This window comes from Adiantum capillus-veneris, chromosome 26 (genome assembly GCF_014529385.1).
Source record: "Adiantum capillus-veneris isolate H3 chromosome 26, ASM1452938v2, whole genome shotgun sequence".
Lineage (NCBI taxonomy): Eukaryota > Viridiplantae > Streptophyta > Polypodiopsida > Polypodiales > Pteridaceae > Adiantum > Adiantum capillus-veneris.
In genome coordinates this window covers 114,381,620-114,525,798 of record NC_140956.1, presented here as the reverse complement: position 1 = coordinate 114,525,798, position 144,179 = coordinate 114,381,620, and the positions used below count along the sequence as shown (strand labels likewise).

The 144,179-nt window shown below is 44.8% G+C and overlaps 1 protein-coding gene across 1 annotated transcript; it reads left to right on the top strand.

Annotated features, from left to right (window-relative positions):
• The first annotated feature begins 71,795 nt into the window (after positions 1-71,795).
• Positions 71,796-135,367, top strand: LOC147424024 (uncharacterized). Its single transcript, XM_086501850.1, has 6 exons — positions 71,796-76,702; positions 76,789-77,025; positions 77,141-77,190; positions 77,274-77,366; positions 77,440-77,676; positions 134,831-135,367. The coding sequence occupies exons 2-5, from the start codon at positions 76,880-76,882 to the stop codon at positions 77,523-77,525; spliced, it is 375 nt and encodes a 124-aa protein (XP_086357976.1). The 5' UTR covers positions 71,796-76,702; positions 76,789-76,879; the 3' UTR covers positions 77,526-77,676; positions 134,831-135,367.
• The last annotated feature ends 8,812 nt before the right edge of the window (positions 135,368-144,179 follow it).

The following is a 144,179-nucleotide window of genomic DNA, read 5'->3' as shown; positions in this document are numbered from 1 at the left end:
ACTTTGAAGTTGTTTCACTTTTGTCTATTCAATCTATAAATTACTCAATTGCCATGCGGTAACCTAGCCAAATTTTGCATGTTGAGGAGACAAAATTCAATCATTGAAATGGTTTCTTTTAATCCTTTGATATTGAGTATTGTTTCATGAATGAATCAAAAGCTATGAATGAAGAGGATATGACACATGTTCTGCATGATGAATTTGAGATTGAAACTACATCTACAACATTGTCTAAGGAGCAAAATATCGGTTATACAGATGGTAACATATTTCTAGCACTTGATATGTACCATCACTTGTTGTTAGCTTTGATAAGATTCTTTCTCAACATTGCATATAGAGAGTGACAAGAAATTAGAGGCTTGGAAAGCAAAATATGCAAATGGATACAAAAGACCTAGAAGATAAGGTTTCTCAAGGATGATCTACTTTTGGGAGGAAAGATGAAGAAAAGACACGCAAGTCTCATCTACACTCAAATTGTTGGATTCCATTTCCTTCAGCAAATGTTAAATACTAGAATCCACTAGGTTTTCAAAACTTACCTTTCAATAGCTATCTTCACAAATATTATCCAAGATAATAAAGAAGCGATGAGGACCATTGGAAAAAGGAAGAATGCGGATGAGTGGAATCAGGTTAGTCTTTCCATCCTAACCATTATTAGTGAGTAAGATGTAATGTGATATGTCGTTGTCTTTGTAATTAAGTGGGATAAAGAGTGATTGTTCAAGGATTTCCATGAGCTTGAGGTTCATTTTACATTTCTTGATTTTGATACATCTACTCACTATTGTGAGTTTGGCCCAAAAAAAAAAGGTTCACTTGCCACATTGCATATGGTATGAATAGATTTGAGAGATCAAGAAGATGATTGCAAGAAGATCGATGGAGTGAAGGTCATAGCTTGCAAAATATTAATATCATTTGAGACCTTGAGTGAAGATGAAACGCTCTTCAAAAAGTCTTAGCCTTACACAAGATTTTGCATTGGTAAAAAGGTCAAAGAAATGTAAAGTGAAATCAAGTAAACAAAGTTAGTAGCTGAAATTATCACTTGGTTTGGGATGAACATAGTATATAATATATTAAATTTTCTTGTAGAGGAGCTAAGGGGAGAACACCATAAAGAATTTAAATGCAGCTAAAGAGACACATGTTAGTGATTCAACAAAGATAGATGCGGTTGTTGGTTTGAAGGTGAAAGATGTTATGGCAAGTAATGCAATAGGAAAAAAAGGTGCTACCACCACAAGGGCCAAAAGATATTTGGATTAATCTTCCACAATTTGTGGTACTCTTTATTTAAGCCCTTCTCTACCCTTGAATATACCTTTTCAATGTGATTGTAATAGTACATTTAGACAATTTTGCAATTAGATGATAGCTCTTTTGGAGTCAAATTGAAGTTTCCTTTGGATTGGCTTTGAAGTTGTTTCACTTTCCTCTATTCAATTTTTAAATTTTCTAATTGGTATATGGTAACCTAGAAAAAATTTGCATGATGAGTGTCTATACTGGAACATGATGAGCTTATTGTTATAGGTGGTGCAATGCATGATTTTGTTGGATAAGATGTGGTAGTTGGCTTGAAGGTAAATGTGTCTAAGGTTGTAGGAATTGGGCCTACCAACAAGGACATAGGGATGAAGGATGTAGGAAATGTAGAAGTTCTTGATTCTTTTGTTGTATGTAAAGTAAGAGATGAGAAAGGACTTGTTGTTGTATCTAGAGAGTAAGAAAAACCGTTTGGCTTAGCACGGGTGATGCCTCCTAGACTAAAGAGCATACACTATACAAAGAGAAGTTTACATTGAAGAGGTTTAGGGGGTCCAAAACATAACACAATAGACCTTCTACATGTCATAAAATCATTGACTATTGATGCAAGACTATAGATGGTGCCAAGCATGGCCCCTTTTCATTTGGAGACTAGTGATGGCACAAAAGGGATTCTCTAACTAAGCAAGGGCCTACCACTAAGGCTAGCATGTATTGCAAGTCATTATGTGAAAACAAGGAAAAGGCTTCCTAATTATAGGGAAATTGATGATGCCAATACTCTTAGTCCACCTGAGCAAGTATCTGATGCTAGTTACCTCAAACCTAGCTCTCTAGATACTACTAGTGAAAGTAGTACTCATCAAATAAATTGTAACATAGAGGCTAACAAGTGGAGGGATGTCAGAACACCGGCAAGGCCGGACTAGACAAGGGCAGGGCCGCGCTAGGCAGTGTGGAAAGGGAGTCCAACTAGGGCAAAGGGCCAGGGGCTTTGCTATATAATGGGCGGTTGGGTGGTGGACTCTCAGGCTCTAGCTTCCCTTGTCATACACTGGTATCAGAGCTAAGTTCCTAGTTTGGGAAAGGGGAAGGCGTGGTGCTTTATAGCCACACAAAGCCTTGCATTTTGTGGTTGAATACTATGGGGATCACCCCTTGCTAAGGAAAATGACGAGGAAGAAGCACCCTGGGCAAGGGGGCTTGGCAAGGAGAGCCGTCGGGTGCAGGAGCACCAAATCGACGGCACCCGGGCTCAATCGATGTGCAAGGGCCTGTTGTTCACCTCTCGACACAAGGCCAAAGCCCCCCTTGCAACACATCTCCCACCCCCGGCTTCCCAAGCCTCTGCATGCTACTTGCTCACAGCGATGGCCTTTTGAAGCTAGAAGTTCACACTTAAACACCTAAGGCCAAGGGCCTTAGGACTTTAAATCAAAGCTTAGGGGTGATACACACCCCCACAACGGATACACACCCCCGCCACAAGCAACAAACTAGAGCACACATCCGAGTGGAATCGAGACGGGGCCGGCAAGTACACGGCTTTCACAAATTCCCTGTGTGTTGGCTACAGAAATTCAGCACGCCGATAAAGCTTCATAAGCGGATTCATTGGTGACAGTAGTTCTCAAATTGATTGTGGTCAAAAGAAATACCACTCGTACTTGATTCGGCTGCAACGTGTTCAAGACAATACCTGCACATTTGAAATTTTGAATCGTTTTTTATTTAGATAATCGACGTAATTAGCAAGAATTATTGGCCTTAATTAGCCTTGGCGGCGCATCCTACATCTACAGGTATTTTTTCTTGCTATTCTTTCCACTACACTGTGTCGCCATGGATTCGAATATCAATATGACATTTAATTTTGAGCAAAGTACGATTGATCTTGCCAATGATGGCCCGCGGTCGGATCTTCTCAAGGAGAGTACCCACGGCACTACGACAAGTGAGGATACTTACAAATTGCTCGATATTCAAGAATTTCATGCACTTTAGACACGCATGACAGTCATGGATGAAAATTTTAAAGCTTTAAATGAAAATGTTACTAAACTATCCACATTAGTAATTCAATTAATGCAACAGCAGTCCAAGAGTCCTGCTAACAGGCACATGCATGAGCACATTGCTACACAAGGACAAGGCACTTCGAGTCCAAATGCTGATATGTTGCATACGCTCACTGCAAAAGAGGTGGATGAATTGTTGAAAAACACCAAACCATCGATTTTTAAGGGAGAAGACCGAGACCGCAATAAGGATGCAGTGAATATCTTTCTCAGTAAGTGGGATGGAATTCACACCTTACGGCGTACTCCGGACGCAGTTAGAGCTCTGCAAACGAGCTTAACTCTGGAAGGCAAGGCCTATAAATGGTGGATTTCTCTCAAGGAGAAGAACATCATACCACAGAGTTGGGCAATTTTTGAAGCAATGTTTAGCAAGGAATTTTTGCCTACAAACGAGGCAGATCGGAAGTGGACGGCTTGGGACACATGTTCCATGCACCAATACCCATCACTACTTGAATATATCTCTCACTAACCATCAGGATGTTATCCTCAAGTTGGAAGGCTTAGATACCTTTCAACAAGTACGGGGGTTCATACAAGGTCTGACACCCGAGCTTTAGAAGTATGTCAAGACCCAAGACCCTAAAACACTTGAGAAAGCTATAGTAAAAGCACATATTCATGATGATCCAAATGAAAAGAAAACACATAATAGTCACGTGCATGCTAATATACATGGTAATACACGCACTGAGTATGGGCACAATAAAAGAAAATTTCTAGTTACCAATTCAGATGCATCTAAAAATTCCAAGGGATGCAGGGGTCCTCTCTCTCTTGAGGACTTTGATAAAGCCAAGAAAGAAAAATTATATTTTCAATGTTTAGGAAGAGGTCGTGGCAAAAAGGATTGTCCCAAGGGGAAATCTACTGCTTAGGGCAAGGAGAAAGCAGTGCACATGGTGCAACTTCTGCCTCTTGAGTCTTCCTCACAATTCTCTATAGTGGAAGTAACACACAACTAGGTGGTGCATGAATGCTGTCTCCCAGCTTCCATGTGGCAACCAACCTTTGGACCACATGAGTTAGTACATATGCACGGATATCTGCAAGGGCACAAGGTGCACATCTTGGTAGATGACGGTGCTACTCACAATTTCATCAATTACGGATTGGTGAAAAAACTCAAATTGCCTCAAACTCTGAGTACCCACCGCTACAAGGTAGCAATGATGAATGGACATGATACTGAAATCTGGGATACTCAATGCTGAAGTGTTCCATTGGAAGTACAAGGGTACTCCACATGTTTGGATTTTCACGTTATGCACATGGAAAGGGTTGATGTGGCTCTTGGTAGGGAGTGGTTGCATAGCCTAGGACCATCACTGAAGCGTAGCTATGAGCACAATAGCTTGATGTTTGAATCCCATGGCACACATGTGTTGTTGTTAGGAGAAAAAGATATACCTTCATCACCACTTATTTGTACCACTAAGCTTATGCATCTCGTTTCTGATAATGAAATAGATCAGGTTTTCTTGTGTTACTCACTGCCTCGTTTTCTTTCTAACATTGAGTCTGTTGAACATTCCTCAATGCCGCAGGCTTCTCTCTCCTCTATTCCACCAAATGCTAATTCTAAACAAGCAAACGTTGCTAGTCAATTACAAAAATTATTAAAGGAATTTTAAGATGTATTTCCTAATGATTTGCCATCAGGATTATCGCCGACACGATCAGTACAACATAGCATTGACGTGGTTGCAGGCTGTAAACCTGTTAGTAAACCACCTTACCGTATGAGCATTCAGAAGCTGCTAAGGTGGAACGTCAGCTTGCTGACTACCTTAGCAGAGGGTTTATAAAACTGTTGGCGGATACGCCGCGACGGACGTCAGCACAGTGAGAACTCACCGAACAAGATTTGTCAGCTAAGGACGAAGCTCGACCCGCAGGCGCGTGGAAGCGAGCACAAGGTGTCAATCTACACTCGCGACTAATTCCTACAGAGGTCTCTACCCAATGTCTAAGCTACAGCCTTCAGCAGTGCATAAGAGGAGGTTTCCTATAACTCTTCCAAGAGCCAAATACCCATTAAACATCCTCGAAATGCCACAGAACTTGAAGGAGACCCTACTAACACCAATAGGTCGCTCTCCCTGAGGTCCATGAACCAAAATCCCAACCCTAAACACCTGTGCAAAATCACATAGGATGTCTGGTCGAAAGTTGCAGGTTGTCGTTTCCAAAAACTAAAGTGCCTAATGTGTAGCTCTACTCAATGCGAACGCGTGGATATGCTGAAATGCGAAAACGGATAACGTATGCTCACCGAATCACCAGATGAAGCTCGTAGGTTGAGCTCACAAAACCAGACCGTACACCCACAATGTAGGTATTAGTACGTAGCTCTCGTCGGGGGCAACACGCTGCAGTTCTCCGCACTCGATTCCAACCACCGGTGCGCGTGTAGCGTCAAGATGAAACATCTCACTCTCTCTCGTACACAGTACGCTCACTCACAGACAAAACTTTTTTTAAAAATGACAAAAGGTTTCTTTCATTAAGGTCAAAAGTGGTATAAATGCCTTACAATCTCAAACCCTAATGTTCCAATTTAACCATCTACTCAATCTAAATGTCAAAAATGGGATACAATCTGGAAACTTCTGTAAGCCCCAATATTTACAAAGGTGAAATGTCGGTTTTTCTCAAAGAATAGTTACAAAAAATAATATTTCGCCAAGCAATCATTTTCCATAGGGTGTGTTCAGCTTCTAACACTCTCCCCCTCCTTGTTCATGTCGTCCCCAACATGGCTGTTGAGCTGCTTCTTCAATGTAGGCTTTCTCTCATCTTGAGAAGCCTACTCATATCTCGCATGTTGAGCCAGTAGCGTCGGGCCGAATATATATGTGCTGATTGTGAAGAAGCCGATGTAGAAGGCTTCTTCAAAGGCCTGGAGGTGATAAGATGGCAAAAACATAATCCTTTGATACAATGCATGTATCACCTCGTGAGAAGGCTTACCAGACAGATCGTATGCACATCTGTATGTATCTTGATAGAAAAAGATACTGTCTATCGCCTGTCCTGGTTTGAAGGTCTCAAAGACTGCCAAAAGTGTTTTATATATCTTTCTCATCATGATGCAAGATAGGTCAGGCGAGCCAGTGAACAATTTGATGGCGGCCGTTCGGGTTTCACCATGTATTGCTCACTTATTCTCTCGCCTTCCTTCAAGCCTGGCAGCTTCGGATAATTTAGCCAAGTGGGTTGGCTTCTCTGTAGCAACTCGTGGGCTTTCCACGTTCTCATCCTTGGCAGAGGGCAGAAACTAAGGTTATCTCTGATCTCTTTAGGTGCCTCTACCAGATGGATTAGATATTGAGGATACTTTGTCAGCCATGCCTTTCTCCACCTGGGCTGAGAGTCCACTATCAGCTTGACTCCTTCACGCTTGGAGATATCTCCTTTGTACAATGGCAGTGTTGGCTCCTCTTTGATTCCTTTCTTGATCGTAGCAGCTTCATACTTTAGCAGAGGATATGGGAGAGAGGGTTGTAGCCATTCACACCGAAGGTTACTCGCATCCATCTTTTGAATAGTCATCGACTTAAACACCCTCTGCTCCCATTCCAAGGCTTCTTTGGCTATGTCTTTGACTGCCACTTCTATGGCCTTCTACAGATTCTCTTCTTCTCCTTGTGTCAGAGCTTGTGGCTCTTGTGAGGGTCCTACCAGGATGTCCTCTTGCATGGTGGTGTCCACTGGATCTGACACATTTTCTATGTCAATTTCCTCCATGGTTGTTGGCTCGGTGCTAAACTACTTCTCTTCCATTTGCTGCTGGCCTCTCAGCTCTTCTATCTGCTTCTGAAGTGTTTTCTTTTCCTCTTCCGCTTGCTCTCCCATGTTTACTAGGAGGTCGTTTAGATCTGCATTTGTCTTTTCTGCCTCCTCAAGATTTCTCTTGATGGCTTCTAGCTCATTCTTCATGGCCTGATTTTCTTCTTCTAGGCAGTTTCACATCACCAATGACCCTTTGGCCAGCATCATCCTTTGCCGCTTCCCCAATGTTAACTCCTTTTGGAGCTCTTTCATTTGTTCTTCATAAAGCTCATTCTCTGAAGTGGTGTTAGTCGAGCTAGTAGCTCTGACTCTGGCAGGAGATGCCCTCAGCCTTTGGATGGTTTGATCTTTGACTTTAATCTAATCTTTCAACTCTATTACCTCATTGTGGCTTGACTCATGCTCAATCTCTGCCTTTTCCTTGGCATTCCTCAGTGTTTCCACTTCTTTGGACTCTTCAGCAAGTTGTAGAGTCAGGTTGTCCCTTTCTCTCTATGCATCTGTCAATGACTTGCTGATTTTCCTGTATTCTTCTTCAGCGCCTTGAAGTCTTTGATCTGCTGCCTGATTTTCTCGTTCCATCTCCTGGCATCTTTGTAATGTCGTGGCCAGACTGGCTTGCAGCTCTGTTTGTTTCTCTATATGCTCTTGGCTTTGTTTTTGTAGTATGTCTACTTCAGCCTTGATCTGAACTTCAGTCGTTTTGAGATTAGCAATCTCACTCTCCGTGGCCAATGATTTTGCTCTGAGCCCGGTTAGCTTGTGCATCACTACATCCCAATCATTGGTAGGTGGCTGTGGGTCCACTGTATCACTGGTCATCTCTTTTAGTTCTACTAATCGAAGTCTCTGCATCTGTTCCTTGGGCTTTGTGCTTGCCAGCTCAAATGCTACCGTTAACTGCCTCTTCTCTAGAATAACCCGTAGCTTGTAGATCAAGAAATATTTTGAAATTCTTTTCTTTTGGATCTAGCTTCTCCTCTTTCGGCTTAGCTTCTTCTTTCAGCTCTTCCTATTGGCTCTTTTCTTGCTTAGAATCTTCGTGTTCATCCTCCTTTTGTTGGGTTTGTGGGGGGCTTAGAGGAGGTGGTGATGGCATTGGGCTGGATTCCGTGCTTGATGGTGGAGTTGCTGGCTTCTTCTTGAATTCCCGATCAGCAGACTTGGTCTTTCTATCCCTTTCTTGGCCTTCCTGCTCTTCCAGCAGCTGCCATCATACTTCGTCCACTTCTTCTTCTGTAAACGGGACATTAGGGATATTTTGTGTCGTAGCGTCCAGGATCTCAAAATTTTTGATGTAGTCTTCACATCGATCTCGGTGCACCCTTCGAGACGATCCCAACATGGCTTCAAGGGACGGCTTCCACAGCTCGCTTAGATCTCCCTTGAGTGCTCTTTCTACTCTGAAGCTTTCCATTATCCGTTCTAGCCGTGCTGCTTTCTATGATTTGGTTTCTTTGATTGGCACTTGTACACTTTCCTTCTTTCCTTTCTTCGACTCTGGTGGCTCTTCTAGCACGGTCTCTAACCGGCGCTTTAAACGTGTGGCTACTCTGGGTGCTTTGGGTGGTTCTTCCTCTTTATCTTCCTTTAGCTTTAGCCAATCATTCTGTGATGGAGGTTCTGGCCAGTTTCCCTTGGCATGCAGTGCTCCATAAACCACTTTTGTTATTAGCTCACCCGGCACAATGTAGGTGGGATTTTTGTTGCCCATCTTCACCAGGTTGTCATGGATGTAAGCAGCATAATTTATCACCTTTGGCTTGCTCTTCTGCATTGCCCAGGTGAAGGTGGTAGCAATGGCTCCAGGCGGCATTCTGTACTTCTGTGGCCGCTTTGTGCACATGTGGAAGTATTGGTTGTAGAGCTGGCTCATGACCGCCACTTTTGGGTTTGCAATATCTTCAAAAGTGTAGTTGTTCTTCTTTTCGGAGTACACCTTGACTTCATCTCGCCGTTTTGTCACACTATCTCCCTTGTTGGAGATGTCAACTGTGGCTACCACCACCCTCTCTGTGATGACAATCATGGTATCTGGCTTGCCCTTCAGATCAGTGACTCGGGCCACTCCATCTTCTTTGATAGTGGTTACAAATTCCCACACTCTTTTGATGTCAATCCCCACTGGCAAAGCTTCAAAGTAGTTATGGAGATCTATCTTCTCTAGGTAATCTCCCATCTTGCTTCTGACAAACTCATTGAGCTCCCATGGTATCATGGGTAGCTCTACTGCATTTCCTTCAGTATCTTTGAACATGCCTTGGTAGATCTTCAAAGCATTGGACTCTAGTAAATCATCCTGAATCCATGTGCTGGTTGGCTTCAGAGTTCCTTTTGGGATGACAAACGACTCTACTTCTTCCAAGTAGTCTTTTACTGTCATCCTCTTCTTCTTTGCAAGTGATTTTGCGGCTGCCATGGATCCTGTTGCACACAGTAGTCCGAAGTTAGCGTTTTTTCCATATCAGCTGATAAACTGAGTTCTAACTATCCAAATGACTTGAAATTTGAAAATAAAACTTAAAAGGAACTAGGGAAGCTGTGCATGTGCTCACATTATCATTCTGGCCAAAATTTATCATTTAGACATCCTACGCGTAGGATGTCTATTTCATCAGTTTTTGGTGAAACTTGGCAGGCTGGTGGCCCTTGACCTGTGCAACATGGCTATGTGATTGGATTTGGGTTTGGTCATCAAAAAGTGCATTTTTGGGTAGATTCAGGCTTTAGGCTCACAAATTGGTAGGATGTCCTCAACAGGTGGGAAATGATATTCAAATGGGTTGAAATTTGATATATGAGCTTCTTGCACCATGGTAATGGCTCCCATGAGGTCATTTCTTGCACAGTAAGTAAATCATGATGGAGACATCCTATGCGTAGGATGTCTATTTCATCAAATTGGATTGAAATTGGTTCTGTGGGTAGCTCCTGGCATGTGGAACATGGCCCTGCTCTTGGATTTTGATTTGGACAAGAATTGGTGTTGGTAAGAGCATGTGTAGAGTTTTTGCGCTCAAAAAGTGCATCTTGGAGGTGTCGGGGGCCAAATGTGATGGGAATGGCTTGAAACTTGATATATGGGCTTATGAAAGTGTCATAAAGAGATTTGGAACTGAAAAATATCAGCTGGGGGGCAATTTGGTCATTTAGACATCCTACACGTAGATGTCTATTTCATCATGTTTCACTTGTGACCACATAGATAGCTTGGCAATGTGCTCATGAGTATATTGTGCAAGTTTCATGTGATTTGGACAAGTTTTGGTAGGTCTATGGCCCATTATTGCCTCTATGCCCTCTCAAAAATTTCTTTGATTTGGACTCCATTTGCCCAGTTTTCGAGAAATTTGACGTTTCGGTCAAAATCTGGCCAACACACTTTCCGCTCCATTCTCATAATTGCACCCCCAGTGTACCATAGGTTTTCCTATAGTCACTGATCATCCCCATATTTTTTGTTTTTCATTACGACCATTTTTCACCTGCTTTTTGTATTTTTGAAGTTTTTTTGCCGAGAATTAGTAAAATCAAAAGAAAAATAGCAAATTAAACCCAAAAAATCTCCAAAAATCATAATAAATCAAAAACCACTATATACACTCACATGCAATTTTTATGGCCGGGTTTCTCCGGTTTTTCAATATTTTGCCCAAAAAATGGCTATTTTTACCTATATACACACACCTAGGGGCTTGATTTGGTGTTTGGCCCCATAAACTTGTAGATTCATGTTGTATAAGGGCATATGTACTTAGGTTAGTTCAGAAAATTTCGCAATCAAACGACAACCCTTTAAAATAGTCAAAAAACATGCCCTTTTTTGCTCTTTTTTCCATTGGGTCCGCATTTGAGAATGCCTCCCCCCCTCCTAGCCGAAGTCCTCCCGGAAGACAAGGTATCACCTCGGTGTATGTGCCGTGTATAGGTGAAAACTTGTGCTAATGCTCGGCCGTGTAATGTGGCCCTATATAATGCATACTCGATCAATGCATGGAAAAATTAATGCTGTGCAAGAGGAGGTAATAAGCAAGATGCTTATTGGCATTCGCCATCGAGGTTTCCTGTTTGTTGTTGATTTGGTCGGTAGATTGTCTTTGCAAGTAAAAGTTTTAACTCTACTGCTCTCTGTTTGATCGTCTTTCTTGCAAAAGTCGCTTGGTTTGCCGCTATTGTCGATATGGCCATGGTTGTATCCTTGGAGAGAATTGTCGTGTCGGAATTGGCCATAGTCCTTGTCTATTTTGCTTTCCATTTGTAGCTTTGTTGTGGAGGTTTTTGTAGGTTTATTGCTACTTCCGCGGTTGTCATTGTTTTGTTGCTGATTGGCACCCACATAGATCGGTTTGTTAGTTTCATATGTAGTGTGTGTCTGTATGCCGATGTTGCTTGTACTGAAAGGAGTTCCTTTTACTTTGGTTTCGGGATCCAAATGCGAGTTGCACTTAAGTTGTTGCCGAGCATTTTCTTTGGGATCCATATCTGTTTTATTCCCTTGGCTTTTGGTTGAACTCTTTTCTCCTTTTGACTCATGTTGTTGTGTTGTGGTTTGTCTGCCGTGTCATCTCTATCATTCCGCACCCATACTTGTTTCTCTCGTGTTGCTAACTTTGATCTTTTCACTGCGGTCAGTGTTGTTTTATTTTTGTAGTAAACATGGTTGGCAGTTCCGTGTTTGTTCACCGTGGGTATCGTGTGGTTCTTTAGTGGCACCCATCCTTTTGGTTCTTTATCCAGTGACTGTGTTGCTGGCAGCTGATCCTTCCAGGGTTGCTGAGCAAAGGCTACCACTTGTTGTTCTTGTGCATGCTGAATTTTGACTGCATCCGCATTCCAATCTATCTGCACATTATACTCTTTTTGCCAAGGTTATCCCAACAACATGGGGTGTTGTGTGCTTTCATCCTCAACCACATAGAACTTGTGTGGGTAAATATATTGATGTACTTGTACATGCAATATAATCCAACCCAATGTTCTTAGCGAATGTGATGTACTACTTTCCAGCAGTTGTGGAGTAGGATGTAGTTGACCTGTGGGCTTGATCTGTTTGTATAATCTGTAAGAGATTAGATTTTCTGGAGCTCCAGAATCAAGCAATGTCGTCGATTCAACTTGATTGTTATCCACTGTGACTGCAATGATTGGCTCCACTGTGTCTTCATCAAAATTTGTTAGTCAAATGGCATTGATTCGCAACGGTGATCCACATTGTTGTTGTTGTCGTAGAATCCATCTTTTTGCAATGCGTTCTTTTGCTTCTGCTTCTTCTCGTACCCTCTGTTTCTCTTTCATCCGTTGTTTTTCTTGATGGATTTGTTGAAGCATATCCTGTGTTAGTGGTAAATGATATTTCTTTAATCGACACCCACTAATCCAATTTGGCATTTCTTCACCTGCTAATGTAGCAAGCGTGACAGCTCCACTTTGTGATAAGTCACTAATCACAAAGGGTCCCATCCCTCGCTTTTTAAGTTTCTTGGCATGTTGCTTCAAGGTATAAACAAGTACATAATCACCTGTTTTGAACTCTTTGTGCGCACATGCTTGTCAAAAAACTCTTTTTGTCTTCTCTTTTTAGCATAGATCGAAGCTACAGCTCTCAAGCGAAGTTCATCTAGCTTTTCAAGATCATTTGTTCTTGAAGAGAGCTCATGCCGTGTCCATTCTAATCGTTTCGCTACTCGTAGAGTTGAAATTAAAAACTCTATGGGTAATATAGCGTTAAGACCAAATACCATGTTGTACGGTGTTGTTCCTATTGATGTTTTGTAAGCTACCTTGTATGCCCATAGTGTTGAGTGTAACTGCTGATCCCAGTCTGTTCTCGACTCTGATACAATTTTAGTCAGAACAGTGCATAGTGTTTTATTTGTGGCCTCAACTTGTCCATTTGCCTGTGGATGATATGGAGCAGATTTTCTATGTATGGCCATGAATTCCTCTAGGAGATATTTAATGACTTCATTAAGAAAATGTATTCCTCGATCACTGACAATTTCTATTGGTAACCCGTATCGTACAAATACATTCTCATATAGAAATTGTGCAGTGGTTCGTGCGTCTTCTTTTTGTGTTGCCTTGGCTTCCGTCCATTTTGTGAGATAGTCTGTAGCCACAATGATATATTGGGTATGGGTGCGATATGCAGGGGGTGAAATAGGCCCCACAAAATCAATGCCCCATCTTGCAAATGCCCTTGCTCCCATCATTGGCCGTTGTGGCATCTCATCTCTCTTTATCGGCACCTTGGTGCGCTGACATGTGTCACAACGCTTTATAAACTCCTCAGCATCCATATGCAATGTAGGCCACCATATTCCTACGGTTAAGACAATTTTTGTTTTCTTATCGCCTAAAAAATGGCCTCCACTTATTCCTCCATGAGCATGTTCTAGAATCAATAGGTATTCACTTTCACTAGCACATATTCTACGTTGATTGTCCTTTTCTCGCTTATAGAGTTGATTCCCAATTAAATTAAAGTCGCGAGCTTCCAGCTCTATAGCCCTTTTCCGTGCTTTTGTTATGTTTTCAGGAAATGTTCTTATGGTTAAGAAATCAATGATATATTGACTCCATGCAGGTGCAATGTTTACCTGAAACAATGTCGCGTGATCCTCTGGTCATTTGGCACTACATATAGTACAATTGTTAACATAAGTGTGTGTGTCAGCATACATAGTTGGCCAATAAACCCCCAATTGTTTCAGTCTCTAGTGTGTTTTCATTGTTGAATAATGAAAGGCACAATCTTGGACGTGTGCTTCTTCAAGATAACACTCGAATTTCTCTGGATTTATACATAATCGTAGAATTTGGTCCAAGCCTAGGTGATACACCCATCCTGCAATCAATTGGAAGTTGTTTGTTTGTCGAATTGTTTGTTGTTTGGATCTGTCTTCATTGTTATCAAATCTACCTCCAAAGGAAAGAATGCTAACAATTCCTGAGACCATTTGGGTATCATTTCAATATTGAAAAGATAAGCATCAGGTATGTCATTATCTGCTCCTTTAGGAGCTTCCCCATTTTGCAGCCTTGAAAGATTATCCGCCCATAGATGAGTTTTACCCTTTTTGACCACCACTGTGAAGTCAAATTCTAGCAATATAATGAGCCAGCGTACAATTCTCCCAGTATTGCATGGTTTATTTACCATATACAAAAGAGCTTGATGATCTGTGAAGAACACAAATTTGTTTGCGAGAAAATAATGCTGAAATTTCTTTACAACATAAATCATTCCTAACCGTTCTCTTTCGGTGGTTGTGTAGTTCTTTTCTGCACTATTTAATTGTCGGCTTGCATAACAAAGTGGAAAACCGTTGTTCCGTCTCCAGGTTGAGTCAGAATACTCCCGATTGCATATGCATATGTATCAATGTGAACATGGAATATCTTTTCCCAATCTGGTGCTTTAACACTAGGTTGGTAATGGGACACTTTTATGTCCTGGGACACTTTTATGTCCTGTTAAGTGACCATTTTCCTTGAATTATGTCAAGAGTTTCAAAATGGATTTTGAGGTGCTATCTGTCTAGAAAGTTGTCTCATGAGCCAAAAAAAACTTGACATTTTTTTGGAATATCAATTCCATCTTTAACCTTGTCCTTGCACAACATTTCACAACCTAAACTGTGTGAAAAAACGGGTCCTGTTTTTGGCTTTTTTCAACTTTTTGCAACTATACCACTCTAGAATTCATGTTTGTGAGGTCTATAATGCTAGAGAACTATCTTTAGAAGTCCTCAACATGTCCTGATGCTTCTAGGGAGAAATAAATGTTAAAGTTGTAAGTTATGACCAAATTACAAAAAATGTCAAATCCTGTTTTTTAGCCAATTTTAGCTCTTCTATGATTTTTTTGGTGGCTTTCATGATATCCAAATGCAGTTTTGATTTTCTATGTCGCATATTGTAACATAAAGCTATTATTCCTTGAGTTTTGGGGCACCTAATACCCTAATTTGCATAGTAGACAATGATGGTTGATTTTTTCTATTATAGAAGAAAACTAAACATTCTAGTATATCAAGTATAGCTTTTTCAATATTGTTAGTTTCTTGTGACAACTACATGCATTTTGTAGGTAGTAACCATATCTAGTCATAAGGATCAAATTTGGCTAGATATTGAATAATTTCCATGGGATTCTACAACTCATAATGTTGAACCCAGTTTTTTCATGTTTGCTGTATTTAGCACTTCATCTTTGTCCCCAAGATTCCCCTTGGTAAGAGATGTATTATTCTTTTGACATGCTCCATGGATCCTTATGAACCTAAAGGACAATAGGGAACTAAGAAAACATGCATATATTATTTGTATTGAGCGTGGCTATAGAAACTTTGATGATAGGTTTGCAGAATAATAAAAATTCAACTTTTTTGTACCTATTTCTTTTGGCAAAACAAAAAATAGTGAGTGAGAAGCAATCATATGTTCTGATCACCAATCCATTGAAGTTAACTAGGGAATTTATCTCAAGTCCTACAAAAATCCCTAATCTTATTTTTATGCAACAAAACGTAAGAAATGACTGTTTTGATGAAAATGTACTGGTCCATCAACTTTGGAGGCTGGGTGTGACCAAAAGATGAGAAATTTTACAAGTTTCTTATTTTTTCCATGTGTAGTAGGCCTTGCACTATAACCTCATGAAAGGATTTTACAAAATGAGTGGATCTACTATGGTTTTGGAGGTTTTTTTCAAAACCCTGAAAGGACACTTTTATGTCCTGTTAGGTTACCAACCTAGTGTTAAGTACAAGTGCTGACACAAGGTTTTCCTTAAGCTTTTGGAATGAAGTTTCACACTCCTCAGTCCAGTCGAACTGACTAACAAACGATACAGAGGTTGTGCAATGACTGCATACATATATATGAATCTTCGATAATATCCACAGTGTCCCATTAAGGATTGCACTTGTTTCGCATTAGTAGGCATGGGCAGGTCTACTATGACTTTGATTTTGTCTAGGTCAGTGGTTATGCCATTTCTTGAGACAATATGTCCTAAGATGCGGCCTTGCCTAACCATAAAAATGCACTTTTCCGATTTAAGACAGATTCGATATGTTTTGCATTTCTCAAATACCTTTTGTAAATGGTCAATATGTTCCTCTCGTAGAAGAGAGTGTACACAAAGATCATCCATATATATTTCTAAGAATATTCTCAGGTATTCTTTGAACCCATGAGTCATTAACCTCTGAAAGGTAGCTGGGGCATTAGTTAAGCCGAAAGGCATAACTCGATACGCATATATTCCCCATTCCGTAGCAAACGCTGTTTTGTGTTGATCCTCTAGTGCAATTGCCAGCTGATTATACCCCGAAAACCCATCTAGAAAGGAATAAGCATGTTTCCCGGCCACCCTCTCAAGTACATATTCTGTGATCGGCAAGGGATAATTATCTCTTATGGTGGCTGCATTTACCTTTCTGAGGTTTACACACACGCGCAGCTTTCCATTCTTTTTGGGGACAACTACAATGGGTGACACCCAATCTGTATGTTCGATTTCATAGATGAATTCAGCATCCATCAGCTTGTCAATCTCCTCTTTGATTCGTTTAGCAAATGTGTCATTATATGTATAAGGACGTTGTTTGCTAGGTTTGGCATCTATTTTCAAAGGAATTGTATGTTGGCATATCGATGGATCAACTCCTCTGAGGTCTTTGTAGGACCATGCAAACACATCTTTATACTTCTTGAGAAGTTGTGTTAGCAGTTCTTCTTCTTCAGGCTCTAAATCACTTGCGATATAGACAGGCTAAGGCTTTTCACCTGGTTCAGCGAGGTCTATCTGTTTTGCATTTTCCGGCCCATCGTAAGATTCCTGGTTTATTCTTTCCCTGATCGGTGGTGTCATTATGATTTTTCTGTTCTGGATGAATTTCCGATAGTGTGATGGTGCATTCATGTTTCCTTTTTCTGACTCCTCCTTACCATCACTTTCTCCCTTAGTTCTTGGTATTTCTTTTTACGCTCCAATTTGGTCCACTCTGGGTCTTTTGTTTTTTCTTGTTTTTATTTTTGAGATTTTTTTGATTTTGTTTCTGTTTTAGCCTTCCGTACTTGTTTTATTTCCTCTTGCGTACGTTCCCTTCTAACTTTTGAGAATCTGCCTGATATTTGGTCTTTTACACAATCCTTTGCTTTTGAGAAGCATTACATAGTGAGTTTTATCTTTTATCATGGGCATCAGGTTCTCTCTCATTTTGTTTTTTGCTCGTTTCTTTCTATATCGTTCCTGGTGTTAACCCTCGTGGCTCACGGACACCCTATCGCCTACGACGGACACCGTAACCATATTATTTATTTAAGTAGAGTCAGGCACCGGGCTTGTCGGTCCAATAGGGAAAGGTAGAGTGATCGCTGATGAGAGGCGCACTCTAACACGAACATGCTAGGGTTAGTTGGCTAAGCATGGGCGCCCAAGTGTGAATGGGGTGAGCTCACATAAAAGCCAATTAAACCTAAAATTGAGTCATTCTCTCATTGTGCAATAGAAGCTGCTCTTGCTCCATCTCCACCTTCTCCTTCACCATCTCCTTTGCGTGTGAGAGAGAGAGAGAGTGTGTGTGAGTGTGTGTGCGATCGAGCGTTGCGGCGGCACGACGGCGGCGAGGCGGTTGAGCGCGGCGTAGCGGCGTCTCCCTCTTCTTCACGGTGAGGAATCCACCACGAAGGCGAGCGTAGAGCGGTGAGTGACACACCCTTTGCTCTCTTGAGCTTGCTAGTTTAGGCTTGTTGTGTGCTTGGAGCCATTTGTGGCTCGCACACGGTGTATTGGCAAGTCCCTTGCTTCGACAGTGCGGCAAGGAGCGCACATTTTTGGCGCCGCTGCCGGGGAAATGCCCTACACTAAGCTCGGTTAAGCACTTTACGCTTTCTTGTGGTGCAATTTCTATCATAGGAAAGGCAGGGAATGAGTGTGTGTAGTTGTGTGGAGATTTCTGTTTTTTGCGTTTTCTGCGTTTTCTGGTTTGCACTGCACAGTTAGCATTTCTTGCGTTTCTGCGTTTTCTGCATTTTCTGGTTTTCACTGCACAGTTCTGTCAAGTTTCAATTTCTGCATTTTCTGTGTTTTCTGGTTTGTGCACAGTCAGGCGCACAGTTAGTTAATTAAGCAGGTTAGTAATTAGGTGAACCACTGTTTAGCAGGTCAGTAGGTAGGAGGGACAGTAAATAGTTAGGTGAGGTCAACGCGCACCAAAACGCGTACCAAATAATATCTCCAAAAAAAAAATTGAAAAAAAAAATTCGTTTTCGAAAAAAAAAAAGTGAGCGAGGGGGAGGTTAGATTTTCGAAAATAAAAAACATGAGTTAAAAAAACGGACGGGTTGGTTTGTATAAAAGTTAGATCGGGATCATTTCCCCAAGCCCAGGCCTCAGTCTTATGATATATACTAGACTCACTCTTATATATATACCCTACCTCCTCAAGAGGGAATGAGAGCATGTGGGACAAGTCCTCCACTCTCCTCCCCTCTCTTCCCACTTGCACTCTTAGACTTGCTATTTGGAGCCTAGTTCCCGAGCTAGGAAAAGACTGTTTCGGGCTTTTCTGGAGCAAAATAGAACCAAACGGTGGGCTATAAAGCACAGCGCGTCCCTCCTAGCGATACGCTCGTTTCGAGCTATCACACGGCCCATTCCACGACACGCTCTAAGAAATATAGCAAAAAAACAAACAAAAAACACGCTAAAAACTAGTCACAAGGCCTCCTAGAGCAGCTTTTTGACACCTTAGGGTATCAAAAGCACATGCACTTACGCTCTGGGCGGGTGCTAGAACACGAGCATATTGAGGGTGCCTCTGTTCATACGGACACCCATTACGCATCCACGATAGGCTCTAGACCCTCAGCGGGGACACAAGGTAGCACCACCCAAGACCCTAAAATAGCCGCTAGTGATTCCTCCTCCGACTCAGAAATCATGGAAGCATACCCTACCCAAAACACTGAGAGAGAAGGCCATGCACCTCCCGAAGCTCCACAGCCTAGTACTAGTATGTTTAGCCGTTTCATGGAAACATTAGGTAGAGCTACTCGCTCGGAACCTGATGCAAATGAAGCACACGAAGGGGGTGGGGAAGTGGACTCTCCTTTCACATCGCACGTGGACCCCACACCCCCAAAGAGTGTCCATGTGGATATCCTGCCAACTTCTTACCAAGAAGGCCCTGTTGAGCTACCTCCTTCAGAAGTTCCCTCTAGAGTACCATTGGTGACAAGTAAAACCACGGGGAGCAACATTGCTTCTGCCTCACAAGAAACCGTTAACACGTCGACTCTAGAAGGATTGTTCATTAATGATCATTGGACATACGACCTCCACACTGAGGTGTTGACGGATCTACACTCTGGCCACGCCTACCATGTAGGATGGATAGAGATTGTACAATCCACCTCTAGTGCCACGAGCATCGAAGATCAACAGAAAATGATCTGTAATGTTATCCATGGCATTATTCAATCAGAAAGGCAAAACCGAGGGGTAAATATACTCTCAACTGGCCCCATGAGATTTCTGGATACGAGCAAGGCTCAACAGCCTACTCTATCACAAATGGAGACTCCTCTAATGAGCCCCGTGGACCCATCTTACGTCATTTCACCTGGGGTCTCTATGCAATCTGAACCTCCGAGCGACAACTTTAGCTTCCCTAACTTGGCTCAACCCTCTATTAAGGAAAACACAGTGCTCACTCCAGGGATAAGCCTGACAGAGAATGTACCGATGACATCAACCGTTAGCGCAGTGCCACTACCTAGTGTCGTAGTACCTAATATGGGGCCTCGACCGTATGTGCCTCTAGCCCCTTATGCACACATGGCCCCCACACCTCCAATTGTACCACTTGTTTATGCTCCTCGAGTGCCGCTCCCTAGCCCTTATCCGAGTGGACCTATGCCCGGTTATGTTCCATATCCTGCATCATCCACACATATGCCAAGACCGGTACCCGTCCCTCTCCCACATATGATTCCAAGAGTACCTCCACCGGCCCTGCCTCCTCACATAGGTGACTTGGCAGCGTTTGCTCAAACCATAGGTCGATCTATCGCGGAAAATATGCGTCATGCATCTGATAGAGAGCCTAGAAGTAAGGCAATACAAATTGCCAAACTCACGCAAAAATTCAATGGGGACGAAGATGATAGAAAACACATTGAAGTGTTTGAACAAGTATGTGATTCCTTAGGGGAACGCAACGAACTACATAAGTGCAATGCCTTAAGCTTAACATTAAGTGGGAAGGCTGGAGATTGGTATAGAACCCTAAGGGTGGACGAGAAAACAATCTACCCTACCCTTCGAAGGTTGTTTCTAAAGGAGTACATACGAGAAGGTGTGCTTTGGGGTGTAGCATCTCAGCTAGAGAAGGCCGAACGTAAGGAAGGAGAGTCAGTAAGGGACTTCATTAGTCGTCTAAAGCACTTAAACTCTCGCTGCCCTATAAATGAGCGCTTCAACAATAACCAACTGCTTGATCGATTCATTCGAGGGTTGAGGAATGAAGGAATCTATAATGGACTAGTGATTAGAGGTATCACAACCTGGGAAGATGTCACTACCAATGCAATCCAATTAGAGGACAATTTGATGATAGCAGGCATGAGGGTGTCTACTGACACGAGATCCACTAGCTCACAAGCCATTGAGTATGAACCCATGACTGCAAAGCCCATTGCCAATGAGCCAAAGGTATTTGAGACATTCTTGACAGACCTCACCAAGGCAATCCAAGAGTCTCTTAAGGATAATTGACCCCATCAAAATAGTCACATGTATCCAAGAAGGGAGCAACAATGGTGTTCCATTTGCTTAGGTCCACATAGCACTAGTGAGTGCCCTATGCTTAGAGTAAAATTTAATGGAACTTGCAACGCATGTGGTAGGTATGGTCACCAAGCTAAGGATTGTTTAATGATCAAACGTATGATGGCAAATAGACCACCTATAGCCTGGACGGATGCGCCTCGAGCTCCTGTATTGATGCCTGCTCCACCTGTTGAGCAACCACCACAACACATGGTCCCTAGATCTCAAAATGTTGTACAAGCTACACCGCTACCACCTCCTGTGCTAGGACCGCAGCCCCCGCATCCAAGAGTCGCCCCTATGAACCAAGTGGGTTGCGAGCCATCTAATGCTTATGCAGATGGCTGTGAGGAGGAAATAGACACTAGTATTGCCTACGGACTTGATACATTGGAAGAGTGTCCTATATACTACATGGAAGATTGTTGGGGGCAAGTCAAGCCGGTTTATCAAGCTGCTGCTCTCACATCCAGAGGTCAAAATATCAACACCCAGGCTAGGAGGCCACCTCTTCAATGCTACGAGTGTGGTGGACCACATCGGGCAGCAGAGTGCCCTATTAGGCTGCAAAAGAATGTTGCACAGATGCAAATGAATCAAGGGAGCACTTCTGCAATGCCAATACTCACATGTAATCGTTGTGGCATAGATCACTTGATTGCCCAATGCCCCTATAACCCAAATGCGCCTAAAATCACACCCCTAAATTTGGTCGAAATTGCTAGTGTGACATCGCCAATACCACCCGTCGCACCCGCTTATGCGATTACACGGTCCATGCTTCAAGGGCCAGGCCATATCCTCGAAGAGAGAGATACCGCGTCAGTTATCCAAGCAAAGAAAAAGAAGACACGAAGGAAGAGGTCGCAGAATACGGGAAATTCAAATCCAAGTTCCAAAACAAACATAGGAACAGGAGATGACCCCGTGTATATGAATGACCTCGAGGATGATTCAGATTCAATCGAGACAATGGAGACTAGAACCAATACCACAAAGGGAAAGACCGACAAAGAAAACCGTAACATGGAACCAAATGAAAACCGAATAAGAGAAAACCATAAAGAGCCTCTGAAAACACCACAAGTGTTTCCAAATCCAATCCAAGACCCCCAAGATAAACCGCAGGGGCAAAAAGGGAAGAATCGTAAAAAGAAGATTGGGACGTACCCAAACCCAGTAGACGAGATTGAGCAGGTGAAACATCTAAGAGGTTTAGTGGAGGAGACTCAAGGGGAACTAGAACCAGAACCCATGCATGTCAAAATTCATGACACAGTGTTTCCCACGCAAGTTCATCCACCCCACATGAACCATAGACCGTTAGCCATATCTAGTATCATCCAAGAAGGGAGTGAGGACGGGACATCAGAAAGTGAGCATACACCTTTCTTGTTGGAAAGGATGTTTAACGAAGGAATACCCGATCCCATTGAGGAATATGAGATTCCATCCTCACCAGTTCCTAGTCAAGGACCTACACCCTGCAAAATGCCAATGAATGTTGCCAAACTAGTGGACTTCATGTCTTCTGAGGTCCGAACCACGATCATAGCAAAGTTGTATGGAGATCCTGAGTTATTCCTTGCACTTCGAGCATTCCTTAACGGAGAGCTACGAACGGGATTGCCGCAGTTTGCGCAACCAAATAGGCCTGACTTGATTATGATTGATGAGGAAAATCATGTGCAATCACTTGACTTAGATGGACACGAGTCTGTGATCGAGGTACCCATTAACGAATTAGGGCAGTATTTTGAAGGCGACGAGTCTAATGCGACCCTACCCATCACTACCAAGGGATTAACTATAAAGGGAATTCTTGATGGTGGTGCGGGAGTTAGCATCGTTACAAAAGATTGTTGGGAATCCATGGGAAAACCCCGCCTTAGTGTTACTAACATTGTGGTAAAGATGGCAAATGGTACCATAGCCAAACCTATGGGGATGCTCAAGGATCTTAAGATCAATGTTCTAGGACACAAGGTACGACATACGTTCATTGTAATGGATTTCTCTAAACACCTTATGTCATATGAAATGATTTTAGGACGACCATTCATGAGGGAAGCACAAATGGTTCACGATTGGTCTAAAAATCATGTCTATTTGCAATTCCAAGACTCTGTCCTTAGAGTGGATTTGGTGACTGGTAAGGTACACCCCTTAGGGAGTAAAACCATTATTGATCATCGCTCTGACACCACAGTTCACTCGGCCCCACTACAATATTGTTACACTTGTAAGAAGGATATAGACATTGGCCAAGATTCTCCTTACATGGATGTGTTACCAGGTATGACGGAATCAGACAACGTAGACTGGGTACACCTAGCTGCAACCATAGATACCTGGGGAAATAGAGGAACCACTTGGGTCACACCAGAGGGGGAAGAGGTACCACAAATTGCTCCTCTGAACATGATAAGTGCCATACATGCATCTTCTAAGGGCAAGGCAATTGTGGACCAATCTGACAGTGACACCGATAGCTCAATAGAAGACTTTAACCAACACGACTCAGACACTGACTTCCAGAGTGAAACGGATTCGGAATCTCATGAATTAAAGAGTGGAGCAAGTTCAGAGTCAAAACATTCGGAAGGACCGAGCACATCAACCCATGATAGCTCCTCCGAGAGTGAAGAGGACACCAACGAGGACTCCTTTAGTGAGCCAGATCTAAATGCAACTCAAAAGCAGGTCTCAAATAAGAAAAAGAAAAACCTTAAGAGGCGTCGATATCGAGCCAATGTACGTGCTAGGATAAAAAAGAAGAGATCCTCAGCAGAATGGCTCAGTTATATAGGAGCATGTGATGCTCATCGAAAATTGGTAGACAATTGGCGTGAATATCTCCAAAATGTTATGTGGTGTAGACCACGACCCCATGACATAGCCCAATTAGAGATCATAGACAAGCCAAAGTTGAGCCGCACTGCAAGGAGGCGTCAAAACCAAGAGTTAGCTCGACAACACAAGAAAGCAGAAATGGAAGCACAAACCAAAGCACAACCAGAATCCACAGACTTGCATCCTGCACCAGAACATTTCAAATCTTACACCACAGGGGAAGCAAAGGTTGTGTACACAAAAGCCCAAAGAATACCTATCGATGGGAATAATGGAATCTATGATGGTCCGGCAATAGTTAAAGAAATAGAATTAGCCGACCCCAGTGAAGAATCAAAACCTGTTTTTATTGCCCAAGACCTCACAGAAGTTGAAGAGGCGGTCCTCAAAGAGCTTCTCAAGGAATTCAAGGACATATTCGCTTGGACATACCATGATATGAAAGGTGTTCCACCTTCTGTGGTCCAACATACAATCCCTATGATTAGCACTGCGAAGCCCGTACAACAAAGACCCTACCCGATGAATCCTAAGTACGTAAAGATCATTCAAGAAGAACTAGAAAAGCTTATCAAATGTGGGTTCATTTATCCTATTGAACACTCTGAATGGGTGTCTCCAATAGTTATCGTGCCAAAAAAGAATGGGAACTTCAGGGTGTGCGTGGACCTCAAAAAAGTTAATGCAGCTACTAGAAGAGACCATTACCCCCTACCATATTCCGAACATGTACTCGAAAGAGTTGTAGGCAAGGAAGCTTATAGCTTTCTAGATGGGTACTCAGGCTACAACCAAATCACGATAGCGCTAGAGGACCAAGCTAAAACTGCCTTCATCACGGAATTTGGCATGTTTGCATTTCGTGTGATGGCTTTTGGCTTAACAAATGCCCCTGCTACATTCCAACGATTAATAAACACTGCTTTTAAAGAATATTTGAGAGAGTTTTGTGAAGCTTTCTTAGACGACCTTTGTGTTTACTCTTCTTGGAAAGAACATCTATCATGTTTGCGGAAGGTGTTTGAAAAGTGTAGGTTATATCGTATCTCATTGAACCCGTTCAAATGCCAATTTTGGGTCAAGCATGGAGTTATTTTAGGGCATATAGTATCCAAGGATGGTATCTCAACCGATGAGAGCAAAATTAAAGTGATTCTAGAGTTACCACCACCAACCAATTACAAGGGAGTTCAAAGGTTCATGGGACACGTGGGTTATTATCGACGGTTTATTTTATTTTTCGCTGAGATAGCACGTCCTTTGTACAAGCTTCTCATTGAATTTAAATGGACTGAAGAGTGTGACCAGGCCTATGAACAATTGAAGAAAACACTAGCAAGTGCTCCGATTTTAAGGACACCTAACTGGGATGTCATTTTCCATGTGCATATTGATGCATCAAACTTTGCTATTGGGTGTGTTCTCACTCAACAAGGAGAACATAAATTGGACTATCCCATTAGCTTTGCAAGCCGTCAATTGAACGATGCTGAAAGGAACTACACCACTACAGAGCGAGAAGGTTTGGCAATGGTTTATGCAGTAAAGAAATTTCGCTACTACCTTCTGGCAAACAAGTTTGTATTTTATGTGGATCATCAAGCGTTGTTGTATCTGGTAAACAAGCCATGCTCCACAGGAAGAATCACACGACGGTTGTTAATTCTTCTGGAGTTTGATTTCACGATTGTAGTGAGACCCGGTAAAAGGCACGTCATGGCTGATCACTTGTCTCGCATACCCAATGGTGAAGCCCCTACAGGAGTTGATGATGAATTACCCGATACTTCCCTATTCATAGTTGAGACTATGCCTGAATGGAGTGAGAACATTGTTAACTTTTTAGTTAATGGTTTTCCACCCAAGGAACTTCGTAAGGATATCGCTCGAAGGCTAGTAAAAGAATGTGAACCCTATTGTTTGATTGCCGGAACTCTGTATAGATTAGGCAAGGACGATATTCTTAGGCGTTGTGCCCGCGAGGATGAATATTTGTATATCTTGCAAGAAGCACATATGGGCATAGCAGGAGGACATTTTTCAGGAGACATGACTGCTAGAAAGGTGTTGCAATCAGGCTATTGGTGGCCAACTTTATTTAAGGATGCATCACTTTTTACAAAAGGGTGTGATGAGTGCCAACGTTACAAGACCACACAGCGCAAAGACAGAATGCCCTTACATCCTATTAAAGTAACCCAACCATTTGAAAAATGGGGCTTAGACTTTGTAGGTCCAATTAGTCCCGCAGCTCGCAACACTCAATCTCGATATATTCTAGTTGCTACGGACTATGTAACAAAGTGGGCTGAAGCTAAGGCTTCACAAAAAGCTGATGCGAGGAAAACAGCTAAGTTTCTTTTTGAGAACATTATCACAAGATTTGGTTGCCCTTTTGAAATTGTTAGTGATAATGGTACCCATTTTATAAATGAGGTAATAAGAGAGCTTACCACGACCTTTATGATATCCCACCAAAAAGTCTACACCTTATTACCCGCAAGCTAATGGACAAGCCGAGAGCACCAACAAGACTCTAATATCTATTTTAACCAAGACGGTAGAAGCTCATCGCACTGATTGGGATTTGAAGTTGACATCTTCTCTATGGGCTTATCGTACTACTTATAAAGTGGCTAATAATTGTACGCCATTCAAAATGGTATACGGCCAAGAAGCGGTTATGCCTTGGGAGTTTGTCATTCCTAGTCTTAGGGTAGCTTCGCAAGAAGGATGGAATGGTAACCCCTTAACCGAGCGTTTGTATATCTTAGAAAAACTAGATGAAGAGAGACAGTTGGCTGTGCAAAATGCTCTTGTGGAAAAGGATAGGAGAAAGAAGTGGTTTGATTGCCATGTGAAGGACAAGGACATCAAAGTTGGTGATAAAGTCCTTATGTATGGAGTACGTAAAGAGAAGAAAAAGTTGAAATATGTTGGTAAAGGACCATATAGAGTATGTGAAATTACCCCACAAGGTACCCTTCGTGTGGAAACTCTTGATGGAGTTGAAACCATTGGATTCCTCAATGGGAGTAAATTCAAAAGATATTATGATCCTTTAAGCCAAGAAGAACTACGGGCCATTCATCAAAAGAAGGTCGCCAAAGCACAAACCGAGTTAAACAAGATACAAGCTCAAGCTGAGGCTAAGGAGCGACAACAACGTATAAGACAAAAACGAGAGGCTAACCTTGGAGTCACAAATGCATTCCACGTGGAAATCGAAGAGGATGGGTTGGACTCTAACACACCTCTACGATACCCTATTGAGTTAAATAGTGCCTATGGAAAAGTGTTATATATGACTTATTGGACACGTGTGCTAAATATAATCTGCTATCCTATGGGGTGTGGTGTCAGTTAGGGAAGCCACCTCTATCTGAGAGTATTATCCAAGTCAAGGGTGTCAACAAGAAAAAAACTACGGTTTTTGGAATCTGGCACACTTCTGTCAGTTATGACAATGGAATTGTAGCTCAAGACTTTTTGGTCATGCCTACTGAAACTATGGAGGGTAATATAAACCTAGGCCACACGTGGATGATAGCCACCAAATGCACTATTGATTGGGGGACGGGGGGTGTTACAACACAAAAACCAACTCTTAGCCCTACCACTCAAGCCATAGTCCCTGAGATATTGCCTAAGGAAATAAAACCCAACATTGCATGTCCAGGAGGTTGAACCATACGTCCCCATAGCCCAACTCTCTAGAGCTTCAATTGATGTAGTTGAAAGAAAGATTGAGACACACAAGAACCATCCTAATATAACAGAGAAAACATACAAGTGGGTCCCTAAAGCCTCTGTAGTGAGCATGGTTGATGCAAAAAAACGGAAACCTCGTAAGAACCGTCCCACTCACTCCAAGAAACGTAAAGAAACGTTGTGTTGGATTCCTAAACGACTATTGGAAGCCCAAGGATACTATGAAGGAAATGATCAAATCTGGGTGCCCAAACGTAAAGTGTACTCTTACCTGTCACCTGGCTCATGTAAACCCAATCCTGTGGCTCCAAAACAAATTGAAAATCGCGGAAAGGAAAAAATCATGGAATGTTACACACCCGATCTAGAGCTAGTTTGGGTACCAAAGAAAGAACGATTTGTTCCACCTAGCTCAGGAACAGAGAAATCAAATGACGCTTCTTGCTCTTCATGTAGTTCCTATACGCAAATAGAAGCTTCGACACAACCTCCACCTACCACTGTACATATCCATACAAGCACGAAAGAGTTTGCACCTCCCGGGGTAAGTTCACCACCTACAACAACATTGCAAATAAAATCATGGGAGAGTACCTTACCACCCTTGCAACTAGATGAAACGCATAGGGCGGTCGAAAACTATTGGTTAAAACCTTCACCCATAACAACTTGGAACAATTGGTTTCAAAAGGTGACGACCTCATTCCAAAAGGTATGATCTACCCAAGGAAGGGGGGAGTGTTTGCTAACATCAATCATTCACTCGCTCCCCTCTCAACCTTCCTCCCTGACCTCTCAATTCCAATCTTAGGGAATGTATATATATAGCCTTATACTCACAAAAAACAAAAATAGTAAAGAGCAAGAGCGACTAGCAACGAGAGAGCACCCTATCAGATCTTACATATAAGTCCAAATTCACTGTGTCAATTCAAGCAACACACAAAAACAACTCTTATGTTTTAAAGGCCTAACCAAATCTATCTGTCTTGTCAGAAATGGCTACTTCACCAGAGGCATGCACTTCTATTTTTGATGAAAGGTACCCTTTGTCTTTTCCTCAAGTGTTCTACGTATGCTACCCTATACTTTCTTGCGAATGGGATTTGATAGAGAGCCTTGCATGTGAGAGAAATTTTGAGGAGTTAGAATGGCTGATGCCTCTATGGCTAACTAGTGATCCCTACCCAGTAGAGAATGTGTCTCCAATGGCACATGCTTATTCTTTTGCACAAGATGAGTATCCACGCATTGCGAGGTTCTTGATTAGCATGCTTGCACAAGAGGATGATGAAGAGGAACTAATAGAGACCGAGGAAGACTATGGCCTCACGGACAACGATTTTATTTATCTAGATGATGAGGATAGAGGCCTAGCCTTAGGGTGGCCACCCGGTTTATATAATATCCTCTTTCCTTGATTCTAAAAGGGGTGACAGATAGGTAGGTTAGGGGTCTAGATTGTGTTTTGAGTTTGTTTTTTAGGAGTTTTAATTTTTCAGACTGACATGCCTCCTAGAGGTATAGTGCCTGTTTTTGGATGTGTTAGGTAGGACTTATATGGATCTCCATCCACATGGCTGAGGACATCTGCTTCAACGAAATGAGCCACTCCATACCTCCAGGTGTACTACTTTCCATGATTCATGTTGGTGGATATGTGTAATTGCTAATAATGATTTTTCATTCTTTGCTTGAGTGCAATAGTTATGATTGTTATCTGCCATTATAGATGTATAAATTTGTCTTCGCTTAAGTTGATTAAACTCCAGTTTAATCTTATGGATGAGCCTGGAGATTAGGAGACCGTGACTTTAGGTTAACTCATTTACTTGACCACTAGGACTAGCTAATAAAATTATCCGAGTATTTGAGACCTTAGGAATGTTTTAGGCAGAGAAAGGCTTGCTCACTTAAACAACAAAAAACACTAGTGCGAATACCAAGGAAATGGAAGCAAAAAAAAAAAAAACAACATAAGTGCCACAAATGAAAAATCTTACGCTGGAAGAGAAATTTTACCCATTTCTACCAATGTTTTAGGCTGAAAACCATCACTTGTCTCATCTGTTGTATTTGGCACTATGATAGGCTCTCCCTTGGACTCAGAGGCAGTCGTGAGTCTCTCCTTCATGTCTACTTGTTTCTCCAAAGTTGGTTTGATAGGGCTTGAAGCTGGTACTTTATGCCAAATTGCAAGTTTATCAAGTGGGTTTTCTATCAAGGATTGAGCTATTTTATTCATCTTTTGACACATTTCCAACTTCTATTTTTCTATTTTGGCATATGGATAGGTCATCCATCTTTGCTCTTGGGTTTGGTTGTTTTTTAGTCTGGCTTCGTAAGCTTTTAAAAGTGCGTCTAGCTGCTCATGTACCTTTTCTACCAACACTGATCCTCCTGATCCTGCACTTTTGGGTTTTACTATTTCCTTGGGTACTATGGTTGCCGCAGTGTGTGAGCTTAGACTAGCTAGATCCTCTAACCGCTCCAATCTATCCTTTGTGTGTTTTAACTCCTCGGATAGAGCCGTTTGCTCTCGTTCTCTCTTGACTTTCATACGCGCCTTTCTAGCTTTCCAAGTGCTGTTAGGAAATAAGACGTAGCTAAATAGATAATTGAGTAGATTACTTAATGGAGAGAGACAGATTTACATACACGAGATTATAGAGTAGAGTGAGAGAGAGAGAGTACACACGATATACGTGGTTCACCCAATGTGGGCTACGTCCACGGGAAAGCAGCCACTCAATGGCTTTAGTACTTCAAAACAAGAAGTAGTTTACAAAGGGATTATACCATTTTGGAGCTCCCGCCTTGCTTCACTCTCACCTCCTCACACTCACCTTGTTGCATCAACTTCACACTATGAAATGTGTGTAGAAATGGCCTCCTTTTATAGGCCAAAAGGGCTGCCCTCTCTCATGAGAGACAGCCATGTGCAGCCGCCGCCCTTGTGTAGATAAGTCCAAATCGGACCCTTCAATCCGCCCATGTGTGGCCGCCCTCGAGAAGACAAGTCCGCTTTTGAATTCAGCCACCAGCCATTGACTTTCGACCACCGGCCAACTGACCGGTCGTTTTTCGACCACTTTCCGGCCGCCGTCCGGCCATAATATTCCGGCGAGGGGAAAAAAAGTCTCGGGGGCTTCCGTCCCCGAGGCCCCTAAAGTTGCCCTTGATTTTTGACCGTGAAAATTTTAGTTTCTAGCGAGTGATTTCCTTCACGTACGATGGCTTCTCCTCATAGTGGGGGCCTTACAAATGTGCGCTTTTACCACAGAAAAGTACAAGGGTAAATCAGGCTCCATACTTAACAATCTCCCACTTGGAGACTGATCTCCAAACCAAACCTATGACTGCTTTCCATCCTGGCTTCTTATCCTTGAATGTCGATTGAAAATGAGCAAAAGCTCAACTTCTCCTAATTGACCACCTTTGTAAACATGTCTGCAGGATTTTCACTTGTATGCACCTTTCCTAGCTTTAGCTGTCCCTCTTCCAAAAGAGTGCATATGAAGTGATATCTCACCTCAATGTGCTTCATCCTTGAATGAAAGGCTGAGTTCTTTGCAAGATGGATAGCGCTTTGGCTATCACTGTACAAGACACAATTGTCTTCTTTGAATCCAAGCTCTTCTAAGAATCTGTGAAGCCACAAAATTTCTTTGCTTGCCTCCGTCATTGCTACATACTCTGCTTCCGTGGTAGAAAGTGAAACCACTTTCTGCAACTTTGAAGCCCAGCCTACTGTTGTGCCTCCAACCATGAACACATAGCCAGTAGTGCTCCTTCGAGTATCTTTGTCACCTGCCATATCTGCATCAACATACCCTTCTAGAAAAATATCAGTTCCTCCAAAATACAAAGCATTTGTTGTTGTCCCTTTTAGATACCTAAGTATCCACTTCACAGCTTGCCAGTGCTCTTTACCTGGGTTATCCATGAACCTACTCACAACTCCCACTGCAAGTGCAATGTCTGGCCTTGTCCAGACCATAGCATACATTAGAGAACCTACCGCTGCAGCATATGGAACTTTAGACATATAGGCTATCTCCTCTTGTGTCTTTGGACACATATCCTTTGTTAGTTTAAAGTGACCAGCCAAAGGTGTAGAAACTGGTTTTGCATTTTGCATTGCAAACCTTTCTAGTACCTTCTTGATGTAATCTTCTTGAGATAGCTTTATTGTCTTCTTCGTCCTGTCCCTTGATATTTTCATACCAAGTATCCTCTTTGCAGCACCTAAATCTTTCATTGAAAAAGATTTAGACAGCTCCTCTTTTAGGTCTTTGATGTCCTGCATGTTAGCACTTGCAATCAACATGTCATCAACATACAACATTAGAATGATAAATTTCCCATCTCCCAAATTCTTCGTGTAGACGCAATGATCCGAGTTGCATCTTGTGAATCCATGATCCAACATCCATCGATCAAACTTCAAGTACCATTGTCTTGATGCTTGTTTTAAACCATATAAGCTCTTCTTTAATCTACAAACCAATATTCACCTCCATTGTCGGATCTGAGGCATTTAACCTTGGTACCTGTTTCATTCTCCACAAAGGCTTTCCACCTTTGAAATATGGAAAATACATCGGATTTATTCTTCATGACATAAACCCATGTTTGTCTAGTCGCATCGTCTATGAATGTTACATAGTACAATGAGCCACCAAGTGATGGTGTACTTGCAGGACCCCAAACATGAGAATGAACCAACTCAAGTTTTTTATTTTTTCTTTCATTTCCTAATTTTTGGAATTTTACCCTCTTTTGTTTACCATAAACACAATCTTCACAGAACTCTAAGTCCACTTCTTTCAAACCTGGTAGAAGCTTCTTTGTTTGAAGGATTTGCATTCCTTTGGCACTCATATGCCCAAGCCGATAGTGCCACACCGCACTATCAACTTCTGTAGTTGCTGCACAAGCTGAAAGTTGCATGCTAACAATACACAAGTAAAGTGTACCGACCTTTTCTCCCTTGGCAACCACCAAAGACCCTTTTGAGATCTTCCACCATTTGTTTCCGAATGCAATGTTGTAACCTTCATCGTCCAATTGTCCTGTAGAGATCAAATTTTTTCGAAGAGAAGGAACATGCCTAACATCTTTAAGCTTCCATTCATTTCCGTTAGCAGTTTTGACAAAAACTGTACCTTTGCCGACAATCTCACAAGCTTCATCATCTCCCAAGTATACATATCCAAAATTACCTTTGGTGTAATCTTGGAAATGTTGCTTGTGTGGTGTCGCATGGAATGAAGCCCCAGAATCTACTATCCATGAATTAGATACATTATCTAATGAGAGAATTAGAGCATCTTGCTCTACTTTACCTGCCACATTGGCCTCCGATGTTGGCTTGTTGTCTTGAGACTCAGTCTCCTTCTTCTTCTTGGACCAGCAATCCTTCTTGACGTGGCCCTTCTTGCCGCAGTTCCAACATTCAAGAACTAACTTTGTGTGTGACTTGCTCCGCCTTGAGCGATCATGACCCTTTTGGTTTTTGAACCTCTCCTTAGGCCTTCCTCTTATTTCCACTGACAATGCAACACTTGATGATTCTCTTGTACTTCTCCTTCGTATTTCCTTGCTTAGGAGAACACCCACAACATCATCAAACTTCAGAGTATTTGTGCCAAAAATAGAATTACTTACAGCCATCACAAGGCTGTCCCAACTATCCAGTAGAGATGATAGTATAAGGAGAGCTCGCACTTCGTCATCAAAATTGATTTTCACCGATCGAAGTTGACTTATGTTTGTGTTAAAGTCATTTAGGTGTTCTGCAACTGAACCATTCTCTGCCATCTTTAGATTGAACAAGCGCTTCATAAGAAATACCTTATTGGATGCCGATGGTTTCTTGTAGAAGTCATCAAGTGACTTCATCAAGTCCTCCGTGGTCTTCATCTCCGAAACATTGAAGGCCACCGTTGACGCCAAGCTTAACCGGATTGTTCCTAGTGCCTTTCGATCAAGGACAATCCATGCTTCATCTGCCATTGTTGCGGGCTTCTTCGCAAGACCGCCTAGTGGCAAATAGAGGTCCTTCTGGTAGAGATAGTCTTCAATTTGCATCTTCCAATGTTGGTAGTTTTTGCCGTTGAACTTCTCAATCTTGAGCTTCCCTTCCTCCGCCATAACTCCCACTCAATTCAAGGAATCCTTTCCTTGAGATAACTTAGCTACGAGCAAACCGTGCTCTGATACCAGTTGTTAGGAAATAAGACGTAGCTAAATAGATAATTGAGTAGATTACTTAATGGAGAGAGACAGATTTACATACACGAGATTATAGAGTAGAGTGAGAGAGAGAGAGAGAGAGAGTACACACGATATACGTGGTTCACCCAATGTGGGCTACGTCCACAGGAAAGCAGCCACTCAATGGCTTTAGTACTTCAAAACAAGAAGTAGTTTACAAAGGGATTATACCCTTTTGGAGCTCCCGCCTTGCTTCACTCTCACCTCCTCACACTCACCTTGTTGCATCAACTTCACACTATGAAATGTGTGTAGAAATGGCCTCCTTTTATAGGCCAAAAGGGTTGCCCTCTCTCATGAGAGACAGCCATGTGTAGCCGCCGCCCTTGTGTAGATAAGTCCAAATCGGACCCTTCAATCCGCCCATGTGTGGCCGCCCTTGAGAAGACAAGTCTGCTTTTGAATTCGGCCACCGGCCATTGACTTCCGATGGCCAACTGGCCCCTAAATTTGCCCCTGATTTTTTGCCGTGAAAATTTTGGTTTCTGGCGAGTGATTTTCCTTCACGCACGATGGCTTCTCCTCATAGTGGGGACCTTACAAATGTGCCCTTTTACCACAGAAAATTACAAGGGTAAATCAGGCTCCATACTTAACAAGTGCTTCTCTGATTTTTCATTTTTGAACTTGGGGCATCGGTTTTTGGCTCTTCAATTATGGGTTCATTCCTCATTCTTTGAGCTTGGGCTCGTGTCACTGCTTGAATAGGTATTATTGTCTCGTTTTCTGACCCTCCACTGGAAGGCACTACTTCCAGCATGTTCAAGGTAGTTTTTGCTCCTTTGCTCAGGTTCTTAGGGCAATCAAGAATCAAATGAGTAACTCTGCACTCGGTGCAATATGCGTTGACTCTGATGATTTCATCATGAGGACAGTCTCTTAGCCAATGGTCTCCACCACACTTGTAGCAGGGTCCCTTAGGCTGTTGAGGTGCTCCGTGAACTCCTCTTTGTTGGTATGCATGTCTTTGCCCGCCCATGCCTCCGTTGGCTATGAACAACAATGTTCGTTCATCCAAGCTATATCTTCCTTCTCCTGCTGCTTGTGCAGTTGTTGGTGGTCCCGTACTTCCCATCATGCTCCATGGTTTTGGTGTTGGGGATTCTTCCGGTGGATAATAGACAGGATTTGCAGCATATCCATTGGGATCTTCATAATATGCATGCATAGGCACCAAAGCCTTCTCTTCTGGTTCGGTTACTATTGGTGTGTATCTTATGCCGACTGGTCGTAATCCTGGTAGGGGTGGTTGTTTCCCCAACACTGGTTGTGCTTGGTATGAGAAATCTGACACTCATTTGGTTAAACGAGGATTTTGTAACAGTCCAACAGAAAGCACATGGTATGTAAAGCGTAAGGGTGATGTACTTCTCATTGTGGTTCTTTATGTCGATGATTTGCTGATCACTGGACCAAATGAGAGACATATTGCTGAATTTAAGGCTGATTTGAATGCTACTTTCAAGATGAAAGATTTGGGGCTGTTGCATCATTACTTGGGTATACAGTTTAAGCAGTGTGATGGTGGTATTGCCTTGTGTCAGAAAAGTTACATAGAGACATTGCTATGTAAGTTTGGACTTGAGGATTGCAAACCTATTGCCACTCCCATGGAAACATGTTTGAATTGAGTCTACATGATGCTTGCGATCCTGCTGATGTCACTCTTTACCAAAGGTTTGTTGGCTACCTCATTTATGTATGCAACACTAGGCTAGATATTTAGTTTGCAGTCTCACAGGTCAGCAGATTTATGCATAGCCCACGGTCTAAGCATTGGCAGGATGTGAAGAGGATTTTCCACTACCTTAGTGGCACTTTACATCTTAGCTTGTTTTATCCCAAGGGGGGATCATTGCTGCCAGACTTACATGATTTTTCGGACTCAGATTGGGCTAGTTTTTTTGACACGCGAGTGTCCACAAGTGGTTTTTGTTTCATGCTTGGAAGTTCATGTATATCATGGTTGAGCAAGAAGCAACCTACCGTGGCCACTTCGACTTGTGAGGCTGAGTACAGGGCAATCTTCACAGCTATGGTTGAGTGTGTATGGCTCAGACGCCTTATGGCTGATTTGGGTGTTGGACAGGACACTGCTAACACTATCTACACTGACAGTCAGAGCGCATTGGCAGTTGCGAGGAACCTAGTTTTTCATGCTCGCACAAAGCACATTGAGGTGCATTACCACTATGTCAGGGAGAGGCTCTCAACACGAGAGATTAGCTTGGCTTATGTGCCAACACAGGACAACCTTGCATATCTTTTCACAAAGGCATTGTCTCGTGAGAAGCTTGAAGCTTTCCGCAAAGCTTTGGGCTTACTCCCATTTGTGGACTAATCATGTCCTCAAGGCATGGCACTTCCCTTTACTCATGTGCCAGCTCTCGCTCACCGGGATCACTCCAGGGGGGATTTGTTACCATATACATGTGGTAGTCATGTGTGTGAACACATCACTACCACACTAGGAACACACTAGGACCGCTGGGGCATTTTTTCCCTCTTTAGGAGGTTTTTTCCCCGGAGCATTGTATATACACCCATCACTCTAGGGCTATCTATCTTTCCATTGAACACTAAGTAACACACTCTTTATTGTGTTCCTTGAGCTTCCTTTGTCTTCTTCAAGCTGTGTGCGTTTCTGCGCAACCCTAAATCCAACACTAGCTGCTCCCCAAGGGACGCACACACATTGTACTTTGAGAAAGTTTGTCCTTAATACCTCTTTCTCTATATCACATTGATGACAATATGAAAGTCATCCACCCTCTTCTTTAAAGTCTCGGTACCATCCTTGCTCTTATGTTTCCATTTAATCTCTTCTCATCTCCCATTGAGAATAGCTTGAAAGAAATAGTTTTTCTAGCATTCCTTGCTCGTCCACAAGGGCTCTAATCAAGTGCTACTTGGATTGTCACAGATAGAGTGTTGCTAGTGATTCTCAATGTCAACTTGCCTTTGAATGTCAAATTGAAGAAGGTGGGATGTTTTTTATTAACAAGGCATTTCAACCATGTAGATTGAGTATTTTTCTCATGGTGTGGTCGCTTTATATTCTTTGATGGCCATTTTCCCACATTTTCTTCGTTGTATGATTGCAACCAAGAAGGTGATGCCACACTATACCAGGAAGCAAATCTCTCTATTCTATTCAGCACAAAACCACGACTATGTATTGCAATAACTTCAAGCACATGTTCATTGAAATCCAAGTATAGCATAACTTTAAGTTCCCAAAATATTGTAAGAAATGCGGAATACAATAAGGATCTAGTAGCAAGGAGACTACAGAGAGATACGATTCAAAGTAGATTAGTGGCAAATCAAAAACTTTAGATTAACACACTATTACAAAGTGATGGTGTCATCCACCCATGCACTCTCAAGGTAGAGCTTGGATGGCAATTTAGACAACTAGAGCAAGTAGGAATACAAGGGACTAACAATCCTTACACAAGGATGTGTTGTGTGCGTCAAGTGTGCACACTATTCTACCGCATTACTCATGAGAAGGCCTCCTTATATAGATGTAAGGGAGCCTCTAAACGCCCATGTGTAGACGCCCTAAGATAGCCAAGTCCAAGTAGGACTCTCCCATGCGCCTATGTGTAGCCGCTTTTGGGTAGACAAGTCCTCGTAGAACTCGACCACCGGCCAAGGAAATCCGACCACGGACGGCCATTTTCCGATTGTGTTCCAGGCCAAGATATTTTGGCGAAGAGGAATATTCCGGTGAAAGGAATAAAAATTCTCAGGGGTGAAAATTTTCTCCATACCATCCACGATCACAAATAGAGATCTCATCAGCATGCAAAGCTCAAATCCACCAAATATATGTGCACCATTGGCTTCTCCTCATATGGGAGCCTTACAAACTGTGCAGCATATGTTGTGGTGGCAAAACTGAGAGAGTTGGGCATTGCAAGTATACCAACAAATATGAGAGTGCAATTCCATGGTTTCACAATCCTTTCAAGAAGGCGGCAACATGATGGAAGGACATAAACTCCAACATCAAAAGTCATCAAAATTGAAAGATTCCTTCCATAGTTCAGGTCCATATAAGGCTTGAACTTTGGTTTCATTCTATGTGAAGCTTGTCACAACTTCATGTACACAAAAATAGTGATCAGTTGCAATGGGGCTCCAAGTGCAACAATTACAATCCATGTGTTGAGCAAGAGCAATGTTTCAAAATCCAATAGTTGTTGTTTTCTATTTTAGACTTTAAAGTGCAATGAGCTTCCGTAAGTAGTCGTCTTAAGGTGTCTTCAATGAACAACTTCACAACTCCTATAAAGTACTCCTCATAATCACAAAGATTGAGAGACTTTGACTAATTAGTAAGCTATAAGTCAATACCTTTTAGGTTAAGTCATAGACCTACTTCGCGTTCATGATATATGCAATTTTTAGAATTGCCTTATCTATTACAACCTTATATATGATCATGAGCTCTTTAGCTCTCGGTTAAGTCTGGTAACTGCATTTGCTTTTAATCCCTTGTCTATGATAGCGTTATACATATGATCATGAGCTCTCTAGCTAGGTTGAGTGTGTTATTGACATGTCGTAAAGTATTTTGTGCATCATTTTGTTATCTACTTCATTAAGCTTATGTTTCTTCAATGATGTTATGAAGAAGTGATAACAAGACCTCTCTCTCTCTCTCTCTCTCTCTCTCTCTCAACTTTAACTACAACTTTAGCTATGGTGGTGAATAGTGCTTTCGCTTAGCTATTTACATATCTATGATATAACTACAACTTTAGCTATGGTCGTGCATACTATTTTCTCTTTGCTTACATTTCATATATATGCATACAGTTTGTTGAAGCTTCAAAAACAAGGAAAAGGTTGCTAGCTTCAAAAAGCTTAGATGATTCAAGGTGTCATCATCTTTTTACTTAGTTGATGTTGCACTTGTCTGTTAATTGTGATAATAATATTTTAGTTTTTTTTTTTGCAAAAGCTTATAACCGTTGTAGTTCATAATCTAGAAAAGAAGATGGTGTAATTCTTTCTTAACATTTTTGTGGTTGTACATGGTTAAACACGTATTCAAATATAATAAAAAGCTTTTTTATAGAGGAGACAATGCGTTTACCTGATTTATGTGTGCGCGTGTGCTTGGATCTTGTAGTAAGCAGCTCTTTTCACCTCTTGCTTTTCCCTAGGCTTTGCGTATTTGCTATAAGGATCTCTCTCTCTCTCTCTCCCTCTCTCTCTCTCTCCCCCCCCCCCCCCCCGTGATACTTCTAGGATGCTATCATAGATCCAACCATAATGTTGCTTACATTGTTTGCATCTCACGCTTCAAGTGTAATAGTTTTATCCAATCTGTAGCCCAATCACTTGGCATGCCATGCTATAGGGCAAGACTGAGCATCGAGCATATCTATCATGTGTTTCTTCACTTGTCCATCTAATCATTTTTGGATGATGCCTTGTAGATTTCACAATTTGCAAGTTGACATGTTTCCCAATCTATTGCTAACTTCAAGCATGAAGAAAGAGGGTGTGGGCAAGAGGCAAGCGCATTGAGGCATCTTTTTGGCTTTACTTTGGGAGTAGCAAGTCTTGCAATACGTAAACATGTCCCTGAGAAAGAGGTTTTTAAGAGGCTCTTGTGAATTCTTTTTTATGTTGCTCCTATTCTCATTGAACTCTTTGTCTATATTTTTTACATCCAATGAGATTGTGATTCAATCATCAGAAAAGGAGCTTGCATATCAACTTGTTTGGAAGCATTGTGTGTGCTCGTGTCCCCCATGACAATGACCTCTTCTATGCATTTGTAGTTTGTAATATCCTCTTCTAATTTGGCATAATGCTATTTACATGGTCATGGGTAATGATGCTGCAGGTTAATAAATTTGTGGTTTTCTTGCAAACTGCAAATTGCAAACCTTCATACATATTTTGTATGTAGAAGGGTTGGCACATGTATGATTGATTGTGGTTACATGGTTACTCTTTGTAAGTGTTGTATTGACTATAGGTATCAATGCAACAAATTGCAGGAGTTGTGCATATTTGCTTGTTTTGAGATGTGCAAGTTATGGCTAACACCTTAGATCAAATTGTTAATGAGAAGCTACATAGTATTAATTGCTTTGCATGGAAGCTTTGAATGAACAATTTCCTACAAGGAAAAGGTTATTGGGATTACACTTGAAGGATAATATTGGGATTACACTTGAAAGGCTAATATTTCCAGGACCTACTCTCTTTAGATCTTTGTATTGTTACCATATACATGTGGTAGTGATGTGTGTGAACACACTTAGGACCGTCAGGGAATTTTTTCCCTCACTAGGAGGTTTTTCCCCCGTGCGTTGTATATACGTCCATCACTCTAGGGCTACCTATCTTTCCATTTGCACAATAAGTAATGCATTCTCTATTGTGTGCCTTGAGCTTCTCCAAGCTGTGTGTGTTTTCTTGCAACCCTAATTCCAACAATTGGTATCATAGCCAGGTTGCGTCCTCCCGGGCTTAGTCGCCAGTAGCTCTAGCACGCGCCTACTCACTTTCTCCGATTTTTGTGCGCTTTGGTGAGCATTCGTAGGTCGACAAAATTTTTGGGCGTGCTTGAAGAGCTCAATCTGCTCAAAATTTTGATTTTTAGACTCATTCCGGCCTCCGTTTCCACTACAGGTAGTAGTCTGCAAGCTATTTTGTCATTCTGTACAAAACTTTTGTCAGTGCCGCTTTTTGCATAAAAGGTCCCTTACAGTCTTCTACGGTTGTGCTACATAGCACGTTGTCGTGCTGTGACATGTACATAGTGGGAACACATGCTACAAGAGTTATCTTGTAACTTTTTAGATACATAATTATATTTCCTATAATGTACATATGCATATGTAAGTATAAATATAAGCTTTCTATCTCATCTTATTATTTATCTCAAGGGTAATGTATTCTTACTTTACCATCAAAAAATACTATGGGAAAAGTGTCAATAGCTCCACCTCTTTAACTTGGGGCAAAAAGCATTGATTCTTTCTTTCTACCATCTCATTATTATCTCACACCCTATTTAAATCCTATATCTAGAGAAATTTCCAATCTATATATATTCTATGTATTTTTCTTATATTTCTTTTTAAATAGCTACTAGGAGGGAATCAAATCCTAGTGGGACACTAGGTGGCATGATTTCAAAGATACACTTATTTTAATGCATTATTGCAAGCATGATTACAAAACTTTGTCAAGGAGCAATGTCATGCTTTCATATGGCATGAGGTGTCCTTTGGAATCAAATGAAAGTCTAGGCTAAGGGGACCACATGAAGACTTTTGCTGCCAGAAATGGACCCTATTTTGATGAATTTTTTACACAAGGTTCCAATCTGAATTGAAAAATGATTTTAAAATAAAAATCGTAGCTAGTGAGCTGAAGTTTCTGCCCATATTTTTACTTTTTTATTTGGAGCTACGGTTGAGGAGATATGATCAAAATACTGGACCCCAGTCTGCCCACATCATGCAGGGACAGCTCATTTCCAACTTTTCCAATTCCTGTTCACACTGGCTCCTCTCTTCTTGTGTAAACCCTTGGGGGTTCCCTTCACCTATAAAAGGGGACCTCTTCTTCCTTGGAAAGAACTCAAGCATTCAAGCCATTGATGAGAGGAATTCTTGAGGGAGTGAGTAGTAATGCCTAATTGTACTTAGCCCCATTAACATAAGCCCAAGCCTACACTTTCTCCTAGAGGAAAACTAGCCATTCTTGTACGCCATCCTTGGAGGATCAACTCTAATCAAAGAAGGTGTTGTACTTGGCGTATCAATCAACGTTGAATTCTCCCCTCTTCTTCTCTCTCCCATCAATAATGGTGCCGAAGGGTTTCAAGTAAGATGTGTTCTACATTGATGTTTTCTTGATTTCTTGTTGTTTTCATTTTCATCTCTAATCCAACATATATATATGTACCTAATCTCATCTCCTTAACCAAACCTATCTCTCTCATTCTTAGTAATTCATCCTCTCTAGGTTCTCTTTGCTACAGGTACATCTCTCCCCGCAGTATCCTTATTGCCTACGGGCAAGAATAGGGCTTGGGAGGGAAACTTCTCATCTCTTCACTTCTCTCGTATCTACATTTCTCACATACTATCCTAGATGAATAACCCACATGATGATCATTTCTATCGCTTTCACTCTGTACGATCTATTAGAATTAACGTATGGATTAGCCGTAAAATACACTTTCAACAACGTATAGTGTTTCTCTTCGGCCCTGAAAGGCTCAATGAAATACTTCTATCACCGGATCCCATCATACTACCTCTCATAGACTATAATTTTTCTTTTGATGTAAGCGTAGTTATCTTGCTATGAACCAAGAGGATTTGTACACACAATTAATCCCAATCACTAGGCAAAATATATATATTATGGTAAGCACAAAACTACAATTCCAAAGAACAATTCGTAGCCTATTTGGTCAGCCAGGATTGAATGCCATTAACTCATCCATTAACCCTTTCATATTACCCATGATACGATATGACCATAGCCTTGATGTTTTCATCTTCGTATTGTTTTGACATTCTCTTTTGCGTTCTTTCTTTGTGTGTGTGTGAGTGCAAGAGAGAAAGAGTGAGTCTTCTTTGATTGCACTTCTTTCCAAACCCTAGTCTTCATGGCATCCATGGTTTAACTCCTTCATATAGTTTTTGTTGAGTTCTCTCACAAACTCTCACAGCCATAAGCCCGGTGCTTTCCTGGCAAGACCGCAAATTTCTCGACAACGTGCTATTCTCACTTCATTTGTCCTCTTTTTGGGTAGTCTTCACATCAGGTGCAAGCATTTTCCATGGCCGCCAACAACACAGATGTGTTCAAAATGTTTGTTGCTAAGAAAACATTGGATGGGGACAATTACCCTATGTGGGCTTACATGATGCAACATGTTCTTGTGTCAAAGGGTGTCTAGAATATAGTGCAAGGCATTGATGTACATTCTGGTTCTGAGGATGTAGGCAATATTGAGGATGTTGCACGTCTTGCTGCAAGGATTTCTGTTGTTCGAGTTGTTTTGCCTACAATAGAACAAGCTTGTTAGGATTTAAAAGATGCATAAGCTCATGCATTGATTGTGTTGTCTGTGAAGCGTACTATTACTCCTCACATTTGATCAATGAAATCTGCAAAACGGACTTGAGATATTATGGCTGGTCTTTATGCAAGTCGCAATGAGGCAAAAATGGCACTGCTACGTAAAGAGCTGGAGTCAAACATTATGCATGAGGAAGATGATATGGACACTTTCCTTGCTAGTATCAAGGATATCAATGAGCAACTTATTTCTGCAGGTGAAGTCATTTCAGATAGTTCCCTTGTGCACATTGTTCTTGATTCCTTGCCAAATTCTTACCAGAATTTTGCTAATACTTGGAGACTTATGACCCAAGGAAATATGAAGTTGTCAAGTTTGATGCATTATGCACATTGTTGTTGCAAGAGTCGCTTTCCAAAAAAACAGGATTAGGCAACGTGCAGTTGAACAGGCCTTTATTGCTGCTCAAAGAAAAGGTGGTTACAGTAATGCAACCACTTTTTATGTTTCTTCTACGAGTGGAAAATCACCTCCTAGCAAAAAGGCCATTGGTACGAATTGGGTTTACAAGTTGAAATGCAAGCCGGATGGTGAGATTGATCGCTATAAGGCTCGACTTGTTGCAAAGGGTTATGCACAATAAAAAGGCGTAAATTATAAAGAGACTTTTGCTCCCACTTGTCATATGACTACTGTGCATTTTCTTTGTGCATTGGCATCTCATTTTGGTTGGGATGTACATCAATCAAACATTATTATTTCTTTCTTGAATGGTGATATATTTGAGGAAGTTTATGTAACACAGCCTCGCGGTTTTGTCAAGAAAGGACAAGAAAATAAGGTGTACAAATGTAACAAAGCTTTGTATGGGTTGAAGCAATCTCCTCGTGCTTGGTATGAGAAGGATGGCAAAAGAAATGATAACAAGACGTCTCTCTCTCTCTCTCTCTCTCTCTCTCTCTCTTCTATAACAAACTTGTTAGGGCTTGATATAACTACAACTTTAGCTATGGGGGTGAATAGTGCTTTCGCTTAGCTATTTACATATCTATGATCTTTAGAATGTCTTTAGCTATGGTCGTGCATACTATTTTCTCTTTGCTTATCTTTCATATATATATATATATATATATATATATATATATATATATATATATATATATATATGCATACACTTTGTTGATACACTGTAGCTGCTTCTTCAACAATGAGCTAACTATAAAGAAGGAAAAGATTGCAAACGTGCACAAAATACACCATGAAGTATTCAAATGCTAACTTCAAAAAGCTTTGATGATTAAAGGTGTCATCATCTTTTTGTTTGGTTGATGTTCACTTGTTTTTTAATTGTGATTTCTAATATTTTAGCTTTTTTTTGCAAAAGCTTATAACCGTTGTAGTTCATAATCTAGAAAAGATGGTGTAATTCTTTCTTAACGTTTTTGTCGTTGTACATGGTTAAACACGTATTCAAATATTATAAAAATCTTTTTTATAGAGGAGACAATCGTTAACCTGATTTGTGTGTATTGTGTGTGCGTGTGTGCTTGGATCTTGTAGTAAGCATCTCTTTTAAATCATGCTTTTCCCTTAGCTTTGCGTATTTGCTATAAAGATCTCTCTCTCTCTCTCTCTCTCTCTCTCTCTCTCTCTCTCTCTCTCCTTCTAGGATGCCATCATAGATCCAACCATAATGTTTCTTACATTGTTTGCATCTCACGCTTATGTAATAGTTTTATCCAATTTGTAGTGACGATCAGTTTTCGAAACCACGACCGTGAGAACCACACCCTAAGGAAGGCAGGCCATATTACGAAAAAAGAAGAAGAAAAAAAAAAGAAGCTCTTTACCATTCACCACCCCCCCTCTAAGCTTAACCAATAGCGGGGCGCCGTCAGTTTGGCCACACCCCTCCATTATCGCCAGAAGATGGACTCACTCTCTCTCCTACTGCTCGGCTCCACCAATATTCTCTCTCTCTCTCTCTCTCTCTCTCTCTCTCTCTCTCTCTCTCTCTCTCTCTCTCTCTCTCTCTCTCTCTCTCTCTCCTACTGTGCCGTTGCATCACCCGGCCCGGTGGGCGCATAAGACACTGGTGCCTCTATCACACCCTCCGACGGGCCACCACAGATATTGTATATTCTCCCTCTCTCTCTTTCAAATATTCTTTCTCTCTCTCCCTCTGCTCGTCCACACCCTCCAGCGGGCCATCTATCCCCATTTTTCCCCTCGTCCACATTCCATTGGCCTTATACCCCCCCCCCCCTATTTTCTTCCTCGCGGACCACTAGTCTCACACCCCCTCTCCCCTATCATCACTAAACTCTAGTTCTCTCTCTCTCTCTCTCTCTCTCTCTCTCTCTCTCTCTCTCTCTCTCTCTCTCTCTCTCTCTTGGAAGCGGTCCTGCAGGCCTTAGAGGATTCCCTCTCTCTCTCTCTTGGAAGCGGTCCTGCAGGCCTTAGAGGATTCCCTCTCTCTCTCTCTCTATCCACTCTCTTCCTCTCTCTATATATTTTCTCTCTCCCCCCCTATCCTCTCACCCCCCCCTCACAACCCTCACACCCCCTATCTTCCCTCCTTTTCCTTGGTGGGAACCACCGCTAAGACCTAAAACCTCTCTCTCTCACACTCTTCCGTTGACCAATCTCACCCCCCCCCCCTCCCCTCGATTTTCGGCCCACACACAGCAGTAGACGGCCCCGCCCTTGTCTCCCGTCTTGTCCCCTTGCCCTCGCGGGCGCTGTCAGCATACACCACACCACACTAACCCCCCCCCCCCCCCCCCAATCCTCTCCACACCCTCTCCCTCGCCCTGTGCACAGCAGGCGGCCCCGCTCTTTGTCGCGCTCTCTCTCCCCAGCCAGCGCAGGCACAAGAACACACACACACACCCGCTTACACGCCAACACACACACACACACCCTAGCACACGCACGCACCCCTCTCTCATTCACCATCTCCCCCCCCCCCTTCCTCTGCCTCTGCTTCGCCAGTAGAAAGCGAAAAAAAACAAAAAAATAATATATAAAAATATATATTATATACATACACCCCCCCGATTCCCACACACGCTCGTGCACACACTATACATATACATATTCACACACGCACCCATACATACACACACACAGAAAATATAAAAAATGGATGATTTAACGATTACAACGACATCAACAAAGCAGGACGACCCGGATCACGCGACACCGACAACAAAAAGAAAAAAGGCGCCAAAGGCATGCCCCGGCCGACCCCGAAAAGACGTATGCACTACGCCGACGCACCGGCAAAGCTGCCATTCACCGGCATCTCGCGACCACGACACCATTTTCAGTAATCGTAGGTCATTATCATCATCATTTTTCAGTTTTCACCCAAGCCTTGTAAAAGATCCCAACTTGTAAATTTCCCTCTCTCTAGGTGATGGTCACAAAGGCCCACCTAGAGGTTTTCATTTTTAATAACTCCCAAGACAAAGCAAGGGTCAACCACACCGGGCCCACCGCCTTGCTTTGTCTCCCCAATTAGCTTACCCTAATCAAGCCAGATTACCCTAATCTAAAGCAGCCAACACCTATAAAAGGGCACTGAGAGGTCACTATCGGGGGGAGGGAGGCAGTTCATGAGAGGTCATCACTTGGTAGAGTTTTAGTGGGAGGAATTGACACTATTGGCATCACGGGGAGGGGACTTGTGTGATGGTTTGTTTTGGGAATTGCATCATGTGAAGGGAGCTACGTCCACCTCTCGACTCCAATGGTCGATGCGCACACACACACACATTCTTGGTAGCAAGTTTCACATCACCGAGTCGTCTCTAGTGAACGCACCAAGTAGATTCACCATCTCTTCTCTCTATCTCGCTATCACCACGGTGTGTCACCTCGCCAGAAGGAAGGTCATTGTAAATACTGCGAGAAATAATTCTCCCTCACACCCCCAAGGGTTTTCATCATTTGTCAATGCTCTCTCTCTCTCTCTCTCTCTCTCTCTCTCTCTCTCTCTCTCTCTCTCTCTCTCTGTGTGTGTGTGTGTGTGTGTGTGTGTGTGTGTGTGTGTGTGTGTGTGTGTGTGTGTGTGTGTGTAAGTTTGCGGTGTCCACATCACCGTGGTCTGCGTCCTAGCCGCTCAAAGCTAGGTGGTTCCCCCTGTTCGCTTTACCGTGACCGGCTCGAAGCATGTATCGGCTCCTGGTGTTTTAGAGGCCGTCGGGGTCCGGGTATCGCTTTACTCTAGTCATTTGGTGGCCCCACTGAGGAAGGCTTCTAAGAAACCTTCAGTTTACAATGTTGAAAGCAACGCACCTCATCAATCATGGAAAAATGGCTAACGGAATTTTCTAATTGGAGGACGGAAGAGGAGGAGACTAAGGAGGCACTAGCCACCTTCATTGAAGTACTGTTGTCACGCTGTAGTGTCGTTAGTATTCAAGAGGTAAGCTCCCCATCTCGTGTTTCTCGTTCTAACCACAAATTGAGAGCATCAAGTGGGAGGTCTATGAAGTGCTATCACTGTTGTCAACCAAAACACACTGTCAATGAGTGCCAGCAACGAAGGCAGTGAAGGGGCTGAAATCGTCTACATCGACATTCACCGCGAAGAAGTCATCCACATCAAAGGAGGAAAGAAAACGGTAAGGCCTCTCTTCCCTAAGGAAACTACAATCAAAGTTATAACCTTTACTCCAAAATGGCCTAAAGGGGCTGCTCGAGCCAAAGGTAATGAAAGGTTAAGCCAGTCTGGAAACACATGACCCCAAAGGGAGAAGCATGTGGCCAAGCAAGTGCTTCAAGCTTAGAGAGTCGGGTCGTACCCAGCTTGCCAAAGAGGAATTCATCCGAAGATAAGCGGGGGAAGGTCGCCTACCGATTCGCACGACGCATGCGAGTGCTGCCAGTCCACTTCGACAATCCTGAAGTAGAAGTGGTAAGAAGGTTCCCATGCCCTAAGGAAGAGTGGTTCGGTTACTACTCTCACTGTTTTGGAAGACGGGTAGAGGGTCTTCCTCCTCTCCCTGTACAACTTATCCTGAAGAAGCTCTCCACCACGGGTGAAACCCAGTGGGCTGGAGATGAGTTGCAGCTGAATGGAGTGGAATTCATGCAACATGCCGACTACAGTAATTATCTGCAGTTGCTGCTAGCCAAAAGGCTGGGAGTGGTCAGATGCATCGTCATCACCCCGTACGTACTGAGCGACGAAGGAAAGGTAGAGCACATGAAAGGCGACGACCTCCTGTGGATGTGCCAAACTCATCAACACTGGCACGGTAAGAGTATAAGTAAGTACTCCACCCTCTGTGCATGATGGAAAATGGGCCGACAGCATTCCCGTTTAGATTCCTCCAGCATATGCATGTGAATATCTATGTAGATAGGAAAATCTTCTACCAACAGAAGATCGTGTACCTATTCGGTGCGACGGTACTAGGAGAAATCCTTAATTCCCCAAACCCTATCATTCTCCCCATATTGGATTACCATCATTCCTTCAATGTTTCTATCTTTATCTTGTTTTAATCTATCCACCCAACTCTGCAAAAAGCCGCTATGAGCTGCTACTGTTGTTAGTATAATAAAAAGAAAAAAAAGTTTATAATTTCCTGAGTCACTACCATGGCAAGTGTTTCTTTCCCCACGTTCAGTGGAAAGAAGGGAGAAGACTTTCTGGATGATTTCGACATCGTTTGTGTGGTTTCCAACAAGGATGATGACGCCTCACGGCTTTGAATTTTTCCTCTACTGATGAAAGTAGAGGCCAAGTCCTGGTACAATGTATTGCCCCAGGCTACCAAGAATGCATGGAATGTGTTACAGGCTGCCTTTGTAAAGAGGTTTGGTGGAGGCACAACCTCGGAGAAGCTATGGCAGCTACTGACGGAATTTAAGCAGGGAGGTATGTTAGAGTATGCCACCTACGAGTCCAAGTTTGTGGACTTATGGGAGAGATGGGTTGCCTCACTGGAGGAAGGCAAAGGAGAACCTAATTTCCTAAAGAAGGACCGTTTCATTGCTGGCCTGTGGTCGCGGTCGCCGCTTAGAGAGAAGGTGAAGGGAAGGTTTCTTGCCACATATGAGTTAGCAGTAGAAGTATCCCACCTTAAAGACAAGAGCTATGCATGCAAGCAAGATTAAACGAGTTAGAGGAAACAAGCTCGGTCTAACCAACCCCAGTGACTACAACAGCCATTCATAGAGCCCAACCACAAGAGGCATCAGAGGAGCATCAAGACCTGTTGAGTCGCATCACTACCCAACTAGAGAGTTTATCTGTGCATCTAGTGCAGCAAGGGCATGCATCTGTCAGAAATCTAGAACAAGGAAAAGGACAACTAAGGCAAAACCAAGAGTACCACTGCTACAATTGCGGGGAAGACGGCCATGGTATGTACTACTGTCCACATCCAAGGAGGCAAAATTTCAATAGAGGGGGGAGACAGAATCAGATCTCTCCGCCAAGGGCAAGACCACCACCACCCAGGCAACCAGGGCTGATTCCACTGGTCCAGATCCTTCTACCACCTGTACAACAACAACCACCACCACAACCTCTCATTCCACCACTACCCCCACCACCTGCTGTAAACCAAGCGGTGAGTGTTATTAGCTTGGAGGCTAAAGGGAAGGCAAAGGTAGAAGAATCAGTTCGAGAGAAGCACAAAGGGAAAGCAAAAGTAGAAGAAGTGGATGCTATGGGAGTGAAGCGTGCCAGGCACGAGGAAGCCTCTCAAAGAGAAGAGAAAATGAAAGGGAACGCCGAGTCTAGCAAGCAAGCAGCTAAACCGTGACAGAAGATAGACATCGTGGATTTCTCACTAGGTGAGTATGCTAAACCCTATGACTTAGTTCAAGATGTGTTGATGCAAGGCCTGAAGATAACTTGGCCCCAATTACTCGACCTTGCACCAAGAATGAGGAGGCAATGGACAAAAATGGTGAGTACCAGAAAATCAAGAACAAGGATAGCTGGGGCTATCTCTGGAAGGGATCTCGACGACATCCTACCAACTATGGATGCCCACATCAAGGGGCAACGAATCTCAAACATCTACATAGATGGTGGCATGCAAATATGCATCATGAGTGAAAAGATGATGCACCATCTAGGTCTAGAGGTGAGTAGCGAGCCAAAATGGCAAATAATGTAAGAGTGAAATGCGTAGGCATTGTGAATGCGATCAAAGTAAAAGCATTCAATACAAAAGTGGAGGTAGACATCTTTGTCATGCCACACAAAGGGGAGGGCTACCCTATCATTCTTGGGAGACCCTGGCTCATGGCTATTATGGAAGCTAAGCAAGACTGGAGCATCGGAATGATTCAGATGAAGGATGCTAAAGGGAAGTCCATATTCTACTACATGATAACTGGGAAGCAACGCAACATGATCTTGGAGGCTTCAGAAGATGAGTCCACCGACGACTATTCGTCTACCTCAGGAGAAGAGACAACCACCACTGACGGGAGTGACAGTAGCATTGAAGTGATGGGGGTCATTCTTAAAGACCCAAAAAGATTGACACAATTTGAAACACCCCCGACAAACCAAGAGGAACCATCAGGTACGCAATCCTTAGAGGATGCAGTTAAATTACAAAGGATGCTCTCAAATGAGTTAACCGATGAAGAAAGGAAGGAATATGTCTCCATGCTAGGTAATTTCACTACACTGTTCATTGATGGCTATGATAAGATCACAGGAATCACAATAGTACAACACCACATAAAACTCAAGGAAGGCAGTAAACCCGTGGTGCAAAGGCTCAGAAGACTTGGAGTAATCCAACAAGAGGCACTACTTAAAGAAGTGAGGAGTTTGCTACATGCAGGTTTCATCTACCCTGTCGAAGACTCGGAATGGGTCTCCTCAGTGGTAGTCACACCAAAGAAGAATGGCAAGTGAAGAGTCTGTGTGGACTATAAACCTCTCAATGCAACCACGAAGAGGGATCACTTTCCCCTCCCATTCCAGGATGAAATTCTCAATGAAGTGGCAGGTCATGAGCGATACACAGTGTACAATGGCTACTCAGGATACTTCCAGATTAGCATTGAAGAAGACCAAAAGAAGACAACCTTCATCACACCTTGGGGATGCTTTGCTTACAGAGTGATGCCTTTTGGCCTCACTAACGCTCCGGCCACATTTCAGCGCTATGTGAACTTTGTTTTCCAACCCTACTTTGGAACGTCAATACGGGTTTTCATAGATGATTTTTGCATCTATAGCTCACGAGCCCTCCATTTAAGCAAAGTCTATGATGGCTTAACCAAGCTGCAAACCTTGGGTGCCAGCTCAACATGGATAAGTGTCACATTGGTGAAAGCAAGGTCACTCTCCTTGGCCATGTAATTTCAGCAAAAGGGATTGAGGCTAACCCTAGCAAGATTCAAGCTCTGGTATCTTTGTCATCACCCACCACCGCTAAGCAGTTGGTTTCTTTCCTTCAGAAGGTAAGATACTTAAGCAGGTTCATTCACTTGCTATCTCAAGTGGTCCTCCCTCTACAACAAATCACCTAGAGGGATGTCTTCTCATGGAGTGAAGAAAATGAGCAACAATTTACCGAGGTGAAGCAAATCCTAGCTAAGCTTCCCACCATTTCACCCCCTAAGTGGGACGAGCCATGTTATGTGAACCCCAGTGTAGGAAGTGATACACTCGGAGCCGTACTAATGCAAAAGGAGCCCCAAACTTCTTTCATGAGTCCTATTTACTTCTCTAGTCGTGTCATGACCCCGTCAGAAAAGGGATTTACCGAAGTAGAACACATGGTTCTTGCACTAATGTTTGCTACCACAAAGTTCCGCTCCTATCTTCTGCCTAGACCCTTTGTAATTCTGACAATGGAAGAGGTCTTTCCATATGTAATGCGACACATGGATGTCTCATCTAGGATCTCTAAATGGCTGGTTAGATAACAAGAGTTCGACTACACCATGCAAGTGGAAAACTCCACCAGGGCTAGTTTAGCGGGACTACTCACTCATCGCCTCTATGAGAAGAAGCTGAAGGTCGATCCGGAAGCAAAAGAAGAAACACCGATGGTAGAAAGTCCTAAGCTAGAAAGAGCTCACTCTCTATTCTTTGACAGAGCATACAAAAGAACAGTGGACCAGTCTACAGCTGGCATAGTCATTTTCAATGAGCAACAAGAAAGGGTATTCTCCATCGGGCAGTTATTACACTCCCACTCCAACAACGAAGCAGAGTATGCAACTCTAATTCTTGGGTTGGAACAGTGTTTTTCACAAGGAATTCAGCGTCTAAATGTGTTTGGCGATGCTTTTCTTTTGATAAAGTAGATAAACAGCACTTGTTTTTGTAAAATTCAGGTTTTACTTGGTCAACTATGCCAAGTTAAGGATCTTCTAAGGAAGTTTGAATCAGTGAAACTATTTCATGTCCCTAGAGCAGAAAATCAGGAGGTAGATGCTCTAGCCAAAGAAAGAATAAAAGATGTTCCCGTAGGAGCAATCAAACTGAAACTACCCCTCTTTCAAGGTAGTGATGCTATGCTTGATATCATTAACTTTCTAGATACATGAGAATGTCCGGAAGGGTACACCAAAGGCCAGAAATAGTGGCTAGTAAGGAAGTCTACCAGATATCGCCTTGTAAACGACCACTTGTCTTGCAAGGGCAAGGATCAGATTCTCAGGCGAGTGCCAACCTCCAGTGAGATCACAGAGGTAATTTCAAGTTGCCATGATGGCATTTGCGGCGATCATTTTTCTCTATATATCACCAGTAGGAAGATTCTACAGGCAAGATACTCTTGGCCTAGTCTAAACAGGGATGTACACCATTGGTGTAAAACATGCAAGGCTTGTCAAGTGGCCAGTGATCGCACATTAACCTATGAGCCACAGACGCCTATCATCTCATATGGTCCATTTGAGAAATGGGGAATAGATGCAATGAGTCCTTTACCAAGGGCCCAATCAGGTAAACTGTACATTATAGTGGGTGTAGACTACATGACTTGATGGGCAGAAGCAACAACTACCACTCGCATTACAACCCAAGAGGTAGCAAAGTTCATATTTTAGCACATATGTTGCCGTTTTGGCACTCCTCTTGAGATAATATCAGATAGGGGACCAAGCTTCAGAGGCGATCTGGTGGGAGAACTGATGAAAAAGTTAGGCATCACACGCCGACATTCCACACCTTACTATCCACAGTGTAATGGCCTAGTAGAAAAGGTAAACGGAATGATTTGCAAAATCATCACAAAACAGGTGAACAATCACACAAGAGACTGGGATAAACATCTCATGGCAGCTCTATGGGCCTACCGAACGACGTTCCGAACATCATTAGGTTTCACCCCTTTCCATCTAGTTTACGAAAAGGAGACAATTCTACCCAACATCCTGGATCTGGAGAGGCTCCAACTAGATAGGGAAGAAGCAATCAATCACTATGCAGGGCAGGCAGAACAACGCTGGCTCACCTTCAATCAAAGGCTTAAAGAAAAGGGCCTGGAAAAGGGTATGGTAGTGCTGAGATACGACAACAGATTCGACACCAGGAAAGACAAGAAATTTCAACCTAGATGGGAAGGACCATTCACTATCAAAAGGCGCTATGACAACGGCAGCTATACGCTGATGGAAGCAGATGGGAGAATTCACAAGACTAGAGGCAATGGATGGAGTCTAAAAAGGTCTTTATTTAGATTTGATCCAGAGTTCATTCTAGACATTCTAGAAGAGGGAGAACCCTCTAATTCCACAACTAAAGATGCAGAGGAAGGGCTAGAAGCATGAATGCCTCTAGCCAGATGGGAGGGCTAATGACGGTCGGTTTTCGAAACCACGATCGCGAGAACCACACCCTAAGGAAGGGAGGCCATATTACCAAAGAAGAAAAAAGAACAAAAATAATCTCTTTACCATTCACCACCCCCCCTCTAAGCTTAACCAATAGCGGGGCGCCGCCAGTTTGGACACACCCCTCCATTATCGCCAGAAGATAGACTCACTCTCTCTCCTACTGCTCGGCTCCACCAATATTCTCTCTCTCCTACTCTGCCGCTGCATCACCCGGCTCGGTGGGCGCATAAGACACTAGTGCCTCTGTCACACCCTCCGACGGGCCGCCACAGATATTGTATATTCTCCCTCTCTCTCTTTCAAATATTCATTCTCTCTCTCCCTGTTTTCTTCCTGGCGGACCACTGGTCTCACACCCCCTCTCCCCTATCATCACTAAACTCTAGCTCTCTCTCTCTCTCTTGGAAGCGGTCCCGAAGGCCTTAGAGGATTCCCTCTCTCTCTCTCTCTCTATATCCACTCTCTCCCTCTCTCTATATATTTTCTCTCTCCCCCCCCTATCCTCTCACCCCCCCTCACAACCCTCACACCCCCTATCTTCCCCTCTTTTCCTTGGTGGGAACCACCACTAAGACCTAAAACCGCCCCCTCTCACCCCCGCCCCCTCGATTTCTGGCGCGCTCATAGTAGTAGGCGGCCCCGCCCCTGTCGCACGTCTTTTCCCCTTGCCTTCCCAGGCGCTGTGAACATACACCACACCACACTAACCCCACCCCCACCCCCCCGATCCTCTCACCCCCCTCTACACACCCTCTCCCTCATGCTGTGCATAGCAGGCGGCCCCGCTCTCTGTCGCGCTCTCTCTCCGCAGCCAGCGCAGGCGCAAGAACACACACACACACCCGCTTACACACCAGCACACACACACACACACACCCTAGCACACGCACGCACCCCTCTCTCATTCACCGTCTCCCCCCCCTTCCTCCGTCTCTGCGTCGCCAACAAAAAGAGAAAAAAACAAAAAATATAATATATAAATATATATATTATATACATACACCCCCCCCCCCCCGTTCCCATGCATGCTCGCGCACACACCTATACATATACATATTCACACACGCACCCATACATACACACATAAACGCACACACATAAAAAATAGAAAAGAAGGAGGATTTAACGATTACAACGACATCAACAAAGCAGGACGACCCAGATCACACGACATCGACAACAAAAAGAACAAAGGCGCCGAAGGCATGCCCCGGCCGACCCCGAAAAGACGTACGCACTACACTGACGCACCGGCAAAGCTGCCATTCACATCTCACAACCACGACACCATTTTCAGTAAACCGTAGGTCAATATCATCATCATTTTTCAGTTTTCACCCAAGCCTTGTAAAAAGATCCCAACTTGTAAATTTCCCTCTCTCTAGGTGATGGTCACAAAGGCCCACCTAGAGGTTTTCATTTTTAATAACTCCCAAGACAAAGCAAGGGTTAACCACACCGGGCCCATCGCCTTGCTTTGTCTCCCCGATTAGCTTACCCTAATCTAAAGCAGCCAACACCTATAAAAGGGTACTGAGAGGTCACTATCGGGGGGGGGGGGGGGGGGGGGGGGGGCAGTTCATGAGAGGTCAGCACTTGATAGAGTTTTAGTGGGAGGAATTGACACTATTGGCATCACGGGGAGGGGACTTGTGTGATGGTTTGTTTTGGGAATTGCATCATGTGAAGGGAGCTACGTCCACCTCTTGACTCCAATGGTCGATGCGCACACACACACATTCTTAGTAGCAAGTTTCACATCATGGAGTCGTCTCTAGAGAACGCACCAAGTAGATTCACCATCTCTTCTCCCTATCTCTCTATCACCACGGTGTGTCACCTCGCCGGAAGGAAGGTCATTGTAAATACTGTAAGAAATAATTCTCCCTCACACCCCCGAGGGTTTTCATCATTTGTCAATGCTCTCTGTGTGTGTGTGTGTGTGTGTGTGTGTGTGTAAGTTTGCGGTGTTCACATCACCGTGGTCTGCGTCCTAGCAGCTCAAAGCTAGGTGGTGCCCCCTGTTCGCTTTACCGTGACCGGCTCGAGGCGTGCATCGGCTCCTGGCATTTTAGAGGCTGTCAGGGTCCGGGTATTGCTTTGCTCCCGTCAGTAGCCCAATCACTTGGCATGCCATGCTATAGAGCAAGATTGAGCATTGAGCATATCTATCATGTGTTTCTTCACCTATCCATCTAAGCATTTTTGGCTAATGCCTTGGAGATTCCACAATTTGCAAGTTGACATCTTTCCCAGTCTATTGCTAACTTCAAGCATGAAGAAAGAGGGTGTGGGCAAGAGGCAACCACATTGAGGAATCTTTTTGGCTTTACTTTGGAAGTAGCAAGTCTTGCAATACGCAAACATGTCCTTGAGAAAGAGGTTTCTCAGAGGCTCTTGCAATCTCTTTTTAATGCTGCAAAAACTTTCCGTGTGCTTGTGCTTTTTCACAAGTATGCTTTATATTCTCATTAAATTATCTATATTTTTTGCATCAAATGTGATTGTGATTCATTCATGAGAGAAGAGGTTTGAATTGTGCCTTGTGGGAAAAGGCCCGCTTGCATATCAACTTGTTTGGAAGCATTGTGTGTGTTCATGTCCCCCATGACAATGACCTCTTCTATGCATTTGTAGTTTGTAATATCCTCTTTAAATTTGGCATAATGCTATTTGCATGGTCATGGGTAATGTTGTGCCAGGTTAATAGATTTTTGGTTTTCTAGCAAATTTCAAATCTTCATACATATTTTGTATGTAGATGGGTTGGCACATGTATGATTGATTGTGGTTACATGGTCACTCTTTGTAAGTGTTGTATAGACTATAGGTATCAGTGCAACAAATTGCAGAGTTGTGCACATTTGTTTGTTTTGAGATGTGCAAGTATTATGGCTAACACCTTAGATCAAATTGTTAATGAGAAGCTAGATAGTATCAATTGCTTTGCATGGAAGCTTTGGATGAACAATTTCCTACAAGGAAAAGGTTATTGGGATTACAGTTGAAGGACAATATTGCAATTACACTTGAAAGACTAAAATTGCCAAGACCTACTCTCGTTACATCTTTGTATTGTTACCATATACATGTGGTAGTGATGTACAGGGGTGTTGCAAAGCACATCACCACACATCGTGATTTGTTCACCTCTCTTGAGTCTGTCCCTCATGGGAATTCAATTACTTGTGCCAACAATGCCTCTTATCCGGTTTAGGGAGTTGGAAAGATCGTGCTTACTCCTACAAAAGGCAGTTCTTTCACACTTGTTGATGCACTTCATGCCTGGGATCAAGAAGAATCTTTTGTCTGTATCTGCACTTGCTAGACTTGGTCTTGTAGATTGTTGCATCTGGCATTTTATGTCGTGGGCTGTATAAGCTCACTTTGTATGAAAAGTGTGGGTAGAATTTTGCAAATGTAGTTGTGATTCTAAGGCTGTTTCAGATGCAAAACTTTGGCATGCACGTTTTGGACATCTAAATTTTGCCAATTTGCTAGGTTTTCAAAAATTTGATATAATTGCTTCTTTGCTGCCTCTTGAAGCACCTGCCAAACATGTTTGTGAAGGATGTATTTTGGGTAAGATGCAGCATTCAAAGTTTCCAAAAGATGGTTCAGTTAGGGCCACATGCATGTTGTAGCTTGTGCATAGTGATGTTTGTAGGCCCATGGAAACTCCATCCTTGGGCAATTACCTTTACTTCGTGACTTTCATTGATAATTACTCTAGGCATGCATGGGTGTATCCGCTTAAAGTAAAGTTCGAAGAGTTTATGTGCTTCAAGCAATTTTTGGCTATGGCTAATTGGCTATGGCTAAAAATCTCGAAATGTACTATGGGCACCGTTTCGATCGAGGGAGGAGTATACGTCTCATGAATTTAATGCATTTTTTGCTAGTCGTGGGATAAAACACCAATGTACAGTGCCTTATACGCCTCAACAAAATGGTGTTGCTGAGAGGAAAAACAGGTCACTTACGAAAATGGCATGATGTATGGTCAGAAGCCAAGCTTTGCTGCATTTATTTTGGCTTGAGGCCATCATGTGTGCCAGTAATGTACTTAACATATGTCCTACAAAAGCATTACATTCTATGACTCCATATGAAGCATGGCATGACTGTTTGACATATTTGACATATGCTTTGGTGCCACAAACACAACGCAAAAAATTGGATGATAAGGTTGTCAAATGTATTTTTGTTGGCTATAGTGCTGAAAGCAAAGGTTACAGGTTGTATCATCTGCAAACAAAGTGTATTCTGGTTTCACGGGATGTAGTGTTTGTGGAAGATTCTGTTCAGCCCTTGCTGTCATGTACTAGAGACAGTAATGTAAGCTCACATGACCTTTATGACACTTTGTTGCCTCTTTTTAGTGTTGAAAGTTCGAATGTAAATTCCAATGTCTGAAAATGTTACAGATCAGCCTATTATTGATGCAGATGTACATGATGTACTTAATGAGGAAAGGGCTGAAAATGAGCAGGCTAGAGGTATGCCAAAATGGCTTGTGCATGCGTGATAGTAAATTGGATGCACCTTTCTCTAGTCGTACTCATTCAGGCTCTCGTCATGCATCTTATGCATCATATTGTTATTTTTTGGCTGTGTCTAGCTTACATGATGTTGAGAATTCTCTATCTTTTGATGAAGCACAAAATTCAAAAAATTGGATGGCTGCCATGCAATCAAAATATGATGAACTGATAGAAAATGACACATGGACTTTATGTGATTTGCCTCCTTGAAAAAAGGCCATTGGTACGAAGTGGGTTTACAAGTTGAAACGCAAGCCGGATGGTGAGATTGATCGCTATAAGGCTTGACTTGTTGCAAAGGGTTATGCACAATAAAAAGGCATAGATTATGAAGAGACTTTTGCTCCCACTTGTTGTATGACTACTGTGCATTTTCTCTATGCATTGGCAGCTCATTTTGGTTGGGATGTACATCAATCAGACATTGTTACTACTTTCTTGAATGGTGACATATTTGAGGAAGTTTATGTAACACAGTCTCGCGGTTTTGTCAAGGAAGGACAAGAGGATAAAGTGTGCAAATGTAACAAAGCTTTGTATGGGTTGAAGCAATCGCCTCATGATTGGTATGAGAAGGCTGGCACTCACTTGGTCAAACGATGCTTTGTAACAGTCATAGAAAGCACATTGTATGTAAAGCGTGAGGGTGATGTACTTCTCATTGTGGTTCTTTATCTGGATGATTTGTTGATCACTGGACCAAATGAGAGACATATTGCTGAATTTAAGGCTGACTTGAATGCTACTTTCAAGATGAAAGACTTGGGGCTGTTGCATCATTACTGGGGTATACAGTTTAAGTAGTGTGATGGTGGTATTGCCTTGTGTCAGAAAAGTTAGAGACATTTCTATGTAAGTTTGAACTTGAGGATTGCAAACCTATCGACACTCCCATGAAACAGGTTTGAAATTGAGTCTTCATGATGCTGGTGATCCTGCGGATGTCACTCTTTAACAAACTGTTGTTGGATGCCTCATTTATGTATGCAACACGGGGCCAGATATTCAGTTTGCAATCTCACAGGTCAGCAAATTTATGCATAGCCCAGGATCTAAGAATTGGCAGGCTGTCAAGAGGATTTTTGGCTACTTGAGTGGGACTTTACATCTTGGCTTGTTTTATCCCAAGGGGAGATCATTGCCGTCAGACTTAGATTGGGACTTAGATTGGGCTCGTTGTTTTGACACGCGAGTGTCCACAAGTGCTTTTTGTTTCATGCTTGGTAGTTCATGTATATCATGGTTGAGCAAGAAGCAACCTATTGTGGCCACTTCTAGTTGTGAAGCTGAGTACATGGCAATCTTCACAGCTACAGTTGAGTGTGTATGGCTCAGACGCCTTATGGCTGATTTGGGTGTTGGACATGACACTTCCAACACTATCTACACTGACAGTCAGAGCGCATTGGCAGTTGCGAGGAACCCAAATTTTCATGCTCGCATAAAGCACATTGAGGTGCATTACGACGTATGTCAGGGAGAGGCTCTTAGCAAGAGAGATCAGCTTGGCTTATGTGCCAACACAGGACAACCTTGCAGATCTTTTCACAAAGGCATTGTCTCATGAGAAGTTTAAAGCTTTGGGCTTACTCCCCGTTGTGGATTGATCATGTCCTCAAGGCATGGCACTTCCCTTTGCTCTATGTGTCAGCAGTCATTCACCGCATCACTCCACGGAAGATTTGTTACCATATACATGTGGTAGTGATGTGTGTGAACACACTTAGGACCGCCGGGGTTCCCCCCCCCGTGCATTGTATATACGCCCATCAATCTAAGGCTACCTATCTTTCCAATTGCACACTAAGTAATACACTCTCTATTGTGTGCCTTGAGCTTCCTTCGTCCTCTCCAAGCTGTGTGTGTTTTCCTGCAACCCTAATTCCAACATGTATGACCAAGCAAACACATCCTTATACTCTTGCAAAGTGTTTATTAAAAAAATCCTCTTCTTCTTTTGATAGGTCTTTGGCTATTTAGGCATGCCTATATTCTTCCCGTAGTAGGGACAAATAAATCATCTTTGTCTTTTTAGGTCCATCAAACAAAGTGCTTTGTGTTGTTTACTCTCAATTGGTTTTGCAAGACAAAATTTTGAGCTTTTACTATGTAGCTTTTATAGTGGGAGGAAATGCTGATTTTTCTTTTTTATCCCCCTCACTCCCCATTTTTAAAGACCATATTTTCTTGAGCATCTATTTCAACTCTTTTGAGAATGCAAACGCAATAGCAAGTTTGTAGCTATGTTCCCCATGTTTTTTAATTCTTGGTTTTGGTCTTTTTTGGGTGTGTCTCATGAGATTTCTTGTTGGGTTGTACATGATTGAGATAGTTATTAGCTATCTTGTCTTTCACATAATCTTGCACATTGATACTCATCAAGTCTTTTTGTTTGTTTTGAATGAATAGCATTGAATTTTGACTTTTTTTTAATCTTCTTTTTCTTATTTGGATCAATAACACATTTGTCTAAGGTTTTGATTTGGAAACTCCATGAATTTTCATTTTCCTTAGTTTGTTTTCTCATTATTTCCATATTGTGCATTTTTTGGAGTCTCTAATGTGTAAAAAGAATTCCAAAAAGTCCCCCTCATCTTCCATAACTTTTGTCCCTTGTTGTGTAGGTCCCCTACTAGAACTTAAAATTTTGGATGGTAGGTATTTTCGTTGTTACAGTTCTTTGTTCAACATTTATCCTTTTTTTTGTACCTCAATAGTTTTGATGTAATTGTCATACCCATCTTTGTTGGAGAAAATAGTCCATAAGTCCTCATACACTACTAATGTTTCCTAAATTCATCCCCATTCAAGCAATTCTAATTCATCTTGTAGGATTGGGTGTTGAATATATGCATAGTTTCTTTCATTGATCTTTTGAAGCAACAACCTCCTTCGTGCAAACTAGCTAGGCCAAGCTTGGCACTCCCATAATTTTTCATTTCACTCAAATTCAAGTTTGATAGAGACTTTGCTCTTGTGATTACTGAGTCTAAGCCTTCTTTGAACATCTTTGTAGGTACAATCATGTAGATGTACGGGTGTAGGTGTGTTTATATATCTCAAGTAGAGACAATCATATTACTAATCTTTGATTAGCTTAAGGTTTTGCAAAACTAGATGTCCTAAGTATAATGCCATAGATGGTGGTTTGGCCAAAGTCTACTACCTCAAACGTGTGTTCGTATTTAATATTAATGATATAAATACAACTTGCTTTGGTAAGCCTAAAGGATTCTTCAAGTACCCATCTGCAAGGTATTGTTTTGTTTTGATGTTTTGTATTACTAGATTTCCCCATGATTCCCATACTTTGCTAGTGATTATTGCTATGCTTGTATTACTTAGCAAGTAGCGTTGTTTTGCCTTCCTCATTCACACAATCTTCACCCACTTTATTGACATTGATCATGTTCTTCTCTTGGTTATTCACTTTGCTCAGATTCCTTTCTCATTTTTGTTATTTAGTTTTTCTACTGTCATTTTTTATAGGCAATCTCCTATTGCTAACCACTTATCTAATATAGGCTTTACCACCTTAGTGAAGTGTTAAGTGAAGAGGAGGTCTTACAAGCTTTTTAAATCCAAGATTTAAGGGAATTTTGATTTTTGTGTTGGTATTGATTTCTAAACAAAATTCATTCATTTGCCATCCCTATAATAGGAATGAATATTAAGCTCTCTTTTATCCATGCCTAGTTCCACTGCAGGAGCAAATTGGAGAGTCATCCTCCCATATTTTCTATCACATATGCTTCTCATGATTCTTTTGGCTACTCTCTTTTACTTATGGGACTGCATAAAACAAGGGTTTCTAGTTGAGCAAGAAATTTACATAATTCCACCTGCGTGGTTTTGGAAGCACTAGAGCTACGTTAATGTGGTCCTTACACACATTGGGCACACATTTAAGTGCCTAGGTAAATGATCCACTATTCTTCTTGTGTTTGGTTGCGGTTTAGTTGTGCTTCTTGATGTATTAAAATTGTGTTCAATGGCTCAAAGACTTTTTTCTTTAGCAGAAACCCACATGTACTAGCAAATTGTGGTTTTTTTGTTGGAATTAGGGTTGCAGGGAAATGCACACAACTTGGAGAAGATGAAGGAAGCTCAAGGCACACAACAAAGAGTGTATTACTTAGTGTGCAGTGGAAAGATCGATAGCCCTAGAATGATGGACGTATATACAATGCACGGGAAGAAAAACCTCCTAAAGAGGGAAAAAATTTTCTTGGAGGTCCTAGTGTGTTCACACACATCACTACCACATGTATATGGTAACAAATCTCCCTTGGAGTGATGCGGTGAATGAGAGTTGGCACATGAGTAAAGGGAAGTTCCCTTGGAGTGATGCGGTGAATGAGAGTTGGCACATGAGTAAAGGGAAGTTCCATGCCATGAGGACATGATCAGTCCACAAAGGGGAGTAAGCCCAAATCTTTGCGGAAAGCTTCAAACTTCTCACGAGACAATGCCTTTGTGAAAAGATCTGCAAGGTTTTCCTGGGTTGGCACACAAGCCAAGTTGATCTCCCCTGCTAAGAGCCTCTCCCTAACATAGTGGTAATGCACCTCAATGTGCTTTGTGCGAGCATGAAAAATTGGGTTCCTCGCAACTACTAATGCACTTTGACTGTCAGTGTAGATAGTGTTGGTAGTGTCATGTCCAACACCCAAATGAGCCATAAGGCATCTGAGCCATACACACTCAATCGTAGCTGTGAAGATTGCCCTATACTCAGCCTCACAACTAGAAGTATCCACAGTATGTTGCTTCTTCCTCAACCATGAAATACATGAACTGCCAAGCATGAAGTGGACACTCACGTGTCATAACAACCAGCCCAATCTGAGTCCAAAAAATCATGTAAATCTGGCGGCAATGATCCCCCCTCGGGATAAAACAAGCCCAGATGTAAAGTGTCACTCAAGTAGTGGAAAATCCTCTTGACAGCTTTCCAATGCTTAGACCCTGGGCTATGCATAAATATGTTGGCCTATGAGACTGCAAAGTGAATATTAGGCCTCGTATTGCATACATAAATGAGGCATCCAATAGTAGTTTGGTAAAAAGTGACATTTGCAGGATGACCAGCATCATGAAGACTCAATTTTGAACCTGTTTCCATGGGAGTTGCAATAGGTTTGCAATCCTCAAGTCCAAACTTACATAGCAATGTCTCTAGGTAACTTTTCTGACACAAGGCAATACTACCATCACACTGCTTAAACTGTATACCCAAGTAATGATGCAACAACCCCATATCTTTCATCTTGAAAGTAGCATTCAAATCAGCCTTAAATTCAGCAATATGTCTCTCATTTGGTCCCGTGATCAACAATCATCTACATAAAGAACCATAATGATAAGTACATCACCCTCACGCTTTACATACAATGTGCTTTCTGTTGGACTGTTACGAAAGCCTCGTTTGACCAAATGAGTGCCAGCCTTCTCATACCAAGTACGAGAAGATTGCTTCAACCCATACAAAGCTTTGTTACATTTGCACACCTTATCCTCTTGTCCTTTCTTGACAAAACCGCGAGGCTGCGTTACATAAAATTCCTCAAATATGTCACCATTCAAGAAAGTAGTAACAATGTCTGATTGATGTACATCCCATCCAAAATGAGCCGCCAATGCACATAGAAAATGAACAATAGTCATACGACAAGTGGGAGCAAAAGTTTCTTCATAATCTATGCCTTTCTGTTGCGCATAGCCTTTTGCAACAAGTCGAGCCTTATGGCGATCAACTTCACCATCCGGCTTGCGTTTCAACTTGTAAACCCACTTTATACCAATGGCCTTTAGGAGGCAAATCACATAAAGTCCATGTGTCATTTTCTATAAGTGCATCATATTCTGATTGCATGGCAGTCATCCAATTTTTTGAATTTTGTGGGTCATCAAAAGACAGAGGTTCCTCAACATTAGGTAAGCTAGACACAGCCAAAGCATAAAAAAATTAGATGCATAAGATGCATGGCAAGAGCCTGAACGAGTACGACTAGACAAAGGTGCATCCAATTTACTGTCACCATGCAAAGTGTACACCAGCCATTTTGGCATACCTCTAGCTTGCTCATTTTCAGCCCTTTCCTCATCAAGTACATCATGTACATCTACATCTGTAATAGGCTGATTTGTAACATTTTCAGAAACCCCCATAGGATGTACATTTGCCTCATTGGAATTTGCATTCAAACTTCCACCACTGAAAAGAGGCAACAAAGTGTCATTAATGTCTTGTGAGCTGACATTACTGTCTCTAGTACATGATAGCAAGGACTGAATTGAATCTTCCACAAACACAACATCCTGTGAAACTAGAATATGCTTTGTTTGTGGATGATATAACCTATAACCTTTTCTTTTAGCACTATAACCAACAAAAATACATTTAGCAGCCTTATCATCCAATTTTTTGCGCTTCACTTGTGGCACTGAACCATAAGCCAAACAACCAAAAACACACATGTGCTTAATACATGGTTTTCTATCATACCATGTTTTACTGCAACGTTTTTGTAGGACACCTGTTGAGTACATAAGTAGCACACTTGACAGCTTTGAGCCAAAACAAATGTGGTAAAGCTTGACTCTTGACCATACACCATGCCATTTTCGTAAGAGACCTGTTTTTTGTTTCAGCAACACCATTTTGTTGAGGCGTATACGGCACTGTACATTGGTGTTTTATCCCACGACTAGCCAAAAATGCATTAAATTCATGAGACATATACTCCCCCCCTCGATTGGAACGGAGGGTGCCCATAGTACATTTCGAGACATTTTCAGTCATAGCAAGAAATTGCTTGAAGCACATAAACACTTCGGGCTTAGCTTTCAACGGATACACCCATGCATGCCTGGAGTAGTCATCAATGAAAGTCATGAAGTACAAGTAATTTCCCAAGGACGGAGTTTGCTAGGCCCACAAACATCACTATGCACAAGTTGCAATCTGCATGTAGCATGAACCGACCCATCCTTTGGAAACTTAGCACGTTGCATTTTACCCAAAATACAGCCCTCACAAACATGTTTGACAGGTGCTTCAAGAGGCGGCAAAGAAGCAACCATATCAGATTTCTGCAAAGGCAACAAACTGGCAAAATTCAGATGCCCAAAATGTGCATGCCATAGTTTTGCATATGGGACAGCCCTTGAATCTGCAACTGCGTTTGCAAAATTTTGTCCACACTTGTCATACAAAGTGAGCTTATACAGCTCACGATACAAAAGGCCAGATGCAACCATTTCATCACCAAAACTGAGATCATGAACTGTACATCTGTCATCCACAAATTTGACTACAGACCAAGTCTAGCAAGTGCGGATAGAGACAAAAGGTTCTTTTTTATCCCAAGTACATACATACAATGCATCAACAAGTGTGAAAGAACTACCATTTGAGCAGTAAGCACGATCTTTCCAACTCCTTGAACAAGATAAGAGGCATTGTTGGCACAAGCCACTATATTCCCATGACGGACACTCAATAGAGGTAAACAAATCACGATGTGAGGTAGTGTGCTTTGTAGCACCACTGTCAAAATACCACACATGTGAATCTGCAGCAACTCACATACATGCATCATGGACAATAAGATCATAAGTGCACTCTACACTAAATTCCCATTCTGTATCAACATTAGCATCACAATCTCCTTTGATAGAAGACTCTACAATCGCTGCACTTGTGTTGGACCTTGTAGTGGATCTAGCCTCTTTCTTCTTAGCCTCTTTTGCATTCAATTTTGGACACTTCTTGATCAAGTGATCATTAGCTTTACAATAATGGCAACGCATCTTCTTTTTTCCCTTATCACCAGAATTGTCAGACGAAGAGCTGCCATCAAAAGCATTAGGAACATAAGTTTTTCCACGCACAGTAGAACCATAAGAAGTGGTTACATTGTTGTTCCCACCTTTTCTTTGAGCTGCAATAAAAGTCTGTTCAACTGCACACTGCCTAGTCTTGTTTTTTTCTCAAAAGTGACTCTTGCAACAAGAATGCGCACAATGCATCAAACTTGACAACTTCAGGATTTCCTCGGGTCATAAGTCTCCAAGTACTAGCAAAATTCTAGTAAGAATCTGGCAAAGCATCAAGAACAGTCTGCACAAGTGAACTGTCAGAGATGACTTCTCCTGCAGATATTAGTTGCTCATTAACATCCTTGACACCAGCAAGGAAAGTTTCCATTTCATCTTCCTCATGCATAATCTTCGATTCCAGCTCTTTATGCAACAAAGCAATTTTATCCTCATTGCGGCTTGCATAAAGACCAACCAAAATATCCCAAGCTTGTTTTGCAGATTTTGTTGAACGTATGTGAGGAGCAACAGTGCTCTTCACAGAAAATGCAATCAATGCATGAGCCTCCCCATCTCTTACATCCAAATGAGATTGTTCTTCCGTAGGCAAAAAAACTCTAACAGCAGCATCCTCATTGCGACTTGCATAAAGACCAACCAAAATATCCCAAGCTTGTTTTGCAGATTTTGCTGAACGGATGTGAGGAGCGACAGTGCTCTTCACAAAAAATGCAATCAATGCATGAGCCTCCCCATCTCTTACATCCAAATGAGATTGTTCTTCCGTAGGCAAAACAACTCTAACAGCAGCAAGACCTGCAACATCCTCAACAGCGCCTACATCCTCACAACCAGGACGTACATCAATTCCCTACACAATATTCTAGACGCCCTTTGACACAAGAACATGTTGCATCATGTAAGCCCATATAGGGTAATTGTCCCCATCCAATCTGTCCTCGTAGCAAATATCTTGAACGCGTCTATGTCCTGCACCCAATGTGAAAACTGTCCGAAATGAGGAAAAATTAAGTGAGACTAGTACGTGCTATATAGCACAACCTGCAGAAGGTTGTATGGGACCTGTTATGCAGTAATTGGCATTGACAAAAAAATTGCACAAAATGACAAAATTGACTGTGCAGACCTGGCTGAATCAGAAACGGAGGTCAAAATGAGCCTGAATAAAAAATCTGAGCAGACTAAGCTCTACAAGCTCACCCAAAACTTTTGTTGACATGCGAACGCTCGCCAAAGCCCACTGAAATCAGAGAAAGTGAGCAGGCGTATGCTGGAGCTGCTGGCGACTAAGCCCAGGAGGATGCAACCTGCTCTGATACCAATTGTTGGAATTAGGGTTGCAGGGAAATGCACACAACTTGGAGAAGATGAAGGAAGGTCAAGGCACACAACAGAGAGTGTATTACTTAGTGTGCAATGGAAAGATCGATAGCCCTAGAATGATGGGCGTATATACAATGCACGGGGAAAAAAACCTCCTCAAGAGGGAAAAAATGCCACGGCAGTCCTAGTGTGTTCACACACATCACTACCACATGTATATGGTAACATTTTTTGTTATAATTGTTCATGGGGTGATCCTCCACCACAACACAACATGCATTTTTTAAAGGGTGACAATCTTAAGGCTAGATTAGCTCTTATAGATTTGTTCATGTTCTGCAATTAAGCTTCAAGCATAGCCTCTACACTAGCTAGGGGGTTGTGTTGTTAAATTGCCTATGACTCTACAAAACATAAATCCAATTGCCCTTTCTATACCAAGACGTCATGGATCTACAAACCATAATTCCAATTACCCTTTCTATACCAGGATGTCATGGATATGCTCTTTCCAAATGTGAAAGCTCCATCAAAATTTCGGATGTTGTACACATCTTTGTCAGTAGAGGAAACCATGAGAGAAAAGTTGAATTTTATGGCAAGGATTTATGGAAAATTCTTGGGAAAATTTCGGTAGAGTCTCCCTTGGATTGAGAGAAAAATCACATCTAAAGCAATTGGAAAAAGTGTTGCAAACTGCTAGCAACACATAAGGTAGATTTGCGAGAAAAATTTAACAAAATTTCATTTGTATTGGGAGAAAAAAACACAAAAAAGAGTTAAAAACCAAAATAAATCTGCCAAAATAAACCAAAATACAAATTTCAGTTGTATTGGGAGAAAAAAGGACAAAAACAAGACTTTAAAACCAAAATAAAGCTGCCAGGTACAGTGTGCAAAAACTCTTATCTCACCGTCACTAATAATTGTCGTGCATAAACTATGAGCAAGTAGGATGCATAAAACAATGCCTCGACAACACTAAGCATAAAGCAATTCATATGCTGTCTTGTCCACAATAAGACACATCGGTCTCTCACGGCCAAGAAGCTAGTGAGGTTTATGGCGGGGCTGCTCAAAGGATATACTCTAGTATACCTAATATACCCTTTTTGTGTGCTTCTACTTTGATAATGGGAGAGCTTCAAAAAACCAAACGACCCTCAATAAATATGGCTATGCAACTGTGAATCAAATACATTAGGGCCATATGTGTCTTACATCAATAGTTGAAAGTGTCTCGGTATGGATCAAAACTTGTATAAACCCAATGCAGCAACTCAACAAGAACCAATTGCTATTGCCAAACCAAGTGTTTTCTTGGTATGGATCAATAGTTGAAAGTGTCTCGGTATGGATCAAAACTTGTATAAACCCAATTCAACAACTCAACAAGAACCAATTGCTATTGCCAAACCAAGTGTTTGCATGTGCTCACAACTCCAAAAAATAAAAGAACAGCTCAACAAGAAACAATTGCTATTGACAAACCAAGCATTTGCATGTGCTCACAATTCCAAAAAATAAAACAATAGCTCAACAATGCTAATGGGTAGGACCTCTAATTGGCAGATGCCAGTCACCCATGATACTACGCTTTTTTTGGCTATGCCAATTTAGATCACCAAAGCAGCTACTTGTATGCTTCCCGAGCCTACTGCATCATCAAATGAGTTGATAGTATACATTCTACTTCTGCTCCCTTTCCTTTGCAATGTTCTTCATTTAGTAATGAGAGAGATAAATTGTATGCACATTGCTTTTTGCAAACACCTAATTGCACCTATTGATCCCCACGATTGAACAAACAAGAACCAACTCTATTACCAAACCAAGTAATATGGACATATCCACAATTCTAAAAAATGACACAATAGCTCAACTAGAACCAACCTCTAATGCCAATTGAGTAAAGGTCACTAAGCATACATAATAGTTGTGAGCATATGGATTCAAAACCTCCATAAAACCAATGCAATAGCTCAATGGGAATCAATCTTTACTTCTAACCAAGTAACTACATGTAACCGCACAAATCCAAACATAAAAACCTCTCTGAAGAACATACATGGTGGCTAGTATGTATTTGTCACTCACTCTTCTAAGCTTATAAGCCTAGAAAAGGTTAAGTTAGATGCTCAAAGGCATCTTAAAAAAACAAAAGTAGATTTAGAAAAGCTCAATAAAGCCTTCATTGCTACAAATAAAGAATTACTAAGTAAAAATGCTTGTTTTGCAATCTATCCTTCGTGTTCTTGTAGCAAAGTTGACAAGCACATCAACAGATTGATAGCTTCACTTCAAAAGAAAAAGATCCTCAAATGGAGCTGCTATTAAAGAAGAATCAAAGAAGCCATCTAGCAATATGGTTCAAGCTAAAGAGCAAGAGAATGAAAAAGTATTCAATAGGCTAAGGGCAAACATTATGAGAAATAAGCGGTCTTACCCATCCAATTACCTTCTCTAACACAAATTCCCATAGGTACACCTTGATTTTAGATACCAATCACATAGTGAACCAAACCCCATTCTAAAAAAAAGTAATGATAAGACATCAAGCTTAACGGAAGCTCCATTGTAGGAGCATGTGTCATTAATAAGTTCGATTTATTTGATTTTGGGCATTCGAACGCATATACTTAAATGCTAGTGGACTCAAAACCCCCCTAACCTTTTCAAAATTGGAGGCGATATGGTATGTTTAAGGTGAAGCCTCTTTTTATCTGAAGAGATAATCCACTAAAAACCAAAAGAGATCTGACCTTTAGGTAGGGTAAGGGCCTTTGCGTGCATTCACTAAGATATAGCCCTTGTGGTTGTCAAGAGTATGTTTGTGGATGCAATCCCATGAAACAAGCTTGCAAATGAAAGATGGCTAAAAAAAGAGATTGACTACCAATAAGAATTATAGAAACTTTGCTTTATCTTTCACATGCTACTTGTCTCCTTACACTCACATTGGGTGACATTCTTTTCCCTTATTGGCACTCAAACTAGTATCATCTAGCTCGCAATCTAGAGAGCATACAATGTATTATGTCGTTATTGATAATGGAGTTGTGGGACAAGTTAGTGGAAGGTTATGATCCAATTCATACCCATGAAGAGTCTCCTTGAAGGTGTAGTTGTGGTTGCTTGATCTAGGAAAATCCAATGGTATGCAAGAACATGTTTGTAAGATGGACCTTCTTAGGGATCCGATGATCCAAATTGGAGGTGGTCTCTCAGAATAAGCTATGGCCAACACATTGCTACCATAGCTTTTGGCTAGTATTGGAATTCTTCTTAGAAAAAATCACATCTGCTTTGTTTGGCATAAAGCTCATGTTTGCACAACAAATCAAAGACTCTTTTGAGGTGCTATAAGTGTTCTTCTTAGGTAGCAGAGTATAAAGACACTGACAAACTTACCTTAATTTGGACGGAGTACATTACCCATCAAAGTCGTAAAGGTGGTAGGACCATAAGCTAAGCCCAAAGGCATAGCTAGAAAGTTGCAATGTCCGTGATATGAGCAAACAATTGTCTTTAGAACATTCATTCATCGTATTTATTAAAATCATCATTCTTTTCTGAGTTGATCAAAGAAGTCATGTACTCATGGCAAAGAATATTTATTCCTAATAAAGATCGTATTTAAGCCGCGATAGTCTATGCACATGTGCATAGAGCCATTCTTTTTGGCCTGCCCCAAAGGATTAAGGCCATAGTGATGTGTTCCCTTTTTGCTAATGAAAAATGACAGATTATTGTTTAAAAATAATTAAACGCAGAATTTTTTGATAGGTGGATAAGTTAGTGGGCACTCATTCTTCAGTATGGTGGGATACCTTCTAAGCCATGAAAGCAATACACAATGAGTGTCCACCATCTTATCTCATTTCTATGCTCCATTCTACAAACAATCTATTAATTTCCATAGTTCGAAAAAAAAAAGACAAAACTAATTGCATGCGGGTGTTCACATTGGCAACAATCTCGCTGAGGAACTAGCCAGTGCCCCTAAACCCGCACCTTGCCCCCTCCTCCATCGTCTGCGTGGCTTGACAACCTAACCATGAGAGAGACATTCTCTCTGTGTGCACAAAAGACCTGCGGCTCAATCTACCTATAGCAAGGGTAGACAAGGAGACACACACACACACACACACACACACACACACACACACACACACAGAGTGTGTGTGTGAGAGAGAGAGCCTTTGTTTTTCTTTGCCTGCTCTCCCTCTCGATCCCACCTTTGCAGCCCGATTTTTCGTCATCTTTGCTCGACTTGTCTCCACTTTCACCAGGAGACATGCATTTCTTGGCGTGTGTGTGTGTGTGTGTGTGTGAGAGAGAGAGAGAGAGAGAGAGAGAGCGAGAGAGCCACCGTCCACGTGGAATAGAGATAAAGAGAAAATTATCAATGTGTGTACTAGGCCTATGTGTGTGTGTGTGTGCGCGCGCGCGAGCGCCATCTACCCATGTTCATGCACCTCCCTCTTAGCGTGCACACATGCACGCCTGAGCGCTCTCCGAGCGTTCGAAAAGTGCACAAGGCCCACCTCAGGCCCACGACGCCCTTGTAGGATTCCCACCGTTGCGCCACCAGCTCTATCGGAACGTCACTGCCCCCTTCACTGCCGTTTGTAGCCGGCGAGTACCGTTGGTGAAGCGGGAATGCTTGTGATTGACTGACAGGCTCTGACACGCTAAAAAGGCTCCTAACAAGCTCACGAACTGCGCCGATTTCTCTGCATGTGCGCGAAAGGCCGATTCGAGCCTTGCAGTTTTCCCCTCAGCCGGGTTTGCTGCATGTGCACATCCTATCTGTCTGCCCTCCCAACAATGCATCCTGCTTGTCCTAATAATTCGTCAACTTGCTGGCAGAAATTTCGCAGACAGGTCTGCTTCAATTCCCCCATAGAATACAACCCACTCAAACCTTTCATCTTGATGATTCCAAGCTCAGCATGTTCTGTACCACCCCTCCCTGACCTGCACGTGACCTTGCACTCAACAATCTACCTTGCGTGAGTATAGGAGGTCACCTACCAAGAGGCCTTGCACGAGAGAGAGAGAGAGAGAGAGAGAGAGAGAGAGAGACTCTGTAGTCCCTTTTTTGCCTCCTCCTATAGTACTCCCTTCTCCACTGCCAGCACCATCCTCTGCTGCTGCCCCTCCTAATTCGCCAGCACCGTCCTCTACTACAGTTGCTCCACAGAGAGAGAGAGAGAGAGAGAGAGAGAGAGAGAGAGAGAGAGAGAGAGAGAGAGCAATTCCCTTTGTTCAGCAAACACATTTTTCCTTGGCGAAGATCTTTGTTTTTAATGTGAAGATCTATGTGTCAGTTGATCATTCTGGTTTAGGTAATTATGCAGGCAATGGGCCTTCTACAGGAAAGGCTGCTCAGAGAAGCACTGGAATATAATGATAATGTTGACAAGAGGACTGATTGGGGTGACTTTGCACAAGATGGTAGCGGAATCAAGAGTGTCCCTTTTGCAATATGCTAATAATGCAGTTTGATACAGGGATTTGTCACAATGTCTGTCCTATGAATTGACATCCAAGAAGTATGTCGGTGGACTTAATGTAAAAGGAGCGCATTTGAGAGGAAGCATAAAATTTTTGGCATCTTGATTCAGATTCCAGAACTTTGAGAGCTCCGTTAATCTAAGTACAGATAAATGGAAGCCTTCAAAGGGGCCCTTGCAAAAGCCTAGACTTTCTAGGGGTAGGGTCTAGGGGAGCCGGGCCAAGTACTGGTCTCTGACTCAAGGCAGATACAGTCTTGCAGTACTAGATATAGCTTGTGCATTATTGTGCATGCTGAGGTGTCGTACACTCCTGCAGCACAGCTACACCCCGCTATTCTGCATGCTGACGAGTCTTACAATGATTGGAAATCATTGCCATGCAGATTACGAGTGCTGACGTGTCTGACATCTGACAGGCATCAACAAAAATTACTGTTTGGAATTGCTTGTAGATTGACGGCACAGATGGCCTGCCCGGCGACCCTGGACCTTGACAGGGTAGGGACCATTCCCCGTAATTACTGCGACTGCATGGTGACCGGCGGGGAGCCGGGAGCCATGGCGGGAGCAGTGATTATGAGGGAATGGTCATTGACGGACCATTCCCGGCCGTCAGGTATCGGGGAGAAGGGGGCCAACAATGAAACTGAGTGCATTGATCAGAGCAGACTGAAGCGATGACAAGGACATTAATGTAGGTAGTCAGGGGGCCACTTCATCAGTCGTTGACTTGGCTGCAGTTGAACCTGCAGAGCTTGTGAATCAGAGAAAGGCTCGTCGCAAGATGGATCCTTCACAAGATAGTTTGTCACCAGCGCGAAGCTTCTCAAGCATATCAAGCACCTTATCTAAACAGCATACCACAACTCAGTGGCCTGCAGAGCACACGGATTTCGACTGCTGAGTTGGCTGAGTTTCATTGCAGGACACTGGAGAAATTTTGTGCATTAATATTCTGATCGCTGATGTGTCAAAAGCAGCTAACATTCTGTGTGCTGATTGGGGAGGCCTTGATTGGTCAATGTCATGCAGATTATTACGCATGCTGATTGGCAAGCATCTAATGATTGCACAGTACATTACGGCTGATAAAGTCAACTAGATAGACGGCCAGGATCAGCAGCCCCCTGACCCCCGACCTTGACGGGGGGAGTATGGAGGATCCCCGTTACTTGTGTCTGGAAAGAATCAGGGGCATCAGAGAGATCAAGCCCTAAACCGTGTTGGCTGTGGCTCTTTGATCTAGGTTGGAAAGGTCGGGCCCTTTAGTCGCGGCCTAAAGAGGCTAGAAATGCTGGCCTTGGAAGGTGTAGGGACATTGCAGGGCCATTCCCTACACCATCAAATGTCTAGGGGAGGAGGGCCATGCAGCTTGCGTAGAGGACACAGTTGCTCAGCTTGCGCAGACGACACAGTTGATCAGAGGCAATGATTGGCTGCAGGGGGTCATTTTTTCGCATGCTGGCTTGGCAAATGCTCGTGAAGATTCTGAGTGCTGACGTGCGATTAAATCATTTGCAAAGCTTGGTGATGATTCTCCATGCTGACGTGTTGCCCATCCAATGGCTGCAGACCCATATTCCGCCATGGAATCGCCAGTAAACGAACGGCCAAAGATGCCTGACCCTGGACTTTGACGAGGTGGGGAATCTCCCTCACCCCCACTGTTCCGGGCTGGAATAGGCGAGGCGGAGGCCGAGCCTGTTCCCTGTCTCGGAACAGTGGGGGTGAGGGAGATTCCCATCCGTCATGCATTTGTCTTGTTCACTGTTAGAATGCTAATGCAATGGATGGTTGAGATTGCTTGATGCGCTGGAATACACAGGCCCAAGGCATGACGGTGTAGGAATCTGCAAGTGTGGGGAAGAGCTGTCCACAATAGCAAGAGTACGATGGGGTCCATTTTACCCGTCACTTTCCCCGTCTTGAAGACACCAGTCTTGCAATCATCCATGAAATTAAAGAGGTTCCCTGACCTAAAGTTAGCAGGTTACAAACCCCTCTACGATTTATTCATTGTGCCAAGCTGAGAAGCATGGAGGGGAGCATTTGCTCTCTCACAACCTTGGAGCCTTTGTAACTGAGTTGGTGCGGACGATTGGTAAGCATTCCAGATTTGAGAAATTTGATGAATCTGTGGAGGGTCGAGTTGAAAGAAGTATTGCCTTAGCAAAAGGGTGCTCCGTGGGCACAACTGCTGGTCGGTTGAATTTGCTGAGGGGGATTGAGCACATCAGATGCCTTGCCAGACAGCATGAGGCAATAAATAACTCTGTTGGAGGGAGACGCAGAAGACGACAGCAGGCTAGGACTTTCAGCATCTCCTTAGCCGGCTCACTTTGCTCTTAATAGATGTCAAAGAGTCACCATCCTCCCTTCCCTTTTTGCGCGGGTTGATAGCAGCTCTCCATGTTGATTTTGACCGATTTTCCAAATGTAGTGGATCTCACTCATCAAGGAAATGGCTCTCTCTCTCTCTCTCTCTCTCTCTCTCTGTGTGTGTGTGTGTGTGTGTGTGTGTGTGTGGATCTGGTCTCGTCGCCGAGGCCAACGTGACTGAGGTGCATGTGACAACACAAGAGTAGGAAAGGTGCTTTGGAGCCTGAAAGAATGTCAATGGGAGAGTGGCAGTCAGATGTAGCCTAAGCAATGAGAAACACCTAGAGTCGACAAGGGGATTTGCAGCAATAGGCTACAAGCGGGCTAGCACTCTCAACGCCCCCTCTTGACTCATCAAGATCTGTCTCTGCTTGCCTTACGGACAGTTAGCACTGCATGCCTGATTCAAAGTTTCCATTTTCTGTCTGCATGATTCATTAAATGAATGCATCCACAATGAGAAGGCTTTTACCACTCTTTATATATCCAAGAGAAGATAGAACATGACGGCAATCTTTTACCTATTGCATCTCCCTGCTCAAAGCATAGCTTGTGAGCAACTTATTTGTCTCATTGTAGGGACGCTACCTTGTTAGGAGGGTTTCTAACTGCACCTGTTCGTCTTGTTTCAAATTTTGTGATGGTTGAAATTTAGAATTTTGGAGCTGCACTTGGACTTGGGTTGGTCATGTTGAATCTCACAAGTACTTAGTTTTTTTTAATGCTTACATTGACAGTTTCAATAAGTTAGATAATGCCTGTATAGTCCATATGGTAGATTATTTGAGACTTTCTATAGCTTTTTCATTAAATTTTGTGATGGTTGAAAGCTAGATTTTTGGAGTTGCACCTGGGCTTGGGTTGGTCATGTTGAATCTCACAAGTACTTAGTTTTCATTAATGCTTACATTGACAGTTTCAATAAGTTAGATTATACCTGTATAGTCTATATGGTAGATTATTTGAGAATTTCTATAGCTCTTAAAGAAATACATGCTCAAAGCAAGTAGGCTTGCTCTCCATTGAACATGTGTGTGTGTTTTGTGACATGCATCTTAAAGCAGACTGAGGTAGTTCGTTGCCAATGATCGAGTGAGTTGGAGTTCTTGTAAGGTTATGCATCATTTATCTTCTTTCGCAAAGGTCATGCCTTTCAATTGCTGAGAAGAGCTATCATTTCACTTTGGGGGGCAGTAAGATAGATAGCAGTGTTGTGGACATTAAAGACCAGATAAACCAAAAGCGACCTCTGAGAGCCTCTTGCAGAGCCCTCTTCCTGGGAGTCCCAACAACAATCAAGGCCGCTGCTCCCTCTGTTTCGCAACCAAGTACTGCACAAGTTTGCCTTCTCTATGTGTGTGTGTGTGTGTATTCCATGTCCTTTGCAGTAATAGTAAGCAAATCTTTCTTACAGTTAAAGGTGCTGTGTCTTTTGCCAAATTTCTAAAGATTTTCCAAGAATATACACCATATAGAGGAGAGACACAAGTAGGCCTTTGATTTTCATGCTGGAGACCATCGCATGCTGCTTGCGCTGCTTCTCCGATATGGTAACGACCTCTGAGAGCCTCTTGCGGAGCCCTCTTCTTGGAAGTCCCAACAACAATCAAGGCCGTTGTTCCCTCTCGTTTGGAACCAAGTACTGTCACAGGTTTGCATTCTCTCTCTCTCTCTCTCTCTCTCTCTCTCTCTCTGTGTGTGTATGTGTGTGTGTATATACCATGTCCTTTGCAGTAATAGCAGGCAAATCTTTCTTGCATTTAAAGGTGCTGTGTCTTTTGCCACATTTCCAAAAATTTCCAAGAGTATACACCATGTAGAGGAGAGATACAAGTAGGCCTTTGATTTTCTTGTTGGAGACCATCGCATAATGCTTGCGCTGCTTCTTCTATACGGCAGCGACCTTTGAGAGCCTCTTGCAGAGCCCTCTTCTTGGAAGTCCCAACAATCAAGGCCGTTGCTCCCTCGGGTTCGAAACCAAGTACTGCACAGGTTTGCATTGTGTGTGTGTGTGTGTGTGTATACCATGTCCTTTGCAGTGATAGCAGGCAAATCTTTCTTACAGTTAAAGGTGCTGTGTCTTTTGCCAAATTTCCAAAAATTTCCAAAGAGTATACACAATGTATAGGAGAGATACCAGTAGACCTTTGATTTTTATGCTGGAGACTATCCCCATACTGCTTGCGCTGCTTCTCCTATACGACAACGACCTCTGAGAGCCTCTTGCAGAGTCCTCTTCTTGGAAGTCCCAACAACAATCAAGGCCACTGCTCCCTCTGGTTCGCAACCAAGTACTGCACAGGTTTGCATTCTCTCTCTCTCTCTCTCTCTCTCTCTCTCTCTCTCTCTCTCTCTCTCTCTCTCTCTCGCTTTGTGTGTGTGTGTGTGTGTGTGTGTGTGTACCATGTCCATTGCAGTAATAAAAGGCAATTTTTCTTATAGTTAAAGGTGCTGTGTCTTCTGCCAAATTTCCAAAAAATTCCAAGAGTGTACACCATGTAGAGAAGAGATATCGAGTAGGCCTTTGTGCTGGAGAATGTCACAGACCAGTGACGTTGGTGCAACCAAAGTTGGTCTATGAAGGGAAGTGCTCTATGGCGAGCTATGGGTGCTAACACGTGCATGGTAAAGGGCTAAAGCAGGAACGAAGGCCTTGGGAGAGCATGTCGGGGCAGAAGTGTATGTCTAATGCGGTCTTTAAGGCCAAAAAGGCCCTAGAATGGTCCAGGTGGAATAGCAAGTAAAGGTGCCCGGAATGCCGAGTCAGTGTTCTAAAATGTGGTCTTTGAGATGCTCTATGGGCCTGTCCAAACGGCTCGTCAAACGGAGTCCCAGTGTGAAAGTTATGATTCTCCGAAGATGGAATGCCTTGCAGATCTCCGACGAGCAGGGCAGGTACAAACAGGTGGCCAAAAATGGGATCAATGGGTACACTTGTAAAGCTCAAGCTGTGAAGCATGCTGGTCATTTCGGATTATCAATCGGGCTTCAAACGGGCAAGTTATGGCCTGTGGAATATTTTCCAGGGGTCGGGTATGTGCTCATCGGGCCATGTTGATAGGCGTGTCGATAGGAGTTTTTTTAAGCTCGCTAGAATTCTCGAAAGTTGCATGCGATGCGGGGACTTAGCCGAAATCTGCGGCTCGCTGATCGGAGTTATGGGCATCGAGGTAGGCCCAGCCCAAGCTCGCATGCAAGAACGGCAGAAAGGGATCGTCAAGTGGCTTGTCCCGTTTTTGAATGTGCTTTTCAAGAGCATGAGATGGCCAGACTTGATGGCTTGTCAATCGAGATCTCAGGTGGTGAGATATGGGGGATTGAAGTTGAGATCACTTGTTGGACAGAAGAGAACGTGTGATTTTACCAAGTTCAGAAGGCGTGTAGGGGTTGGAATGCGGTGGAGCTCCAAGAGTCTGGAGACAATAAGATGAAGTTTTGGTATACCAATCCCGAATGGGTAGCCGACAAATATGTGCAGGGGGAAGCACCGATTGCATGGGAAATGAGTCCTAAGAAACTCTTTAGTTGTAAATTGTAAGTTCAAAGGAAAAAATGGTGGCTAGAGGTTTCTAATAAGGAAAAGGTAGTCCAAAAGTTAACTTAAGGGAAAAGGGTAAAAAAAGTTTTTTTGTGAAGGCTAAGAGGAGCAGTGGCGCCCGGCGCTATTGCTCAAGGAATTATTTTTTTAGAAAGTTTTGGCCAAAGAAGAGAAGTTTGTGGAAAAGGAAGAAAGGGGAGAGCGACGTTTTTTGGAGGAGGGAGGATATTTTTCTTTCGGTTTTCTTTAGGCTTGGGGAAGAAGAAAAAACTTCACGCGATTGGTGTGATCGAAGTCGACACCCAAGGATGAAGCATCGTCTGTGAAGCAGCTAGGAAGGGCATGTGCTTTGCAAGAGAAGAAGCCAGTGAGGGCTGCCAAGAGAAGCTGCTATCGAAGTGAAGCCAACAATGGAGTTTTTGTCGAGGTGTGTGCCGACAAATTCGAGTGGCAAGGGATGTGTATGCCCCTCTGTGTGGAATAATGATGGCCATGGTGCGGCCTAGAGCAGACTGTACGGATCTTGTACATGGTTTTTTTGTTTGAAGGAGAAAACTGTCATTGTCGATTTTGGTGTCGTCTTTCCCCCCTTCCCCCCTTCCCCCCTTTCTCCAAGGTGTGTAGTGCCGGTGTGTGAGCGTGTGCGCCCCCCGGGCCTCCTGTGTGTGTGAGAGGAAGAGAGAGAGGTGTCGAGATGTGGAAGGACTAGAAGCGGGCAAGATCGGTGTGATCGCTGTCTAGCAACTGTGCAGGTTGTATGTGCATTGGGCGAAGTGCAGGCAAGGCCCTGTTAGTGTGAGTTGCTTGTTTTGAAGATGTTTTCGAGAGGACAGGGATGTTGTGAATATCCTGAGCTATATATGGGCCATTGCGTATGTGTCGGGTGTGTTTCCCATTCCCACTCTCCATCTTCTGGTGCCCCCACGGAGGAGCACACTGATTGCTCCCAGTTAAGTGAAGAGAAGCAATTTTTGGTGTTGGTCGATATGGCGTATCGAAGCTATGGACCAATTTTTACAGGTGAAGAAAATCCTGATGAGTGGGTTGCGACCCTGAGCTGTGCATGCTGTCGTTGCATATGCCGAATGAGGATAGCAAGATGCAGACATTTCCTTTGGTGATGCGCGGGAAGGCAAAGGTATGGTACGAAGCTTTGGAAGGTGAGCGGAGGCATGCTTGGCCGGCTCTGCGGACGCGTTTCCTATATGATTTTCGCAAAGGGGCATCCCCAGTCGAGATGGATGCCAACTTGAAAGCACTCAAACAGGATGTAAGTGAAGAGTTCAATTTGTTTTTGGATCGTTTTGAAGTGTGCTGGGCAGAGTTAGCGGGTGCCATGCAATTGGCTAATGGCGACTACTTCAAGCTCGATAAATTCATGGCATGCTTGCATCCTAAAGTGAGGGAGAAAGTGGATTTTGAGAGCCCAGAAAACTATAATGGTGCAGTGACCATCGCAAAGGCAAAAAGCAGGAAAATAAAAAAGAAGATTGAACAGGGTGTGTCGGGTTATGAAGCGGTGGTCCAACCTCAGGGTCTGAGGGATGTTGTTCATGATGAGAACCATACAAACCCAGGTGTAGCCGTTGTGCCACAAAATTGGGTGCGAACCGTGTAGGATTCGCCTGAGCAAATGCAGGAATTGCGGCCAAGCGTGATGGATAGAGGTCAACCAAGAGGAGCAAGGGGCAGGGCAAGGCCACTGCCTGGCCGATGTTACAATTGCGGTGAAGAAGGACACTATGCACCGGATTGCCCTCATCCACTAAGAGAAAGAGGCGGTATTTATCCGTTGTTTGGCAGAGGTAGAGGCCAAGCACAACTCAATGGTCCGAGGGAGCAGGTAGGCGAGAATCAAGTGCAACCAGCTCCTCCTGATGGTGGCGAAGTCCCTAGGGTGAGTATCATCGGAGTGGATAAGCAGGATGTTGAAGTCTTGGCCAACAAGAGAGCAAGGATGGAAAGAGAGACAGAAACCGAGCGGGAGATGAGGGCCCGTAAAGGTAAAGAGAAAGTGTACGAAGGCAAGGAGCAACCGGAAACTAGCAAGAAGAGAAGACGTCGCAAAATCAAGCAAGCAGACTTTCAGCTAGGGCGCGGCTACCCCGAATATGACTTGGTAAGCGATGTTCAAAGTCAAAAGGCTAACATTACCTTTGATCAGTTGTTGGCTTTAAATCCCAAGCTACGAAGACAGTGGTCTACAAGTGTCAGCACGAGGCTACCAAAGGCAAAGGGAAATGTGCATGCAATACAAAACATGGCATTGAGAGTGGGTAGCCCGACGGATGTCCTTCCTCTAGTGGATGCGGTCATTGAAAAGAGGATGCAGGTTCAGGCCTATATAGATGGCGGAGCACAGGTTTGTGTCATGACGGAGGCTGCTATGAAGGAAACAGGGGTCAAAGCAATAGCTAAATCAAATGTACACATGAGGATGGCTAACCATACCAAAGCCACCTAGGTGTTTGAGCGTGGCTCAAGACGTAAGAGTGAAAGTGATGGGCATTGAGTGCTTAATCGATTTCTTTGTGATGAAAGCGGGTGACAATGCTTATCCAATCATCTTGGGTAGGCCATGGCTACTTGCAATAGGGGCTAAGCAGGATTGGGGGAGCAGGGTGTTCACCTTGCCTGACAAAGAGAGAGGAAGACATGTGGTGCTTGATTTGAAGAGCAAAGAGAGCCGTTTTCACCCTATGGCAGAAAAAGACAAAGATGATACGACAAGCTATGAGTATGAGATCGAGATGGCCTATGATGAGGGCTACACAGATACTGAGGAAGAGGAAAGCGAGGATGATATGCTAAAGATAGATGCCGACTTGTTTGGGGTCATTGTTGAAGGCTCCCATGTAAAAGGAGAGGTGCAACCATAGGTTGGTGGCATAGGTGTGGAGGAGGTAACTGCTATGCTAAGCGAAGATTTGACCAAGAAAGAGAGAGAAGGCTATGTTGAGCTGTGTGCCTCTTTTCCGAATTTATTTGCAACGAAGTACGAGGATCTACAAGGAGCAAAGGGTGCAAAGCACAAGATAGTTCTTAAAGAAGGGTGCAAACCAAAGGCACATAAGCTAAGGAGATTAGGGGAGATTCAGAAGGAGGCTCTTTGGTAGGAGATTAACCAATTGTTAGATGCAGGTATCATATACCCCGTGAAGGAGTCGGAGTGGGTTTCTCCAGTGGTTATCATCGCTAAGAAGAATGGAAAATAGCGGGTGTGCGTCGATTACAAGCCATTGAATGCGGCGACAAAGAGAAACCACTACCCGCTGCCATTCCAAGATGAAATCTTAAATCAGGTGGCAGGTCATGAGAGGTACTCTATTATGGATGGATTTTCAGGGTACTTTCAGATGGGGATTGCTCTTGAAGACCAACTAAAGATGACATTTATCTCTCCATGGGGGTGCTTTGCTTATCGCAGGATGCCGTTTGGTTTAGTGAATGTCTACACCACCTTCCAAGACTGGATGAATAGGGTGTTTGGTCTCTACTTGGGCAAGTTTATTAGAGTTTTCATGGATGACATTGGATGCTATAGCTCAAGGGCGGATCATTTGTCAAAGCTCCGGCTATGTTTTCAAAGGTTGGACGAAGAAGGAGGTCAATTAAACCCTAAGAAGTGCAAGCTAGCACAACCTCAAGCACAGCTGCTAAGTCATGTGGTGTCACAAAATGAAATTGAGGCGGATCCAGAAAAGGTCAAGGCGCTAGTCTTAATGGAGCCTCCCTCTAGTGCGCAAGGCTTGGCCTCCTTTGTACATAAGCTAAAGTACTTGTCGCGTTTTTTTTGGATGCTGTCACAGTATGTGTATCCTCTCCAAAAGAGGGCTCAGTAGGTGCATGGCTTTGAATGGGATGAAGATGCTCAAGAAGCTTTTGACAGAGTGAGAAATTTTGTGTCAGCTGCCAGCTGTGTGCCCTCCAAGCCAAGAGGACGATTTCTATGTGTCAACGACGGTAGGTACCGCGGCTATTGGGGCGGTGTTACTGCAGAAGGTAGGAAGGAGCTATAAACCTATTTACTTTGAAAGCAGGGTAATAAGTCCTGGAGAGGTGACTTACACTGAAGCGGAGCAGTGGGTCATGGCATTGGTTTTTGCTTGTAGGAAGTTCAAAGTGCACCTCATTGTACGTAAGTTCTATGTGTTGACGGCTAACAATCTATTGCCTGAAGTGGTGTTACACTTAAAGACAGGGAAGCGGATCATGAAGTGGGTGATAGAGTTACAGGAATTTGAGTTCGAGTTCAAAATTGACCATACAAGTCGGTCCCATTTGACAGACATTTTGGTCAGCAAAGCCGTGGATTTGTCAATTTATCCAAGAGTAGTACGAGATGAAGCCAGAGAGGAGCCAGACCTGGTCGGATCTTTTACCATGTGGTTTGATGGTGCATATAGAAGGGTAATAAAGAAAGCTGGTGGAGGTGTGGTGATACACGATCCACACGGCAAGGTAATCTTCTCAAAAGCCTATGATTTGAAGGATATCCATACCAACAATGAAGCAAAATATCTCGCCCTTCCATCTAGGTTTGAAACAATGCCTTGAGTTTGGCATTTCCAGGTTGGTGGTCAAAGGGGATGCGTTATTGGTCATCAAGCAACTGTTAGGCCAATGGTAGGTAAAACGAGATTCCTTAAAACATTGGTTCTTTGCCATCAAAAAGCTGTTGAAGTCTTTAGGGAAATCCAGTTCAAGCATGTGAAGAGAGAGCACAACCAAGAGGCAGACCAGCTAGCAAGCAGTAAGGTGCAGGTACATGTCGCAGGTATATATGTGGCCCTGGCCACATACATAGGTAGGGAGTCATTGAAGGAGGTGGAAGATTTTTTGGGTACAGGGCAGTGTCCTTAAGGTTTGTCTAAACTGCAAAGGAGGAGGATAGTTCAAAAAGCTCGCAAATTTACACTAATAGGTGAAGACCTAATGACCTACGACAGAGACGGGGTGTTGAGGAGAGTACTCTACAAAGAAGAGATTAACTTGGTGCTGGAGCAATGCCATGAGAAGAGCGAACACCAGGGGAAAGGTCAAGTACTGTTTCGAGTGTTGAGAGCGGGCTTTTGGTGGCCTTCAGTAGTGAAGGATGTGCACTATTGGTGCAAGACCTGCCATGAATGCCAGACTATAGGAGAGAGGCGTTTGATAGCTGAATCACAGGGGGCCATTGTCGCTCAAAATGCTTTTGAGAAGTGGGGTTGGAAGCCATCGGTCCACTCCCTAAGTCTACAAGTGGCAAGAAATATGTTGTGGTAGCCATCGACTACCTCACCAGGTGGGTCGAGGCCAAAGCTGTGAAGGAGGTAAATACACAGGTTGTGACCCACTTTGTTTTCGATAACATTTGTTGCCATTTTGGAGTGCTGTGGGTACTCATTTCTGATAGAGGCAAGGGTTCAGAAGCCTTTGCAGAGTGTTGCCAGTTTCAAGTTCAATAGAGCTACTTTTGGTTGAACACGAATGTTCAGTTGGGGGGTGGGCAATGATGGTGCAACCAAAGTTGGTCTATGAAGGGAAGTGCTCTATGGCGAGCTATGGGTGCTAGCATGCACATGGCAAAGGGCTAAAGCAGGAACGAAGGCCTTGGGAGAGCATGTCGGGGCAAAAGTGTATGTCTAATGCGGTTTTTAAGGCCAAAAAGGCCCCAGAATGGTCCAGGTGGAATAGCAAGTAAAGGTGCTCGGAATGCTGAGTCAGTGTTCTAAAATGTGGTCTTAGAGATGCTCTATGGGCCCGTCCAGACGGCTCGTCAAACGGAGTCCGGGTGTGAAAGTTATGATTGTCCGAAGATAGAATGCTTTGCAGATCTCCGACGAGCAGGGCAGGTACAAATAGGTGGCCAAAAATGGGATCAATGGGTACGCTTGTAAAGCTCAAGTGTGAAGCATGCCGGTCTTTTCAGATTATCAATCGGGCTTCAAACGGGCAAGTTATGGCCTGTGGAATATTTTCTAGGGGTCGAGTATGTGCTCATTGGGCCGTGTTGGTAGGTGCGCCTATAGGAGTTTTTTTAAGCTCGCTAGAATTCTCGAAAGTTGCATGCGATGCGGGGAGTCAGCCGAAATCTGCGGCTCGCTGATTGGAGTTATGGGCATCGAGGTAGGCCCAGTTCAAGTTGGCATGCAAGAACGGCAGAAAGGGATCGTCAGGTGGCTTGTCCCGTTTTTTAATGTACTTTTCAAGAGCATGAGATGGCCGGACTTGATGGCTTGTCAATCGAGATCTTAGGTGATGAGATCTGGGGGATTGAAGTTGAGATCACTTGTCGGATAGAAGAGAACGTGTGATTTTTACCAAGTTCAGAAGGCGTGTAGGGGTTGGAATGCGGTGGAGCTCCAAGAGTCTAGAGACAATAAGATGAAGTTTTGGTATACCAAGACCGAATGGGTAGCCGACAAATATGTGCTGGGGGAAGCACCGATTGCATGGGAAATGAGTCCTAAGAAACTCTTTAGTTGTAAATTGTAAGTTGAAAGGAAAAAATGGTGGCTAGAGGTTTCTAATAAGGGAAAGGTAGTCCAAAAGTTAACTTAAGGGAAAAGGGTAAAAAAAGTTTTTTTGTGAAGGCTAAGAGGAGCAGTGGCGCCCGACGCTATTGCTCAAGGAATTATTTTTTTAGAAAGTTTTGGCCAAAGAAGGGAAGTTTGTGGAAAAGGAAGAAAGGGGAGATCGACGTTTTTTGGTGGAGGGAGAAGTTTTTTCTTTGGGTTTTCTTTAGGCTTGGGGAAGAAGGAAAAACTTCACGCGACCGGTGTGATCGAAGTCGACACCCAAGGATGAAGCATCGTCTATGAAGCAGCTCGGAAGGGCATGTGCTTTGCAAGAGAAGAAGCCAGTGAGGGCTGCCAAGAGAAGCTGCTATCGAAGTGAAGCCAGCAATGGAGTTTTTGTCGAGGTGTGTGCCGACAAATTCGAGTGGCAAGGGATGTGTATGCCCCTCTGTGTGGAATAGTGATGGCCATGGTGCGGCCTAGAGCAGACTGTACGGATCTTGTACATGGTTTTTTTGTTTGAAGGAGAAAACTGTCATTGTCGATTTTGGTGTCGTCTTTCCCCCCTTCCCCCCTTTCTTCTTTGCTCGTCTCCAAGGTGTGTGGTGCCGGTGTGTGAGCGTGTGCACTCCCCGGGCCTCCTGTGTGTGTGAGAGAGAAAGAGAGAGAGGTGTCGAGATGTGGAAGGGCTGGAAGCGGGCAAGATCGGTGTGATCGCTGTCTAGCAATTGTGCTAGTTGTGTGTGCATTGGGCGAAGGCAAGGCCCTGCTAGTGTGAGTTGCTTGTTTTGAAGGTGTTTTCGAGAGGACAGGGGTACTGTGAATATCCTGAGCTATATAGGGGCCATTGCGTGTGTGTCGAGTGTGTTCCCCATTCCCCCTCCAACGTGGCATAACCCTAGACACACCACATCCAGTGGGTAGCAGACCGGGCACACCCAGGCTGGCCGAAGAAGAGTGGCGGAAGTTACGCTGCAGGGCTGACGTGGCTGTGTACGGACCCCTGTGATTTGCGGCGGAAAATCCGCTGACAGGGCTGACGTGGCTGGCCGTACGGATCCCGCTTTTCACGCTGCAGACAGTACGGAATTCTAGCTTTGCTTTTTGCCCCAGGAATTCCACGCAAGCCATATGTTGGGAAGCTTTTGGGCTTTGCTTTATTTTAAGCCTATTTTAAAAATTGAAAGCTTTTGGGGCTCTGCTTTTGCGGATTTTCCGGTAGAAGAGAAATTGGCCGCGCTCTGATACCACTGTAATAAACTTGGACACTCGAAGTCAAGATTCTACAGCGACACATAGCAGAGATTCACTTCAAAACAGTTCATAGTTCACAATTAATTCGACATGGCCCGACGGAGTTTCATGCCTAGAGATATTGGCCTCAAAGACTGGCGCCCCTTTCGGTATTTCTTTTTGTATTAATCTGTGCTCAATGTACAAGGGAGTGGGAGGGGTCTCACTCTTAGACTCTGCGTCCACATGCTCTGCGGAGTGTGAGGCCAAATCACTTATTTATTCATTACAAGGGATGCATTCTTTTGTCGCGACACTTATGGATTCAAACAGAGATCAGTTGACTTTCTCTGCATCTGGGGATGCGGGAAGAGATCATAAAGAAAATTCTCACGAGAAGTACGGCCCGCCTCAGCCTACTCAGGCAAAGATTGAAGAGATGGACCGTCGACAATTGGTTGACGATGCGACAAAGATGATGATCAATCTTGCGAAGGATCCGAAATTTGCAAAATTTTTAACTTAAACATCCTTCGACGAAGTGCACTCTTAGTGGCGTAAGGCCACATAACCACCCCTCAAACCGGCACTCAAGAAACCTTCTACTCCGAGGATGTTTACAGAGCAAGAATTAGAAGAGGTGGTTGATACACGGATTACCCAGCTTTTTGACCCAACCAACAAAGCCAAAAAGCACGACAAAAAGCAGAAGAAAGGAACTGACTTCCCGGGTTATTTGGGTCGTCAATCTACTTTTGCCTCGGCATGAAAGTAGAAGAAGCATGTGCGATTTGAAGGAGTATCCGGTTCTTCTTCTTCTGACAGTTCTTCTAGCTCTTCTGACTCAAGCGAAGAAGACAGAAAAGGGAAAAAGCAAAGCTTCAGAAAGGGCAAGAAAAACACAAAGAAGCCTAAGTTTCGCTCAGTTTCTGACAGGTCTACAGAGGACTCATCTTCGGATAATTCGGACTCCGATGATCACAGATTTTATCCAAAGAAGAAGATTTTCTATAAAGCCAACCAATACGACTTTCTAGAGAATAAAAGCAAGAAAGTTCAAGAATTTAAAGAAGGTGGACAGTCAATAAAATGTGACACTTTTTCTGGATTCTGAGATGCTTCGAGGGCTTTGGCCTTCATAGAGCAGTTTGATATAGCTTTCTCTAGAGGGCATTACTCTGAGCACTCCAAGATTCGAAGGCCTACCTCTTACTTCAAGGGAAATGCTCGAACATGGTGGTCCACTCTTCTATTGAACAAGAAAGCGCCAGTTAAATGGTTGAAATTTAAAAGGCTTTTTATTTCTTCTTGGTTGACTTGGGATTCGGGAGTATGAACGCGACATACAAACTGCTTGGAACCATCTCCGGATGACCAAGAAAGATACTTTGGACGCATATTCCGAGAGATTTTGGAGCTCTTTTCTAACCGCTTCTTCATTTAAGATGATCTCGCTTAAAGAACAGATTGAGCGGTTTAGCTGCGGAGTTCCTACGGAGATCCGAGATCACTGCTTAGAGCAAAAGTTAGATTCTATTCAAGAACTGATGAGTCATGCGAAACGGGGTCTTTGCCATACACTCAGGCAATTTGACTTACCCCACAGATGAGATCATGACGCAGAAAACCGAGCAGACTTCTAAAAATGAAAGTAGAAAGAAGAAGAGCCCCCAAGAAAGATAAGGATGCACGACCCTGACTCACTTCTCGGGAGAGAGCCAACTACATCAAAGAGGGGAAGTGTTTTGGATGCAGGGAACAAGGACACATCTCCGGGAAGTGTCCTAAAAAGGCACAGAAAGAACAAGATGAAGAAAGGCCAGAGAGTTCAAAAGCAGCCAAGGAACGTGGGCAGAAAGGCAAGATGAAAGCAGGACTGGTTCCAGATTGCATGGGTACTGACCCAAGCACGATTAATGAGAGTACAGAGCTTTGCCGAGCTTGGGACAAAGTGAATCTTTGATGGAGGAGCCGAGGCCAACTTCATTTCACCGGAATTGGCGGCGCGGCTCGAGATTACACCCGATCGGATGGGACCACAAGCAGAGGCAGTTCTAGCGGCACCCGATGGAGATGTAGCCATTACACCTGTCATTGGCAAACTTCGGTGGCATTGTCAGGGGTATTTGGGGCACGAGGACTTTTTTTTTTTCCCCGAGAAAAAGATCCTTCTATTAGTTAATGAAAACTGCCCATAGGGCTACATCCACCTCTGCAAGAGAGGGCTACAACAAACATGATTGGGGAGACTCTCCCAATGAAAAAACAGCATATATACAATGGGGCTAAATCAAGAGATGGGAGGAGGGAAGAGCCACACAGGTGGACAGTAGTGCCATCTGAGCACCCCTTGGACCATGGTGTAGAAAGGCCCAGGGCGCCAGAGTCGAAGGAAAGCCTCGCGGCGCTCCCGCATGCGGTCGGAGCTGCCTTGTAGTCCCTCAAGGTGTCCTTTGAGAGTATGGATCAGCTCTAGCCAAAAGTCACGAACAGTCTCTGCTGGTGGCACAGGGCGAGCCTCAAAGATGCGGAAACAACGGGCCCGCCAGATGAACCAGAGAGCTAGGCCGCTGATGAGCTCCCAACACTCCTCTCTCTCACTGCACCACTCCTGTGGAGTAAGGTCTGCAGCAGGCTGGAGTGTAGGTCCCCCCCCCTGTATCACTATCATCCTGCTGGTGGAAGATAGCTCAAACTGAAGTGCCGGGCCTGTGAAGGTGGACCAAGCCGCTGCCCCCCAAGTGTACTGTCAAGCCGTGGAGAGGGCAGGCATCAGTCGAAGAACTCGTAGCCACACCTGCTGGGCCGAGGGGCAGTCCCAAAGACAGTGTCGCTGACTCTCCACCAACTGGTCACAGGCTGTACATGCGGCCGAGAGACCACTATGCACAAGCCAGCTCCCTACTGCTGTGGCTCTGTGTGCAACCAACCACTGGAACAAAGTGACGCGCCTCGGCTGTCTGGAGTCCCATAGCCTCTGCCAAAAAGCTGCCAAGAACTCAACTGTGAGGCCCTCCTCCTGCCAATGACGTGCTGCAGCGGGGCGGGCCTCTCTCTGTGCTGCAAGTATATGACGTCCAAGCCGAACAGTGTACTGAAAGAAAGGGACTCCTGGGCGGTCTCCAGAAGAGAAGGGGTCCCTCCAAAGCCACTCACCAGGATCCCACAGTACTCGTGCCAGTGGACAGCACTCCCAAGCCCATAGCCTCCAGTGTCCTGTCTCAAGAGCTGCTAGGTCAGGGTCTATGATGCAAGTCCTCCCACAGATGCCCACAACTCGGATCCTCTGGAAACAACACTCTGCTACCTGCGGGGCCTCTACTGCAACTCGCTGTAATCGTCCCCCACCCTGAAGCTTGAAGAACAGGGCTGGGACAGTCTCTGAGCAAGCCTTGACTGAAATGAGAACCTCCAGTTGTGTGAAGGCTCCCATCCACCGGGGTGCTACTGGCTCGAGAGGCGTGAGCCACTCAGCTGGAACTGACTCTGAGATGTCCTGACACATGCTCTGAATCCCTCTCATGCCTTGTAGCTGGACAGCCTGCACCTCTGACAAACCTGTGAACTCTAGCCAGTCACCTAGAGAGCACGGTGGACCTGCTGCCATGGGACCCCAAGAAACATGAGGCCTACTGCCAACCAAGTGGCCTCTCTGAGTGCTAACCATGGGGTTCCAAACGAGGGGCTGTTGTAGGTGCTCCTCCGTGCACGTCGGCTGTCTCTGCTCTAGGCCACGCTGTAATAGCTCCCAAGAACGCAGCAAACTCACAGCGAATCGGTCCTCCAGTCTCCTGCTCAAACCAACTGGGCGCGACTCTGTAAAGATCCATCTGGTCAAAGGTTGCCAAGGGCCTCCTGACTGAGGCACCCTGGCACGAAGCCTCTGCAGCAAGAACTCCTTCCAGGGCTCCTCGCCTGGAAGAAGTCCTCTGACGACGAACTTCCCAAGAAGGGCTCTGCTCTGCTATGCTGGATCAATGATCCCAAGCCCTCCCTGCGAACAAGGAAGTGTGATGACCGACCAAGCCACCTTGGCTCGGGCAATCTGAGTGTCGCGACCTGACCAAAGGAAGTTCCTGATCAGCCTCTCTACCTGGCTGATGCAAGAACTCGAGAAGATCTAGCAAGAAAGTGATGTACCACATAGTCGCCAACAACACCTGGTTGGCAACTACTACTCTACTAGCCAGCGAAAGTCATGCTGAGCTCCAATGTAACAGCTTTCTCCTGATGGACAGGAGAAGAGGAGCAATCTGCTGCTCGGGGGACAAGTCCAAACCAACCTGACAACCCAAGTACCGAACTGCAGTCCCTGGAGGAATCCACCTGAAACCCTCTCCTGGCATCCAATCTGGCACAGGAGCACTACCAACCGAGAAAGCCACTGTCTTTCTCCAGTTGATCAGTGCGCGCGATGCACAGCAGAAGGTCTCCAAAGCCTGCCCACATCTGTGTAAATAGGCCTCCTGGCCCTCTAAGTACAAGGCTGAGTCGTCTGCAAACTCAGCGTCCAGAAGCTCATCTCCCCGTATAGGGAGTGCTAAGCCCCTCAAACCAACCTGCTGTGACACCAAAAATCTGCTCATCGCCTCTGCATAGAACAGAAAGAGAAAGGGGGCAAGAGGACAACCCTGTCTGACCGATCGTGTGAGCATGAAGCGCTCACCTCTACCTCCTACCAAAAGCACCTGACTGTGAGCCTGTCTGTATAAAGCTGACACCCCTCTGATCCAAGCATCTGAGAAGCCCATCTTGCGAAGCGTGCCCTCTAGAAAGTCCCAGTCAACTCTGTCGTATGCCTTCTCAAAATCGAGAAGAAGAATCACAAGGTCCTCCCCACGGAGACGTGCCAGGGCAGAAGCCTCCCAGAAAGTGAAGATGTTGTCAAGGATACTGCGTTCATTGACAAAACCTGTATGAGTCCCATGTATAAGGCTCTCCAAAAGTGGCTGAATCCTCAAACTCAGAGCCTTGGCAAGAATTTTGTAGGCTGAGTTGAGGATGGTGATGGGGCGCCACTGTCGAATCTCATCCAAGGAGCCACCCTCCTTCGGAATGAGGTAAATCAGGCCCTCACTTATGCTATCCGGCATCACTCCTGTGTGTAGAATGTACTGAAAGGCACTACAAAGATCTGGGCCAAGCAGGTCCCAATACTCCAAGAAGAAGCTGGGAGTCAGCCCATCCTCACTTGGATAGCTACCACGAGGGAGGGCCCTAAGAGCCGTGTGCAGCTCCTCAAGCTGAAGAGGTATCTCTAGCCTCTGGCGCATCTCCTCAGTCACAAGACAAGGCATCTGCGCCCAAACCTGCTCCCTGCATGCATCTTGTCTCTCTGACTGGGGCTCAGCCGACAGTAGCTCATGGTAAAAGTCAGTAGCAACTGCACGCATATCCTCAGGCTCACAAACAACTGACCCATCGGGTCTCCTCAGCTGATTGACCTTGGCATGCGAGTGCCGAGGTCCCACTGTCTCAAAAAAAGCACCTGTCACTCTGTCACCCACCTGAGTCCACTGAGATGCCTGTCGGTGAAAGGCAAACTCATGGCGCCTCTCCTCTGTGCAAGCAAGCTCCTGTCGAGCCTTCTGTAACTGCTCCTCCAACCATGGACTGTTTGGATGCTGCTCCTGCATCCTCTGTAGTGAAGCAATGCCTCGTTTGAGACGCTGCTCCTCCTCTCTCGCTGCAGCCCGTCGAGCCAAAGACCCTTGGAGAAAAAAGTGGCTAAGCTGAGCTAGGCCCAAGGCCACTCTGTCTGCAGGTAGAGCCTGGCTGCCCATGCCCTCTGTCCAGAGAGCCTCTACCCTCTCTCCGAGTGCTGAGTCCAACAAGACCCGCTCTGGGATGCGAAGCATCGTGCTCCCACTCCTCTGCCTGTCTGCCACTGTGAGGATCACTGGTGCATGGTTCGAGAAGGATGTCCCTGCCAAGATGCCCACTGATCTCCCCAAGTCACTGAAGTGGTCACTAGTGTAGAAGCGATCTATCCGCGATAGATTCACTCCTCCCACTCTGCGGTTCGATCTAGAGAAGGCAAGACTCTCTGGAGGCCTCACAAAGCCAGAATGCTGCCATGTATCCGAGACCCTCAAAGTCATACACAACCTCTCACAAGCTGCTAACTCGACTCCATGTACAGTAGCATGGCTGCCTCCGATCCTGTCAGAGGGGTCCTCCAACATGTTGAAGTCCCCTCCTACACACCAATGGTCAACCTGTGGCAAAGACTCAACAATCTGTGACCAAAACTCTGCACAAGCACTCGCCACATTGGGCGCATAGATGTTCAGGAAGCCCACAAGGCCACCCTGAACCTGCAAAGTAATCCACTGAGCCCTGCCTGGCACAATAATCCCTCTGCCCACAATGGCCTGCTGCAATGAGTCCGCAATAGTCATACATACCCCACCCTGGATGCCTCCAGGTCCAAAAGCAGCTGACCAAAGGGTATCATAACGTCCCCGCAAAATCTGACCACATCGCCGAATGCGGCTCTCAGACAAATGGTGCTCCTGAAGCATAAGGAGATCAATCTCTCCTCCCACAAGGCAACGCTGAAGCTCCTGACGCAATCGGCCGCGTTGTCGCTGAAATTGGGGCCCACCTAATCCCTGCACGTTCCACGAGACGATCCTCGTGGGGAGCGAGAGAGAATAGATGTTGCTGCAGCAGCAAGACGGGCTATCTTCGAGGCAGGCTTGGATGGGGAGTAATCCGCATCCGAGCGTCCTCTAGATAGGCGAGCCTGTAGTGAGTGCCTGGCCCAAGCCCAAGCAGAGCGAGCCGTGCGCAAAGCAACCTCCTCTGTCCAGGAGTCCTCATGAATGTATACATAGCAAGGCAAACACTGCGTATCAGCAAAAAAGTACACCACAATGTGCCTACATCCTGCTAAGTCTGGGGGTGTCACCGCAAACTTGGCCAGTGGCCACAAAGTCTGCAGCAAATCTGTAACTCCAAGTTCTCCCATGTGGTGAGAGAACTCGAGAACGTGTGTATGCAACCATCCCACCACTGAGTCTAGGGACCACTCTGTCTCGGTCCGACCACAGAGGGGAAAGGAGAAACCAACTGCGGAGTCCAAGGCCTCTGTCCCCCTAGCGGCGAGGAACAGAGCGTGGACCCTGAAGCAGGCTGCCTCGTGGTTTGCTGCGGAATCGCCGAGAAAGCGAGTGAAACCCTAATCGAAGAAATCCCAGCGGCGTCGGAGGTCAATGCTCGTTAGACGACGAGGGATAGCTGCAAGGGAAGATGTCTGAATCTGCAGAGGGGGCCGCAAGAAGGGCTGACCCTCTCTCGCTAGGCGACTCGTGGCAAAGGCACTGCCAAGAGATCTCCTAGTCGTCGGCGAGGGACCAGTCTCCTGAGTCGACTGTGGTACTGAAGTAGGAGGAGGGGGGGAAGGAGCTGGGGGGGGGGGGGGGGGGGGGGGGGCGCGGAGGAGAAGAGAAGCGGGGTGGGGCGACAAAGACAGGGGGGCGAGGTGGGGAGTGGGCGGGGGAGGGGATGAGGAGGAAGAGGGGAAATCTGAAGGTGGGGTGGCTGGCGAGGGTGAAGCGGAAGTGGAGGTTGGCGTAGGGGGCTCCTCCTGCTCAAGAGGACCAAAGCGGTTCCCCGTGGGAATCCACTGCTGCTGAGTAGGCACCTGAGGGCCACTCTGAGTGCCAGGCTGCCGCTGTGGCCCTTGGCGTCGACCGCCACGGGCCTGCTGCCATCCCTCCTCCGCTGGAGCCCTAGTCTCGGAGGGTGGCTCAGAATCTGTGCGCTGTGCCGCTGGCTGTGGCTGCGGCCCAGCCTTGGCAGGCTGGGGCTGAGGCTGAGGTGCAGGTCATGGCCTCCTCCGTGGACAGGCCTTCGCTAAATGGCCCATCTGTCAGCAAATGAAGCACTGGTTCGGGAGACCTGAGTACTCCACACTCTGTCTAAACCAACCCCCACTCACCCGAGGCAGAAGGATGACCTTCGGGAGCGTGTGGGTATCTCTGACCAAAACTCGAACTGAAGGGATGCCAGCCGCCTTGGCAGCTACTGATGCTGCCGTACGAGGTGTCTCCAGGACAGTCCCGATGGCGGAGCCAATCCTGGAGAGAAGTGGAAGGTACTCCCTCCGTAAACCCGGAAAGCAGACTGAGATGGGGATGTCTGTCTCCTCTACTAGCACATCCGAAGTCGGGTCAAAACCATGTCGCCACTGTCGAAAGTGGGCGCGTGATGCTCGGATGGCCAGTGGACTCATAGCTATGACCTTGGAGGCCATCTCGGAAGTCTCGAACTCGATCTGGTAGTACCCCCGTCCGAGGATCTGGACATCCAAAATCTTGCCCACCTCTGCGAGAAGGCGGGCCTGGAGAAGGTCTCGCAGCTCTCCTCTGCTAGGACGGATGCCGAGAACCTTGCAGATGACAGAAGTCGCCTGCAAGCGCTCTACCTCTGCGGCAAGGCTCGCTTGCTCTGTCGGTGAAAGAGCAAGTCGAATGGTGGGCTCAGCGGGGTCGGGCGAGGGGGCTTCAGGCGAGTCCCTCTATGGCGGAGCTGGAGCCTCCATCTGTGTCTACTGCTGAGTCGAAGAAGCGGATGGTGAAGAAGAACTGCAACCGAGTACGCCGAACACTAGTCCGAAGAAAAAGCGGTGCAGAGCCAGGTGCAGAAAACCTTCGGGGGCAATACGGACAAGGGGGGGGGGCGGGGGGGGGGGGGGGGGGGGGTGGAGGGAAGGATACAGTGGCGAGCGAAGGAACAAAGGCTGTGGGGGGGGGGGGGGGGGGGAGAAAACAGCCAGGGAATGGGGGGGCAGCGGGCAGGTTAAAGGGCAGCTAGGGGCGAGAGCGGCGGGCAGCGGTGGCGGGCTGGGCTGGGCGAGGGAGACAGTGCGAGGGCGAGAGGGGGGGGGGGGGGCAGGGGAGGCAGCGCGAGGGCGAGGGGGGGCAGCGCGGGGGGGGCTGGAGGCAGCGCGAGGGCGAGAGAGAGGGGGGGTGAGGGGCAACGATGGCGCAGGGGGGGTGGGAGCGTGCAGCAGCAGCGAGCGTTCGTTCCTCATTCAGACTTACTGGCCATTGGGGCACGAGGACTTCTACATAATGCCCTTGGAAGGTTGTGATGTCCTCTTGGGAATTCCCTGGTACCATAAGAACAACGCCGTGGTCGACTATCGTGCGAGAAAAGCGACTTTGACTACTGAGAAGGGCTGAACTTAAGGGCAAGTCTGTCCCTATTGTATCGGCTTCGGACGTTTCAAAATTAATGAAATCCAGTCTGTTTGTTTACTCGATCTTTTTGAAAGAGTTGAATGATGATCATAGGACAAATATGTCTGATCTAGAAAAAGAACGCCAAGATTTTCTCCATACTCATGCCGATTTCTTTTCTGAGGGCGTGCCAGGCGAGTTGCCACCAGCTCTTCCTGAGGATCATACCATTGATCTGATACCTGGAAGCACACCACCGAACCGGCCACCTTACCATGTGAGCCGAGCCCGAAATGAAGAGATTATGAACCAAGTGAAAGACCTCTTGGAAAAGGGTCTTATCCAGTCGAGTACTTCACCTTACTGCTCTCCGGTGTCGTTGATTTTGAAGAAAGACAAATCTTGGAGAATGTGCATTGACTATAGAGCTCTCAATAAAATCACCATCAAGAATAGATTTCCAATTCCTAGGATCGATGATATTCTAGACCGACTACAGGGATCCTCTTGTTTCAGCAGGATCAATTTGAAGAGCGGATATCATCAGATCCGAATTGCGTTAGGAGATGTCTACAAGACAGCTTTTCGGACGACCTTCGACTTATTCGAGTTTTTGGTGATGCCTTTTGGGCTTACCAATGCTCCAGTGACCTTTAACCGAATGATGGACAGAATTTTCAGAGAGTACAGATCTTCTATGGGCACTTTCTTTGATGACATTATTGTCTTCTCCAAGGATGAGGCAAAACATAGAGAACATCTGCTACAGGTCTTTTAGGCATTGCGGGATCACAAGTTGGTGATCAATGCAAATAAAAGTGAATTTTTCCTACCAGAGATACACTTTTTGGGACACATTGTCTTAGTAGCGGGAGCGCAGATGGACCCGGTCAAGATAGAGACTATTAGTGATTGGCCCGATTTGAAGAATGTCCATGAAGTTAGAAGCTTCTTGGGCTTATGTTCTTACTACCGACGGTTCATTAGAAAGTTTGCAGAGGTTGCTTCCCCTTGGCATATTTTGACACAGAAAGGAGTCTCTTTCTCGTGGGGACCCACAGAGGTGACTGCCTTTCAGACATCGAAAGAAAAATTGACTACAGGACCAGTTTTGACTTTGCTGGATTTGCATAAGTCATTCGAAGTATATTGTGATGCTTGTGGTCGTAGTCTGGGTGCGGTCTTAATGCAAGAAGGCCATGTCATTGCCTACGAGAGCCGATTGTTCTCAAGGCCGGAATTGACAGTACAGATTTATGAGAAAGAGCTTTTGGCGGTTATCCATGCTCTTACTCAGAGGCGACATTACCTACTCGGAGCCGATTTTACGGTCTTCACAGATCACCAGAGTTTACGCTACTTCTTGTCACAGAAGCAGCTATCGGAAAAGCAGATGCGGTGGGTGAACATCTTGTCACAGTTTCACTTCCAGATTTTCCATGTGCAGGGATAGGAGAACTTGGTGGCAGATACTTTGTCCCGGAAGGCGTTGGTTCTGGCTATTTTCGCGACACATCATAGGAGCTTCAAGGATATGCTCGATCAGTATGCCACAGATATAGATTTTGCAGATATTTCACTCGGATACGAAATGGGAAGGTAGTAGCGGGATATTCCATTCGGGATGGCTACTTGATGAAGAAAACGATATTGTGTTACACAACCGTTAAGGGAAAAGGTTCTAACCGAATGCCACTGTCTACCATTTACGGGTCACCGCGGCATTGCTACCACCTTGAAAGGTATGGAGAGATACTTCTTTTGGCCGAGACTCAAGAAGGACGTGGATGATTTTGCACGCAGTTGCTTGGTATGCCAGAAGGTCAAGTTTGAGAGGCAGAAAGCACAGGGATTGTTACAGCCTTTACCCATACGCACCCGCCCCTGGGAAAGTATTGCAATGGATTTCATTTTTGATCTCCCCAGACCACAGAGTGGGCACAATGGTATCTGGACTGTTATTGATAGATTTAGCAAGTTAGCTCATTTCATTCCAGTGAAGAAAACAATCAAGTCGGATCATTTATCGAGACTGCTTGTGTCCCAGATCTTCAGATTACATGGCATGCCTGAGATAATTGTCTCCGACAGAGACCTCAGATTCACGAGTTTGTTTTGGAAGGCTATTTGGGAGAATATTGGCACGCGGTTGCAGTTCTCGTCATCTTTCCACCCACAGACAGATGGGCAATCAGACATTGCAAATTCAGTTGTATTGGATTTATTGAAGTCTTACATCTCGAATCAGAAGACTCAATGGGAAAAGTGTTTGCCCTTGGTGGAATTTGCCTACAATAACACGATTCACTCTTCGACGGGGAAGACGCCATTTGAGATTATTGAAGGTGCTACGAAGTTTCCACCCTTCCTAAGCACGAAAAATTAGATTTTTGAAGCCGACCAATACACACAAGACTTGGATACGGCTTTTGCCAAGGTCCGGGAGGCTTTCCAGAAATCTCAAGAAAGACAGAAAAAGGCAGCAGATCGATGTCGTCGCAATTTGAAACTAAAGAAGAACGATTGGGTGCTCTTACGTGTTGAGAAGGCACGCCTGAGAAAGAAAAAGGGAAAGGAGCGGCTTTTTCCAAAGCTTAGCATAAGATACTATGGACCTTTCTAGATTTCCGAAAAGATAAATGATGTCTCCTTTAGACTGAAGCTGCTCGATACTTGGAGGATTCACAATGCTTTTCATGTGAGTCTCTTGAAGCCTTTTAAAGTCGATGTGCCCGATGATGGGGAGCCATATGAGCAACCGTGATGCCCCACAAGAGGGCTTTTCATTTGACCTATATACAGTTGTGTGATCATATGCTTTTGTGCCGAGGCAAGAGCCTCTTTGAGTCATAAATAAAGATACTCTTACGGGGGGGACCAGCCCATCTTCTGGTCCCCAGTACTTTGTTGATCTTCTCTCTCTCTCTCTCTCTCTCTCTCTCTCTCTCTCTCTCTCTTTTTCTATATATATATATATATATTGGCTTCAGCATTACATCATAAACTCTATTTATCCGAGTATGTTTGATATTGTTGTGCCCTCTCATTTGTAAGGGTGGTATCATAGCATGGTCTCCTCTTTTTCGTTGTAAAGGAGGACGACACACTAAAGATTTGGGAAGAAGCCATGACAAGCCAAGAGAGAAGCAAGCAGGCGGAACTTCAAGACTTGCAGGAAAAGCTCGCAGAGCTGGATTTTTTTTTCTTTTTGTAGGAAGTTGACAAGAAATGGGATTCTGTGAGAAACCGACAAGAGCATGTTGCTTGAGAACCTAGAGAATCCGAGGAGCGAAATGCTCAAGATCATCCGAAACTGGGAAGTGAATCAAGCTCTACTATTTTTCTACAAAAAAGTCTCTCTATCATCTACAATATCATCTCACCTCTCTTACAGAATACCTTTGAATACCATGTCTAGAACTATATCCAAGAAGCCTCGACAGTCTTGGAAGGATCTGAAAGAAGGTCTGTCAACCTTAGAGCACTCCAATGATGTTTGATACTTTTGATAGAAGCAAAGATGACCCGAAAGCTACCTGTTTCATTTGACAGTTTGAAGTTGCCTTTGCCGACGACAATTTCCTAGAAGAGTCGAAGATGAGGCATGTGACCAAGCACCTCAAGGGGACTACGAGTACCTGGTGGTATACAAAAGCTTTACAAGGAACTCAAGAAAAGACCTAGATTCAATTCAAGGCAGAGTTTTATGGGAATTTTTTCCTCTACACTTTGAGGAAGGGATTAGTGAAGATTGAGATCGATTTTCTCAAAAGGAGCACAAGCGAGTCACGAATTACGTGAATAAGTATTGGTTCACTCTTTCCAAGGTGGCTTCATTCTTGAACCTCTCTGATGAAGAAAAGATGAAGAAGTTCAACGAAGGACTCTTACCCAAACTTTGCAAAAAACATGCAGATATATGCACAAGATACTTTGCAGAGGATGGTGGAGTCAGCCATGCAAGCTGAAAGTGTACACCTCAATGTACCAAGAATGTAATGCATGTAGTGGGATGGGAACCATTAAACAAGGAAACTGTAAATTTTTGTTGCCTCCTGTCGAAGGATGCGATGTTATCCGGAGAAAGTTTTTGAATAGAAGACCCTAAACTTTAATTGAGAGGGCAAGTCTTTGATCAAAGTTACATCCTTGAGGAAATCGTCACGTACATTTTGAGGAAATCGTCAGAGTTATAACCTTAAGGAAATCGTCAAGTGCGTTTGGCTTTTTTGCACGAGGTATGGATGTCTCCAAAGACATATTACTCTCGAGTGCTTATTGTTAGATTTTCATTCACCTCCAGACGCTTCACACACTGTCTACAGGCTCCTCACCACTCACGTGCACTTTCCCTTGGTTGTGGGTTGGCCACCCGTACACCTACTGGATAGGGATCTCAAGCACACTTAGGGTTGTTCAACACATTTCCCACTTAAGACCTGTTTTGGGGATCTTAGGAACACTTAGGGTTGTTCAACACATTTCCCACTTTAGACCTGTTTTGGTACATATTCCCCCATTTATATTGGAGGGTCATAGTTTTAGGTCTTTGGGCTATATTGAGGATTATTGCCCGACCAGCCTCTATTCTCCTATATATAGGAGGGGGGTCACCCTCATTGTCTTGTCTCATCATCATGTAGAGTTTTCCATCTGGAGTTATTGGGTTGCCAGTCTTTCCACCATCTCTCTCTCTCTCTCTCTCTCTCTCTCTCTCTCTCTCTCTCTCTCTCTCAGTGCCATTGTCTTTTTCTCTCTCCCCCTTTCATTGCACACTCTGACAGGGTATCAGAGCACAAGGTGCTAGATCTGCCATCGCCATCAGCAAGGAGGCCATTGCGGGGAGTTTCATCACGAAGAAATCTTCAGCTTCCACCAGCATTTTCTGCCCTAGCGTTTTTTCTTGAGGGTTGCGTTTTTTGTGTGGGCTGCTGGCGTCTTTTTCTCTCCTCTCCATCGCCATCCTCCTCCACCTCCTAGCGCCTTCTCCTCCACCCTCTATTCTACTTGCGGTTTTCAGCAACCTAGCGTTTTTGCTGGCATTGCATTTTGCAGCAGAGGGGTCAATCTTCTTTGCCTTGCGTTTTTTGTTGCCCAGTGTTTTGCAGAAGGGAGGCACACACACACCTTGCGTTTTCAGTTTTGTACCCATCAGCGATTGGCCTCTTCCCTGCCGGATTTACATCTCCCCGGCCACGAGAAGCTTCTTCCATTGCTACTCGTACCGACTATTGGACCTTCTACTTCAGATTTGGGACTGTTTTTTGCTGATTTTCAGCTGGTTTTTTGGTGCCCTCTGTTGCTGTGTCTTCTGGCATGGACAACACCTTAACTTGGCCTCTTCAGTGACTTCTCGGATTCCTTTCCTGATTCCCAGGTCTTTACCCCATACCCGCACCGGTGTGGCGCTTTCACGGCGTGTTTTCATATCGCATTTCAGCTTTGCTCCTCCTTCGATATTGAGACGTGGACTTAGATATAGGTTCTGGCACAACGAACGGATCTCCCTCGACATTGCAGATCTCCCCTCCTCGAGGCTCTCTTGCCCTCACGAAGATGCAAGGGATTGGATTGATACAGGTACTTATGTGCATTGTGGACGTGGCTTGTGTTTTTCTACTGCTACTTCTCCCTCAGTAACCCTCCCTCCCTCTCCCTCGACTGTTGTCTCTCTATTTGGGATTGCCCTATCCACCTCCTTCATTGGTTCTCTGTATGATAGATCCGTGCCTCTTGGCACATTAGACACTTCTTTTGGACATGTACTCCTAGATGTGAGTATCCTTTGGCATCTGGATGCTTGCATGGTCTCTTCCGGCACATTGCTCCATGGTGGTTCTTTTGCCTTGCCTCTACTTGGTAGAGCCTCTTCCTTGCTTCTGCTTGGTCCTATGGCTCCTCCACTTGCAGTTTGGATGTACCTATGCACTACTTACACGAAGACCTCCTGGATGATCCTTGCTTTGCTGGTCTATTCTGAGGCTATGACTTCTACAACACCGGTCATTCTTCCCGATGCATCCTCTCAGTCGGCCTTTACCCCACCACACTCCATTACTTTCCCGGGGGGGGAGTTCTTATATGTCGCGTGTCTTCACGACTTGCACTTGCAGACTCTCTCTTGGATTTTTTGTCAAGACCCCGGTGGTGGATGTGCTCCTACAGGTTGACTTTCCCCAAGATCTCTTCTGATTCATTTGTCCGATATTTTGTGTCTACCATGGAACAACAGATCATATCGCAGCTTATACCCTCGAGATGACTCTTCTCCCGGAAGATTGCAGATATTGCGGTCTCTACGCAAGGATGGATTGCTTATCATGTCATCTTGTCTACTATAATGGACGATGCCTTCCCTATTGAGCCTCTTCTTCTTGCTCTTCCTCTTCTGCTCGAGCTTCTTTGACTTGGATATGCTACGGTTTCCCACCTCGGCAGTTTCCTCTCCTCATGGTCAGAGTGTTCCTCTTCAGGGGGGTCCCCTCATTATACTCCCCGTCTTTTCTCATGCTGCTGCGTTGGGTTCCCCTATCTCAGTGGTGATCATCACCGATGGACTATTGTAGCTCATCTTAGGTCATTTCCTGATATATATCCTCTTCAGTAACTTATTCCGTAGCTTGCCACTTCATCAGCTTCCTTGTGCGACTTGAGAGGAGTTTCCTCACCCTTGGTCATCATCACATTGGTGTTGTACGGATTGTCGTGTTGTTTTTGGCTGGCGCTCCTCGTCCTTTTCTCCCGGGACTTACATCTCTCCAGATTTACCAAGCGTGTTGCATTCTCCTTGACAGCTTCATTGCATTTGTTGTTAAGGGGGGGTGTTAGATTTTCATTCACCTCCAGATGCTTCACACACTGTCTACAGGCTCCTCACCACTCACGTGCACTAGCCCTTGTTTGTGGGTTGGCCACCTGTACACCTATTGGATAGGCATCTCAAGCACACTTAGGGTTGTTCAACACATTTCACACTTTAGACCTGTTTTTGGTCACATATTCCCCCATTTATATTGGAGGGTCATATTTTTAAGTCTTTGGGCTATATTGAGGATTATTGCCCGACCAACCCCTATTCTCCTATATATAGGAGGGGAGGCACCCTCATTGTCTTGTCTCATCATCGTGTAGAGTTTGCCATCTAGAGTTATTGGGCTGCCAGCCTTTCCACCATCTGGCTCCTCTCTCTCTCTCTCTCTCTCTCTCTCTCTCTCTCTCTCTCTCTCTCTCTCTCTCTCAGTGCCATTGGCCAGCTACGAGTGTCATCACATCAGCTAGAGATTGAGAGTGGCAGAGCCAGAGGCATACCACGAGAGGAGCGTACATGCCGGATTTGCCAGACGGAGGTGGAGAGTGAGGAGCATTTTGTCATGAGATGCCCAGCATATACAGAGCTGAGAGAGAGATATGGCATTGGAGACTCATTACAGCAACATATGATAGGCCGAGAGCAGAGGAGGTTTGGCTAGTTCCTGGTTGCAGCTTTAGAGGTTCGAGAGCAGTTGTTACAGCCACGCCAGAGTCAGGATAGCAGGACACAGACTACCATCACACAGTTTTTCCGACGAGCAGGGCTAGACCCCCCCACACTACCTACACAGAGTAGAGGGCTTACCCTTCTGCAGGCAGAGTCTCAGAGGGCACGTCGGAGACCGCGGCTCCCAGGATACAGGACACATGGGTGTCACCAGAGGGAGATCTCGAGGATACTAACCTTACACCATCAGTATCTAGAGCAGAGTCATGTACCAGCACCAGGAGATCCAGCATTCCAGAGATACCTGAGTAGGCCACCACCGATGTACCACATTCTCTACCCTACATATGTTGCTTGTTTTTAGATACCCTCCCTATCATCTCATGGTGGTATCACCTTTCAGCCCCTAGTTGAGCTTGATGATGCGTGAGCACACCTCGACACGAGGACCCACACTATACATTGTACACCACATGTACCACCCTACCACACCCTTTTGCATAGTATAGGCTCACTTCAGTTTGTACCCTTTTTTTTTTTTTTTTCCGATGCCTAGAGCATCAACACATGTATATGATATTGTCTCATAGGTCGAGTTCGGCCTTTCGAAGACGTTAATAAAGCTTTCTTTCTTTCTTTCTTTCTCTCCCTTCCGCTGCACTCTGACACTTATGAGAGTCAATTTAAATTGGACAATTGTGATGAATTGGTTTGCTCGACCATCCGGAAAATTACTAATTGATCTGGTGTCCTGCTACTGCGGGTAGGACATTATGACGGTCTCATTCTGAGCTTTCAAGCAGAGAAAAGCTTTTGCTAAGCTTGAGTACCTTCTAAGCCCAAACCAATTAATGGAAGCTATGGTAGTGCGTAAGCACAAGTACACGAACACTCTCTTTATGAGGGAAGAAACAAGAGAAGGCTACGGTCTTTGCTCTCGAGGAATCTTAGAATTGAAATTCCAGTTTATTTGACGAGCGGATTTGCTCTAAGATTGAGCCGAGGGATCGTGAGGTTGAGCGTTTTCGCTCTAGGGATCTTAAGAAGGAAAGGAAATCTCATGAGTTCGTCGAAGCTCTAACATAGCATGAGTATTATCACCTTTGGATACATGCATAACGCATAGAGATGCATACCTTGTTGCCAAGGTGGGTTGACTGCCAGTCGGATTTTTCCTGCTAAACAGAATCAGATGAGCAAACTTTCTTTTAAGAAAGTGGAAGGGAGTTTCCGATACTCTTTTGAGCGTCTTTCTAGACGCAATATTATTCCGACACAAGAATCTCTATTTGAGATGTGTTCAATATCATTGATTTTCTCTACTGAGAAAGGATTTTATGATGGTTGTTGATTGTCGAGTACGCTATATGGTTTGACCACTAAAGTAGAAAGTTATGGTTGCAGCATACGCTTCTTCCTAAGCAGGTCAAGTAATATTGACATACTGCTGAACTCTTATGTTCGTGAGGAGATAATCAACCAATCATCATAAGACGGAAATAAGTACATTAACCACATATGGGAGAACATCCGTGATAACCAAAGCGGGTTCACTATTATGTGGTATGAGTTCGAACATACGTGTAGAGAATGCTATGGCTAGAGTTTTATTTGCCTAAGATTTTGCAAGTAGTCATTCATGCTTGCCAAGTGAAAAAGTTCTTGATGACTCTCGAAAGGAACAAATGTTGATGGGCGTCAGGATGTTATTACCGGTGGTAACAACCCGCAAGAGGAAAATGCGGAAAGAGGTGCCACCGTGCACAAGGGATCTTCGGATTGGAACAATCGGCCTACCCTGCGCAAAGGCTCGGAACAAGAACCTTCTCTAGTAAGATGGCAGGCTCTGTCTGCCAACGGAACACATGCTCACATGAGATTAATGCTCTGTGATTTGTATATTTCCCATGCGAGAGGATACAAGAGGTTTAATATCCTCAAGACTAACATCACAAGATTACGTGCAAACATAGATACCTAGATTGATTTTTAGGAAGACTATTCTTTTTTTTTTTCCCGAGAAAAAGATCCTTCTATTAGTTAATGAAACTTCCCATAGGGCTACAACCACCTCTGCGAGAGAGGGCTAAAACAAGCATGATGGGGAGACTCTCCCAATGAAAAAACATCAAATGCACAAAGAGGCTAAATCAAGAGATGGGAGGAGGGAAAAGCCACACAGGTGGACGGTAGTGCCATCTGAGTACACCTTGGACCATGATGTAAAAAGGCCCAGGACACCAGAGTTGAAGGAAAGCCTCTCTGCGCTCCCGCATGCGGTCGGAGCTGCCCTAGAGTCTCTCGAGCTGTCCTCTGAGAGTGTGGATCAGCTCTAGCCAAAGATCGTGAACAGTCTCTGCTGGTGGCACAGGGCGAGCCTCAAAGATGCGCAACGGGCCCGTCAGATGGACCAGAGTGTCAGGCCACTGATGAGCTCCCAACACTCCTCTCTCTCACTGCACCACTCCTGTGGAGTAAGCTCTGTGGCAAGCTGGAGTGTAGGTCGCCCCCCCTGCATCACTATCATCCTGCTGGTGGAAGATAGCTCAAATTGAAGTGCCGGGCCCGTAATAGGAAGATTACCCTTCTCGAGGTTGAGAAGACAGAATTGAGTTAACAGATTCTCGAATAAGGAAACTTCCAATCTATTGGAAAGACGTGAACTAGGAGTTGCCTACATGACTCGTAAGATTGATGATTGGTGAAAAATATCCTCGAGGAACTAGAGGAAAGACATGAATTGGTGTATGAGGGGAACGGCCGGAAGTGTCCAACCCGACTCTAAAACAAAACAAAACAAAACATGATTTTTTTCTAATGGAATTGAGTATCCCATTTACTTTCGAACCGATAAGGCAAGTATTGAATTATTGAATTTTTGTTTAATTGAATTTTTAAGTTTTCTCTTGAGAAAGGACCAACTCAACTCACCATTGAGCAAGATTTGGATTTTTTTCCGGTTTCTCGATCTAGACTTTACACTTCCACAAATCTTTACTTCTTTCCTTGCTTGAGTGATGGTTCCTTTTAGAGAGAGTATGAGAGAGAGGTAGAGATGTGTGTAGATGTCACGTGACACATCCAACCCTATGTGTTCGTGGACAAGCTACAGCATGACCAAGGTTCAGTTCAGTCAAGTCAGTCTAGAATAGGAAGTGATCTGGCACTTTTGTGAGTCTGTTTGCAGACCATGCATGTCCATACACTTAGATTAGATGCATATCCTCTGTTTTGCACACAGCATGATCATCAGCATTACCATCAGAATCCATCAGGAGCATTTTTCAGTGCACAGAACCTATTTTTCCTATTTTTGACATTTTTCACTTATTTATTAAGTGACTTCTGTTGGGAACTAGGTAGGGAAAATTTCATAAGCTTGTATATATAGAAACCTAGCGCTAGCACTTTCTGGCAGAAGAGGCAGCAGGAGCACTTGCTCAACAGGCATCTTCTCACCGGGACCCCCAACATAGGAACCCTAGTGTTTTGCAGCAGACAAGGCTAGCGTTTTTCAACAGTACAAATCAGTCAGCGTTTTGCACTTACAGTTTCCTGGTGACAGCAGTACCCAGATCAGACCTGGCGTGTTTGGCATGATCAAGATGTGATTATTCACGAGCATGATGAACTGCATGATAATGATGAGCATGATGATTTGCAGGATAATGAGGTGATTGTTCACAAGGATGATGGTTTAGTTGATACTTTTTCTAGTGAAGCTAACCTCATTGCAGATTTGATCAATCACGAAGAACCGATCTTGGCTCTCGAGTCAAGGTCCAAAGAACCCCCACAGGAAGATTCAATCAATCACGCAGAACCGATCTTGGCTCTCGAGCCTAGGTGCAAAGAACCCCCTCAGGAAGAACTGATCTTGGCTCTCGAGCCTAGGTCCCCAGAACCGCCCCAGGAAGTATTCTATGTTCGAGTGATTAGTCAGCACGCATTGTTCAAGTGTTTCATTCGTGATGCTTTCCTGTATTTTAGTCAGCATCCTTATGTAATCCCTTTTCAAAGGCATGCCATATTGTATGTTGAGCATGATTCACTCATGAATGAGCACGGATATATGCAGATTTCTCATGAAAAGTATGCATTCAAGGAAGTCACATTCCATGTCTCTTCCTTGGCACAATACAATCGTAGAAAGAGCACAAGAAAGATTGAGCATCGAGCATCGGCATTTCCATTGTGATTTGCTACAATTGATTGATTTAGATCAAAAAGTCAAGATTCGACGCAATTGTTTGCGTGTGTTTGATGAACGGTTTGTCACTCCGTCACTTTGTTCATCTGTATTACATGCACAGTTTGTTCAAAAGAATAGTTTTTTTCCAGTCACTTTACATGGAATGGGTATGTTCATGTTTTTGTGTTGGAAGTGGTTTCAGGAATTTTCATCCTCGAAGATTCTTGAAGAAGGTAAACGTATGACTATGGTCAAAGATGAAGCATTGAAGGAGCCACAGATGACTTTGTGTCGCTTTCGGTGTGGCCCAAAGAAGCAAGCGGCGTTGCAGACCTTTATGAAGTTCAAGTATCGCATGACCCACGCATCAGAGTGGGCCGGCTAAGAGTCCTTTCCAGGATTCCAGACCCTGTTGGCAATCTCTCTCGACGCCATACAGTTTGGTACCAGTGCCTCACTTGGAAAAAGAGGGGATGTCACGTGACACATCCAACCCTATGTGTGCATGGACAAGCTATAGCATGACCAGGGTTCAGTTCAGTCAAGTCAGTCTAGAATAGGAAGTGATCTGGCACTTTTGTGAGTCTGTTCGCAGACCGTGCACGTCCAGACACTTAGATTAGATGCATATCCTCTGGTTGCACACAGCATGATCATCAGCATTACCATTAGAATCCATCAAGAGCATTTTACAGTGCACAGAACCTATTTTTCCTATTTTTGACATTTTTCACTTATTTATTAAGTGACTTTTGTTGGGAACTAGGTAGGGCAAATTTCATAAGCTTGTATATATAGAAACCTAGCGCTAGCACTTTTTGGCAGAAGAGGCGGCAGGAGCACTTGCTCAACAAGCATCTTCTCACCAGGACCCCCAACAGAGGAACCCTAGCGTTTTGCAGCAGGCAAGGCTAGCGTTTTTCAGCAGTACAAATCAGCCAGTGTTTTGCACTTGTAGTTTCCTGGCTACTGCAGTACCCAGATCAGCCCTGGCATTTTTGCATTGTAGAGCAGCCCGGCAACAGCAGGACAGCAGATCCCTAGCGTATTTGCAACAAGGACAAGAATTCAGCCAGCGTTTTTGGTTTGCAGCTCAACCCTTGGCGTTTTGCAGTTCCATCGTGACAAGATCCACAGTAGCATCAGCGTTTTTAGTTTTCAGTAGTCAGGTTCCGTAGAACAAGTCCCGGACCTCGCAGATCCCACCATTCCGTAGCAGATCCTCGCCGCACGGTCAGATCCAGCGTAGTTTGCAGATTCAGCTTGGAAAACGCAGATTTCAGCTTCTGCGTTTTCAGTGGTTGTCGTCGCATCGTCGCCATTGACATCGTCACAACATAGAGTCAGAATTCAGCAGATAAAGATTGCAGATTTCAGCCCATCTCGTCGTCGTCGACATCGTCGGCATGTCCAAAGCATTGTAGAGATTTGTGCAATCAATAGTAGACCGCTCTCGCCATAGAGAGTGGGGCCTGCAGAGGAGGGTTTGACAACATTTTGGTGTCATATTCTTCTCTCTCTATCTCTCAGTCTCAGCACCTTCATTCACAGTGTTCACCACTTTGTTTGTGTCCATTGCACTCTCTCACTAAAGGAACGGAAGGCTCTCCCTTCCGTAAGTAAAAGGAACCCTTGACCACTGTTCGGAGCACTCATCTTGAGCAAAGTTCAACATTCACTTCCGTTGCACCTTACAGTAGAGAGAGAGAGAGAGAGAGAGAGAGAGAGAGAGGGGGAGAATGACACCCGATGGGGTCTCAACCAACCCTCTCAAGGGCCCCCCACACGGTTGCCGATGTGGTATTTGCTTTTTTTTGCGTAAACGGAAAGTACACAATGCAATACCGCAAATGCAAACTCTATTGACTCAAATGGGGAATGTAGCCGCGGTAACTCTTGGAAATGAAGCACTTCCGGGGCTGATTTGATGCACCTTTGGATCCGTCTTGATGTGGGATTGCTGATGGCCACCAAGGGGTAGATCTGCGCTCCCGATGTGAGAAGAATGAAGGGCTGAAAACGCAGCTGATGAGGGAGTTGATGATGGACAACAATGGGAGCACTCCATGCAGCGAGGGAATGGCTGAGGATAGGCTCAATGGGCTGCCGAAAGCTCCAGGCTCCAATGGCGAACTTGCGTAAGCGGAATGGGACAACTTTCAGGTGATAGAGATGGTCGAAAGCTGAAAACGCTGCCGTTGGCTGATTGTTTGCAATGCAAAGATGCACCATAGGCTGCCAATGCAAAGCGCTATGGCTGGAGAAGCAAAGCGCTGGCTGATTTTGCATAAACGCTAGGCTGATCTGCCCTTGCAAAAACGCTAGGGCTGATCTGCTGCAATCTCCTACTCTGAGGCAAATCGCTAGTTCTTCTGCTCCCTTTATAGGGTGGCTATTTTGCTTAAGAACTTGTTGGGGCTTAGGTAGGGAAAAAGTTCTCCCAAAGTTCATAAAGTAAATCAATAAAATTGACTTATTATTAAACTTGACCAGGGCTAGGTTTCGGGGTGAAACTATCGCACATCTGTCAACTCGGGAATCCGATTGTCGCGGGGAATGGCTTGATGGACTCCTCTAACCTAAAACTATATGAACGTCATGCCAGACGCCCACCGTAGTTTAACAACATCTGTATAAATGCGTGTACAAACCATTTATGCAAGAGGGTTCCAAAATTGGAAAACCATTCTACTGGACTCGTTCGGACATGCAGGTCCTGCGAACAGGCTCACAAGAATTACCGGTACTAATCCAAGGGGATCTAAGGCACTGACTTGTACAGGATTGGCTTTGGAAAGTGGTGCAACATGTCCATGTGGCACATAGAACAATGTCCACGTGACATCCTCTCCCGCTTAAGGTGAGGTACTGGTACGAACTCCATGCATGCCATAAGGTCTCCATTGAATGGCCTTCTAGATGATGTCCTCTATGACTACTATTGAGAGGGAGATGCTCCACCGAGTGATGTGGAAATGTCCAAAGGATAGAAATGGAGACGATACATCTACTCGCAAACAATGGGCTGCCTCTTGGATCAATGATTCCCTTGTTGTCTACAAGCCTTTGTTGTCCCAACTCGGATGGTGTGAACAAAACTGCAAACCGGATGGATGCTTGTAGAGCGAATGGTTGGATATGCAAACATTGATGTCCACGAAGGTTACCGGCCAGCCTATGCTACCCCTACGCGGGAAGATTGGCGAGAGCAACGTTGAATAGGAGATGAACATGGATGTCCTTTGGAATGCCCATGAACCATGGCAAGTCCTTCGTATCCCAGAAACCGCTAAATAACTCCTCAAAGATAGAGGCTTCTCTTGGGGCTTTGACTAGATTGCCGTATGATGGAAGCTCTAGATGAATCCTCGTCTCTGCAACGGATGTGGCTGCGAATGTAGGCTCACGATGCTTGCGAACTCCCACGGTGGTTGCCTCGGATTAGAAACCTTTGGCTCCGGATTGATGGCTACCGATTGCTAAGAAGATGGTGTGGACCTGATGTGCTACCAAAGATGTGTACAAATCGATGACAATGCAACGCCTCTTCTGGAATGATGGAATTCTCCAAGCAGATGGGAGAGATGGTTGTGCAAACAATGCCAAGACTTGGAGTCCAAAGCTAATAGGCTGACTTGGATGTCGCTTTCATTTGTCGTCATAGGTCGCTAACAAATCTTGATACTCGCAATCAACATCTTCATGTTTCCAGTGCATGTCTTCAATGATGGGATTTGTCATATGGAAGAATTTATGACTGCAAATATCCATGCTAGGATTTCTTTATGTTGAGGTGGTCGAGTACGCACACCAAGTCAACTATCTTCTCGCAGGCGCACCACAACTGTAACCCCCGGTATACAGTGTTTGCATTTCCTACGTTCAAGGCGCACAGTCTTACGTGCAATGACAGGTCTTGCAGTTCCCTGAGTAAGAGAAGCGCCCTTGGGCGAAACGCTACAACACACACAAACACTCGAGATTTTTTTTGCCAAAGATTAGTTGATTAGTGCAAAATCTCAAAAGCTTTGATACCAATGTCAGGTATAGTGGAATTGAAACGACTGACAAGATCTACATTTTACACTTCCACAAATCTTTACTTCTTTCCTTTCTTGAGTGATGGTTCCTTTTAGAGAGAGTAAGAGAGAGGTAGAGATGTGTAGAGAGAGAGAGAGAAGAGGAGAACGACACCCGATGGGGTCCCAACCAACCCTCTCAAGGGCCCCCCACAACGTTGCCGATATGGTATTTGCTATTGATGTCACCAAGTGATGACGTGGCATGCCTAACTAAAAGGGAACTGGCCAAGAGGACAAGTGAACATGAACAGAACTCAGAAAGTTTGGCCATTTAACAAACTTGGATACCCCAAGTCAAGATTCTACTACCACACATCAGAGATTCACTTCAAAACACTTCACAAAAGACGACACGGCCCGGCGTAGTTCCATGCCAAGAGGTACTGGCCCCAAATACTTGCGCCCCTTTTGGTATTTGTTTTTATATTAATCTGTGTGCAAAGTACAAAAGAGTCCGGGGGTACTCACTCTTAGACTCTGCTTCCAGATGCTCTGAGAAGTGAGTCCCAAAGGACTTATTTATTCTTACAAGGGATGCCCAAAAGCAGAGTCCCAAAATCTTTTAAGTTTCAAAAGCAAAGTTCCCAAAAGCAACTAATCTTCCAAAAGCTGCTAAAACAGCCAAAGTAATTTCCGAAAATCCGTACGTACTGCCACATTAACAAATCAGTGGGTTTTGCGAAAATCTGCCACGTCAGCAGTCAGCGGAAATTGCGGAATCGGGGATCTCTGTCGGAGACTATTGTCTCAGGCATGCCATGTAGTCTGAAAATCTGTGAACATTCGCGCTAAATGATCCGGCTTGACTGTTTTCTTCACTGGAATGAAGTGAGCTTGCTTGCTAAATCTGTCGATAACAGTCCAAATGCCATCATGCCCACTCTGTGTCTTCGGGAGATAAAAAATAAAATCCATTGCAATACTTTTCCACGGGCGGGTGGTAATGGGTAAAGGCTGTAACAATCCCTGTGCTTTAGCGTACAAAGTCGTCCACATCCTTCTTGAGTCTCGGCCAAAAGAAGTAACGCTCCACACCTTTCAAGGTGGTGTCGATGCCGCGGTGACCCGTAAAAGGTGGACAATGGCACTCAGTCACCAGAACCTTTTCTCTCAACGGTTGTGTGACACAAAAAATTGCCGCGGTGACCCGTAAAAGGTGGACAATGGCACTCAGTCACCAGAACCTTTTCTCTCAACAGTTGTGTGGCGCACAATATCGTTTTCTTCATCAAGTAGCCATCCCGTATGGAATATCCTGCTACTACCTCCCCATTTTGTATTCAAGTGAATACATCGGAAAAATTTGGATCTGTGCGTACTGATCAACCATGTCCTCGAAGCTTCTATGATGAATCGCGGAAATAGCCAAGACTAGCGACTTTCGAGACAGTATCTTCCACCATGCTCTTCTGTCCCTAAACATGGACAATCTGGAAGTGAAACTGTGACAAGATGTTAGTCTACCGCATCTGCTTTTCGGAAAGCTGCTTCTGTCACAAGAAGTAGCGTAAGCTCTGATAATCAGTGAAGACTGTGAAGTCGGCTCCAAGTAGGTAACGTCGCCATTGAGTAAGGGCATGGATCATTGCCAAAATCTCTCTCTCATAAATCTGTGCTGTCAATTCTGGCCTTGAAAACAATCGACTTTCATAGGCAATCACATGGCCTTCTTGCATTAAGACCACTTCACAAGCATCACAATATACTTCAAATGACTTTTGCAAATCCGGCAAAGTCAACACTCGTCCCGTAGTCATTTTTTCTTTAAGTGTTTGAAAAGAAGTCACCTATGTGGGTCCTCACGAGAAAGAGACTCCTTTCTGTGTCATGTCAATACATGCAAAGGGGAAGCTACCTCTGCAAACTTTCGAATGAACCGCCGGTAGTAAGAACACAAGCCCAAGAAGCTTCTAACTTCATGAACATTCTTCAAATCTAGCCAATCACCTATAGTGTCAATCTTGGCTGGGTCCATCTGTACTCCTGCTGCTGAGACGATGTGTCCCAAGAAGTGTATCTCCGGCAAGAAAAATTCACTCTTTTTGGCATTGATAACTAATTTGTGATCTCGCAATGCTTGAAAGACCCGTAACAGATGGTGTCTATGTTCTGCTTCATTCTTGGAGAAGACTATAATGTCATCAAAGAAAGTGCCGACAAATGATCTATACTCTCGGAAAATCCTATCCATCATTTGGTCGAAAGTCGTTGGAGCATTGGTAAGGCCAAAAGGCATCACCAAAAATTCATACAAACCGAAGGTCGTTCGAAAGACTGTCTTGTAGACATCTCCCGGAGCGATTCGGATTTGATGATATCCGCTTTTCAAATCAAGAATCGGAAATCTGTTCTTGATGGTGATTTTATTGAGAGCTCTGTAATCAATGCGCATTCTCCAAGATCCGTCTTTCTTTAAAACCACAACACCGAAGAGCAGTAAGGTGAAGTACTCGGCTGGATAAGACCCTTTTCTAGAAGGTCTTTCACTTGGTTCATGATCTCTTCATTCTGGGCTCGGCTAACACGGTAAGGTGGTCGGTTCGGTGGCATGCTTCCAGGAATCAGATCAATAGTGTGATCCTCAGGACGAGATGGAGGCAACTCGCCTGGCAGGCCCTCAGAGGAACAATCAACATGCGTGTGGAGAAAATCTTGGCGTTCTTTGTCAAGCTCAGAAATGTTCGTTCTGTGTTCATCATTTTACTCTTTCAAGTGGATCGAATAAACAAAGAGATCGGATTTCATTAATTTGGAAATGGTGGAAGCCGATACAATAGGGACGGACTCGCCCTTCAGTTTTACATCAAGTACAATCTTTCGGCCTTTTTTATTCATCAAGGTTGCTTTCTTTGCCCGATAGTCGACCACGGCGTTGTTCTTATGGTACCAAGGGACTCTTAGGAGGATGTCACAGCCTTCCAAAGGCATGATGTAGAAGTCCTCATGCCCTAAATACCCTTGACAATGCAACCGAAGTTTGCCAATGACAGGAGTAATGGCTATGTCCCGTTCGGGTGCCGCTATAACTGCCTCTACTGGTGGTCCCATCCTGTCAGGTGTAATCTCGAGCCGCGCTGCCAATTTAGGTGAAATGAAGTTGGCCTTGGGTCCTCCATCGAAGAAAATCAGGGCTTCTTGATCTTTCACTTTGCCCCAAGCTCGGCAAAGTTCTATACTTTCATCAGTCAGGCTTAAGTCAGTACCCATGCAATCTGGTACCAGTCCTGCTTTCATCTTTCCTTTTCTGCCACGTTCCTCTGCTGCTCTAGAACTCTCTGGCATGTCTTCAGTCTGTTCTTGTTGTGCCTTTTTGGGGCACTTTGCGGAGATGTGCCCATGTTCCCCGCAACCAAAACACTTCCCCTCTCTGATATAATTGGCCCTCTCTCAAAGAGTGAGTCGGGGTGTGTATCCTTATCCTTCTTTTCTTGGGAACTCTTTTTCTTTCTACTTTCATTGTTGGAGGTCTGTCGGGTTCTCTGAGTCAGAATCTCATCAGTGGGGTAAGTCAAATTTCTCGAATGTATCGAGAAACCCCGTTTCGCATGACCCATTAATTTTGAATAGAATTTGACTTTTGTTCAAGGCAGTAGTCTCGGATCTTTGTAGGGAGTCCATAGGAAAACCGCTCAATCTGTTTCTTAAAAGAGACCTTCTTAAATGAAGAGGTTGGTAGAAAAGAGTCCCAAAATCTCTCACAATAAGCGGCCAAAGAATCTCCCTTGGTCATCCGAAGATGGTTCCAACGTGCAAATTCATGCTTGATTAAAACGAGGAAAATGGAATACTTCTTTTTATCACCCCGGGTCAGCCAAGAAGAAATAAAGAGCCTTTTGAATTTCAAGCTTTCTTCCACAGAAGAAGAGTGGACCACCATTTTCGAGCATTTCCAGAAAAGATGCAGCCCTCCTAATCTTGGAGTGCTCAGAGTAATGCCCTCCAAAGAAGGCTATGTCAAACTGTTGGATGAAGGCCAAAGCCCTCGGAGCATCTCGGAACCCAGAAAAGGATTCAAATTAATTGATTGTCCACCTTCTTTGAATTCTTTTGCTTTCTTGCTTTTGTCTTGGAGGAAGTCATATTGGTTGGCTCTGTATAAATGCTTCTTCTTTGCATAAAACATATGGTCATCGGAGTCCGAACTGTCAGAAACTAGGCGAAATCTGGGTTTCTTTTCCTTTTTCTTGCCCTTTCCGAAGCTTTGCTTTTTGCTTCGCTTTTTCTTTTTTTGTCCTCCTCGCTCGAGTCAGAAGAGCTAGAAGAACTATCAGAAGAAGAGGAAGAAGAGGAAGAAGAGAAAGAAGAAGAACTAGGTAGTCCTTCAAAGCGTACACGCTTCTTTTGCTTTCTTGAAGATGCAAAAGAAGATTGACGACCCAAATAACCAGGGTAGTCAATCCCTTTCGCGCGCTTTTTCACTTGCTTTTTCAATTGATTGTTCACGTCCAAAAGCCGACCGATCTTAGTCTAAACCACCTCTTGAAGTTCTTGTTCTATAAACATTCTCGGAGGAGGAGGTTTCTTGATTGCCGGTTTGATGAGTGGTTCGGTGGCTTTCTGCAACTGAGTGTGCACTTCAATGATGGATTGTTGAGACAAAAATTTTGCAAACTGAGGGTCCTTTGCAAATTTAATCATCTGCTGTGTGCACTCGTCAACCTGTTGTCGACGTTCCATCTCTTGAAGTTCGTACTGAGTAGGCTGAGGTGGCCCGTACTCTTCCTTTGTTAATTCGGTTGAATCTTCGTCGTGATCTCCTCCCGCATCAGCAGATGTAGAAGAAGTAGACTGATTCTTTTCGGAATCCATAAATGTCGCGAGAAAAGGATCGGATTTCCTGGACGAAGAGAAATCGGTCGTGCTCTGATACCACTGTAACAAACTTGGACACCCCAAGTCAAGATTCTACCGCGACACAACAGAGATTCACTTCAAAACACTTCACAAAAGACGACACGGCCCGGCGTAGTTCCATGCCAAGAGGTATTGGCCCCAAAGACTGGCACCCCTTTCGGTATTTGTTTTTATATTAATCTGTGTGCAAAGTACAAGAGAGTCCAGGGTACTCACTCTCTGCGTTCATATGCGCTGAGAAGTGAATTCCAAAGGTTATTTATTCTTACAAGGGATGCCCAAAAGTAGAGCCCCAAAATCTTTTAAGTTTCAAAAGCAAAGTTTCCAAAAGCAACTGATCCAAAAGCTGCTAAAACAGCCAGTGTAATTTTCGAAAATCCGTACGCACTGCTACGTTAGCAAATCATTGCGTTTTGCGAAAATCTACCACGTCAGCAGTCAGCGGAAATTGCGGAGGTCTACCACATCAGCTTGTCAGCACGTTTTACGGGACTCTGCCACGTCAGTAGGGTGTGTCCGGCGGCCTACCACATCACCAATTTTTGATTGGCTGAAGGGCCTAAAAGGAACTTGAAGAACTTATGAAGCACCGATCATGTGGCCTAACTCTTATAAAGTCAAAGGCTTGAACTTTGGGTTGATCCCCAAATCGCGCTAACTGCTAACGTGGTAGATCGTACGGACTGCTACCTGGCATACTATACGGAATCTCGGAAAACTGGTTGACATGTTGACGTGGCAAGCTGTACGGAATTTCGCATTTTGTGCTGGTGGCTGTTTTCAGCAGATTTTACGTGAGCTTTTGGAGAGCAGGTGCTTTTGGTTAATTGTTATTTGAGTTGAACCTTTCTGGGGCAGCTTTTGGGCAACCCTTGTAACTTTATAAGAGCCTTGGGCCTCTCACTCTCAGAGCATCTGGACACAGAGTCTCAGAGAGGAGAGCCTTTGGGAGTTGTACATTGGCGACATAATAATAAAAAAATACCGAAAGGGGGTGCTAGTCTTTGGGTCACTGCATTTGGGCGCGGAACTTCATCGTGCCGTGTCGACTCTCCTTTTCTCTCCCTCTCTCTGTTAAGGTTTTGTCGAGTTGTTTGAAGATCTGTATGTGTGTTGCTATTGATTTCTCGCTTCGAGTGTCCAAGCCTGTAACATTGATATCAAAAAGAAAAAGGAAATGAAAACCAAGGAGTTCAAGGAAGGGGGTCAAGCAGTCAAGTTTGACACGTTTTCAGGCAATCAGGATACCCATCGAGCCCTTGTGTTTGTATAGCAGTTTGACATTGCCTTCTCAGGGCTGTCGTTTTTCAGAACACTCCAAGGTACGAAGTGCGACATCTTTCTTGAAAGGAAATGCACAGACATAGTGGTCTACTCTGTTGTTACGCAAGGAAGCACCAACGAAGTGGGTAAAAATTCAAGAGAATTTTCACTTCTGCATGGTTGATGAAAGAATATGAACATGACGTCATCACAGCATGGAACCATCTGAGGATGACTGTAGAAGACACCTTGGACGACTATTACCAAAGGAACAAGATGCAAATTCATGAGAGGATTCCAGAGAGGTAAGGGAATCAGATGATAGTGCATCCGAGGGTTCCAAAGAAGAAGAAAGGGAATCAGCTGATGGTTCATAAGAGCATTCTGATGAAGGTGCCAGCAGGGCTGCCAACAGGTCCCAGGGCACAGGAAAAGAGCAGAAATTCTCTTCGGATGTGAGCTGTACCTTGAAGCTTTTGGATTTTTAGTTGCGTCTATGCCTAGAGTTACCGATGAATCGGAGGTTGAATCTGGTGCGGTGAGGACTGCACAAGAGGGGAGTTGTCACCAACCAGTGGCAATTCCATTTTTATTTATTTCTCTTTCTTTGGGGAATTTCGTTTGTTTTACCTTTTGGAAACACCCCTCTGGAAATCTAACTGCCCTGCATTGCATAGCCAGTGTGGAACTGTTCAGAGAGAGTCCAGGCCTGAGGGCTAAAGAGCACTAAGGTTGGACAAGGACTATGGTTAGCCAAAGTGGGGTCATTGGCCAGCCAAAGCGGAATCCTTTGCTACATAGGCTACATTTCAGTTCTGGGTGTGGCTACAGTGTACAAAGAGGGTCAGATGACCTAGAAGAATGTAATGGCAGAAACTCCTAAATTTTAGGGACTGCTATTTTTGGGGACGGCAAAATGTCTTCGCGTTATTACGTGCAGTTTGACATGGCGATCATTTTCTTACTCTGTGGCCAAGTCAAAAGGTGAGATATTTTTAGACCTGAGGGTCTAAAGCGGGAAAATGCACAAATGAGTGACACTTCGCACTCTGAGGCAAGTTTACTACTTAAAGAGAAGGCAAAAACGTGATTTTGAGGTGTGAGCTCGTTTTTGAGTGCTGTCACAAGTGGGAGAGCTTCAGTGGAGTGCTGGCTTACCCTCTATGTACAGTGAGGTGCAGGATGTCATGACCTGCACACCTCTCACTGCTCTCTCTCTCCCCTATTCTTTATGGTTATGCCCCTCTAGTGGGCTCATCAGATTGACCATGTACAATCTTGTGGTTTGATGCTCTATTGTTGAGGCAAGAGTCTCCCTGAACAAGAACAGGAGTAGCTAACTGCTACTCCAAAGCAGGGAAACGAGAGGGTGATAACCTCTCAAGTAAACACACAAAAATCAGCACTGTTTTATTACTGATTTTGGGTTGTTTTGGGACTGTTTTGTGCTCGAAATCATGCCAGAATCAAGGGGCACGTAGTCCAAGGCATTGGGAACAGTGCAGGGACAATTGACAGCTGAAATTAGGTCAAAAACAGGTCCTAACCAGAAAATACAGCGCGGTCTGAAATTTACTGTTTTGCAGCCATATGGATGCCAGATGCATTGGGAACAGTGTCCAATTGTCAGAGAACACTTCTGGGAAGTGTTGGGACTCAAAACAAGTGGAAAACCAGAAATTCCAGCGAGCTATAATTGCTCTTTTTGAGTTGGAATCAGAGGGTTTATGCTAGTGGAAGTGAGTTCCAGCAGGGGAATTGGTTTCGGGCAAGTTTTGGGGCTGTTATGCTCCCGAAATTTGGCCAAATCAAGTGGTATCTAGTTGGATATAGACAAAGGATTCCCAGGACTCTACTTTGTAAATTTACCCTCTCAAACTATAAAGAAATACTGAAGGGGGCGCCAATTTTGGGGCCTACAAGTTGTCGGCGTCTGCTCGGGGCATTCTAGCTTCCGAGCCGTGTGTGTATTCAAGTGTTAATTCCTGTCACAGGTTCTCTTTGCGAAGTGCTCTGTGTGTGTGTCTAAAGTAAAGAATTTCGGGGGAAGCCAACGCCTACCGCCCCATGGGCCGGTTACATGGTTCCATCGACGGGATTAAATCAATTTTTCCTCAAAAAGTGAGCCTTGGCCAGTTTGGGTTAAAGACACAGAGAGAGTTTGGGATGACCTTGAAAACACAGAGAGTTTGAAAGTAGATGGAGTGGATTTACAGGTGAGAAAGGCTATGAGAGTCTTTCTTTGGATACAGGTGAGAAAGGCTACGAGTCTTTCTTTGGATTTACAGGTGAGAAAGGCTACGAGAGTCTTTCTTTGGATACAGGATGGATGGCAACAAGGAAGAGGGTTCCTCTTCAGAGGATAGACAGCCTATTCCAACTACACATGAAATTGGCGAGAGTTCAGTCCAAGCAGAGAAAGCTTTGCAGGTTGTTACTGCTGTGACTTGTTCAAGCAATTGATGGAGAATCCAAGATTTATGGAGTTCATACAATCTTCATCAATAGCACATCAAGTTCAAGGCAGTTTTGGCATGCCAGGAAAAGTGTTTAGGGGTATGCAAGGCATGGTGCCCAACCCCATGTATGCAAACATTGGTTTGCACCCAGGATTTCAGGGCACACAAGGTCAGTTTGGGGTGTCACAAGGCAACTTGGGTATGGCTGGTTTTTCAATCCCATCAGTGAATATGACACCTGGACATCAACATGTTACTGGCCAGGGAGTACAGATGGCTCCACAGGTGTACCCATTATGCAAACTGTCTCTGTTGACAATTTGGAGTCAATGGATAAGCTAAAGCCATACAAAGAAGATGATCAGTGAGTCCATTGACACATTCAATGGCTTTGATGAGAGAACAAAGGTTTTCTCTTTCCTCGAACAGTTTGACAAAGCATTTGTTGGAAGGAGCATTTAAAGTCAGGAAAGCTGCCACTTTTCTGGAAAAAAAATATGCAAGTCAGTGGTGGAATACACTGTTGTTACAAGGACAGACTCCTTCCACTTGGAATGATTTCATACAGGTACCGAATTAGCTAAAGGCTAATTCAAAACAGGTACAGGATGATTTAACAAGATTTCTTGCGAGAAATCTCATGTAAATCAAAGGGCAAGTAGTCCTACTGATGCAAAAGATCAAAGGCTACGAATTGGTGCGATTGGCACGCAAAACAGAGCCCGAAAGAAGAAAATACAGCTTGTTGTATTTTTTTGCAGATTTAGGGTTTGACCCTATTTGATGCCTTTTTGTCCCAAGAACTTCGGGGAAGCTAGAGGACAGTAATACAAGTGATCTGGAGCATTTTAGGAGCTAAAAACAGAGAATTCAGCGTGCTGAATTTCTAGGACAGGTTTGCAAAAGTGCTCTATTATGCGTGGATAATCACTTGGATATGTGGATTTTTGGTTGTGAAGGTTTCTACTACAGTTATGCTGCCAAAATTGGGTCAAAAAGAGAATTCTCAGCCCAATAAAAGTGACAGCATAAGGGTAGATCACAGGTTAATCTCCAAAGATCAAGATGAAGAGCAGAGAAAGATTGTTTTCGATGCTCAGTATGCAAATCAGTGATATTGCATAAAGGCTGAAATTGCCTGAGAGTTGGAAGATTCACAATGCGTTTCACATGAGTCTTCTCAGACCCTATGTGGGTGATGTGCCAGAAGATATGCCAGCTGAAGATCAGCCGGAAGTCGAGGAACTTGACGAGATCTTGGTCCCGGAACAGATTTTGGCACATAAAGAAAGAAAAGAAAAGGCAAGGTTGCAAGGTACTATTTGGTAAAGTTCAAAAGCTATTCACCTCTGGATGTCAAGTGGATGGAAAAAAGTGAACTTGCAGAGTCACTAAAAGTATGGGAACTTAAAACCTTGGTTTGCAACCTACCTTGACCCCTTGAGATTCAGAGCTACATGGATTGTCAGTGTGACAATGGCTTCTGAAAGAAATGATGTACATGTTACTTACAGTGAGCTCAAATGAAGTACATGTTACATGAATGTTAGAGCTGTACAGATTGTCAGTTTGGCAATTGCTCTTACGGAATGTCCAAAAGTGTGCTTAGTGCTATAGAAGTGAGTATTTCTTGTCAGTTTGTCAAGGATACAGTAATTGCTTCTATTAAAGGGTACATGTGTAACTGCATTCTTAAACTATCGGTTTGGGTATGCTCGAAAGTGTTACTGGATCCAACGTGTACTAAAAGCCAGTGGCAAAATGTGACGCTTCCATTTTGTCATTGGAAAGTTATGGACTCAAAGCAATGGCAGAGTGTGACGCTTCCACTATGTCATTGGGACAGGGTTCACACGCAGGCAATACATGTGTCGACGAGGTGTTGAATACACCAGGGTTGACAATGAGCATGTATGTGTCGTGCATGTGTCGACAGGTGTTGAATACACCCGAGTGTTGACTGTAAGCATGTACGACATAGGTGCAAACGAGAACGTTTGAGATTTCAAGAGGGGGGTATGTCACCAGCCAGTGGCAATTCCATTTTTGTTTATTTCTCTTTCTTTGGGGAATTTCGTTTGTTTTACCTTTTGGAAACACCCCTCTGGAAATCTAACTGCCCTGCATTGCATAGCCAATGTGGAACTGTTCAGAGAGAGTCCAGGCCTGAGGGCTAAAGAGCACTAAGGTTGGACAAGGACTATGGTTAGCCAAAGTGGGGTCATTGGTCAGCCAAAGCGGAATCCTTTGCTACATAGGCTACATTTCAGTTCTGGGTGTGGCTACAGTGTACAAAGAGGGTCAGATGACCTAGAAGAATGTAATGGCAGAAACTCCTAAATTTTAGGGACTGCTATTTTTGGGGACGGCAAAATGTCTTTGCGTCATTACGTGCAGGTTGACATGGGGATCATTTTCTTACTCTGTGGCCAAGTCAACACAGGCTGCGTGTGAGATATTTTTAGACCTGAGGGTCTAAAGCGGGAAAATGCACATAGCCAAAAGGCTCGCTGCTGCTAGCGCTCACCCCCCCCGCCATCGCATCCTCTCCCCCCTCGTAGCTCGCGAGGCCCTGCTCCACCCCCCGCGCGCTACCCACTGCCCCCGTTTCCTGCTCCCGCACACCCGTGCTGCCCCAACCCGCCCACCCCCCCCTTGCTCGTGCTCGCTGCCCTTGCCCGCCACCCCCCTCATTTGCCTGCCCTCGCGCTCCTTTCACCATCGCTGCACCTATCCGCCCATTGGCCTCAGCCCCCCGACTCACCCCCCGGCTCCTGTTCTCTTTACGCCTTCCGCCTACCTGTAGGCTGTTTTTTTTTTTTTTTTTTCAGCTTGCTGGTATACGCCTCGACACCACCATCCCTGTCTTCGTCATTCCCGAAGGTTCTTGCACTTGGCTCTGCAACACTGTTTCTTCGGACAGTGCTCGGCGTGCTCGATTGCAGTGTCTCTTCACCGTCCGCTTCTTCGTCACAGCCGTAGACACAGATGGAGGCTCCAGCTCCACCATAGAGGGACTCATCCGAAGCCCCCTCGCTCGACCCCGCTGAGCCCACCATTCGACTTGCTCTATCGCCGACAGAGCAAGCGAGCCTAGCCGCTGAGGTTGAGCGTCTGGAGGCGACTTCGGTCATCTGCAAAATTCTCGGCACCCGTCCTAGCAGAGGAGAGCTGCGAGACCTTCTCCAGGCCCGCCTTCTCACAGAGGTGGGCAAGATCTTGGATGTCCAGATTCTCAGACGGGGGTACTACCAGATCGAGTTCGAGACCTTCGAGATGGCTCCAAGGTCATAGCTATGAGTCCACTGGCCATTCGAGCATCACGCGCCCACTTTCGACAGTGGCGACATGGTTTTGACCCGACTTCGGATGTGCTAGTAGGGGAGGCAGACATCCCCATTTCAGTCTGCTTTCCGGGTTTACGGAGGGAATATCTTCCACTTCTCTCCAGGATTGGCTCCGCCATCGGGACTGTCCTGGAGACACCTCGTACGACAGCATCAGTAGTTGCCAAGGCAGCAGGCATCCCTTCAATTCGAGTTTTGGTCAGAGATACCCACACGCTCCCAAAGGTCATCCTTCTGCCTCGGGTGAGTGGGGGTTGGTTTAGACAGAGTGTGGAGTGCTCGGGTCTCCCGAACCAGTGCTTCATTTGCAGACAGTTGGGCCACCTAGCGAAGGCCTATCCACGGAGGAGGCCATGACGTGCACCTCAACCTCAGCCCCAGCCTGCCAAGGCTGGGCCGCAGCCACAGCCAGCGGCACAGCGCACAGATTCAGAGCCACCCTCCGAGCTTGGGGCTCCAGCGGAGGAGGGGTGGCAGCAGGCCCGTGGCCGTCGACGCCAGGGGCCACAGCAACAGCCTGGCACTCAGAGTGGCCCTCAGGTGCCTACTTAGCAGCATTGGGTTCCCACGGGGAACCGCTTTGGTCCTCTTGAGCAGGAGGAGCCCCCTACGTCAGCCTCCACCTTCGCTGCACCCTCGCCAGCCGCCCCACCTTCAGAGTTCCCCTCCTCCTCATCCTTCCCACCTCGCCCACCTGCCTCTGTCGCCCCACCTTGCTTCTCTCCCCCTCCGGCCCCCCCAGCTCCTTCTCCCTCTCCAATTGCTTCAGTACCACAATCGACTCAGGAGACTGGTCCCTCGCCGGCGGCTAGGAGATCTCTTGGCAGCGCCTTTGCCACGAGTCGCCTAGCGAGAAAGGTTCAGCCCTTCTTGCGGCCCCCTCTGCAGATTCAGACTTCTTCCCTTGCAGATATCCCTCGTGGTCTGACGAGCATTGACCTTCGACGCCGCTGGGATTTCTTCGTATACGGGTTCACTCGCTTTCTCGGCGATTCCGCAGCAGACCACGAGGCAGTCTGCTTCAGGGTCCATGCTTTGTTCCTCGCCGCTAGGGGGACAGAGGCCTTGGACTCGGCAGTTGGTTTCTCCTTCCCCCTCTGTGGTAGGACCGAGACAAAGTGGTCCCTCGACTCAGTGGTGGGATGGTTGCATACATAGGTTCTCGAGTTCTCTCACCTCATGGGAGAACTTGGAGTTACAAATTTGCTGCAGACTTTGTGGCCACTGGCCAAGTTTGCGGTGACACCCCCAGACTCAGCAGGATGTAGGCACATTGTGGTGTACTTTTTTGCTGATACGCAGTGTTTGCCTTGCTATGTATACAGTCATGAGGACTCCTGGACAGAGGAGAAATCTTTACGCACGGCTAGCTCTGCTTGGGCTTGGGCTAGGCACTCACTGCAGTCTCGTCTATCTAGAGGACGCTGGGATGCGGATTACTCCACATCCAAGCCAGCCTCGAAGATAGCCCGTCTTGCTCCTGCGGCAGCATCTGTTCTCTCTCGCTCCCCATGAGGATCGTCTCGTGGAACGTGCAGGGACTAGGTGGGCCCCAGTTTCAGCGACAGCGGGGCCGATTGTGTCAGGAGCTTCAGCGTTGCCTTGTGGGAGGAGAGATTGATCTCCTTATGCTTCAGGAGCACCATTTGTCTGAGAGCCGCATTCGGCGATGTGGTCAGATTTTGCGTGGTGGACGATATGATACCTTTTGGTCAGCTGCTTTTGGACTTGGAGGCATCCAGGGTGGGGTATGTATGACTTTTGCGGACTCACTGCAGCAGGCCATTGTGGGCAGAGGGATTATTGTGCCAGGCAGGGCTCAATGGATTACTATGCAAGTTCAGGGTGGCCTTGTGGGCTTCCTGAACATCTATGCACCCAATGTGGCGAGTGCTCGTGTAGAGTTTTGGTCACAGATTGTTGAGTCTTTGCCACAGGTTGACCATTGGTGTGTAGGAGGGGACTTCAACATGTTGGAGGACCCTTCTGACAGGATCGGAGGCAGCCATGATACTGTGCATGGAGTCGAGTTAGCAGCTTGGGAGAGGTTGTGTATGACTTTGAGGGTCTCGGATACATGGCAGCATTCTGGCTTTGTGAGGCCTCCAGAGAGTCTTGCCTTCTCTAGGTCGGACCGCAGAGTGGGACGAGTGAATCTATCGCGGATAGATCGCTTCTACACTAGTGACCACTTCAGTGACTTGAGGGGATCAGTGGGCATCCTGGCAGGGACATCCTTCTCGGACCATGCACTAGTGATCCTCACAGTGGCAGACAGGCAGAGGAGTGGGAGCACGATGCTTCGCATCCCAGAGCGGGTCTTGTTGGACTTAGCACTCAAAGAGAGGGTAGAGGCTCTATGGACAGAGGGCATGGACAGTGAGGCTCTACCTGCAAACAGAGTGGCCCTAGGCCTAGCTCAGCTTAGCTACTTCTTTCTCCAGGAGTCTCTTGCTCGACGGGCTGCCGCGAGAGAGGAGGAGCAGCGTCTCAGACAAGGCATTGCTTCACTACAGAGGATGCAGGAGCAGCATCCAGATAGTCCATGGTTGGAGGAGCAGTTACAGCAGGCTTGACAGGAGCTTGCTTGCACAGAGGAGAGGCGTCATGAGTTTGCCTTTCACCGACAGGCATCTCAGTGGACTCAGGTGGGTGACAGAGTGACAGGTGCTTTTTTTTAGACAGTGGGACCTCGGCACTCACATGCCAAGGTCAATCAGTTGAGGAGACCCGATGGGTCAGTTGTTTGTGAGCCCGAGGATATGCGTGCAGTTGCTACTGACTTTTACCGTGAGTTACTGTTGGCTGAGCCCCAGTCAGAGCGACAAGATGCATGTAGGGAGCAGGTTTGGGCTCAGATGCCTTGTCTTGTGACTGAGGAGATGCGCCAGAGGCTACAGATGCCTCTTCAGCTTGAGGAGCTGCACACGGCTCTTAGGGCCCTCCCTCGTGGTAGCTATCCAGGTGAGGATGGGCTGACTCCCAGCTTCTTCTTGGAGTACTGGGACCTGCTTGGCCCAGATCTTTGTAGTGCCTTTCAGTACATTCTGCACACAGGAGTGATGGCGGATAGCATGAGTGAGGGCCTGATTTACCTCATTCCAAAGGAGGGTGGCTCCTTGGATGAGATTCGACAGTGGCGCCCCATCGACAGTGGCTCTGAGTTTGAGGATTCAGCCACTTTTGGAGAGCCTTATACATGGGACTCAGACAGGTTTTGTCAAGGAACGCAGTATTCTTGACAACATCTTCACTTTCTGGGGGGCTTCTGCCTTGGCACGGCTCCGTGGGGAGGACCTTGTGATTCTTCTTCTCGATTTTGAGAAGGCATACGACAGAGTTGACTGGGACTTTCTAGAGGGCACTCTACGCAGGATGGGCTTCTCAAATGCTTGGATCAGAGGGGTGTCAGCTTTGTACAGACAGGCTCACAGTCAGTTGCTTTTGGTAGGAGGTAGAGGTGAGCGCTTCGTGCTCACACAATCGGTCAGACAGGGTTGTCCTCTTGCCCCCTTTCTCTTTCTGTTCTATGCGGAGGCGATGAGCAGATTTTTGGTGTCACAGCAGGTTGGGCTGAGGGGCCTAGCACTCCCTATACGGGGAGATGAGCTTCTGGACGCTGAGTTTGCCGACGACTCAGCCTTGTACTTAGAGGGCCAGGAGGCCAATCTACACAGATGTGAGCAGGCTTTGGAGACCTTCTGCTGTACATCGGGCGCACTGATCAACTGGAGAAAGACAGTGGCTTTCTCGATTGGCAGTGCTCCTGTGCCAGATTGGATGCCAGGAGAGGGTTTCAGGTGGATTCCTCCAGGGACTACAGTTCGGTACTTGGGATTGCTCCTCTTCTCCTGTCCATCAAGAGAAAGCTGTTACATTGGAGCTCAACACGACTTTCGCTGGCTGGTAGAGTAGTAGTTGCCAACCAGGTGTTTTTGGCGACTATGTGGTACATCACTTCTTGCTGGATCTTCTCGAGTTCTTGTATCATCCAGGTAGAGAGGCTGATCAGGAACTTCCTTTGGTCAGGTCGTGACACTCAGATTGCCCGAGCCAAGGTGGCTTGGTCGGTCATCACACTTCCTTGTTCTCAGGGAGGGCTTGGGATCATTGATCCAGCACAGCAGAGCAGAGCCCTTCTTGGGAAGTTCGTCGTCAGAGGACTTCTTCCAAGCGAGGAGCCCTGGAAGGAGTTCTTGCTGCAGAGGCTTCGTGCCAGGGTGCCTCAGTCAGGAGGCCCTTGGCAACCTTCGACCAGATGGATCTTTACAGAGTTGCGCCGAGTTGGTTTGAGCAGGAGACTGGAGGACCGATTCGCTGTGAGTTTGCTTCGATCTTGGGAGCTCTTATGGCGTGGCCTAGAGCAGAGACAGCCGACGTGCACGGAGGAGCGTCTACGGCAGTCCCTCGTTTGGAACCCCATGGTTAGCACTCACAGAGGCCACCTGGTTGGGAGTCGGCCTCATGTTTCTTGGGGTCCCATGGCAGCAGGTCCAACGCGCTCTCTAGGTGACTGGCTAGAGTTCACAGGTTTGTCAGAGGAGGTACAGGCTGTCCAGCTACAGGGCATGAGAGGGGTGCAGAGCATGTGTCAGGACATCTCAGAGTCAGTTCCAGCTGAGTGGCTCACGCCTCTCGAGCCAATAGCACCCCGGTGGATGGGAGCCTTCACACGATTGGAGGTTCTCATTTCAGTCAGGGCCTGCTCAGAGACTGTCCCAGCCGTGTTCTTCGAGCTTCAGGGTGGGGGACGATTACAACGAGTTGCAGTAGAGGCCCCGCAGGTAGTAGAGTGCTGTTTCCAGAGGATCTGAGTTGTGGGCATCTGTGGGAGGACTTGCGTCATAGACCCTGACCCAGCAGCTCTTGAGACTGGACATTGGAGGCTATGGGCTTGGGAGTGTTGTCCACTGGCACGAGTACAATGGGATCCTGGTGAGTGGCTATGGAGGGACCCCTTCTCGTCTGCAGACCGCCCAGGAGTCCCTTTCTTTCAGTACATTGTTCGGCTTGGACGTCATACTTGCAGCACAGAGAGAGGCCCGCCCCGCTGCAGCACGTCATTGGCAGGAGGAGGGCCTCACAGTCGAGTTCTTGGCAGCCTTTTGGCAGAGGCTGTGGGACTCCAGACAGCCGAGGTGCGTCACTTTGTTCCAGTGGCTGGTTGCACACAGAGCCACAACAAGAGGGAGCTGGCTTGTGCATAGTGGTCTCTCGGCCGCATGTGTAGCCTGTACCAGTTCGTGGAGAGTCAGCGTCACTGTCTTTGGGACTGTCCCTCGGCCCAACAGGTGTGGCTACGAGTTCTTCGGCTGATGCCTGCCCTCTCCACGGCTCGACAGTACACTTAGGGGGCAGCGGCTTGGTCCACCCTCACGGGCCCAGCACTTCAGTTTGAGCTATCTTCCACCAGCAGGATGATAGTGATGCAGGGGGGGCGACCTACACTCCAGCCTGCTACAGAGCTTACTCCACAGGAGTGGTGCAGTGAGAGAGAGGAGTGTTGGGAGCTCATCAACGGCCTAGCTCTCTGGTTCATCTGGCGGGCCTGCTGTTTCCGCATCTTTGAGGCTCGCCCTGTGCCACCAGCAGAGGCTGTTCGTGACTTTTGGCTAGAGCTGATCCATACTCTCAGAGGACAGCTTGAGGGACTACAGGGCAGCTCTGACCGCATACGGGAGCGTCGCGAGGCTTTCCTTGAACTCTGGCGCCTTGGGCCTTTCTACACCATAGTCCAGGGGGTGCTCAGATGGCACTATTGTCCACCTGTGTGGCTCTTCCCTCCTCCCATCTCTTGATTTAGCCTCATTGTATATATGCTGTTTTTTCATTGGGAGAGTCTCCCCATCATGCTTGTTGTAGCCCTCTCTTGCAGAGGTGGATGTAGCCCTATGGGCAGTTTTCATTAAGTAATAGAAGGATCTTTTTCTCGGAAAAAAAAAAAGTGGGAAAATGCACAAATGAGTGACACTTGGCACTCTGAGGCAAGTTTACTACTTAAAGAGAAGGCAAAAACGTGATTTTGAGGTGTGAGCTCGTTTTTGAGTGCTGTCACAGGTGGGAGAGCTTCAATGGAGTGCTAGCTTACCCTCTATGTACAGTGAGGTGCAGGATGTCATGACCTGCACACCTCTCACTGCTCTCTCTCTCCCCTATTCTTTATGGTTATGCCCCTCTAGTGGGTTCATCAGATTGACCAATGTACAGTTGTGTGGGTTCATGCGCGATTGCTGAGGCAAGAGCCTCTTGCATAGGTACTGGATTAGCTAGCGGCTAATCCCCCGCAGATACAGGTGAATTCGGAGAGGTTTCACGCCCGAAATCTTGTCCAATTCAAAGGGCAAGTAGCCCTACAGGTGCGGGAGCTCGAGGTCTTGCTACAGATGCGACCGGCACGCGAAACGGAGCCCAAAACAGGGAATTACAGCCTGCTATGTATTTTTGCAGGTTTAGGGTTTTGGCCCTAAACGGACCCTAATACCTCCAGGAGGTTCGGGGACGCAAGGGGACCGCTGTACAGGTGATCTGGCGCATTTTCAGGGCAGAAAACAGAGAATTCAGCGTGCTGCAGATTCTCGCCAGGTTTTGCAAAGTGTCCGTATGCATCGGGAAAGTCATCTAATGTGTGGGGATACTGATTGTGAAGGGTCCTAGTACAGTTATGCTGCCGAAATCGGGCCAGAACAGAAGAAATTCAGCCCAAATTGTGCGGGGCAGCTTGTAGGGAACCACAGCTTTTATTCCCTCTTTTAAAGAATAAAGAAATACTGAAAGGGGCGCCTATTTAGGGGCCAACCTGGTGTCTGACTCGCATACAGATGCATTCTAGCATTTGTATCCCATTCCCCTCTCTTGTGTCATTATAGCACAGGTAGAATAAACGACTAATAATGGGTGAAAGCTAAATCAAGGTTTGAAGTAAAGTCTACCGCCCTTTTTGAAGTTAACAGGCCGGTTACAGGAGTCGCTCCACTCCTTTGTCACAAATTGCCTAGATAGAATAAAGTCACTAATTCTTTAAGATTTTAGGGATACTGACAGGTTGACACTATTTTGCGGAATGACTTTATGAAAATGTATGCACTGAATTGAAAATTTCCTTGATTGGATTGAAGAACATGTGCTAAGTGCATCCCGACATTTGTTAGAGTTTAGTTAGATCTGGATGTGATGCATAAGTAAATGAGGAATGAATGTGATTCAAACTTAGTGCATATAGACATCTATAAAGAGATCGGTGTGATCTAGATGTGATGCGTAAGTGAATGTGAACTGAATAAGACTCTAGTACATCAAGATTTCTATCTGGATGAGATGATTAGATATTGGTGTAAGTGCATCGAGAGTTCCGGAAGGATTAGATGACGGAACAATGTTCTAGGAGCATCAAGAGCTCTGGATGGAATGAGATGGCTAGATTGAATGATTGAATGTATTTTTGCACGTGTAATCGAGGCGATTACTATTCTTTCAAGAGGGGGTAATGTCACCAAGTGATGACATGGCATGCCCAACTGAAAGAGATCTGGCCAAGAGGACACGTGAACATGAACAGAACTCAGAAAGTTTGGCCAACGGGCCTAAAAGGAACTTGAAGAACTTATGAAGCACTGGTTGTGTGGCCTAACCCTTATAAAGTCAAAGGCTTGAACTTTGGGCTGATCCCACAAATCATGCTGACTGCTAACATGGCAGATCGTACGGACTGCTGACATGGAAAATTGTACGGAATCTCGGAAACGCGTTGACATGCTGAGTGGCAAGTTATACGGAATTCCGCATTTTGTGCTGGCTGTTTTCAGCAGATTTTACGTGAGCTTTTGGAGAGCAGGTGCTTTTGGGTTAAGTGCTGTTTGAACTGAAGCTTTTTGGGGCTCTGCTTTTGGGCAACCCTTGTAACTTTATAAAAGCCCTTGGCCTTCTCACTCTGCAGAGCATCTAGACACAAGGCCTCAGAGAGGAGAGCGCTTGGGACTTGTACATTCGCGACATAATAATAAAGAAATACCGAAAGGAGCGCTAGTCTTTGGGGCCACTGCATCTGGCTGCGGAACCTCGCCGTGCCGTGTCGAGTCTCCTTTTCTTTCCCTCTCTCTGTTAAGTTTTGTCCAGTTGTTTGAATATTTGTACGTGTGTTGCTATTGATTTCTCGCTTGGAGTGTCCAAGCCTGTAACAATTGATTACGTAAATGGAATGTACACAATGCAATATCTCAAATGCAGACTCTGCTGGCTTAGTCGTGGTAATTCTTTGAAATGAAGCTGTGAAAAACTGTGGGCTGCAACAACGAACTTGCGATAGTGGAATGGGACAACTTTCCGGCGATGGAGATGGCCGAAAGCTGAAAACGTTGCCGCGGGCTGATTGTTTGTGATGCAAAGATGCACCACAGGCTGCCAATGCAAATCGCAATGGCTGGAAAAGCAAAGCGCTGGCTGATTTTGCATAAACGCTAGGCTGATCTTCGTGCAAAAACGTTGTGGCTGATTTGCATGCAAAACACTAAGCTGATCTGCATTTGCAAAAAAGCTAGGGCTGATCTGATGCAATCTCCTCCTTCGAGGCAAATCGCTAGCTCTTTTGCTCCTTTTATAGGGTGGGTATTTTGCTTAAGAACTTGATAGGGCTTAGGTAGGGCAAAAGTTCTATCAAAGTTTATAAAATAAATCAATAAAATTGACTTATTAATAAGGCTAGGTTTCGAGGTGAAACTGTCGCACATCTGCCGACTTGGGAATCTGATTGTCGCGGGGAATGGCTCAAAGGATTCCTCAAACCTAAAACTATATGCACGTCATGCTAGATGCCCACCGTAGTGTAACAACATTTGTCAAAACGCGTGTATATACCATTTATGCAAGAGGGTTCCAAAATTGGAAAATCTAATCTAATGGACTCGTCTGGACATGCAGGTCCTGCGAACAGGCTTACAAAATTGCCGATACTAATCCAAGGTGATCTAAGACACTGATATGTTTAGGATTGGCTCTAGAAATCGATGCAACATGTATACGTGGCACATAGAGCAATGTGCATGTGACAATAAGTAAGAGGGATGTTGTTAAATTAGCTTTATCTGAAGAAAAAATAATTCTAAATGAATTAGTGGATTAATAAGTGAGAGGGTTTTTTCGCTTGAGACATCAGGAAAATAATTCTAGATGAATTATTGGATATATAAGTGAGAGGGTTTTTCTCGCTTGAGACATCCGAGTACATATATTTCTAGTGCGTCATTCAGAATGAGAATGGGAGCACTGTCAATGGGGATATTTGTAGGGCCACCAAGAACGGGTACTTTCGATGTGTCATATCGGATGCGTGACAGGGAGCATCAGGAAGAAATATTCGACCATTCGGAATGGACATCTCTGATGTGTCATGGGATGGGTGACATAGAGCATCGCGAAGGAGATTGTACCGTAAATTCGGTGATAAAGGACCAAGTGATGGGTATTCTTGATGTGGCACTAGTGGGTGATGGGAGCATCAGAAAGGAGATATTCTATGGTCAAGAGATATTCCGAACGGAGTTAGAACTATGCACAAGAAATGAGCAAGCATTTGAGTGAAGATGGGTTCAGAGGAAACTTTCAAGAAGTATAGTTGCTTTCTGAGAAAGCGGGTTGCTTTTCGGGAAAGCAAACGCTTTCTCGTAAAGAGGTCTATGTTAGCATTGCATCTGTGCATGAGACTGCATCCAGGGACGCTTGGTTTGTGATTAAGTAAGCATTGCTTTCATCTTATAAGGTTTTATTGTATTTTTAGCAGGTTTAGGTCATTTTTAAAAGTGGTCGGCTGCCGACTTAAAAAGTGGGCAGCCATAGGACAAAAAAAAGCAGCAAAAACTCTAGTGCCCCCTTTCTCTCTCTCTATTTAGTAGTGGAAAAAAGCAATCTCTCTCTCTCTCTCTCTCTCTCTCTCTCTCTCTCTCTCTTATCTAGGTGCCCCTCTATTTACCCTATTCTCGTCGGGAGGACATCCCCTATTCCTGCCGGCTGCCAAGAGCTATAAAAGCGAATGTCTATCTCAATCTCAAGAGGTAAAAAAGCCAGCGCTAGAGACAAGAGGAGGCTGCTGCAGATTTCAGCCACGAAGAACATGCCGCTGGTGATGCCCATGATTGGCCGGAGTGTACCGGATGTCGCCAAGACCATGTAGGTGAGTTCCATTGCAAAGAAGTGCCTATGGAGAGTGTTTCCATCGCGACAAATCTCTGTTTTTCTTTGTTTTCAGCCCATAAACGTTGTAGACGGGGCTGATTTATAAGAAGGAACTCGAGAACACACCTCTTCTGTGTGTAGGATTGGAAGAGAGGCTTCTCTGCGAAGAGGTTTCTTCCGGGAAGTTGCTTCTTGAGAACCGAGTTGCATTTTGAGTGTCGAGACTTCAAAGATAACATTTTTTCATGCTTTGATCTTTGAGTGTTTGTTTGCAGGAGTACTTCCTCTTCGCGAGGGAGTAGGAGCAGAGGGAGGCACGAGCCTCTGCAAGAGAAAAGCGCTCTGAGGGTTTTGTACCCTGAGTTTGGGAGTAGATTCATGGATCTGAGAGTGGTAGACTCTCAAGATGGGAGTAGGGAGTAGATATTCCCAAGAAGGACTTCACTTCCAAGAAAGCAGAGTTTTTCTTTCTAGAAAAAGATCCTTTTATTAGTTAAAAAACCTGCCCAATGGGCTACAAATTGCCCCTGTAACAAAGGGCTACATCAGCAAATGGGGAGACTCTCCCAATGAAAAACAAAATATGTACAAAGGCTAAATCAGGAAATAGGTGGGAGAAACAACCACATTGGTGGTCGGTATTGCCATTGGGGTGCGCCGTGAACCATGGGGAAGAAGGGTCTAGGCTAATATTTACTATTTTCAAGAGCTCCTCAGTGGCTGAATTGTACGTGCAAATTAGGTGCCCTCCTGGATATCTAAATCAATATATTTTCTCTTTACTTCATCATTAGGTTTACCAAAAGAGCTCTTTGTTTGCATGCACAAACATTTAATTTACTGCAAGGTTTTTGTGTCTCTAGGCCCTTAATTTTCACATGTTACTGCTCTGGTTAAGTAGAACACAATCTTGGCCAAGGTGAGAATGGGTAGATTATTACATAGATCGTATCTTTTATGCATTTCAGCCAGGGTAGAATAAGAAACTGCAACAATATGTGTATGTGTGGTTCCCAAGCTTGGTTAGGTGTGCTAGCATGTCTAGGTACATTATACAAATTACATGCAATATTTGTATACATGCTTATATAAATGCATTATTTCTACGACCTGTTGCCACATCATGACTGATTATTTGTGTGCCTTTTCATACTTAAAGGTGATTATGGCTCCTCGAGTAGCTCAAAGAGATCGAGATGGAAGAGGTCGAGGCAGAGCCATCAATTGGCTAGCAGTTAGAGGGTTATTTGATATGTTGCGGGATGAGCTCGGCCAGTTGGAGCATGTCCCTGCGGTTGGAGGTTTGAATAAGTGTTCAATCAGCTTCAATAAATGAATCAAACATTGCAGCAAATGAATAAAGGGCAAGAACAAGTCATTGAACAACTAAATATCTTGAGTGTTCTTCTTCAAAATTTGACGAAGAACTTTTCACAGTCCCTTGTCCCTATATTGGTGAATGGAGCAATCCCTATAGGATTTCCCACTACAACAGAAGCACTATACGGTTTAGATTCACCAACTATCAATGCACTATTGGGTGGGTATGGGTTGCATATAGATGGGAATTTAGATGCTCTCAGAGCTCGCCTTGCAAATCGCATAGGCCTTTGTAGGTGATCCCTAGGGACATTCATTTCAAATGTACTTTTTGTCTTTCTGCAACTTCCCTTTTTCTCACAAACCTTTTTCACAAATGTTCATGCCTCACAACCTGACAAATGGAACAACAAACACAACTTCCCTTTTTCTCACAAACCTTTTTCAAAAAAGAAAGACAAAAAGTACATTTGAAATGAATGTCCCTAGGGATCACCTACAAAGGCCCAAGTGATCTGCAAGGCGAGCTCTGCGAGCATCTAAATTACCATCTATATGCAACCCATGCCCACCCAATAGTGCATTGACAATTGGTGAATCTAAACTGTATAGTGCTTCTGCTGTAGCGGGAAATCCTACAGGGATTGCTCCATTCACCAATGTAGGGACGAGGATTTGTGAAAAGTTCTTCGTCGAATTTTGAAGGCGAACACTTCAGATATTGAGTTGTTCAATGATTTGTTCTTGCCCTTTATTCATTTGCTGCAATGTTTGATTCATTTGTTAAAGCTGATTGAACACTTGGTTCAATCCTTCCACCGCAGGTACATGCTCCAATTGGCCGAGCTCATCCCTCAACGTAGCAAATGATCCTTTTTTTGTTTTTTCAAAAGAAGCACATGCATGATCTAAAAGTGGAAACCCTTTCTATTCCATATCACACACCGTTTTATTTCATAAGGATTAAGTCAATTCCTAAAATCTCCATAGCATGTTATGGTAGAAATATGAGACCTTGTGTGTGTATATGCATATTATGTATGTATGAATGCTCCAGCTATTGTGCGGCAATAGGTGCGGGGTCAAAGGAGTGTTCACTTGTACATGCCCTAATACCATGGTAGAATATGCAAACTTTGAGCCGCCAGAGAAGCCAAGTTTAACCAATGATGCTCGTAATCCTCTAACTAGAGAACAAACAAGGATTAATCGTGCACTAGTTTACACACTAATCTCGTGCAAAAATATGCACACTTTCTCTAACAAAGTATACAAGTAATGAAAGATCATAATTTATGAGATAATTAGAGAATCAAGATTCAACTTGAATTGTAGAACAAATTAGATTACAATCAAGCATCAAATAGACATGCGTGTGCAAAAAGGAGTAAATAGAAAGACTTAGCTTGCACTAGAATGTCCATATGCAATGCCAGTGTGTGAGGGAAGTTCCTCCATAGCCATCTCTATATCCTTCTTCTTCACCTAACTCTATGTTAGCTTGCTTGAAATGTGTCATTCCTCAAGATGAGCTCACTTTCATTTTCCACGTAGGATTTTCTAATATTCACGATATGCATAGTTCATGGTAATTAAATCTAAACACCTAGGCTCCTAGTAGCAAAAACTTATAGGAGCCCCACAATAATGACCAAAAGAATAAAAGAGATGCTTGAATAAATGAGATCTATTATACGAGATCCTAGTCTGGTGCGCGTCCTCCTGCATCACAAAAGAAACTAAAATGCCAAGATGAATTGAGTATCTACAGCAAGAATGTGGTTGCAATGTAAACATTTACATGTGAGAGTATTGATGTCTAACTTTTTTTTCCAAGAAAAAGATGCTTTCATTACTTAACAAACCTACCCAATGGGCTGCAAATTACCCCATAACATTGGGCTACATCAGCAAATGGGGAGACTCTCCCAATGAAAAACAGAATATGTACAAAGGTGGCTAAATCAAGAGATTGGGGTTGGGGAGAGGGGGGGGGGGGGGGGACACTTGTGGTCGGTACTGCCATCAGGGGGCGCTCTCAACCATTGTGAAGAAGGGTCCAGGTTGCCACAATCTCAGAAAAGCCTTCTTGCGCTCCCACGTGCGGTCAGAGATATCTGGAGACGCTCAAACTGGCCCCTCAATCTATGGATCAGCTCTAGCTAGAAGTCACGAATAGTCTCCGCCGGTGGGACAAGGCGAGCCTTGAAGATGCGAAAGCAACGGGCTCTCCAAATGAACCAAGTGTCAGGCCGCAGATGAGCTCCCAACACCTCTCTCTATCACTGCTCCACTCTTGAGGGATGATCTCTGTGGCCGACTGAAGTGTAAGCCTGGCATTCTGTATCACAATCATCCTGCTGATTAAAGCTTTCTCGAAATGAAGTGCTGGCCCGTGAGGGTGGACCAGACAACAGCACCCCAAGTGCACTGTTGGGCTGAAGAAAGCGCAAGCATCAATTGCAAGATCCGAAGCCACACCTGTTGTGCCATGGGACAGTCCCACAGACAATATCGTTGGGTCTCAAGTAAATGGCCACAAGCTCCGCATGCTACCGAGAGGCCACTGTGTACCAGCCAATTCCCACCTGCAATAGCTTTGTGTGCCACTAACCACTGAAACAAGGTCACTCTCCTCGACTGCCGGCTGTCCCACAAGCATCTAAATGCTCCGAAGCTCCTCCGAAAGTCTTGTAAACTACAACTAGTCCCCGAGAGAATGGGCTGGCCCCTCTGCCATGGGGCCCTAAGAGACATGAGGTCTGCTACCAACCATATGGCCTCGGTGGGTGTGGACCAGATGGTTCAAAGCAAGTGGCTGTCTCAAGCACTCCTCAATGCAAGTGGGCTGGTGTTGCTCCAGATCACTCCCTGAACTGCTCCTAGGCTCTCAACAGCTCCCAGGTCCTCTGCAAGCTCACTGCAAACCGATCCTTCCATCCCCTGCTCAGACCGACTCTGCGCATCTCTGTGAAAATCCACCATGTGGAGGGACTCCATGGACCCCCGTCTGAGAGACTCTGGCACTAATTCGATGCAACAACAGCTCCTTCCAGGGCTCCCCGCCTCGAAGAAGACCTTTGATCACTAGCTTTCCAAGGAGGGCTCTACTCTTCCGTGCTGGGTCTATGATCCCCAACCCTCCCTGAGAGCAAGGTAAAGTGATAACCTACTAAGAAACCTTGGCCCGAGCCGACTGTGTATCTCGCCATGACCACAGAAAGTTCGTGATCAACTTCTTCAGCTAACTAATGCAAGGCTCGAGAAAATTCAACAGGAAGTAATGTACCACATAGTAGCCAAGAGCATATGGTTGGCCATTGCCATCCTGCCAGCAAGAGAGAGCCGTAGTGAGCTCCAATGTAGAAGCGTCCTCCGAATAGAGAGGAGGAGAGGAGCAATCTGCTGCTCAGAGGTCAAGTCCAAACCAACATGACAACCAAGGTATCGTACAGGTGTCCCAGGGGGGATCCACCTGAAACCCTCTCCTGGCGACCAATCGGGCGTGGCAGCACTACCAACTCGGAAAGCCATTGTCTTTCTCCAGTTGATCAATGCTCCCGACGCACAACAGAACACCCCAAGAGCCTGCTCACACCTCTGCAGGTTGGCCTCCCGACCCTCCAAGTCCAATCCTGAGTCATCTGCAAACTGTATGTCCAAAAGCTCCTCTCCCCGGATGGGCAGCTGTAATCCTTGCAGTCCTACCGCTCATTGCCTCAGCATAGAAGAGAAATAGGAAGGGGACAAGAGGGCATCTGTCACAAACGGGAGTGCACACGAATAATCAACAAGCTGAAAATAAATAATCTTTCAACTAAAAAGAGTTGAAGGAGAAGGTCCCCCCCCCCCCCCCCCCCCCCCCCCCCCAAAAAAAAGAGAATCTTTTTACAAGCTACTCGGAGTCGAGGCTCCTGTCACAAATTGATGACGCGGCATGTCTGCCCGGACACACGCGTGCTGGCTGTACGGATGCTGACGTGGTAGCAGTACGGATCCCCAAAAAATTTCGTTGACATGTTGACGTGGCAGTTCTGTACGGACAGGGCCACTTTTTGCGTTGATAACTGTACGGAATTTCGTATTTTGCATTGGTTGCTTTTTGGACCAGTTTTTAGGCCACATGCTTTTAAGAGATGAGTACTTTTGAGCCTAAAGCTTTTGGAACTTTTGCTTTTGAGTTTAACTGATTATGGGGCTCTGATTTTGGCATCCCTTGTAAGAATAAAAGAGCCCTAAGGGTCTCACTCTTCAGGGCATCTGGACGCATAGTTTGAGAGCAAAGAACCCTGCAGAAGTTGTACCTTGCTCAAAGATTAATATAAAAGAAATACCTAAAGGGACGCATGTCTTTGGGGCCAATCTCTCTGGGCACGGAACTACGTCCGGCCGTGTCGACCAAATTGAATTGTGATTTAAAAGTTGTGAAGTGTTTTAAGTGAATCTCTCTCGTGTCGCAACAGTTTCTAGACTTGGGTGGCCAAGTTTGTTATAGTGGTATAAGAGCATCAGGCGTGTGCTTTTCTCAAAGCATACCGGTCCTATCAAATTGCAGACAAGACACTCTTGGAAATTGTTATTTAAGGTCATGACCCTAGACTTATTAGCCACTCCCACCCTTCATACATCGCGCATCGGGCGCGCTCCCGTCTTCATGGCTCTGTCTTACAAGGCATAAAGCCATAAAGAATCCCACATTACTTATGGATCTCAACAAAGATCAGTCAACTTCTTCTGCATCTGCTAATGCAGGAGGAGATCACGAAGAAGATTCTCATGAGCAAACAGAGGAAGAGTACGGCCCACCTCGGCCTACTCAGTTCGAGATTGAAGAGATGGAACATTGACAACTGGTTGACAAGGCAACAAAGCAGATGATTAAAATTGCGAAGGACCCAAAATATGCAAAATTTTTGACCCAACAGTTGATGGCTGAAGTGCATACTCAGTGGCAGAAAACCACCGAGCCACCAATCAAACCGGCAATCAAGAAGCCTCCTACTCCGAGAATGTTTATTGTAGAACTCCATGATGCGGTCCAAGCCCAAATCAATCAGCTTCTGAACACAAAGAAGCCATGGGAAAAGCAACTGAAGCAACGTAACAAGGGAACTAATTTCCCCGGTTACTTGGGTCAAAAATCTACTTTTGAAAACGCCAGAAAGCAGAAGAAGCGTGTACGCTTCGAAGGATTTCCCAGTTCGTCCTCATCTTCTGACAGCTCGGACACCTCATCTTCTTCTGACTTGAGTGATGAGGACAGGAAGGGAAATAAACGACCGAAAGATCACATGTTTTATGCAAAAAGAAAGCATTTTTACAAAGCCAATCAATATGATTTTCTTGACGACAAGGGCAGAAAGCCCAAAGAATTCAAAGAGGAGGGACAAACAGTAAAGTTTGAGCACTTTTCAGGGTTTCAAGATGCTTCCAAGGCTTTAGCCTTTGTCCAACAGTTTGACATAACATTTTCTAGAGGCCGCTATATAGAGCACTCCAAGATTAGATGAGCGGCATCCTTTCTGAAAGGCAATGCACGCACATGGTGGTCCACTCTGTTGTTAAGAAAACAAGCGCCGACAAAGTGGTTGAAATTTAAGAAACTCTTTATTTCTACGAACGAGAAGTGATTACTGATCGGAACCATGTTCGGATGGTCAAGACAGAATCTTTGGATTCTTACTGTGAAAGATTTTGGAAAATTTTTCTACCTATTTCATTCTTTAAGAAGATCAGCTTTAAGGAGCAGATTGAACGATTTTGTTATGGACTTTCCAAAGAAATCCGAGACTATTGTCTCGAAAGGAAGTGCATTCTGTGTAGAAAGCATGTGAAACCGGTTGCTCCAGAAAATCGTTGTAAGCCATTAAGTATGGCTAACCCATGTGTGGTCGTCATCTCCGTGAGGTATCTCCCATACTCCGTCTGCTCTCTATCATGTGAGCATTCGTCCAACCTCATAGATCCATTACAATTCCAAGTAGCCATCTTCAGTGTGGTCCCATAGGTCTCACATTGTCATGTAGAGTGCTGCTCTACAATCACCATCCGACCATCTCTGTAAAAGGCCGTCTTTCCCTTTTCCCTTGCCGCCGTAATCTCTGGCATTACCTCTTTCATATGCACAAGCTATGAGAGAGTGAGATCGTCACTAAGGAAAATACTTGTCTTCTTGAGAGTAGGCCTCTTTTTCAGGAATTTCTTCTTCTCTTCCAAAGAGGGGAAGTGTAGTATGAAAGCTCTCTCTTTTGAAGATTCTCCCAAGCCATCACTCTTCTTGCCCACTCTTCATGCCTTTGTGTGTGAAGGCTTGTCCACCCCCATCATGGATGTGAGGATTGTGACCTCCTTTTCCACATTGTTTATGTCCTTGGGCCGGTTACCCTCACATGTAGAGCCTGCATCCTGCTTCTTTGTTCCTCTTCGAGGGTCTTGGTGACCTCAATCCATTTTTTCGGCCTCCTCTACTTTCTTTTCTGTTGCGAGATGACCGTGGCTATGACTTCTTCTCCTCATCTTCCTTGATAATCCATATTTCTTCTCTCATGGTGAGAGCGGATTTTTTGAGATGGGGCTCAACTCAAGGTTCCCACCAGACAACCACTCCGTGAGACCCTACACACGCATATTTCTTAGGGGCACTACCCTCTTTTATGGAGAAAGAAGGAAACCAAAAACAAACCATATACAACACACACACACACACACACACACACACTCACACCTTCCTTATGTGCTTCAACACAAAATGCCCTTCAACCATTCAACACACACTCCTTAAGCAATCCCTTTGAACACTGCACAAACTCACATGCAAAGATTGACCTTCACCATATCACTGCTCATATACTTCTAAGAAAAGCAAGCACAAAACCTCAAAAACTCAAAACACCATAATGCACAAATACTTGACAACTCCTTTCCTTTCCCAAAAGAAGAGACTACTTACACACATAAGGCGGCATGCATAGAGAGCTCTTCTCCATCTATGCAGCCCCAAGACTTACTTACACACAACATAAGGAGAGAAGCCAAGCAAATAGACACCATGGTGCACAAAAGCTTTCTCAACAAACAAGCAACCCAATGAGCACAAAATATGAGAAGCTGCCAAGATATGCTTACCAATTTTACATGCGTTTAGAGCAAAAGTGTGACGACGATACCCCAATTGCAACAATTTGTTGATCAAACCATGAGATAGATCATTGAACTTGATATCCTTGCTCTCATATAGAATCTATAATCCTTATTTAGGGATGAGTATGGTAAGAGAGATGTTTGCAAGAGAATGGTAGCAATAGCATATTGATGCTCTCTCTATGGTGCCGCTTATGATAGCGAGCTTAGGAAATGGATAGGGAGACAAGAGGAGAGAGAGATTAGGGCTTCCCTAACCTTAGAGGAGCTTATTTGCAGCAATGGAGTAGGTGTGTGTGTTTTTGTGCTTGCCAAAGGGCCTTTTTATAGCTGTACAAGACCTTGGGTTAGGTTAAACTTGACTAGGGTAGGTAATTAACCATAGTTAGGTTCCCTTTTGACCATTCCTTCAATTATGCAAATAAGGGACTTATTTTTTCATTAAAAATAGCCTTTTAATTCGTGGAGGCTCCATAAGGGTTGATAATGTATGTGGGCCCCACCATGATGTCCCTCCAGTGGCTCCTACAGAGTGTCCCCATCCTGTTTGTTGTGTCTCTGGAAGCATCTTGAGCCGACCCCTCCACATGCAAGTGATTTTTAACTCCCCATTGGTATTTTAGAATATTGGAGAAGTCAAGAAAACTTTTCACCTTTGTGGTTTACCTGATTGTAACTTTGACCTGCAGTAACAGTGTCCGCAGCACCTTGTTTTCACCATAACTTTCAGCCTGTAACTCAGAATTGGGTGCTGTAAAAGGCAAAGTTGACCTTCTCAAAGTGTTTAAGATGATTTTGGAGTGTTCCTCAAGTATAACCACGAGCTAAGGCGTTCAAGATGCATCCAAAACACCTTTTGAACCAAGTCTCCTTGTAGGGGGGCCTTTAGCATACATCCAAGGTGTAGTATGCTTTTTTCAAAAGGGAATCCACCTTAAACAAATGAGGTAGGCTCCAATAAAGTTTGATTTATTGGGGATATACATTATATTTAAGATTTGTTGACCAACACAAGTAAATGATCCAAGACTTGGGTCACATAGTGGTGGGGAAGGGAAGGCCTACAAGGTTAACCCTACCCTTGAGAGAAGATGGGTAAGATAAGTGCCCATAAATTATTTATTTACAAATTATGGGATGTAGATAGCTATTTAAATTAGTAAAGGTAATTAGTTAAAAGAATATACAGTAAAAAAACTAGGAGAGTAGAATTAAGTTTACTATTTACATTTAGCATGAAAAGAGAAATATGATGTAAATGCATAAAGATCTAAGAAGGGTAAGGTGTTTGTATGGAAAAAGGCTATTACGGAAAGAGAGAATGAACACTAGGTTAAAACTTTGATAAAAAATATATACATTTGAGTAGAAATGTAGTGCAAATGCAAGGTTACCATTTAACGCTACTCAATGGTATTCAATTCTTCCATCATGGAAGGCTGGATTTCGCCTTCTTCGAGCCGCCCACTTTTTGCTGCAAGAAGTTCACCTTAGAAAGTTCGGATTGTGGCTTCTTGTGAAGCTGCTTGCTCTTTGACGCGAGAAATCCTTTCGCATAGGTTCTTCTTCTCCTCTTTCCATTCCTTCATCTTTTGAAGAAAGGTTGCCTCCATCTCTTTCTTCCACTCCTTTACTTCAACTTAAGTGTTGATTCGATTGTTGATGATCGCGAACTTCATGTTGAGAGGGAGATGGGCTATAGCCACTAGGGACGCCATGTGAAAGTGACAGGTTGTCAATCAGAAAGTGGGGTGGTACATTGCATGTGGATTTGATGGATAGTGATAGGTTGTCGATCGGAAAGTGGGGTGGTACATTGCTTGTTGATTTGATGGATAGTGACAGGTCGTCAATCGAAGTCTGGATGTGCAAGTTATGGGCCGATGAAGATTTTGTCGGCCAGTTTTGGCATGGTTTGACCATCCCACCGAGTGCACCATCTGGAGGTTTCTTTCCTCGCTACGGTGTTGGGAGCAAGTGTGCACTATGTGGAGCCAGCCAAAAGTGTGTATGTGAGGCTGGGAGTTGAGAACGGCACGGTGAGTTTC

Excerpts from the sequence above, each read along its gene's own strand:
- LOC147424024 (XM_086501850.1), top strand. The coding sequence starts at position 76,880 with ATGCTGGAGACCATCGCATGCTGCTTGCGCTGCTTCTCCGATATGGTA. Across the intron at positions 77,026-77,140 it reads GGAACCAAGTACTGTCACAG|GTGCTGTGTCTTTTGCCACA; the intron begins GTTTGCATTCTC and ends TTGCATTTAAAG. Across the intron at positions 77,367-77,439 it reads CGAAACCAAGTACTGCACAG|TTAAAGGTGCTGTGTCTTTT; the intron begins GTTTGCATTGTG and ends TCTTTCTTACAG.